Source organism: Budorcas taxicolor, chromosome 15 (assembly GCF_023091745.1).
Source record: "Budorcas taxicolor isolate Tak-1 chromosome 15, Takin1.1, whole genome shotgun sequence".
NCBI lineage: Eukaryota > Metazoa > Chordata > Mammalia > Artiodactyla > Bovidae > Budorcas > Budorcas taxicolor.
The window spans coordinates 10,793,578-10,937,756 of NC_068924.1; positions in this window are offsets into that span (position 1 = coordinate 10,793,578).

Genomic DNA, 144,179 nt, shown 5'->3' on the forward strand with positions numbered 1-144,179 from the left:
CTCGAATGTTTAAAAGGCCATGATATCTCTTTTTGATTTTGAAAAGTCAAAATTAACTGAATAATGAGAATATAAAACAAAAACTCTCCCTTGTGGCTCAACTGATAAAGAATTTGCCTGCAATGTGGCAGACCTGGGTTCTATCCCTAAGTTAGAAAGATTCCCTGGAGAAGGGAAAGGCTACCCACTCCACTATTTTGGCTTGGAGAAATCCATGGACTGCAGTCCCTGGAGTTGCAAAGAGTCAGACACAACTGAGCGACTTTCACTTTCAATGAGAAGAAACAATCTTATATAAGCAATTGAAATCCTGTGATCTTCCTCCCTCAGAACTGGTGTAGTGCTACCTGGTGGAAGCAATTTGATATATGCTGCTAAAAGATGTTTTCTAACTGGATCCTTTTCACAAAATAATTTGTCTGATTTTAAACTGCAAACAAAGCTTCAATTTTAAGGACATTTCTCCTTATGTGCTATAAAAATATAGCACAATTTACATAATTTAAGTCAAGAAAATATTGAGCTGAAGGGTATGAATGTGTTAGTGAAAGAGCCACAGACTAGTTTGGGAAAACATTTCCGTGGAATTTCGTGCTTTTCAACTGAGGCACGAAAACTAAATTGTAGTCCTGTTGACAACACCATGGCTTTAACTACACTCATTCTTTCTACCCATGCTGCTTTAAGAAGCTGGCAGCCAAGATTTTTGTATCTTTTCAAGTCAAGGTAAGAATAAGGAAAATAATTTGTATCTGATATCTCTTTATTGAATGCATTTTGAGTGTACTTCTGCTTACCTCTCAAGTTTATCTCCCCTTAAGCCTCTCTTGAATACATGTTGTGCTCTTGTTATGGCAGAATACTAGGTTTCCCAAAATTTGTTTCATTTCTGTGCATTTCCCCTTGAAATGTCTTCTCTCCTGTAGTTTCTTCTTTGGGAGTATATTGGAGTGAGGTGATATTAAGAAAGGTGCTATAACAAGTCAGTCAAAAGAATATGGTAGTTCAACTTGGATGGTATTTCAACTTGGGTGGTATAGAGAGATGACACTTGTAGTTAAAATATTAAGTTTGCTTATGGCCCAGAGATTAGGTCTCAGAGTGAAGAAGGAATTAAAAATAACCTTGAAGTTCTGGCTTGAAAAACTGTGTGAGAAGTGGTGCCATGTATTAAGATATTGAAGAATGGAAGAAAATGTGACTTGGGAAGGGAAACCAAGTGTTCAGTTTTAAACAAACTGAGTTTAGAATGCGTTCAGGTATTGCCAGTAATGCAAAAAAATATATTTTTTGGGTTGTGGTCCAAAAGTTTGTATCTTAGGTACTAACTGTGAATTCCCAGTATATAAGAAGAAATGGATTAAATCATTTAAAGACAAAAAGCAGAGAATGAATAGAAGCTGTCAATAATATGCTTACTATTTTCCATTCACAATCACTTTCCTTCCACTGACTATTATCCTCAGAAGATTATTATTCCTTGATCGCCAATGTAAATCACATAATATGTTGATTCTAGTACTTATTATAAAACTTTATTATTATATGCATTTGCATAACTATATAATGTCTATGAATATGGAGACATAGATCTCAATGGAGATATATCTTTAAGTGCCTATAAGTAACAAAATGAAATACATTATTGTTACTTAAACATCACATTTCCTTGAGGACCTAATAAACTGTACCTACAAAATTTGTCATGCTATCTTTGAAAGTTCTATCATTAAGAAGAGAAATAAGTTAGACATGACTTTACACTTAGGCCGAAAAGTGATCATTAAGGTGACATTTTCTCCTTGTTATATATGCAAAGTTATTTCACTGCAAATTATTTAACTACTCATGTAAAAGTTATAAGAAAATACAGAAACATTTCAACTATATTTACACATAGAATTACTTGATATTTTGAAAGCTGTTAATTTGTTTCTCCACAGAGGAAATGAAAAGTGAGGGGAGATATCTGAAATAGATTCTCTAAGGACTTAATGCACAATTGCTATCTTACATTCTCATTTATATGTTTTCTCAATTATATGTTCTTCAATCAATTAGGTATTCAAAAATTTCAAGTATAATAGTGTTAAAGAAGAGAAATTACCCACTAAAATAAATTTTCCAATACTTACTTTACCTAATATTTCTACATTATATGCAAATACATATATATTAATACACATATGTATTTCTATACACACAAAAACACACTCTCACACAGACACACACATGCACACACATACACACACACAGCCAAGGTTTTCACTCATATGTTCTAAAAATATTTTTTGTGGAAATGCCTCATGAAATTCATGTTTTTCTTTTATTTATTTATCATTATTATTCTTTTTACTTTACAATATTGTAATGGTTTTGCCATACATCAACAATAATCTGCCATGGGTGTACATGTGTTCCCAATCCCGAACACCCCTCCCACCCTCACACCACACCATCCCTCCGGGTCATCCCAGTGCACCAGCCCCAAGCATCCTGCACCCTGCATCGAAGCTAGATTGGCGATTCGTTTCTTATATAATATACATGTTTCAATGCCATTCTTCCAAATCATCCCACCCTCTCTCTCTCCCACAGAGTCCAAAAGACTGTTCTATACATCTGTGTCAGTTTTGCTGTCTCACATACAGGGTTATCATTACCATCTTTCTAAATTCCATATATATGTGTTAGTATACTGTATTGGTGTTTTTCTTTCTGGCTTACTTCACTCTGTATAATAGGCTCCAGTTTCATCCACTTCATTAGAACTGATTCAAATGTATTCTTTTTAACGGCTGAGTAATACTCCATTGTGTATATGTACCATTGTTTTCTTATCCATTCATCTGACGATGGACATCTAGGTTGCTTCCATGTCCTGGCTATTATAAACAGTGCGGTGATGAACATTAGGGTACGTGTCTCTTTCAGTTCTGGTTTCCGTGTGTATGCCCAGCAGTGGGATTGCTGGGTCATAAGGCAGTTCTATTTCCAGTTTTTTTAAGGAATCTCCACACTGTTCTCCATAGTGGCTGTACTAGTTTTCTTTCCCACCAACAGTCTAAGAGGGTTCCCTTTTCTCCACACCCTCTCCAGCATTTATTGCTTATAGACATTTGGATCACAGCCATTCTGTGAAATAGTACCTCATTGTGGTTTTGATTTGCATGTCTCTGATAATGAGTGATTTTGAGCATCTTTTCATGTGTTTGTTCGCCATCTGTATGTCTTCTTTGGAGAAGTGTCTATTTAGTTCTTTGGCCCATTTTTTGATTGGGTCATTTATTTTTCTGGATTTGAGCTGCAGGTGTTGCTTGTGTAGTTATGAAATTAGTTGTTTCTCAGTTGCTTCATTTTCCATTATTTTCTCCCATTCAGAAGGCTGTTTTTTCACCTTCCTTATAGTTTCCTTTGTTGTGTAGAAGCTTTTAATTTTAATTAGGTCCCATTTGTTTATTTTTGCTTTTATTTCCAGTATTCTGGGAAATGGGTCATAGAGGATCCTGCTGTGATGTATGTCAGAGAGTGTTTGCCTATGTTCTCCTCTAGGAGTTTTATAGTTTCTGGTCTTATGTTTAGATCTTTAATTCATATTTTTGTGTATGGTGTTAGAAAGTGATCTAGTTTCATTCTTTTACAAGTGGTTGACCAGTTTTCCCAGCACCACTTGTTAAAGAGGTTGTCTTTAATCCATTGCATATTTTTGCCTCCTTTGTAAAAGATAAGGTGTCCATAGGTGCGTGGATTTATCTCTGGGCTTTCTATTTTGTTCCATTAATCTATATTTCTGTCTTTGTGCCAGTGCCATACTGTCTTGATGCCTGTGGCTTTGTAGTAGAGCCTGAAGTCAGGCAGGTTGATTCCACCAGTTCCATTCTTCTTTCTCAAGATTGTTTTGGCTGTTCGAGGTTTTTTGTATATCCATACAAATTGTGAAATTATTTGTTCTAGTTCTGTGAAAAATACTGCTGGTAGCTTGATGGGAATTGCATTGAATCTATAGATTACTTTGGATAGTATACTCGTTTTCACTATATTGATTCTTCCAATCCATGACCATGGTATATTTTTCTATCTATTAGTGTCCTTTTTGATTTCTTTCACCAGTGTTTTATAGTTTTCTGTATATAGGTCTTTAGTTTCTTTAGGTAGATATATTCCTAAGTATTTTATTCTTTTCTTTGCAATGGAGAGTGGAATTGTTTCCTTAATTTCTTTTTTTATTTTCTCATTAGTGTATAGGAATGCAAGGGATTTCTGTGTATTGATTTTATATTCTGCAACTTTACTATATTCATTGATTATCTCTAGTAATTTTCTGATGGAGTCTTTAGGGTTTTTTTTTTATGTAGAGGATCATGTCATTTGCACATAGTGAGAGTTTTAGTTCTCTTTTCCAGTTTGGATTTCTTTTATTTCTTTTTCTGCTCTGATTGTTGTGGTCAAAACTTCCAGAACTATGTTGTATAGTAGTGGTGAAGGTGGGCACCCTTGTCATGTTCCTGATTTTAAGGGAAATGCTTTCAATTTTTTACCATTGAGGATAATGTTTGCTGTGGGTTTGTCAAATATAGCTTTTATTATGTTGAAGAATGTTCTTTCTAATCCTGCTTTCTGGAAAATTTTTATCATAAATGGATGTAGAATTTTGTCAGAGGCTTTCTCTGCATCTATTGAGATAATCATATGGTTTTTATTTTTCAATTTGCTAATTGGTGAATTACATTGATTGATTTGCGGATATTGAAGAATCCTTGCATCCCTGGGATAAAGCCCACTTTGTCATGGTGTATGATCTTTTAAATGTGTTTTTGGATTTTGATTGCTAGAATTTTGTTAAGATTTTTGCATCTATGTTCATCAGTGATATTGGCCTGTAGTTTTGTTTTTTGTGTGGCATCTTTGTCAGATTTTGGTATTAGGGTAATGCTGGCCTCATAGAATGAGTTTGGAAGTTTACCTTCCTCTGCGATTTTCTGGAAGAGTTTGAATAAGATAGATGTTAGCTCTTCTCAAAATTTTTAGTAGAATTCAGCTGTGAAGCCATCTGGACCTGGGCTTTTGTTTGCTGGAAGATTTCTGATTACAGTTTCAATTTTCATGCTTGTGATGGGTCTGTTAAGATTTTCTATTTCTGGCTGGTTCAATTTTGGAAAGTTGTACTTTTCTAAGAATTTGTCAATTTCTTCCAAATTGTCCATTTTATTGGCATATAATTGCTGATATTAGTCTCTTATGATCCTTTGTATTTCTGTGTTGTCTGTTGTGATCTCTCCATTTTCATTTCTAATTTTATTGATATGATTTTTCTCCCTTTGTTTTGTGATGAGTCTGGCAAATGGTTTGTTAATTTTATTTATCCTTTCAAAGAACACACTTTTGGCTTTGTTGATTTTTGCTATGGTCTCTTTTGTTTCTTTTGCATTTGTTTCTGCCCTAATTTTTAAGATTTCTTTCCTTCTACTAACTCTGATGTTCTCCATTTCTTCCTTTTCTAGTTGCTTTAGGTGTGGAGTTAGGTTATTTATTTGACTTTTTTCTTGTTTCTTGAGGTATGCCTGTATTGCTATTAACTTTCCCCTTAGCACTGCTTTTACAGTGTCCCACAGGTTTTGGGTTGTTGTGTTTTCATTTTCATTAGTTTCTATGCATGTTTTGATTTCTTTTTTGATTTCTTCTGTGATTTGTTGGTTATTCAGAAGTGTGTTGTTCAGGCTCCATATGTTGGAATTTTTAATAGTTTTTCTTCTGTGATTGAGATCTAATCTTAATGCATGATTGTCAGAAAAGATGCTTGGAATGATTTCAATTTTTTTTTTTTTTTTTAATTTACCAAACCTAAATGTATGGCCCAGGATGTGATCTATTCTGGAGAAGGTTCCGTGTGCACTTGAGAAAAAGGTGAAATTCATTGTTTTGGGGTGAAATGTCCTATAGATATCAATTAGGTCTAACTGGCCTATTGTATCATTTACAGTGTGTGTTTTTTTGTTAATTTACTGTTTAGTTGGTCTATCCATAGGTGTGAGTGGGGTATGAACGTCTCCCACTATTATTGTGTTATTGTTAATTTCCCCTTTCATACTTATTAGCATTTGTCTTACATATTGTGGTGCACCTATGTTGGGTGCATATATATTTGTAATTATTATATCTTCTTCTTGGATTGATCCTGTGATTATTACATAGTGTCCTTCTTTGTCTCTTTTCACAGCTTTTGTTTTAAAGTCTATTTAATCGGATATGAGTATTGCTACTCCTGCTTTCTTTTGGTCTCTATTTGCATGGAATATCTTTTTCCAGCCCTTCACTTTCAGTCTGTATGTGTCCCTTGTTTTGAGGTGGGTCTCTTGTAGACAACATATATAGGAGTCCTGTTTTTGTATCCATTCAGCCAGTCTTTGTCTTTTGGTTGGGACATTCAACCCATTTACATATAAGGTAATTATTGATAAGTAAGATTCTGTTGTCATTTACTTTATTGCTTTGGATTCAAGTTTATACACCCTTTTTCTGTTTCCTGTCTAGAGAATATCCTTTAGCATTTGTTGGAGAGCTGGTTTGGTGGTGCTGAATTTTCTCAGCTTTTGCTTGTCTGTAAAGCTTTTGATTTCTCCTTTGTATTTGAATGAGATCCTTGCTGGGTACAGTAATCTGGGCTGTAGGTTATTTTCTTTCATCACTTTAAGTATGTCTTGCCATTCCCTCCTGGCCTAAAGAGTTACTATTGAAAGATCAGCTGTTATCCTTATGGGAATCCCCTTGTGTGTTATTTGTTGTTTTTCCCTTGCTTCTTTTAATATTTGTTCTTTGTGTTTGCTCTTTGTTAATTTGATTAATATGTGTCTTGGGGTGTTTCGCCTTGGGTTTATCCTATTTGGGACTCTCTGGGTTTCTTGGACTTGGGTGATTATTTCCTTCCCCATTTTAGGGAAGTTTTCCACTATTATCTCCTCAAGTATTTTCTCATGGTCTTTCTTTTTGTCTTCTTCTTCTTCTGGGACTCTTATGATTCAAATACAGGAACGTTTAATATTGTCCTGGAGGTCTCTGAGATTGTCCTCATTTCATTTAATTCGTTTTTCTATTTTTGTCTCTGATTCATTTATTTCTACCATTCTATCTTCTACTTCACTAATCCTATCTTCTGCCTACGTTATTCTACTATTTGTTGTCTCCAGAGTGTTTTTGATCTCGTTTATTGCATTATTCATTGTATATTGACTTTTTATTTCTTCTAGGTCCTTGTTAAACCTTTCTTGCATCTTCTCAATCCTTGTCTCCAAGCTATTTATCTGTGATTCCATTTTCATTTCAAGACTTTGGATCATTTTCACTATCATTGTTCGGACTTTTTTATCAGGTATATTCCCTATCTCTTCTTCTTTTGTTTGGTTTGGTGGGCATTTATCTTGTTCCTTTACCTGTTGGGTATTCCTCTGTCTCTTCATCTTGTTTATATTGCTGCGTTTGGGGTGGCTTTTCTGTATTCTGGCATGTCTTTATTGTGGAGTTTCCTCACTGTAGGTGGAGTTGTATCAGTGGCTTGTCAAGGTTTCTTGTTTAGAGAAGCTTGTGTCGCTGTTTTGGTGGGTGGAGCTGGATTTCTCCTCTCTGGAGTGCAATTAAGTGTCCCACAATGAGTTATGAGATGTCAGTGGTTTGGGGTAACTTTGGGCAGTCTGTATATTGAAGCTCAGGTCTTTGTTCCTGTGTTTCTGGAGCATTTGTGTGGTATGTCTTGCTCTGGAGTTTGTTGGCCCTTGGGTAGTGCTTGGTTTCAGTGTAGGTATGGAGGCGTTTGATGAGCTCCTATCAATTAGTGTTCCCTAATATTCTCAGGATTTGGACTTAAGCCTCCTGCTTCTGGTTTTCAGTCTTATTTTTACAGTAGTCTCAAGACTTCTCCTTCTATACAGCATCATTGATTAAACATTTATGTTAAAGGTGAAAAGTTTCTCCACAGTGAGGGACACCCAGAGAGGCCCACAGAGTTACATGGAGAAGAGAAGAGGGAAGGTGGAGTTAGAGGTGACCCGAATGAGATGAGGTGGAATCAAAAGAGGGAAGAGCAAGCTAGCCAGTAATCATTTCCTTATGGGCACTCCACAGTCTGGACTGCTGAGATGTTCACAGAGTTATACAGAGAAGAGGGAGGAAGGAGACAGAGGTGGCCAGGAGGATAAAAGAGGGAAATGAAAAGGGGAGAGACAGATCCAGCCAGTAATCAGTTCCCTTAGTGTTCTCCACTGTCTGGAACACACAGAGATTCACAGGGTTGGATAGAGAAGAGAAGGGGGAGGGAGGAGACAGAGGCAACTTGGTGGAGAAAAAGGAGAGTCCAAAGGAGGAGAGAGCAGTCAAGCCAGTAACCTCGTTTCCAATTAAAAACAGGTACTGAAGATTGGGTTTTTAAAGGTACAGATTTGATAACAACTACCAAAAAGCAAAGATTAAAAATCTAGAGTGGAGGTTGGATTTTCATAAATACAATATTAAAGAAAAGAAGAAGAGGAAAAAAAAATCACAAAAATTATTTTTAAAAAATATGTGAAGTTTGCTTTAAAAATAGGGTCTTTTTTTAAAGTAATAGGTTACAAAAATGAAAATTAAAGGAGTAATAGAGTACTTAAAATTTTTAAAAGTTAAAAAAATGATCATAAAAATAGTAAAGATATATCTAGGACTTTCTCTGGTATTGTGGGCAGTGTGGGGTCAGTTCATTTTCGGATAGTTCCTTGTTCTGGCTTGTATTTCCCAAGATCTATAGGCCCCTTCCTATGTAGTTGGTACTAACGACAGGGTTTTAATCTATTGCACCTGTCACTTCCGATGTGGTTCCCTCTGTTTTACCTTCTTCTGTTTGCTGGTCTCTTCAGTGTCTGATTTCTGCCCTGACACAAGGGGGGCAGCGGAGGACACTTTTTTAAGGCTAACTTGTTCAGTTGCACTGTGGGGAGGGAGGGACACTGCAAACAAATAACACTGGCATGTTCTTGCAGTGTCTCAGCTGCACTGGGCCTGCCCCCACTCACAGCGTACACAGCTCAGGCTCGAGGTTGCTCCTCTGGGAACTGTCTGAGGCTGGCCCTGGGCTGCATGCCCCTCCCAGGTCTAAGCCGCTGAGGTTCAGGCACTCAGGTAGTCCTCAGAGGTGCAGAATCGGTTGGGCCTGCATTTTGTGCCCTTCCCAGGTCCGAGTAGCTCAGGTATTTGGTGAGTGCAGTCGCTGCAACTAATCGCCTCTCCTGTCCTTACTGCTCGGTTTTCTGGGTGTACAGCTGGTGCACCTTCTGAGGAGGCTGATGATTGTCCAGAACCCCAAGAAGTCTTAGTTAGCAAAGGAGCCTGCTTGCAGTTTGGTAGATAATGTCTCTCTGGGGCTGCGATTGTCCCGTTCAGGCCCTTCTGGCTCTGGCTGCCTGTCACCGGAGGGGGATGGCCTGCAGCCAGCTAATTCTGCTCCATCCTTTGTTCTGTGCTCGGTACTGGTGGTGTCTTTTGTTAGAGCTTTTTGCATGGTAGCTATCCCACAGTCTGGTTTGCTGGCCCAAGTTAGTTCACACTGATTACACTAGGGGCATTTAGGCCCGATCGTTGCTCTAAGCAATGCAGCCTGCGCCTCCCTGCCCAGCCCCAGGTTGCTAGTGGTAGATGCAGGTGTCTGTGCTGCTTCTCTGCTGGGGAGTTACCGTTGGGCTCGTAATCTGTGGGGTTTAATTATTTATTTATTTTCCCTCCCTGTTATGTTGCCCTCTGCACTTCCAAGGCTTGCCACAGACTCAGTAATGAGAGTGTTTCCTGGTGTTTGCAAACTTCTCTCTTTTTAAGACTCCCTTCCCAAGGTGCAGCTCCATCCCTACCTCTTTTGTCTCTTTTTTTGTCTTTTATATTTTTTCCTACCTCTTTTGAAGACAATGGACTGCTTTTCTGGGTGCCTGCTGTCCTCTGCCAGCATTCAGAAGTTGTTGTGTGGCATTTAATATTTAATGTTAAACAGCTTTTAAATGTTCTTTTGATGAATTTTTGGGGGAGAAAGTGGTCTCCCCATCCTATTCCTCCACGATCTTAGGACCGCCTCCATGAAATTCATTTTTAATCTAAGTATTTGCCATTCTTTCAAATCTCAAATACAATAAAGTAATAAATCCCATGGATATAAGACATTGAGAAATTAATCCATTACATTTGCTCTTGGAAGTCTACCTAACTGAATCAAATAAACTCTACAATAAAAGCGTAAGATACAGATAAGAAATGCAATACTGCTGACACTATAGGAGAAATAACCAATGAAATAGAAATTATATTTAAATGAAGAGACCTATTTAGTTATCCTCCTCACATAAAATGACTGTTATAAATTATGTATTTATGATGGTTGCCAACAAACTGGTAAAGTATAATGTTTTATTTAATCTGAAAACCCCCACCTTGGTTATGTTTCCTTTTAAAAAGATTCATTTTATCCTTGGTGATATGATGCTGTTTCATCAGAAGGGGATCACTTATCAGATAAAATTAAATTCCTGCTCAATTTCCACACAATAACTCAAAAGAATGGGTATTTGAACTCTAGGACTCAAAGATAATTTATTACAAGTCAGAAAAGAAATTTTATCTGTATATACAACATATTTTAATGAATAGTAAAATATTGTAAATGATTATAGAGTACATATCAGTGCTAAAATACTTAAGATTATGTTGAGCAAACAAGTGTCTCCTATTCCAATTATCAGGTACATACTGATATTTCTTCCCACCAAGAAAGAACAAATTACTGAGATTATTTCAGTTTTTATATTCTGTGCTGCTGATTTCTAGAGTGAGCCAAAACATATTACTAACTTATTCATTTCTTTATATGAGTAAAATAAAATTTAAAATAATTGAATCAATCATTGGATGCAAAAAAAAAAAAAGCAAGCACAGGAGAAATTGTTTTGTAATAGTTACTATATCTAACAATTTACTAAAGTATGTAATTGATCACATATAATATACTAATATACTGATACACTAAAGATCCAGCACTAGACACATTATTATTAAGAAACTAATATATCCAATATGAATATATAGTACATAATGTATTATATATATTTATTTCCCATCAATTTCACTTGACAGTGATTTAGCAGAGGTTCTCACATCATGCTGCAATCCTCGCAGCTCTTTATGAGAAGTAAATTTTTCCAAAAATTAAGGAATATAGCTGAGGTTATCCTGTGTAAGGGGAAAGTTTGCCACCATCAAGAATTATAATCCCTGTCTATGAGTTTTACTGATTTATACATCTGTGAACTCAGACTTTTTGTTTTAGTCTCATCTTGCATTTCCTTAAAATTAAAAAGATATTTTAAAAGATGAAACCTGCTTCATTTTTATTCTAAAAAGTGATATAATATTGGTAAAAAGAAGTCATATAATATTGATAGTTCAGCCTGTTTATTCCATTTCACTAGAAATCAAATGGGCTATTCTCACTTAAGTTGCTCTCAAGCTTTATTTGTTCCAGAACACTTATCCCTAAACATGCATGAGGATATATTGGTTTAAGGATGTAGGAAAGTAGGTAAAACTGACTTCATTAATAAAAAATGTAGTAATTACTGTAGAAAATCATAGCAAACCCTGGTTTATGACCAATAATGCAAAAAATGTAGTTTATGTAAATAAGTAAAGGCTTAACCGGGGGTTTTCTAGATGGCACAATGGTAAAGAATACACCTGCCAAAGCAGGGGATGCAAGACATGAGGGTTGCCTGGGCCAGGAAGATCCTCTGGAAGAGGAAATGGCAACTTGCTCCAGTATTCTTGCCTGGAGAATGGACAGTGGAGCATGACAGAATACAGTCCATGGTTTTGCAAAGAGTCAGACATGACTGAGGAGACACATACACACACAAGGGCTTACCAGGCATGTCCTTTTTATAGTGGGAGGTGTAACCTTGAATGCTAATGTGATACTTATGTTAACTAAACGCAAAAATTGATAGTGAATTATTGGGTTTCAGTCTTCATTAACCATGTAAAACTCTTCAGGCACTTTGTGAAAAACTCGAAAGCAAAGACTGGAGCTTGATAAATGTTCATCAATTCATTGGTCATTTGCTGGATTGGTAGTATATTGAAGTATGAACAACTTCAACCATCAACAAGAGCACAATTTTAACTGGTGTTTCAACTCAGACCAATATTACGTGACCTTAACCAGTTCAACTGTGTAATAAGAGATATTTAAGTAATACTCACAGTGTTCAGTAGAATATTGTTCTCTGAAATTTATCAAATGAGGAAATGATTTAGCTTGATTTTCTAAGTTACCACCTTAGAATTTTGATATGTCATAAACCACATGAAATGGTCAGAGGCCTATTTAGTTGAGTGACTGGAATATGTGATAAATAATTTTAAGTAATTCATCAAAGAAATGAAAAGTGTGGATTTAAATAGTGCTAAAAGAAAATAAAACCTTATAAAGCCACTCCATTGTGCCAAAAAATCTATTAACTGCTCTAATTGCATTGTACTTTTAATACCAAAAATAAAAATCATAAGATTAAATATAAACATAGTGTATTGATAATTAATAAGTACAATAAGAAAAATAAAGTAAAATAAGAAGATAGTAATTTTACATGATGAGAGAAACATTCCTGGAGGTGTGGCATATGAATAGAGACATGCATAAAGTAAGGAAGCTGTTGATGAAAATGTTTTGCAACTATCATTCAAGGAAACTACTGTATGAAAAAACCAACCCCAAATTCTATTATTTAAAACCAGATGGGATATATCTTACTCATGGATTATCTTAAATCAATCTTATGCCTAACATTTTTCAATATAACTCAATCTTATTGAGAATAAATACCGAAGTCTATAAAAGAGCTTCAAAGATTCAACATAATTATCAATTTTTTCTTCAGCCTCAAATTAAGCTATGCTTCCATTTACTCTGCTTTCTACCTATAGTAACTTTCTTCTTTTAGTTTCATGTATGTATTATAGTCAGTCTCCCTGCGTCCATACTTTGTCATACATTGTTCTGCTTTAACATTATTTTTGATATTTTTCTATCATGAGCACATACACAAGTGCACAATTTGTATCGATAACTTCTATTAACTAAAAGGCAATAAGTATTTAACATGAACTGAATATTACTAAGTGTGAAATCTTGGCTATGGTTATTTGTCAAGTCATACCTCCATATCAGTTTCTCTAGGAAGAATTCTCTGCCCTTTTCATTCTTCCACAATAGAATAAGTAAGCTTCCCTTATTATAAATTTCCTTGAAACATGGCTTTTTAATGACCTTTATCACAAGTCTCATTATTTACTTTGCAATAGAATTATTCCTCATAAGATTGTAAGGCCAAGCACTGCTGTATTCACAACAAAAGAATATGTAGACACTTAAAGTCTTTAACTTGGATATAATAACCATAATAAAATAGGATATTTAAAACAAAGTAGTGATTATTATATAGTTTTGAAAGTAAATCTACCATTTAAAAAAATAAATTATGTTATGTTTGATTCTTTTCAAATTCCCTCATTTTCCTTTGTTGTTTTAATTCCCTTAAAAAAAGAATGCAGATGATGATATAATCTGAGCATATTAGCTTGAAAGTATTTTGATCAATTGGATTTCACTGATTAAATGTCTCAGAGCTTTTTAAAAACAGACAAAACAGAAATATTCAACATAAATTATGGCATTTCTGTTGGGACTATTACAACAGATTTTCAAACAATGGATATCAGTTCTGTTCAGTTCAGTTCAATGGCTCAGTTGTGTCTGACACTTCACGACCCCATGAATTGCAGCACACCAGGCCTCCCTGTCCATCTTTAATTCCTGGAGTTCACCTAAACTCATGTCCATCGAGTCAGTGATCCAAACCAGCCATCTCATCCTCTGTCGTCCCCTTCTCCTCCTGCCCCCAATCCCTCCCAGCATCAGTCTTTTGCAATGAGTCAACTCTTCTCATGAGGTGGCCAAAGTACTGGAGTTTCAGCTTTAGCATCAGCCCTTCCAATGAACACGCAGGACTGATCTCCTTTATTTACTTTTTTTTAAATAGAAACAATTATTTTTTTTGTCTTGCAAAACTACAAAATTAGAAAGGCAACTGTAGAAACAAATCAAGACCGACTTGATCTCCTTTAGAATGGACTGGTTGAATCTCCTTGCAGTCCAAGGGACTCTCAAGAGTATTCTCCAACACCACAGTTCAAAAGCATCAATTCTTCGGGACTCAGCTTTCTTCACAGTCCAACTCTCACAGCCATACATGACTACTGGAAAAAAAAAAAAAAAAACATAGCCTTGACTAGACGGACCTCTGTTGGCAAAGTAATGTCTCTGCTTTTGTATATGCTGTCTAGGTTGGTCATAACTTTTCTTCCAAGGAGTAAGCATCCTTTAATTTCATGGCTACAATCACCACCTGTAGTGATTTTGGAGCCCCCCAAAATAAAGTCTGACACTGTTTCCACTGTTTCCCCATCCATTTCCCATAAAGTGATGGGACTAGATGCCAAGATCTTAGTTTTCTGAATGTTGAGCCAGCTTTTTCACTCTCCTCTTTCACTTTCATCAAGAGGCGATTGAGTTCCTCTTCACTTTCTGCCATAAGGGTGGTGTCATCTGCATATCTGAGGTTATTGATATTTCTCCCGGCAATCTTGATTCTAGCCTGTGCTTCTTCCAGCCCAACATTTCTCATGATATACTCTGCATATAAGTAAAATAATAGGATGACAATATACAGCCTTGACGTACTCCTTTTCCTATTTGGAACCAGTCTGTTGTCCCATGTCCAGTCCTAACTGTTGCTTCCTGACCTGCATATAGGTTTCTCAAGAGGCAGGTGGTCTGGTATTCCCATCTCTTTCAGAATATTCCAAAGTTTATTGTGATCCACATAGTCAAAGTCTTTGGCATAGTCAATAAAGCAGAAATAGATGTTTTACTGGAACTCTCTTGCTTTTTTTGATGATCTAGAGGATGTTGACAATTTGATCTCTGGTTTTCTAAAACCAGCTTAAAAATCTGGAAGTTCACGGTTCACATATTGCTGAAGCTTGGCTTGGAGAATTTTGAGCATTACTTTACTAGCATGTGAGATGAGTGCAATTGTGTGGTAGTTTGAACATTCTTTGGCATTGCCTTTTTGGTTATAAACACATCTTTTAATTTAAATTACAATATTAAATAAAAACCAGTAAGAGCTTTATTTCTGAGATTGCTATAAAAAAACATAGTATGCCATCTAGCAAAAGCTAGATAAACTAGGAAAATCACATAATTAATGGTACCAGATAACTGTAGAAACAATAAGGAACAGATGAACTAAATTTCAAAGAAATTTGAAAGGAATTCTTACATGAGCTTACATTGCAAGTTCCCTTTCCCTGAGGGCATTGCCCATAGTACCTGCAGACTAAGGAGATGATAACTGAGTTTAAATAGGGGTACAGAAATCTTTAATATGATGTTTTTCTTGCTAGATATCTGCTATGTTGGGGGCTTTATAGAAAACAAGTGGAACCAGCCAAGAAACTCTACTGGCAACATGAAATAACCTAAGGGTTTCTGGTGCACCAAAAATGTCAAATACAAGCATATATATATAATACAGAAGTTTAAATATGTTGAACAAAATTCTAAGTATATTTAGGTTCTATGCTTGAAAAATATGGAATGAGTCTTCGCTCGCTTATAACATTCAAAATAATTGTTCATATCTTCAAAATAACTTGATATTGAATCCTATAGTCTACTAAAATTTATTTAATAAAGACATTTTCAAATATATAAGAAATCAGAAAATTCACCAAGAAAATTCTTCTAGATGATAACCAGAAGATATATTCTTACAAAAATAAAATTAAATCTAGAAGGAAATTGGTAAGAGAAAGGCAAAGCAGATGGAAGAGGAATTTCCATATATGGGTAAAGGAAGGGGCTGTCAATGCTGCACAGAAAGAGAGAAAGGAAAAAAAGGAGTAATTGAGAGAGAGAGAGAAAGAAAGAAGAAAAGAAAGAGAGAAAAGGGCAAAACAGGGACACACATGCACACACACTCACTCACATCAGAAATTATAACTGAAAAGATTCGTAGTCAAGAATTTTAGGTCTAGAATTTGACCAATGATAAAATCAATAATTTAATTAAAAGACACTTGCTCCTTGGAAAACAAACAAAAAAAGCTATGAAGAACATAAACAGCATAATAAAAAGCAGAGACATCACTTTGCTGACATGTACAGATATGCGAGTTGGACCATAAAGAAGGCTGGGTATTGAAGAATTGATTTCTTCGAAGCGTGATGCTTGAGAAAGCTCTTGAGAGTCCCTTGGACAGCAAGGAGATCAACCCAGTCAATCTTAAAGGAAATCAATCCTGCATATTCATTGGAAGGACTGATGCGAAAGATGAGGCTGAAGCTAAAATGCTATGGCCATCTGATGCGAAGTGCCAACACACTGAAAAAGACTGTGGCCTCACAATTGCTAAAAATCGTAGTTTTACTGCTTGACTGAAAAACAAGGGGTTCTACTGCCAGTGAGTGCAGATTCAACTCAGTATGAGAGTGGCACATAAATACCCAAGGCTTCGTCAACTAAGAGTGGTAAAAATGATAGGAAATTGTCAGAGAAAACTTATTACTTTGCACTTTCAAAGTTAATCTTGGTTGGTGTAAATAATGGGCAAGCCAAAAATTTAAAGACCTTGGAAATGAGAGAGTCATATTTCAATTTGACTGAATTGTGTTCCCCCATATGTTGAATTCCTAACCCCCAAGAATATGGCTCTATTGGACATGAGACCTCCTTTAAAGGAGTAAATAAGATTAAGTGAGTTCATACAGGCAGTTCCTAAATCAAAATGACATATATCCAAATAAGGGAAGTTAAAGACACCAGGTATGCACTCCCACAGAGAAAAGACCAGCTGAAGACACGTGAGAATATTATCATCTGAAAACCAAGGAGAAAATGAAACTGCCAACACTTTGACCTTGCACTTCTAGCCTCCAGTATTGTGAGAAAATTAATTACTGTATTTCATGCCACCTTTAACAGAGTATTTTGTTATGGTAGCTCTAGTTACCTGGTTATCTGAAGAATTACAGTTCCTGAACAAGTTACACATAAAGAAACCAGTGAATAGTGAAGGTAAAACTGGATGAATTTTCGATATGCTTCTCACCTCCACCAGATGAGTCAGTACTTTACAGAAGGCTTTCAGGCCTGAGGAATCTGAGCAAAGCTTCAGCTGAAATCAAGAGTTGGCAACTCAACTAAATGATGAAATATGTGACCCCTCAGGTTTTCTAGGTTAAAAAAAGAAAAAAAAAAAAAAACAGTAATAATAATAAAAAAATCAGATGTATCAGAGGTTATATACCTTTGAGAGGAAGCAGAGTTTGCAGTTTATTCCAAGTCAGTCTCTGCAAATACCAATACAAATTAGAAACACAATGTAAAAAAAAGGTGATTTAACACACTATTTAAAATGTACAATTTTGAACAAAATTATATAAAATAAACGGTAAATCCTACTCAGGAATTTGATTATAAGGTGCTCTGATATTGAAATATCTAACAAAGATTTTGATACATGCTTTATAAACCTGCTAAAGAGTTAAAAATCTATGTCTGAAGGAGGGCTTCCCAGGTGGCGGTAATGGTAAAGAATGCTCCTGCCATTGCAGGAGACATAAGAGATGCAGGTTCAATCCCAGGGTCAGGAAGACCCCTTGAAGGAGGGCATGGCAACCCTCTCCAGTATTCTTGCCTGGGAAATCCCATGAACAGAGGATCCTGGCAGCCAACAGTCCATAGGATTGCTAAGAGTCTGAAATGACTGAAGTCCAGTCCTGTGGGCACTGTTGAGTTTTCCAAATTTGTTGGTATACTGAGTGCAACTCTTTAGCAGTAGCATCTTTTAGAATTTGAATACACATGAAGTATTATTCAGCCATTAAAAAGAATACATTTGAATCAGTTCTAGTGATGTGGATGAAACTGGAGACGATTATACAGAATGAACCAAGCCAGAAAGAAAAACACCAATACAGTATACTAACGCATATATATGGAATTTAGAAAGATAGTAATGGTAACTCTGTATGCGAGACAGCAAAAAAGACACAGATGTATAGGGCAGTCTTTGGACTCTGTGTGAGAGGGAGAGGGTGGGATGATTTGGGAGAATGGCATTGAAACATGTATAATATCATATAAGAAATGAATGGCCAGTCTAGGTTCGATGCAGGATACAGGATGCCTGGGGCTGGTGCACAGTGATGACCCAGAGAGATCGTATGGGGAGGTAGGTGGGAGGTAGTTCAGGATTGGGAACATGTGTACACCCGTGGTGGATTCATGTTGATGTATGGCAAAACAAATACAGTATTGTAAAGTAAAATAAAGTTAAAAAAAATGGAATTTAACTGAAATTCTATCACCTCCACTAGCTTCGTTCTTAGTGATGCTTCCTAAGGCCCACTTGACTTTGGATTCCAGGATGTCTGGCTCTATGTGAGTAATCACTCCATTATGGTAATCTGGGTCATGAAAAACTTTTTTATATAGTTTTTCTGTGTATTCTTGCCACGACTTGTTAATATCTTCTGCTTCTGGTCCATACTATTTCCATCCTTTATTGTGTCTAACTTTGCATAAATGTTCCCTTGGTAACTCTAATTTTCTTGAAGAGATCTCTAGTCTTTCCCATTCTATTGCTTTCCTCTGTTTCTTTGCATTGATCACTGAGGAAGTCTTTCTTATCTCTCCTTACTATTCTTTGGAACAGTGCATTCAAATGGGAATATGTTTGCTTTTCTCCTTTGCCTTTCATTTCTCTCCTTTGCTCAGCTATTTGTAAGGCCTCCTCAGACAACCATTTTGCCTTTTTGCAATTCTTTTTCTTGGGGATGGTCTTGATCCCTGTCTCCTGCACAATGTCACGGACCTGTCCATTCATTACATGTACAAAAGTTTAAGGTTGCCATTCTAAACTTTTTTATGTCAAAAAGAGCCAAACTTTTATAGTTTTAACAGCAAAAGAGACATAGATGTATTGAACAGTCTTTTGGACTCTGTGGGAGACGGCGAGGGTGAGATGATTTGGGAGAATGGCATTGAAACATATATAATATCATAAACTTTTTGCTTCCTCTTCTCTGAAAATATTTTTCTTAAAAAACAAAGTGAATAGAATATTTGTTACTTTGAATAGTCATAGGAATCTTTCTTCAAATTATGTATTCATCATCTCTAAAAAGATTTTATTTGGAAAACATATCCAATGGTGAAAGGGTGAGAAATTTGGTGTTCAAGATAGCTTTTATATGTATATATATATATATACACACACACAGAGAGAGAGAGAGAGATGAACTATGTGAATCTTTATAAGAAAGATATTATTTTCGTGTTTCCCAAATGTATATGACCACAGAAGCTTGTTTTATAAAAAAGCATTGTAGTGAGCATATTCTGAGAATGTGCATTATTGCTAATCACTGTTATGTGTTTAGCATTGTAAAATAATTTGACTCTGAAATATGTTGTTTTAATATAGTCTGCATTCCAGGTATTAGTTATCAAATATATATGCATTATTAATTCTAGAATTAGAAAGGGGCTCAAAGTTTACTTCTTTGTAAACTCTTTGTCTCTCACTTCTTTTAAGCTCTCTATATTTATTCATTTCTATATCTGAAATGAATCTTCTCAGATGAATAACCGGCCTCATTAGGTGAAATTAAAGTAATGTATGCTACCTATAACAACAAAGGTACTCAGTTTATTAAATTATTGAACATTGATTTAAACATTGCCAATTAGCCTCCTCTGCCCTTAAAATCTCCTGGAATTCCCAGTTGTCACTATACATTACTCTTTCCCAGCTATGACTTGAATCATACTGTTGGCAATGTGCCATTCTCAGTAACAGTGATTAGTTAGAAAAGAGCAACTCATTAAGAGGTTGAATTCCTAAGTACCAACAGATATAATAGTCATCTGACAGATCATCTGGCAAAAAAAAAAAAAAAAGTATATCCTTGTATCCAGGAAAAATAAAATGCAGGTTCATCAGTAACAAGAACTCTCCCTTTCTTGTTCTATTCACCACATGTCAAGATATTCTTGGATAGATAGAAACTACCTTCTCCCCTACAACATGAATCACTTCTCCATAAAATTAAAATACTATACGGTAGCAGTACTTTTGCCTGGAAAATCCCATGGGCAGAGGAGGCTGGTAGGCTGCAGTCCATGGGGTTGCGAAGAGTCTGACATGACTGAGCAACTTCACTTTCACTTTTCACTTTCATGCATTGGAGAAGGAAATGGCAACCCACTCCAGTGTTCTTGCCTGGAGAATCCCAGGGACAGGGGAGCCTGGTAGGCTGCTGTCTATGGGTTCGCACAGAGGCGGACATGACTGAAGCGACTTAGCAGCAGCAGTAGCAGCATAATGTTAGAAGTTGAAAACGTATTCTAATATTTCTTTTGAAAATATGAAAGTCAGTCATCTCATGAATATCAAACCTGAATTTCTTTAAAAATTACTAATTTAAATATGAAAATAATTATCGTCATTCATGAAAATATAAAAACCATTCTCATAGGAAAAAACTCAAAAATATCATTTTATTGCTGTAATGGATTGCAGAATATTGACATATTACTATCTTTTTAAAGAGAAAAATATATTAGTAGTAAAAAAAGATTATGATAATGGTGCAACTGTCAGTAAAAATGTGGTCCATTAAGTATAATCATTGTAGTTCTTACCTCCTAAAACTACTCTTTGGCAATCATAAGGATTGTTCACATTTAAATAAACTTATCATATTATATTACATAACTAATACAATTAAATTTTTGTTTGGTGTACCTTCATTTCAAAACTTTAGCAAATTTGTCCTTCAAGCTAGGCTTCAGCAGGTTGTGAACTGATAAATTCCAGATATACAAGGTGGATTTAGAAAAGGCAAAAGAACCAGATATCAAATTACAAACATCCACTGGATCATAAAAAAAGCAAGAAATCCCAGGAAAAAAATCTACTTCTCCTTCACTGACTGCACTAAAACCTTTGATTGTGTGGATTACAACAAACTGTGAAAACTAGCCACTTTTCAATTATGCAGTTTTAATGTGTGATTTGTGGTTATGCATTGGACATGTGCAAATATAAAATGTGTTTAACATAAATGTAATACTATAATATAATTCATCCTTTTTAGATAAAGAAATGTGTCTTTTATATGCACCCCCAGTAGTTCTGGGGCTTTGATCCAACCTGAAGATGTATACACAAAAGGGAACAAAGATATTCTTCTGGGTTAAAGCATTACAAACAGCAGACATACCTAGCTTCATATCCTAGTGTAGGTTTGAACCAGTTCATGAATTCATGGTGATACATGTGCCTACTGAGTCACAAATTTGTATCAAGATTACCAACATTGACATTATTGCCATCATTGGAACCATGCTCCGATCACAGCTGAGGGCCAAACATACCCATTATGTTACAGTTGGAGCTTTGGAGTCTTTGCAAAGGCCTCCTCTGAAACCCTGCCATATGCCAAGTTGTTGCAGACGTGTCAATCCACTTATTCCTGCAGGCTAGTGCATAAGTATCTTGTAAACATTTCTCAGAGAAGATAAGAACCCCATCAGGTTGGAACTAATGTAGATGGTGCTCTCTGACTAGGTGCCTTCCAAGTCATAAGCAGGAATCGGCAGGCTCATGCATCTGCATTCACATATTAAAAATGTATCAGTACCTATATCAACTTTTAGCCACAATAACCAGTGTATTAGTCTGGATTCTCCAGAGAAGCAAAAATAATTGGATACCTATATCTGTATTTTTCACTTCCACTCAAATAGAAAACTATTAGTTAACAATAGTTAGAAAACTGTTACAATTTTTAAAGTAGGATATAACGAAGCCCTAAATATAAGTATGGTCAGGGCTGTTGATAAGACAGCCCTGAGACAATGAAATTTTTTTGAGGATAAAAAATAAATATTTGCAACCACATGGAGTAGACTCCCAGGAATTTAGAATCTGGCTATTATGTACTATACAAAAACTATCTTCATGACCCAGATAACCATAATGGTGTGATCACTCACCTAGAGCCAGACATCCTGGAATGCAATGTCAAGTGGGCCTTAGGAAGCATCACTAAAAACAAAGCTAGTGGAGGTGATGAAATTGCAATTGAGCTATTTCAAATCCTAAAAGATGATGCTGTGAAAGTTCTGCACTCAATAGACCAGTAAATTTGGAAAACTCAGCAGTGGCCACAGGACTGGAAAATGACAGATTTCATTCCAATCCCAAAGAAGGGCAATGCCAAAGAATCTTCAAACTACTGCACAATTATACTCGTCTCACACACTACAAAGTAAAGCTCAAAATTCTCCAAACCAGTCTTCAACAGTACATAAACCATGAACTTCCAGATAATCAAGCTGGATTAAGAAAAGGTAGAGGAGCCAGAGATCAAATTGCCAAAATCCGCTGGATTATTTAAAAAACAAGAGAGTTCCAGAAAAATATATACTTTTGTTTTATTGACTATGCCAAAGCCATTGAGTGTGTGGATCACAACACTGAGGAAAATTCTTAAAGAGATGGGCATACCAGACCACCTTACCTGACTCCTGATAAATCTGTATGAAGGTCAAGAAGCAACAGTTAGAACTGGACATAGAACAACAGACTGGTTCCAAATAGGGAAAGGAGTACATCAAGGCTGTATACTGTCACCCTGCTTATTTAACTTATATGCAGACTACATCATCAGAAATGCAAACCTGAATGAAGCATAAGCTAGAATCAATATTTCAGGGAGAAATATCAATAACCTCAGATACACAGATGACATCACCCTTATGACAGAAAGTGAAGAAGACCTAAACAGCTTCTTGATGAAAGTGAAAGAGTTGAGTGAAAAAGGTGGCTTAAAACTCAACATTCAGAAAACTAAGATCATGGCATCTGATTCCATCACTTCATGGTAAATAGATAGGGAAGCAATGGAAACAGTGAGATATGATTTTGGGGGGCTTCCAAGTCACTGTAAATGGTGCTGCAGCCAATAAATTAAAAGACACTTCCTCCTTGGAAGAAAAACAATGGCCAACCTAGACAGGATATTAAAAAGCAGAGACATTACTTGCCAACAAAGGTCTGTCTAGTCAAATATATGGTTTTTCCAGTAGTCATATATGGATGTGAGAGTTGGACTGTAAAGAAAGCTTAGCACTGAAGAATTGCTGCTTTTGAACTGTGGTGTTGGAGAAGACTCTTGAGCATCCCTTGGACTGCAAGGAGATCCAACCAGTCCATCCTAAACGGAATCAGTCCTGAATATTCATTGGAAGGACTGATGTTGAAATTGAAACACCAATACTTTGCCACCTGATGCAAAGAACTGACTGATTGGAAAATATCCTGATGCTTGGAAAGTTTGAAGGCTGGAAGGGAAGGGGTCGACAGTGGATGAGATGCTTGGATGGCATCACTGACTCAATGGACAAGAGTTTGAGTAGGCTCCAGGAGTTGGTGATGGACAGAGGCCTGGCATGGTGCAGTCCATGGGGTTGCAAAGAGTTGGACACGACTGAACAACTGAACTGATTATGTACTCTGTTAGCTTCTGAATGTAGCACTGCAAATCTTTTCAGTGGAGTCAAATCTGGCACAAATTTTAAAAATATAAAGTTATTCTTGACTATGATTCCATCTCTTTCATTACTTGTTCATGCAGATAATATTACTGTTATCAGTAGTCATTCTGAAAAGCAAAAACCTCTGAGCATCAATGTATTTTTAGAGTCTTATTTTAATTTACACAAAATTCATCTCATTGTCTGTTAGATAGTAAGAAGTGTTTTGCTCAAAATCAAAACATCCAGAAGAAAGAGAAGCAAAAAACAAAAAAGAAAACAGAAAATATGCCCATTTGAATCCAGAGATCCAAAGAATAGTTAGGAGAGGTAACAAAGCCTTCCTCATTGATCAATACAAAGAAATAGAGGAAAAGAGTAGAATGGTAAAGACTAGAGATCTCAAGAAAATTAGAGATATCAAGGGAACAGTTCATGCAAAGATGGGCAAAATAAAGGACATAAATGGTATAGACCAAACAGAAGCAGATGATATTAAGAAGTGGTGACAAGAATACATAGAACTGTACAAAAGAGAGCTTAATGACCCAGAAAACCATCATAGTGTGCTCACTCAGCTAGAGCCAGATATCTTGGAGGGTAAAGCCAAGTAAGCCTTAGGAAGCATCACCATGAAAAGCTAGCAAATGTGATAGAATTCCAGTTGAGCTATTTCAAATCCTAAAAGATGGTGCTATTAAAGTGCCGCACTCATTATGCCAGCAAATTTGGAAAACTCAGCAGTGACCACAGGACTGAAAAATTTCAGTTTTCATTCCAATCTCAAAGAAGGGCAATGCCATAGAATGTTTGAACTGGGAAAGTTTGAAGAAAGGAGGCAAGGAGGATGACAGAAAATGAGATAATTATATGGCATCAGTGACTCAATGGACATGAGTTTGAGCAAGCTCCGGGAGATGGTGAAGGACAGGGAAGCCTGGCATGCTGCCTCACAAAGAGTCAGAAATGACTGAGTAACTGAACAGCAACAAAGCAGGCTCAGGCAAGGTTTGGTCCATCATCTAGAATATTTTCATCAAGAAAAAGGATATCCTTTCTTTCACTCCATTTTCTTTGATCAGCATAAAATTATATTTCTACATCCACTTATCTACTCTTCCTTTGTGGTTGCACAATATGTATACTTGCAGACTTGTTTGGGTGTGTGCTCTGTGTGTATAATTGAATTTATGTTTGTGCATTTGTATGTAACTACATGTAAACTTTTTATATCCTCATACATATATACACAACTGATGACTGGAAGTATGTATGTATGGATTATATTTTGAAAAGGATTGCTGACTGGCAGTAATTCACATTAGGTATGCTGCTGCTGCTGCTGTTGCTAAGTCGCTTCAGTCATGTCCGACTTTGTGCGACCCCATAGATGGCAGCTCACCAGGGTCCCCAGTCCCTGGGATTCTCCAGGCAAGAACACTGGAGCGAGTTGCCATTTCCTTCTCCAAGGCATGAAAGTGAAAAGTGAAAGTGAAGTCGTTCAGTCATGTCTGACCATTAGTGACCTCGTGGACTCCAGCCTACCAGGCTCCTCAGTCCATGGGATTTTCCAGGCAAGAGTACTGGAGTGGGGTGCCATTGCCTTGTCCAATATTAGGTATGAGCCCCTGTAAAATACTTTTATAAGAAGTGTTTTCAAAAGACATGTGGTAAATGCCCAGGAGTCGAATTAATCATTATTCTAATCTCATCAATTCTTGGTTTTCTGTAAATTGGTACTGATAAATGTTTACCTTCAAAAGTTGTAGTGGGTAGAGTCCAAATGTGACAATGTGGCTTCCTATCCAAGTTCTGATGTTTACTAACCGAGCTTTCCTGAACCTCAGCTAGTTCCTGCAAAGTGGAGTTAGTAAGAGTCCCTATTCCATTTTTAGGTTTTAGGCTTTCAATAATTAAGCCTATAATGATAATTAATAGATGAATATTTATGTCTATTGTAACTGAGGGGAAGAGAAGTTACTTTGCCTAAATCCATAAAGTCATTTTTCACTGGTCAGAAATAGGCCCTATGCCTACTTTTGAACAAATAATTTTGATTAGAAGCATGAGCTAACCTTATTACAACATACCTGTAGTGTTCACTTTTGGGGAGAGCATGTTGACATAAATAACAACTGAACCACAATTCTGCCTGGGCTAGTTACTCAAAATATGCTATCCAAAGAAAATTCCAGACAGTATTGTTTCAAAAACAAGTTGAATGATGTTGAGTGTCAAAAACAGTATTAACTGGCCACAGAACAGTTGCCATAATTCTATAAATCTTCAATAGAGAAAGTTCTGACAAGAGCAATATAGATGACATTCTTGTAACTATTGCCAAATAACATAGAGAATAATCTACTGAAATTGATTTATCTTAAAATTTTTACACACAGGTATATATGTGTTCCCCATCCTGCACCCCCTTTCCTCATGGAAAAACCAATACAATATTGTAAAGTAATTAACCTCCATTTAAAATAAATAAATTTATTTAAAAAATTTTTACACACAGTGAATAATTCTCTAAATCTGTTAGTAAAGACATATTATTAAAAACATCAAAAACAGTGAAATGATTAAAATTAAAGTCTGCCTATACACCTGAAATTAATAAAATATTGTAAATCAACTATACTTCAGTTTTAACATTATGTGTAATAATATTTAGAAAAAAATTGTACTTTCATAAATAAGACATAATAAACTAGCATACAATGTATAGCATCATTTTCTTCTCTTATTATAATAAGCACCTGAATACATTTCAAAGGTTTATGTGTAATCATATCAATGAGGTATTTGCTAAATGTTTCTGTAATTTGTGTGGTATCTGAGAAAAAATAATTCAAAGCAAGATGTTGGGTTAAGAGATAATACAAATTTAAATTAAAATATTAGGGAACTACACACAACCTGTGTCCTTAGCCTGTGGCAAACTTCTACCACATCATTCCTTCAAAGCACAACAGATTCATTTCTTAGACATATATTCTGAATTTATGTACAATTGAGAAAATTTTAATTTCTTTTAATGACTTCAAAGGAGAATAAACAATACAGTGAACTAACAGAGAATACATATACAGTGTTTGTGTGTTTGTATTGAGAGAGAGCTTGAGAGAGACTGAGAGACAGAGACAAACAGAGACAGAAAGAGATACAGAGCTAATTGAGGATGTCATTTAATGGGAGAAGAGCCAGAAATAATAAAGTTGAATTCTTTTCTTGTGAAGATGACTATTAATCTCAACAACCAAGAAAGAAGTTCTATAAATTTGCCAGCTCATGTAATTAACAAGTTATATCTACATGTAAAATAAGATAATAAATAATTATAGTAACTTCCTAGACAATGTCTTGAACATTTAAACAATTGTAATTCTCTACAGCAATCACTATGAGTGTTCATATAGGCTATCAATGCTACTGGTAAAAATGGGAAATTTTTACTTTGACTGTTTTTGTCTCTCACTCTTTTTTCTGAATGTTCTCAACTATCATTTTTATCTCTATAAAGCATTTGCCAAATTAAAACTACATGCATTAATTCACCAAAAATTTTAATTTGTGTCCTATGCCAGGACAATACGATACAGTTCCGTAGATTTTCAACTTGAAGTGTCTTTTCTAAAATGCTGCTAAAATAATGTTTTTACAATATTTTAATACTTTTTTAAATAAAAATACTTTTGTCTACATAAGCAATATAACATCTTGTGTGTAAGAATGCTAGATAAAAAATATTTTTCTCAGGTTTCTCTTTAGCATGCACATTCCTCTCTAGGAAATAGAACTCAGAAGAGAAAAAGATTGTTAAGACAGTGATACATTTGGATAATTGGAATAGTTTGACCAAGGAGAGTATCAGAACTAAAATTATAAGAGTAAGAATAAGAGGAGTTGACTTAAAAAACATTTTATACACAGAAATCACACAAATATTAACTTGCACTGTACTGATGATAATCAAAAGGAACAAGACAGAATACTTCTAGTCTCAGAAAAATAAACATTGGTTCCAATAAAAATATGGAAAGCTTATCCATGGTAATGTAAAAATGCAAACATGTATATCTATTAAATTGATGAACAGTCAGAGTAATTATAAAGAATGGCAAACTCATATTTGTGGACCTCAGTATGATAAGTTATGTATTAATGCTAGTTGTTTTATTCATTGTTAGTATAAAAATTATTTCACAATGTATTACTTCTGTTGCTATAGCTGTCATTTTTTAGTTTACAAAGGTAAATGTGAAAAAATACAACGACTGCCAAGTAATGGCTAAAGCATGCAAGATATTTTGATATGTTATTATAGTTTATAGAATTTTGTAGCATGTTCTTTTACCAGCATAATGGAAAAAAAAAATAACTTTTTGAGTAGAAAATTCTTCTGTAGTAGAAGAAAGTCACTCAAAAAAGCTTTGAAAACTCCAGACAAAAATTCCTTGGGTGAAAATTTAGGGGTGGATTTTATGAAGCTTCTAACTTTCATTACCTCAAATTTCCTTTGTTTTAAAGAATATAGTTTTGTCTGCAGGACTAATTACTATTAACATGTTCAAAAAATTATTAATTGAGCACAGTTATATTTTATCTAAGTTTTGTCTTGAGATCTTTTGCTTAACATTATTCCAATCAAATTTTAAAGCCTGTACATCACTGAAGTAATATTTTTAAAATCATCATGATTATTAACCATTAAAATAGTTGCGTTCATTTTTTTTAAGTGAGCCAAAATCTATCCAATAGTCTTTTATGAATAAAAACAGTATATATTAGTATATGCATACATATATACATAAATGGGCTTTCCTGGTGACTCAGATGGTAAAGAATCTACCTGTAATTCAGGAGACCCGGGTTCAATCCCTGAGTCAGGAAGATCCCCTGGAGAAGGAAACGGCTACCCAGTTCAGCATTCTTGCCTGAAGAATTCCATGGACAGAAGAACCTGGCAGGCTACAGTCCACGGGGTCACAAAGAGTTGGACACAACTAAGCGAACAAGCACATTAGCATATTAGGAATTACCTTATCTTTCACAGCATCCAGCCAGTCCATTCTGAAGGAGATCAGCCCTGGGTGTTCTTTGGAGGGAATGATGCTGAAGCTGAAGCTCCAGTACTTTGGCCATCTCATGCAAAGAGCCGACTCATTGGAAAAGACTTTGATGCTGGGAGGGATTGGGGGTGGGAGGAAAAGGGGACGAAAGAGGATGAGATGGCTGGATGGCATCACTGACTCGTGAGCTTGAGTGAACTCCGGGAGTTGGTGATGGACAGGGAGACCTGGCGTGCTGCAATTCATGGGGTCGCAAAGAGTCAGACACGACTGAGCGACTGAACTGAACTGAACTGAACTGATCTTCAGGCTTTTTTAAATTCGTAAATCTTACAAATATTAAAGCTTGTCAAGCTTTTGATTGTTATCTTTTCAAATATTATATCTGTCTTTCTCTTTTCCTTCTGAGACTCTTATTATGAATATATTACTGTGTTTGATGGTTGTGGTTGTTATTAAGTCACCCAGTAGTATGACTCTTTGTGATCCTATGGATTGAAGTGTGCCAGGACTCTCTCTCCCTCTCCATCTCCTGAAGTTTGCTAAAGTTCACGTCCATTGCATCGGTGATGCCATCCAGCCATCTCATCCTCTGTTGCCTTCTTCTCCTTCTGCCTTCAATCTTTCCCAGCATCAGGGACTTTTCCAAAGAGGTGGCTGTTACCATCAGGTGACCAAGACACTGGAGCTTCAGTGTCAGTCCTTCAAGTGAGTATTCAGGTTTGATTTCCATTAAGATCCAATGGTTTGATCTCCTTTCTGTCCAAGGGACTTTCAGGAGTCTTTTTCAGCACCACAGTTCAAAGGCATCCATTCTTAGGCATTCTGCCTTCATTACAGTCCAGCTCTCACAACCATAGGTGACCACTGGGTAGATCATAGCCTTGACTATATGGACCTTTGTTGGCAGAGTAATGTCTCTACTTTTCAAAACACTGTCTAGGTTTGTCAGTGCTTTCCTAACAAGAAGCAATTGTCTTCTGATTTCATGGCTGCAGTCACCATCAGCAGTAATTTTAGAGCCCAAGAAAGGCAAACCTGTCACTACTTCCACCTTTTCCCCTTCTATTTTCCATGAATTAATCTGGCTGGATGCCATGATCTTAGTTTTCTTTTAATATTTAGTTTTAAGCTGACTTTTTCACTCTCCTCCTTCATGCTCATCAAGAGGCTCTTTAGTTTCTCTTTGCTTTCTGCCATTAGAGAAATAGCATCTACATATCTGAGGTTGCTATGTTTCTCCTGCCTATCTTGATTTCAACTTGTAACTCATCCAGTCCAGCATGTCTCAAGATGTGCTCAGCATATAGGTTAAACAGGGTGATAGCAGTCAGCTCTGTTGTACTTCTTTCTCAATCCTGAACCAATCAGTTGTTGTGTCCTGGGTTCTAACCTTTGCTTCTTGACCATGTACAGGTTTCTCAAGAGACAGGTTAGATGGTCTGGTGTTCCCATCAGTTTTAGAGCTTTCCACAGTTTGTTATGATCCACACAGTCAAAGGCTTCATCCTAGTCAATGAAACAGAGGTAGATTTTTTTTTTTCCTGGAATTCCCTTGCTTTCTCTATGATCCAGCAAATGTTGGCAATCTGATCTCTGATTCCTCTGCCTTCTCTAAGCCCAGCTTTGATGTCTGGAAGTTTTTGGTTTGCATAATGCTGAAGCCTAGCATGCAAGATTTTAAGCATGACAATCACTAGCATGGAAGATGAGTGCCATTGTCCGGTGGTTAGAATATTCTTTACTACTACCCTTCTTGAGAATTGGGATGAGTATTGACCTTTTCCAGTCCTCTGGTCACTGCTGGGTCTTCCTGATTTACTGGGATATTGAGTGCAACACTTTGATAACATCATCCTTGAATAGCTCTGCTGGAATTCTATCATATCCACTAGTTTTATTAACAGCAGTGCTTCCTAAGGCCCACTTGACTTCACACTCCAGAAAGTCTGGCTCTGGGTCACTGAGCCACCATCATAATAATCCAGTTCATTAAGATTTATTTGTACTGTTCTTCCATGTAGTCTTTCCATCTCTTCTTGATCTCTTCAGAGTCTACTGAAGAGATCTGAGGAGGCTTTATAAATAGCCAAAGAAAGAATAGACATGAAAAGCAAGGGAGAAAGGAAAAGGTACATTAAACAATGCAAAAAATAGTTTCAAAAATAGCAAGGAGAGACAAAAAGTCCTTCTTCAGTGAATGGTGCATAGACATAGAGGAAAACAGCAGAAAGGGAATGACTAGAGATTTCTTCAGGAAAATTGGAAATATCAAAGGCACACTTCACCCAAAGATGGGCACAAAAAAGAACAGAAATGGTAGAGCTCTAGTAGATGCTGAAGAGATCAAGGAGAGATGCTTGAGGGTATTGGTGCTGCTGCTTCTAAGTTGCTTCAGTCGTGTCCAACTCTGTGCGACCCCATAGATGGTAGCCCACCAGGCTCCCCAGTTCATGGGATTCTCCAGGCAAGAACACTGGAGTGGGTTGCCATTTCCTTCTCCAGTGCATGAAAGTGAAAAGTGAAAGTGAAGTTGCTCAGTCATGTCCAACTCTTAGCGACCCCATGGACTGCAGCCTACTAGGCTCCTCTGTCCATGGGATTCTCCAGGCAAAAGTACCAGAGTGCCTTGCCATTGCCTTCTCCATAAGGGTATTGATACTCTAAGCATTATTTTCCATTCATTTTCTTTCTGTTGCTTTTGTTGGATACTCTGAATTGATTTTTCCTTAAGTCTGCTAACTCTTTCTAGTTAGTCTTTTCAGTTATTCCAAACCTAAAATATTTGGAACATACAATAACTGAAATATATATCATTGTTGTATACATCATAACAAAATAATTATGTTCAAATTATATACTTTTGTATTAATATTCACTATTTGGTTAGACAAAGTTTCCCCACTTTGTCTTAGTTATTTAGACATGGTTTTCTTTAGTTCTTTGAACAAATTTTTAACTATTGATTTGATATTTTTTGTACTAAATTTGACATCTGGTTTTGTGAAGAAAAGGTTTTCCAACTGCTTTGTTGTTGTGTCTTTGTGTATCTTGACTTTTTTTCTTTGAAATGACATTTTGAGTATTATGTGATGGCTCTGGAATTCCTACCCACCCCCCAAACTTTGCAGCTATTCTTCTTATTAAGTGTTTGGGTTGATTTTATAAGGTCTATCATCTGTGATCAGTGACATCTGTGCTTGGTTAGTTTAGTACATGATCAGTTAACTGGACCGAAATTTCTGTAAATTAGTCTTCCACACTTTGCCTACATGTTTGTGTGCCTATGTTAGTGCACACTTTTAACACTCCTGCAGTTTATATTTCTGACTTAACATTTACATTTTGTGTATGCAGTGTCTCAGCGTCAGCTAGAATTGAGATATTTGACCCTCCTCAGATCTTTCTTTGGCATAGTCCCAGCCCTCCTTATACCTAGAAATGTGTTAGATCTATTCAACATAGGGCTTCCCAGGTGGTGCTAGTGGTAAAGAACCTGCCTGCCAATGCAGAAGACATAAGAGACATGAGTTTCATCCCTGGGTGGGGAAGGTCCCTTGGAGGAGGTAATGGTAACCCATTCCAGTATTCTTGTGTCCAACACGACTGACATGACAACATGCACGCACCAGTATTTCCTTCTCTAGATCCTCCTTGTTTTTTGGTCAGGCTCTTGTTTGCCCCATCTGGGATTATGCCTCAGGCAGCTGCAATGTTAAACAATTAGCACTGGTTGTTATTAAAAAAAAAAAAAAAGAAAACCCTGAAAATAATACTTTTCCCACTAGTGAGGTTTTGAGTTAGTCCAATGGAAAGAAACCCTGTATAGGAAACTTCTGGATGCTTCTGAACAACCCCAAACCTGGTTCTCTTCCTTCAGTGGCTTATAAATTACTGTTTTCATAGCAAAAATGGTGGAGATGCTCCTGATTTTCAGGGCTATCCGGCCGTCACTTGCTCAGTCGTGTCTGACACTTTGCAACCACACAGACTGAAGCCTGACAGGCTTCTCTGACCATGGGATTTCCTGGCAAGAATACTCAAGCGGGTTGCCATTTCCTCCTACAGGGAATCTTCCTCACCCAGGGATCAAACTCACATCTCCTGTGTCTCCTGCATTGCAGGTATGATCTTTACCACTTGAGCCACTGTGGAAGCCCTTTCAAGGCTATAGGAAAACTAAAAAACAAACAAACAAAAATTAAAATAAAAGCATTGAACACTTTTAACTGCCACAAACTCACTGTATTTATTAAGATTTAGCAATTTTTCTTGAATAAATACTTCTCTGATTTTGAAAGTTATTGGTTACTTTGGAGAGTTCTTTAAAAGTTTATTCTGAAAGTTTCATTAATCTACTAGTGTTCTATGGTCTTTTGAACCAGTTTTTTTGTCATTCAGGAAGTTCCATTAGCATTTCTTAATTGAAAAAGCGATGAAGCCTCCTCAGTTGTTATACAGAATTTCTCTATTTCAGATTCTCTATAGAGATTTAAGCAGGAACAGCATGTCATTTTCTTTAACAAAATTTTGTCTAAAGTAATGGATATTTCAGCTACCTGATCAAATGAACATGCATTTCATACATTCCTCTAGGATTTATAAATCCTTTCTTTTATTAGTTCCGAGAGCCTGAATACCACTGGCATGTACACCAATAGCATATACCTCTGTAGAATCACTTATTTGAGTCACAGTTCATTTTTATCAATATAAGATTTTTTGACAATTTAAAAATAAAATTTTTACAATCTGTTTGTAACCTATCATAAAACTGGTTTTAACGTCTCTGTACCATTGTGTGCATGCATATGTGTGTGTTTACTCTTTTGACTACCTTGAATCAGAAAAAAGAGAGGGAATTTGTTCCATGGGGGAAATATGTCTTGAAATAAGATGTTAAATTTCTTACTGTATTTGATAATATTTTCTTTTATATAAAATGAGATGCAAAATGATGAAAGAAGTTACTGAGTTACTCTATATTCTAAACTTTTTTTGAATAAGATATAGATTGATAAGATTGAGAGAAATGTACATTTACTTTTATAATTAGTGATATAAATGCAACAATATGATGAATTTTCAGGGAGCTTAGAATTAAGAGATGATGACAACAAGCACGTAAGGAAACATTTTGTAAAGATTTTGACTGATAATAGGAATGGAAAAAAAAAATTCAGACACTCTCTATTTTAATTGCCTGGGTTGTTCTTCACATACTTATTATTTGTACAATTCTATGGAAAAATTATGTTAAAAAATGTCAACTAAGTAATTAATTAGATGTTGATTCATAAATATGGAGAACTTTGAGAGTTGGGTTTGGGAAAGAAGGATAATATTATGCAGTGGTTTAGAGTTTAGTGTTTAGGGTATAATGTTTAGAGTTTCCTCATTTCATTTCAACATATTTTAGTCCAAATTTAATTGCCTTTTATTTTAAAATCAGTCTTCATTTGGTTTAATCTTTCTTGATCATCTGAATACTGTTTTCCATAAAACTGTGAAGTATAGTGTGTTTATACAAAAGCACTGGAGTAAATTAATCATTGTTTATAACTAACAATTTCCTGGAAAGTGAATATATTTTCTGTGAGACTGAGTGATGATTTTTCCTAATTCTTTTTTACATCTTCCACTAAATACCCTACATTAGAGGAAATTTACTACAAACTCTTACAACCAGAACTCAATAATGTCTTAATGTTTAGTCAAAAAGAATTAAGTTAAATTCAACATCAAAGAACTTTTACCAAGACCAGTAGTTTGTATTTAAATTTTTAAAATATTTTTATTATTTTTCAGGCTACTTTCAAAACACCAATTAAGATACAGTCATGCTTTCAAAACAAAAATTAGAAAAAGAAATAATCTGTGTATTTAGAGGTGAACAATGTAAAACTTGGTCAGTTAATTAATGCAGTTATTTTTGATAAATAGGAATAATTAAATAGAGAAATCACTTACTTGTTAATGGGAAAAAGCCTACTTTACAGTGCAACTTGGCCCTAGACCATTTATCTTTAGCTTGATACTAAACAATGACTAAAAATCACTTATTCACTAATTTATACTTTATTCCTTTACTCATATGAATCCAGGCAAGCATTTTATATTACTTTAATTTGATATAATTTTGCATGATTAGAAATAAACTTTTTTCCTCTTTCTTTTTGATAGAAAACATGTCAGGAGATAAGACAATCAGTACATATGAAAAAAAGACAGTCATTTATATTAACAAAGCTGGATTACAGTCATAGAGCATATCTATTACATATTCATTTTATGTATAGAATGAATGGTGATAGATTTTATTTTCTTGGGCTCAAAAATCACTGTGGATGGTGACTACAGCCATGAAATTAAAAGACACTTGCTCCTGGGAAAGAAAGCCATGACCAACCTAGACAGTGTATTAAAAAGCAGAGGAATCACGTTGGCGACAAAGGTCCATATAGTCAAAGTTATGGTTTTTCCAGTAGTCATCCATGGATATGAGAACTGGTCCATACAGGAGGCTGAGTGCTAAAGAATTGATGCTTGCAAATTGCGGTGCTGAAAACTCTTGAGAGTCACTTGGACTACAAGGAGGTTAAACCAATGAATCCTAAAAGAAATCAACCCTCAATATTCTTTGGAGAACTGTTCCTGAAGCTGAAGCTCCAATACTTTGACTACTTGATGTGAAGAGCTGCCTCATTGGAAAATATCCTAATGCTAGGAAAGATTGAAGACCAAAGGAGAAGGAGAGTGCAGAGGATAAGATGGTTAGATAGTATCACTGATTCAATGGACATGAATTTGAACAAACTACAAGAGATAGTAGAGGATAGAGAAGTCTGAAAGTCTACAGTCCATGGGATTGCAAAGTCAGACACGACTTAGTGACTGAACAATAACAGTGGTCTGAATATGTCTCCCTAAAATTTGTGGGTTGAAATAGTAACCCTCAAAGATGATGATATCAGAAACAGGGCCCTTTTGGATGTGATTAGCTAATGAAGATGGTGCTCTCATGAGTTAATTTGGTGCCCTTACAAGTGAGACCTCCCAGAAATCCCTAACCCCTTCCACCATGTGAGGTCATTGTAAGAAGATGTGGGCTATGAGCCTGGAAGATGGCCTTTACCAGAAAGAAACCATATTGGTACCCTGATCTTGGAATTTTAGACTCAAGAACTATGAGAAATAAATTTATGAAATTTATAAGCTACCTGTTCTATGTAATTTGGTTATATCAGCTCAAATGGAATAACACAGCTTAAATATTTCTGATTTATTCTCAGGAAAAGATAATTATACCAAAACAATGTTAATTAATGAGTGCTCAAAAGGACTGAAGCTTCTGATGTCTACTATTCGCCTTCATTCTGACTGTCTCAGGTTTGGTGATGTGAAACGAGTTTATTCTAATTCACACTGAAAGTTCCCTACTTATCAAGTAAAAGTTAAGTAATATGTGATTTTCCACTGAACCAAAATTATGAGCTGCTAAACACCATTATTTGGGCTATTTAATCAGTAGGAGCCTTAAAGGATTGAACCAAAGGCTACAATATGAGGTTTAACAGAGTGATATTTAAATAAGGATGAAGACAGCATATGAATTTGAGTGATTGTCTTACTTGGAGAAATAGCATATTTATAATATTTTAATATTGCACTTATATTAAAAGAAAATTAATCTAATTTTATGTCAACTATTGCTTTAATTAAAAGTAAAATGCAGGTATTTATTTTGCAGTGTACACATTTTCTGCAGAAGCATATAGCATGGGATCCAAATAGGACTTGGGAGAAGACAGTATTTCAAGATTTTCTCAGCTTTGTGATTCTTTTTGGGGTAAGTGAATTTTGACTTAGAAGCTCAAGAACCTGTATTTAAATAAATGTGAAATTATGAATGAAATATACTTTTTTATTCAGGCAAAATAATATGTTATTAGCACACTATTTAATAGTATGTTGCATCATTAAATAAAATATTCAATATAATTAAAATGATTATTTACTAATTTACTTTATTAACTTTAATTTAATATATTATTAAATAAGATTATTTAATAATATGTTGAGTATGATTATCTTCAAGAACAGAATTACTAGGGTGTACATATTTTTACCTTTAGTAAAACTGATTTATACTGGGAGAAGGTCATATCTTACAAAAAGTCCATCATGGCAAATATTTGTTGTTTAGTCATTAACTTGTGTCCAGCTCTTTTGCAACCCCATGGACTGCAGTTTTCGAGGTTCCTCTGTCTAGGATTTCTAAGGCAAGGATACTGGAATGGGTTGCCATTTCCTTCTCCAGTGGCAAATATTACATCATATATATTTTAATATTCTCTGGCTCCAAGGAAGTTGAAAAGATGGGCATATGAGAAATATTTCACATATTAAATGTATAAGTCTAACTGAAATTCATCTTAGATCTTTGTATTTTAAACTTAAGTTTCTTCAGATAAATTATTCCATGCAGTAACGATCTAGCAGAGGAAAAACAGCGTACAAACATAGCCAATGAAACAGAAGATGGTGATTTATGCCATTTGTTTTATTTAATTTTATTGTGTAAAATGAATGTTTGATGATGATTATGAACAATCATGTTATTTACCTGTTTTACTTATTTTGGGACATAGTGGCACAATTTTAAAAATATTTCTCACACCTCTCTGTCCACATCATAGAGAACAAAGCAGGTTGAGAGGGAGCACATATAAACTGAAAAAAAGGATATTAGATGTATATATGTACTGTAAGTGTACTCGAGCACCCATATACGTGTGCAAAGCACATACATGTGAAATATTTTTATTAAAGAAACTTCATTCTTAATTCTGAAGAAAATTTAATTCTTTATAAAATTTCTTAGAATATCATATTGGTCTGACATAGATGCAGATACATGTACAAGTACAGGTATATTTGTTAAAGAAAGTTCTTTTAGGACTTTTATCATTGAGAAATGCACAAAATACTAAATTGGCCCTAGGATAACAGTGACTTCTTGTATCTGAATCTGTCAGACAGCTTTAAAAACAAAACAAAACAAAAACTATGATAAATGAGTTGCATGTACTGTCATCACCATGACAATATACAGCCTTGGCATACCCCTTTCCCAATTTGGGAACAGTCTGTTGTTCCAGGTCCAATTCTAAATGTTGCTTCCTGACCTGCATTCAGGTTTATCAGGATATTCATTGGAATATTCCCTGAATATTCATTGTAAGGACTGATGCTGAAGCTGAAACTCTAATACTTTGGCCACCTAATGTAAAGAACTGACTCATTGGAAAAGACCCTGATGTTGGGACAGATTGAAGGCAGGAGAAGGGTACAACAGAGGATGAGATGGTTGGATGGCATCACCGACACCTTGGAACTGAGTTTGAGTAAGCTCCGGGAGCTGGTGATGGACAGGGAGGCCTGGTGTCTGCAGTCCATGGAGTCACAAAGAGTCAGGCATGACTGAGTGACTGAACTGACTGACTGACTATGAGAATGCAGAAAATAGTCATCCAATTACCTATGAATAGAATGATATATACCCGGTTACAACAGAACTGCTAGTAGAAATGGTGATGTTAAGTTTGTAGATACAGAAAGTAAGGAATGGAAGTCTGAATATACTTCATGGAAAGGACAAGAGATCAAGTTCCAGATGAAACACACACACACACACAAAAACCATTCAATGAAAAAGGAAGCCAATGCTAAGAAGGTGAGTGAGATATTTGCCACTTCATAGTATTTAATATTGGGAGGACCTTGAAAGAAAGTTGGATTAGAAAAGGAAGGCTCAGTGAAAAATAAAAGAAAAAGGGATAAATAAGGAAAGCATGTGCCCCTCGGAGATTTCTCAGTGGAGAGGAAAAATAATGCAATAAGGTGTAAAAAGTAAGGATCCTGCACAAACAAAAAAGACTCATGCAAACCCAAACCTCACCCTCTCTACTATCATCATCATGAAAATCAGTCATTATAGAAACATAAAAAATACTCTTAACTAAGAATGCTGCCTAAAAGAAGAAAAAAAAAGTACAGATAAATTTCATACAAAATTAAAAGGAGAAAAAGATATTAGGGAATGAAAATTGGAACAAATTACAGAACTGTGGTGTTGGAGAAAACTCTTGAGTCCTTTGGACTGCAAGGAGATCAAATCAGTCAATCCTAAAGAAATCAGCATTGAATATTCTTTTGAAGGATTGATGCTGGAGCTGAAGCTCCAATGCTTTGGCCATGACGCAAAGAACTAACTCACTGGAAAAGATCTTGACACTGGGAAGGAATGACTGCAGGAGGAGGATTACAGAGGACGAGATGGTTGGATGGCATCACTGATTCAATGGACATAAGTCTGAACAAGCTCCGGGAGTTGGTGATGAACAGGGAAGGCTGGTGTGCCGCAGCCCATGGGGTTGCAAAGAGTCAGACACGACTGAGTGACTGAACTGAACTGAACAGAATACCACTCATCCAGTGATAATAATGCAGCAGAAGAAAATGATGATATAGCACTCCAATCAGAATTAAATATTTTCAAACATTATTTGAAACTACAGAGTAAAAGTAAAATCAGAAATTTAGAAATAAAGAGCAGATATGGCTAATACACTAGAAAAAGTAAAAGCAGTGATTAAAGACACAAAAATTATTTATTAAAAAAGGATGACTCACTCAGAAATAAGGATATATACATACATATATATATATATATATATATATATATAAAGGAGTAGACTCAAGCATTTATGGAGGCTGACAAGTCCAATATCTGCAGTCAGCAAGCTGGAGACACTGAAGAACCAAAAACATAGTCTAGTCTGAGTTCAAAGGCCTAAGAATTAGCAAAGCCAACTGTCCAAGTTCCGATCTGAGTCCAAAACTGAAGGCAGAAGAAGACTATCTTCTTAGCTCTGAGACAGAGTGAAAGAATTCTTTCTCATTCAGCCTCTTATTCTAGTCAGTCCCTTAAGGATAGGATGAGGCCCACCAATAGTGGTGAGGATAAGCTATTTACACAGTTTACTGAGTCAAATATTAATCTCATTTGGAAACAGCCTGTTAAAACAATAAATAGCAGCAGTTTTTCTATACATAATATGTGGCTGTCAAATATAATGAAAAAATAAAAATAATGAGTGGTTATATAATAAAATAAAAAATAATTAAAGGTGCTATAGAATGTGAATACATAAAATGTGATGAGGTATCTGGATGAATATTCTTAAGGATTTTGGTAAGGCAGTTATTGGTAAATTGAAAACAATTACAGAAGCAGACCACCCATATCTAGCATGAACATTTCACTCGGCAATTCAGATATTGGGTGGCCTCAGACTGCAGAGGCTTGCAGCAAACCTTTGGTTCCTGACCAGAGACTGAGGTCAGCTCACAGTGACGAGAGCATTGAATCCTACCTAGCCAGTTGTCAGTGACAAAGTCCTGGCTCTTAAGTTTTGCAGAAAAGAATTCCCACAAAGATGGAATGTAGTGAAAAAGAGTAGAGAATGTATAGACACACAAGCACTCTCAGAGAGAGAAAGAAATTCACGCCCTCATGGCTGTTTAAATCACTTATATAGGGCAATTATTCTGGGTTTCCTTTGACAAATCATTTTGATTTTTCTGGTTCAGAGTCCATATTTGGTATGTCACAGGGCCTTCCCATGTGTGCGCATGCATTTCTTAGCCAAGACGGATTCTACTGAAGAGACCTATGTGTAGTTAGCATCATGTTGCATCACTCCCAGTTTGACTTCCTAGGATACGTGTACATGTGTAGTCGGGGAGGTCTGCTGACTTCAAGAATGAGAAATATGTGGTCTTATCTAAATATCTTCTATCTGGGCAGGCTCAGTCTCTTCCTTTGATTGTCCTGCTATTTTGTATTGGAACATTAGTCCACAGAGAACCATTTCCAGTTGTTCACCTTGGGATCCCATCTATTTCCTGCTTCAGTTTGATTTTGCAGAAATCTCTCTACTACAAAGTAATTATACCTTGCATTAATCTGGATTCTCCACAGAAACAGAACCAATAGGATGAGTATTCAGGGGCATACTGAAGCATCATATCCAGAGTGTCAGAATAATTGTCGCATTTGACTCTCATACAGAAAAGAAACAAGCACAACACTTGGTAAAAGTCTTCAGATTCCAGATACAACAAATTTCACATTTAGCAATGTTGTTCTGACCCGTATACTGGATGACATGAAAAGCTGCTACCTTGACTGTCACCTAGAACAGAAAAAAAAATATAGAGTAATTTCAGAATATTTCTGGCACCACATTTGGGTGAATTAGCAGTGTGGTAAAAAGCACTCCTGGAAACCATTAAGAGACATAGGATGACCAAAAATATTATATCAGAACTGACTGTGTGCCAAATAAAATATCTCAAAAAGCTTAATTGTTCCTTCAATTTATTTTGCCTTAGCCATGTGACCCAAATTCTCTTAATAGCTCCACCTAGCTAACTCTGAGGAAAGTGCGATGGTGGGAGGGGGGTTCAGGATTGGGAACGCATGTACACCCGTGGCAGATTCATGCTGATGTATGACAAAACCAATACAGTATTGTAAAGTCAAATAATAAAAAAATAAAAAATAAAAGAAAGGAAATAGAGTTCAAAATATTTCACTTTTGGAAAATCCACTCAAATATATGTTTCAAAACACATTGCAAGTAGCCCTTTGAGGGGCTAAAGTGGCATTCATGCATGTTAGGTACCTTGAAATCTAAGCTTCATTAGTTTTCTGATAAACCTTCCTCTCTCATTGTCCTTTATTACTTGAAACAATCTATTTTCCTCTGAAATTATTTGATTTGTTGTATAAAAAAAGGAATAAATGACCTTGAAAGCTTTTCCTTTTTATAAGATCCACAAATAATAAATTACATTTCTCATTCTGAAATCAATAGTTTAATTAAATTTAATTTCATCTATTAATAATATAGTTTGAGGCAGAATACTTACTGGTCTTCTAGCAATGTTTATTATATATTTATTAGCTTGGTGTTTTATTTTGTTTAATTTGACCTATTATCAGAAGCACAAATTAATCAAATTTCAACTGGGCAAACAAGTCATAGAGAATAAACATCACAAGCAAAACAAAGTCTCAAGATAAATTAACATAGAACTAATAAAAATGTATCGCATTGTGACATATTTTTATTAGTGTCATATCCAATGCATAACACTAAGAAACATGCCAACTTTTTTGACCCCACTAAGGAAATAACTAATGAAATAGCATAGATAATAACATATATAACACAGCATTCCAAACATGCTGACCTAACAAATCTACAATAGCTCCCATCTATTTGAATGATGAAAGGAGACTAAAATGAAGCAAATTTACTAGTTTAGCTAAGTAGTAATAAATGAAGTCACTATCACTCTGCATTTGAAGCAGCTACTAGCTTCTGAATTCTAATAACTTAACGGCAGGTATTTTTGTGTACTAAACTTAAAATTAATCTTACACACAGACTATATAATATAAACACCTAAATTATGTTTCATTTGTCTAAGTCAACTAGAATCTACAATCTTGGAAACTACAATAATTTGGAAGAGTTGTATATAAGAAAATAAATGTATACTTTGTCTCACAGCTCCAAAAATAGAACAAGATGGTCTAGTAAAAACATATCCTCATAGTAGCTATAGTATATATTTTCCTCATCATTGGCTGGCTGACAAATGTATTTAACCTATTTAGATAGCTAGATAAGATTTAAGCAGATTGAATGATCTATTTATATATCTTTCTTAGTTCTATAAACATGTCTAAATATTATTTTGGATATAATTGTTGAGGAAAAATTGCTGCCTCTGAGAAGTTAAAGAGCTTTATTTCCTTGGACATCTTAAATTTGATATAGAATTATATTTTCTTTTTCTTGTAGCTCAAGAGACACAGCATTAAATTTACGGACTAATTTGAGCACAATATTTTCATTATTTCCTGAATTTGAACAATAACTATCTAATTTGTTTCCCTGCATCTTCGTTTCCTTAAAAGAATAGTGTTTCTGGCAACTATTCTTCATCCTCGACATTTGCACTTCCATTGGTAAGAGTGCAAAGGGATCTCATAATTCCAGATTAGTCACATTCTTATGGAGACAAATTAGTTGTAGACAAATTGCTTTCTTAGTTAATGCTGTCAGAATATTGCCATGACTAACATTTAAAAATCTTGTCATGGATTCCTGCAGTTGCTAGAAGTGTGGCCTGATCACCTGTTAGTATTGAGCATGATCCTAGGAAGTTTATCCCAAAATGGAATTTTGAAGCAAAACATTCAGAACTATAGCCTAATGGAAGACACATCAATGGTCAAATTTAATTTGTAATTACCCTTGGCATGCTATAGAGATGCACTTGTTAAAATTCTTCCAGTGTGAATTGATATGAGATAGATATAGAATAGAAAGTGTGTTCAGGGAAATGTCAGCTTTTTGGGAGGTTCAACAGCAGCAGTAATTGTAAAGAATATGAAATTGATAATACTCGCTTGATGTTATTGATTCAGTGCAGAAAGGTTGAGTGATTAACAAGCCATTTTTTTCTGGTCTGATTATCAAGGTGGTAGAGCTCCAGCAAAGGTTGAATTCTCAGCCCCAGAAAATGCATTGTGCCAAAATCATAAACATGATTAGAAAATGCTTAGATTCTTCATATCATTCTGAGCATATATGGGTGTATGCACTTAAATTCTGAATTTCCAGATTTAGTCAAAACCATTTTGGCCTGCAGAAATTACTTACTGCCCATTGTTTAAGATAATACACTCCATTGCTTGAATACCATATAGAAGTTCCTTCCTTGCAAGGGAAAACATGATCCCTCAAGAAAATACCACTTCTTCATGGCAATCAGACTAATAGCTAGAGTCATGTCACTACATAATCCTGTCGAGAAAGTGAAAGAAATCACGAGTTTGTAAAGGGATTTGTCAACTGAAAAGAAGTGCACCGCCTAAAAACTGAGAATTATGATTTATTCAAAAAGCTTTCTGCATAGGCAAAACACTCAGACATAAATCACAGCAGGATCCTCTATGATCCTCCTCCCAGAATTCTGGAAATAAAAGCAAAAATAAACAAATGGGATCTAATTAAAATTAAAAGCTTCTGCACAACAAAGGAAAATATAAGCAAGGTGAAAAGACAGCCTTCTGAATGGGAGAAAATAATAGCACATGAAGCAACTGACAAACAACTAATCTCAAAAATACACAAGCAACTTATGCAGCTCAATTCCAGAAAAATAAACGACCCAATCAAAAAATGGGCCAAAGAACTAAATAGACATTTCTCCAAAGAAGACATACGGATGGCTAACAAACACATGAAAAGATGCTCAACATCACTCATTATTAGAGAAATGCAAATCAAAACCACAATGAGGTGCCACTTCACACCAGTCAGAATGTCTGCGATCCAAAAATCTGCAAGCAATAAATGCTGGAGAGGGTGTGGAGAAAAGGGAACCCTCCTACCCTGTTGGTGGGAATGCAAACTAGTACAGCCACTATGGAGAACAGTGTGGAGATTCCTTAAAAAATTGCAAATAGAACTACCGTATGACCCAGCAATCCCACTGCTGGGCATACACACCAAGGAAACCAGAATTGAAAGAGACACATGTACCCCAATGTTCATCGCAGCACTGTTTATAATAGCCAGGACATGGAAGCAACCTAGATGTCCATCAGCAGATGAATGGATAAGAAAGCAGTGGTACATATACACAATGGAGTATTACTCAGACGTTAAAAAGAATTCATTTGAATCAGTTCTGATGAGATGGACAAAACTGGAGCCGATTATACAGAGTGAAGTAAGCCAGAAAGAAAAACACCAATACAGTATACTAACACATATATATGGAATTTAGAAAGATGGCAATGACGACCCTGTATGCAAGACAGCAAAAAAGACACAGATGTGTATAATGGACTTTTGGACTCAGAGGGAGAGGGAGAGGGTGGGATGATTTGGGAGAATGGCATTCTAACATGTATACTATCATGTAAGAATCGAATCGCCAGTCTATGTCTGACGCAGGATACAGCATGCTTGGGGCTGGTGCATGGGGATGACCCAGAGAGATGTTATGGGGAGGGAGGTGGGAGGTGGGTTCATGTTTGGGAACGCATGTAAGAATTAAAGATATTAAAATTAAAAAAAAAAATGAAAATGAAAAAAAAAAAAGCGTTCTGCAGACTCAAGACCATGAGGCAGCCTCTCAGTCAGTCTGACTGGCTTCTCTGGAGAGGTTAAGGGAAGAGCCAGGATATGTAGCAATTTTTGCAACAAAAACCAGGTAGCCAGAACATCAAAAGATTACTGTTAATAAAGAAAATCTGATGCCTCTGTTTAGTAAATTTAGTACTTTTCTATATATGGAAAGATACAAGAACCTGGGCTTATTGAAATCTTTTCTCTGATATACATCATAAATACTAGGGCTAGCTTGAATTCTCTCAGGTTGCACCATTGGGGGTAGCTGCAGTGGCTGATGGTTTGAGAGCTGCTGTATCATTTGTTTACTGATATGACTGGTGGCATTTTCATCCATTGACTATACACCAAAGGAACGGTAAAGCGTAGTGTTTAAAGCCCTAGAGTGATAGAGAGGCTGGATCACTACATGCAAGGATAGAAAAATACCCTGTTGTTGTTGTTCAGTTACTGAGCCATGTCCAGCTCTTTGCAATGATAGACTGCAGCATGCCAGGCTTCCCTGTCCATCTCCAACTCCAGGAGTTTACTCAAACTCATGTCCATTGACTCAGTAATGCCCTAAAACCATCTTGTCCTCTGTTATCCCCATCTCCTTCTGCGTTCAATTTGTCCCAGCATCAGGGTCTTTTCCAGTGAGTCAGCTCTTCACATCAGGTGGCCAAAGTAATGGAACTTCAGCTTCAGCATCAGTAATTCCAATGGATGTTTAGGATTGATATTCTTCAGAATTGTTTTGTATATGATCCAACAGATGAACTGGCAATTTGATATCTGGTTCCTCTGCCTTTGTATATCCAGCTTAAATATCTGTAAGTTCACATACTGTTGAATTCTCACTTGGAGGATTTTGAGCACTACTTTGCCAGCATGCGAGATAAGTGCAATTGTGCAGCAGTTTGAACATTCTTTGGCATTGCTTTTCTTTGGGATTGAAATGAAAACTGACTTTTTCCAGTCTTGTGACCATTGCTAAATTTTCCAAATTTGCTAGCATATAGAGAGGAGAACTTTCACATCATCATCTTTTAGGATTTGAAATAACTCAGCTGGAATACCATCACCTCTACTAATCTTTTCCATCACCTCCACAACACTGTAGCAAGAATATATGTTCTGTGCTGTGTGCTCTGCTAAGTCACTTCAGTCATGTCTGGCTCTGTGATCCTATGAGCTGTAGCCTGCCAGCATCCTCTGCACATGGAATTCTCCAGGCAAGAATACTGGCGTGGGTTACCATTTTCTCCTCCATGGGATCTTCCCAACCCAGGGATAGAAACTGTGTCTCCTTCATTGCAGATGAATTCTTTATTACTGAGCCACCAGGGGAACCCTAGCAAGAATATATAATAATGATTAATCCAGTTATTTCTCAAAGGAATTTATAGCTGTTGAACAGTTTAACAATAGCCTAGAAAAGAGGAATATTCAAAGACTACACAAACTTTAAGATGAAGTAAGTGGCTTGATGTTGGGTACCTGGAAAAGTGAATTGTCATTTTAGCCATCCTCCCCATTAAGATATGCAGAGGTCATTGCCAAAGGCATTCAGACCATATAATAAATAAAGCCCTAGAACAGGCATGGCTCACAGGTGCTAACAGGTCTACAGAATTTCTTGATGGTGATTTCCTTGGTATCCAAATGCATAATCCTTGCTGGTTTGTATCCATGTTCATATACAGAATTCCCACATTGTGGCCTTAATCTGTAAGGTAAATAATTCTAGGAAAAAGGCCAAGTGAAAGTCTCAGAAATGAACCTTCCTCCCATGAAGATAGTAAATCCAGAGCAATAAATGGACTGAAGCCACTTTTTAGGCTTAATGGATGCTAAAATTGTGGCCTTCTTATTTTTCCACTCATTCAATAATCTGGCACCTACAAAAGTCAGATATATCCTTCAGTTCAGTTCAGTTCAGTTCATTCGCTCAGTCGTGTCCAACTCTTTGTGACCCCATGAATCGCAGCACACCAGGCCTCCATATCCATCACCATCTCCCAGAGTTCACTCAAACTCATGTCCATTGAGTCGGTGATGCCATCAAGCCATCTCATCCTCTGTCATCCCCTTCTCCTCCTGCCCTTAATCCCTCACAGCATCAGAGTCTTTTCCAGTGAGTCAACTCTTCTCATGAGGTGGCCAAAGTACTGGAGTTTCAGGTTAACCATCATTCCTTCCAAAGAAATCCCAGGGCTGATCTCCTTCAGAATGGACATGTTGGATCTCCTTGCAGTCCAAGGGACTCTCAAGAGTCTTCTCCAACACCACAGTTCAAAAGCATCAATTCTTTGGCACTCAGCTTTCTTCATAGTCCAACTCTCACATCCATATATGACCACTGGAAAAACCATAGCATTGACTAGATGGATCTTTGTTGGCAATGTCATGTCTCAGCTTTTCAATATGCTATCTAGGTTGCTCATAACTTTCCTTCCAAGGAGTAAGCGTCTTTTAATTTCATGGCTGCCATTACCATCTGCAGTAATTTTGAAGCCCCCCAAAATAAAGCCTGATACTTTCTACTCTTTCCCCATCTATTTCTCATGAAGTGATGGAACCAGATGCCATGATCTTAGTTTTCTAAATGTTGATCTTTAAGCCAACTTTTTCACTCTCCTCTTTCACTTTCATCAAGAGGCTTTTTAGTTCCTCTTCACTTTCTGCCATAAGGGTATATGCTTACAGATAGCAAAGTGCAGTATCACAAACTCTAATGCCTGCCTCAATCACAGTACCTGCTCCAGTGATGTTATACCCACTGAAGAATAGTAACAGATTCCTATAATTTGTATATGTGTGTTGTGCTTAGTCACTCTGTCATACCACCAGGCTCCTCTGTCCATGGGATTTCTCCAGGCAAGAATACTGGAGTGGGTTGCCATGCCCTCCTCTGGGGGGATTTTCTCAACCCAGGAATCGAACCTTGGTCTCCCACATTACAGGCAGATTCTTTACTGTCTGAGCCAATTAACTGGGCAAATGAGTCCTGTTTCATTGCAGTCACGTGATTCAGAAGCAAAAGCAGTTTGCATCTATATGGTGTATTAGTTTTCTGGGGCTGCTTTAACATATCACCACAAATTTGGTGACTTAAAACAACAGAAACTTACTTTTTCATAGTTCTGGAAGACTGAAGTCTGAAATGAAGGTGTCAGCAGAGTTGGTCATTTCTAAAAGGTCTGGGAGAGAATCATTTCCATGTCGCTTTCCTAGATTTTTGTGGTTACTGCAATATCTGTCATTTCTTGGCTTATAGATGCCGTCACTCTTATCAGTTCAGTTCAGTTCAGTAGATCAGTCGTGTCCGACTCTTTGCAACCCCATGAATCGCAGCATGCCAGGCCTCCCTGTCCATCACCAACTCCTGGAGTTCACTTAGACTCAACATCCATCGAGTCAGTGATGCCATCCAGCCGATTCTGTATTTACATGTTCAAAACTGTCTCTGTTTCTGTTTTTATAAGCATAGCAGTTATTGGATTAGAGCCCACCCTGATCCAGTTAGGACCTTATTTTAACTTACTAATCACATTTACAAAGATTCTATTTCCAAATAAGGTAACATTCTGATGACCTGGATAGCCATGAAATTTAAGGGGCTTATTAGTCAACCTAGAACACTTGATATTGTCCGCAGTATACATTTTCAGTCATGACCTGTGTAAAATTTTACTGCTATGGGAAATTCTGCCACTTAGAAATTTCAAAAAATACACATCCATTGTTTGATTGTATGGGTAACACAATTTGCTGAATGATAGCATCCTCTTGAAAGACTGTGTTTGCTATGACCAGTGCATTCTCTTAACAAAACTCTGTTAACCTTTGCCTTGCTTCATTTTGTAGATGAGAACAAGTGTAAAGAATGACAGATTTTATTTTCTTGGGCTGCAAAATCATTGCAGATGGTGACGGAAGTGATAAAATTATAAGATACTTGCTTCTTGGAAGAAGAGCTATGACATACCTAGACAGTATATTCAAAACTAGAGACATTACTTTTACAACAAAGGTTCATATAGTCAGAGCTATGATATTTCCTGTAGTCATATATGGTTATGGAGGTGGACCATAAAAAAGGCAGAGTGCCCAAAGAAGAATTGACTCTTTTGAGCTCATCACAGCTCTGTTTATAATAGCCCGGACATGGAACCAACCTAGATGTCCATTAGCAGATGAATGGATAAAAAAGCAGTGGTACATATACACAATGGAGTATTATTCAGCCATTAAAAAGAATATATTTGAATCAGTTCTAATGAGGTGGATGAAACTGGAGCCGATTATACAGAGAGAAGTAAGCCAGAAAGAAAAACACCAATGCAGTATATTAATGCATATATATGGAATTTAGAAAGATGGTAATGATAACCCTGTATGCGAGATAGCAAAAGAGACACAGATGTATGGAACAGTCTTTTGGACTCTGTGTGAGAGGAAGAGGGTGGGATGATTTGGGAGAATGGCATTGAAACATGTATAATATCATATATGAAATGAATCACCAGTCCAGATTTGATGCATGATACTGGATACTTGGGGCTGGTACACTGAGAGGACCCAGAGGGATGGTATGGGGAGGGAGGACAGAGAGGGGTTCAGGATGGGGAACACGTGCATACCTGTGGTGGATTCATGTTGATGTATGGCAAAACCAATATAATATTATAAAGCAATTAACCTCCAATTAAAATAAATAAATTCATATTAAAAAAAAAAAAAAAAAAGAAGATGACTCTTGAGAGTCCCTTGGACTGCAAGGAAATCAAACCAGTGAATCCTAAAGGAAATCAACCCTGAATATTCATTGGAAGGATTGATGCTAAAGCTGAAGCCCCAATAATTTGGCCACCTGATGCGAAGAACTAACTCATTGGAAAACACCCTGATGCCACTTACTCAATGGACATGAGTTTGAGCAAACTCTGGAAAACAGTGAAGAACAGGGAAAAGTCTGGCATACTGCAGTTCATGGAGTTACAAAGAGTCGGACATGATTTAGTGACTGAATACAGCATGTTGTTGTATAAGCAAGAAATAACAAGAATATTTGAGTCTTCTGAAATACATATGTGCTTCATAGGGTGGGAACTGAGCTCTATGAAATTTTGGAGGGTAACTTTATTTTTAGGTTTTAGTTAATTTTTAAATTAAAGTGTAGTTGATTTGGTCTTGCCTGGTAGCTTGGTCGATAAAGTATCCGGAATTCAATCCTTGAATCATAAAGATCCCCTGGAGAAAGAAATGGCAACCCACACCAGGATTCTTGCCTGAGAAATCCCATGATCAGAAAAGCCTGGCAGGCTACTGCCTGTGGGGTTGTAAGAGCTGGCCTCAACTTAGCAACTAAACAACCACCACCACCATAACTGATGTACCACATCATATTACCTACATATTACCTACCATACCAATCACATTCTTATTGCATATCATAGCAACTCAGTATTTTTATAGATTATACTCCATTTAAAGTCACCACAAAATAATGGCTATATCTCCCTGTGTGGTACAATATACTTCTATAGCTTATCCATTTTATACATAGTAGTTCATACCTCTCAATCATCTACTTCCATCCCAACTTTCCCCTCCCTTCCTCCCTCCCTGATCCCACTGGTAACTACTAGTCTGTTCTGTATACCTGTGAGTCTGTTTCTGCTTTATTATATTCATTATTTTCTTTTATATTTTTTAGATTCTATCTATAAGTGATAACATACAATATTTGTCTTTCTCTGTCAGACAAATTTCATTAAATATAATACCCTTTCAGCCCATCTATGTTCTTTCAAATGGCAGAATTTCTTTCTTTTTTATGATGGTATATTATTTCCGTTATATACATTTGTTGATGGATACTTAGGTTGATTCCATATCTTGACTATTGTAAATAATGCTGCTGTGAACATTAGAGTGGATATTTCTTTGAATTAGTGTTGTTTTTTTTTTTTTTCAAATATACACCCTAGAATTGCTGTAGGGTAGCAATATTAAAAAAAATAGGGTAGTTCTATTTTTAGTTTTCTAAAAAAATTGATAATGGAATATTTCCTATCATATTAGTAAACCAATAAATCTCAGTCATCAACAATTACAGCCCTACAACTTGAACCATTGAGCCTTGAGAAATTCAGATAGGAAAAGCATACCTGCCATCTAGCAGCCATCAGACTGAAGCCACTTGCCATGAGACAGCGTGAGGAATCCCACCCATGACAAGGTCATGCGGCAGAGATCTGATGGGCAAGGCGAATCAGATATCAGGGTGTCCCCCTGGTATTTCCTGAGCATGTAGCCCCAAAACCAAAAATCTGCCAGCCTTTGTACTCTGCTTTTCCACTCTTGTGACACACTCTGGAAAAAGTCAACTCAGGGCTTTAGTCTTCTGCATTTGAAAGGGATGTTTCAGTTAAACCCCCTATGATAACTCTCCAGCTTGCCTAACAGGTTCCCCCAGACCTCTTACAGCTTGTGAATTGCTTACAGCCCCCCAGCCACGAGAGGCACAAAACTTTAAAACATCTTAAAGATACAGAGCTTTTTCTAAAGAGCCAAAAATCATATTGGTGACAGGATTTCACTGTTGACTCAATGATTGCTGCCAGACCTCCATATTCTTTATCTTTAGGCACCTGGGAGGATGTTAATCAATGTAAATGGGATATGGAAAAAGATATATAATAGTTTTGATGTTAGCAACACTAGACTTTTGAGTTAACTACTTTTCTTTTGTTATAAATCACTGTACTCCTTTTACATGTTATAAATTGCTATATCTTTGCTATGTAAGAATGTAACTTTATTTAGTGTTTTCTGAGAGTGGCACCAGACTTTGAGAAGAACAACACAAATAAGTCTTCTGGTTGACAAACTCTTATCAGAAAAAAGGCTGTAAAATGTTAATTGGCCCTTTTGGCAGGAAGATGATGTAAATCACCTAAGACTTGTGTATACAATTAGGTATGCAGAGAGAAAAGCCTGGTTTTGGTGAGAGTCTGGGCTGCTAATGCTGCATAACTTTGTATTACCCATTGATCTCTATGTACAATCAAAAAGGTATAAAAGGCCTTCCTAGACAATAGAGGCCGGGAAAGTCATTGTAAGGACTGGTTTCCCCATGTCTCCTCTTTACTCTAATTTCAGGCTGAATTCCCATCTGGGGCATGGAGGCTTGCCATGTCTACTTACTTGCCCCAGCTTCTAAGATCCACGCAGGAGGGAGCCCAAGGAGGGTATTCAAGAGGATGCTGGTGGCCTAACATAGATGGTGCAGGCTCCTTGTCTGGAACTTTATTGGCTTTCCACATAAACCAAGTTATTCAGGCTCTTTTCTCCACTTAATTTTCCTACTATACTATTTCTTCTTAATCTCTTTATATTTCCAATTAAATAAATAAGTTTTCCTTGCCAACGCTGTCCCTGATTCTAATTCCCTGGATCCACCAGGGCTGGACCACGGCAGCCACTCCCTATCATCAACCCCAAGAAAACTCAGGGTGTGAAAACACAGGATATTGGCTGAAACAAGTGAAGTGCATATTAAAGGAATGATTGCAGTGAGTGCAGATTCTTTCATCTTACCATACATAGAAAAGCACTAAATTCTTTAACTTGACATACCTGGTTTCTTTAGTTAACATTAATATTTTGATGTTCACGACTACCTACCCTTGCAGGAGTTCCTATACAAAGGAACTCCTATGCCCTTGCAAAGCTCCTATACATCTGAGCTCCTTGCTCATCTTCTTAGTGTAGATTCTGACAGTTATCTGAAATGCTGTCTCCCAAGCTGCAGTCTTCATTTTGCTGCAAATAAAATTTAGTTCACAAGTTTCACATTGTGCATTTGTTTAAAAGCCAGTAGGAACCTCCATACTATTTTCCATAGTGACTGCACCAATATACCTTCCCAACAACAGTGTACTAGGATTCCCTTTCTCCACATACTCACTGAAGTTTCTTGCTTGTAGACTTTGTGACAATAGACTGTATGACAGGTGTGAGATGATATCTCATGTAGTTTTACTTTGCATCACTATAATTACCAAAAATGTTGAGCAACTTTTCATGTGCCTATTGGCCATCAGTGTACTTTCTTTGGAAAAATGTCTATTTAGTCCCTTTGGCCATTTTTTTAATCAAGCTCTTTGCTTTTTTGAGGTTCAATCGTATACATTTTTAGGTTTTAGTGAAGTAAGTAATGGAGAATGCAGAAACATTGTATCCAAAGAAATACAATAACAATAACAGAAGCTAACTATTTAATTTCTCAGTCCCTAAAGTTGGCTTAAAGCTCAACATTCAGAAAACGAAGATCATGGCATCCAGTCCCAACACTTCATAGGAAATAGATGGGGAAACAGTGGAAACAGTGTAAGACTTTATTTTTGGGGGCTCCAAAATCACTGCAGATGGTGACTGCAGCCATGAAATTAAAAGATGCTTACTCCTTGGAAGGAAAGTTATGACCAACATAGATAGCATATTCAAAAGCAGAGACATGACTTTGCTGACTAAGGTCTGTCTAGTCAAGGCTATGGTTTTTCCAGTGGTCATGTATGGATGTGAGAGTTGGACTGTGAAGAAGACTGAGCACCGAAGAATTCATGCTTTTGAACTGTGGTGTTGGAGAAGACTCTTGAGAGTCCCTTGGACTGCAAGGAGATCCAACCAGTCCATTCTGAAGGAGATCAGCCCTGGGATTTCTTTGGAAGGAATGATGCTAAAGCTGAAACTCCAGTACTTTGGCCACCTCATGTGAAGAGTTGACTCATTGGAAAAGACTCTGATGCTGGGAGGGATTGGGGGCAGGAGGAAAAGGGGATGACAGAGGATGAGATGGCTGGATGGCATCACAGACTTGATGGACGTGAGTCTGAGTGAACTCCGGGAGTTGGTGATGGACAGGGAGGCCTGGCGTGCTGCGATTCATGGGGTCACAAAGAGTCGGACATGACTGAGTGACTGAACTGACTGACTGACTGACCAATAAGATGCAATACTATCTTGAACTCTCTAAAGGTGGCACATGTCACACTTGGCGAGGCACTTCTAATCTATTTGTCAGGTTTTTAAAAGGCCTAGAAGAGAAGGTCATTCTACTACACAACAGTCTGTGGTGCAAGTAGCCTGCCCTTTGGGTAATAATCACCTTTCAGACTCTGTAAATGTAAAATTATGCGTGGTGAATATACATGTTATATGGAGCTCATGTCGTTGTTCTTCAGTTTCAAGTAGTTTCCAACTATTTCTGAAACCATGGACTGCAACATGACAGTCATGCCTTTCCTCCACTGTCTCCCAGAGATTGCTCAAGGTCATGTCCATAGAGTTGGTGAGTCTATCTAACCATCTCATCATCTGTGCTGCCCTCTTCTCACTTTGCCTTCAGTATTTCCTAGCATCAGGGTCTTTTCCAATGATTTGATTCTTCATATCAGGTGACCAAAGGACTGCTGCTTCAACTTTAGCATCAGTCATTTTAAAGAATATTTAGGGTTGATTTCCTTTAAGATTGACTGGTATGGAACTCACACACAGCAAGACAAAAATAGCAGAATCAAACGGGAGACACCTAAGTATTTTAAAAAGCAGCAGAAGAATAAAAGCTTTTGTAATAAGACAGAAATACAGATAAAGAGCATGAAGAATGTCACGGGAAAGCTTTCTCAGGCAGAAATTAAAATACAACAGACTTACCAGAAAGGATTCTATGGAAACTAATCTATAAAGGATTGAGGAAAGAAATACTGAGTATAAAGGACAGGTGAATGTCTACACACTTAGAACAGAGTCCACAGTTACTCTAATAGGGAGCTATGGAAATGGGATCAGTCAGTCAGTCAGTTCAGTTGCTCAGTCGTGTTCAACTCTATGTAATGCCATGAACTGCAAAACACCAGGCTTCCCTGTCCATCACCATCACCTGGAGCTTGCTCAAACTCATGTCCAAGGGGTTGGTGATGCCATCTGATCATCTCCTCTGTCATCCTCTTCATGTCTTCAATCCTTCCCAGCAGGGTCTTTCTAATGAGACAGATCTTAACTTCAGGTACCCAAAGTATTGGAGCTTCAGCATCAGTTTTTCCAATGAATATTTAGGACTGATTTCCTTTAGGATTGACTGGTTTGATCTCCTTGCAGTCCAAGGGGCTCTCAAGAGTCCTCTCCAACATCACATTTCAAAAGCATCAATCCTTCAACGCTCAGCTTTCTTTATAGTCCAACTCTCACATCCATACATGACTACTGGAAAAAAAACATAGCTTTGACTAGATGGACTTTGGAGGCAAAGTAATGCCTCTGTTTTTAAATGCTATGTAGGTTTATCATACATGTTCTTCCAAAGAACAAGCATCTTTTAATTTCATGGCTGCAGTCACCATCTGCAGTGATTTTGGAGCCTGAGAAAATAAAGTCTGTCACTGTTTCCCCATCTGTCTGACATGTAGTGATGGGACTGGATGATCTTCATTTTTTGAATGTAGAGTTTTAAGCCAGCTATGCCACTCTCCTCTTTCACTTTCATCAAGAGGCTCCTAAGTTCCTTTTTGCCTTCTGCCATAAGGATGGTGTCATCTGCATATGTGAGGTTACTGATATTTCTTCTGACAATCTTGATTCCAGCTTCAGATTCATCCAGCCCAGCATTTCACATGATGAGCTCTTCAGGTAAGTTAAATAAGCAGGGTGACAATATACAACCATGAGGTACTCCTTTCCCAATTTTGAACCAGTCCACTCTTCCAAGTCTGGTTCTAACTGTTGCTTCTTGACCTGCATACAGATTTCACAGAAGGCATGTCAGGTGGTCTGGTAGTCCCATCTCTTGAAGAATTTTTCACAGATTTTGTGATGCAGAGTTAAAGGCTTTGGCATAGTCAATGAAGCAGATGGTTTTTCTGAATTTCTCTTGCTTTCTCTATGATCCAGCAGGTGTTGGGTATTTGATCTCTTGTTCCCCAGCCTTTTCTAAAAGCAACTTAAACATTTGAAGTTCTTTGTGTACATACCATTGAAGCCTAGGTTGGAGAATATTGAACATTACTTTGCTAGTGTGTGAAATAAATGCAATTGTGCAATGATTTGAATGTTGCTTACCATATCTTTTCTTTGGGATTGGAATGAAAACTGACCTTTTCCAGTCCTGTGACCACTGCTGAGTTTTCCAAATTTCCTGGCTTATTTAGTGCAGCACTTTCACAGCATCATCTTTTGGGATCTGAAATAACTCAACTGGAATTCCATCACCTCCACTAGCTTTGCTTACGCTGATGCTTCCTAATGCAAACTTGCCTTCGCATTCTAGGATGTCTGGCTCTAGGTGAGTGATCATACCATCGTAGTTATCTCAGTGGTGAATATCTTTTTATATAGTTCTTTTGTGTATTCTTGCCATGTCTTCTTAATATCTTTTGCTTCTGTTAGGTCCATACTGTTTCTGTACTTTATGGTTCCCATCTTCCGTGAAATATTCCCTTCAGTTCAGTCACTCTCAGTCCTGTCCGACTCTGCTACCCCATGGACTGCAGTATCCCAGGACTCCCTGTCCATTAGCAACTCCAGAAAATTACTCAAATTCATGCCCATTGAGTCAGTGATGCCACCCATCCATCTCATCCTCTGTCGTCCCCTCCTCCTCCTAATTTCAATCTTTCCCAGCACCAGTATCTTTTCAAATGAGTCAGTTCTTCACATCAGGTGGCCAAAATATTGGTGTTTCAGCTTCAGCATCAGTCTTTCCAATGAACACCCAGGAGAGATCTCCTTTAGAATGGACTTGTTGGATATCCTTGCAATCCAAGGGACTCTCAAGAGTCTTCTCCAACATCACAGTTCAAAAGCATCAATTCCTCGTCACTCAGCTTTCTTTATCGTCCAAATCTCACATCCATACATGACTACTGGGAAACAAACAAACAAACAAACATAGCATTGACTATATGGACCTTTGTTGACAAATAATGTCTCTGCTTTTTAATATGCTATCTAGGTTGCTCATAACTTTCCTTCCAAGGAGTAAGTGCCTTTTAATTTCATGGCTGCAATCACCATCTGTAGTGATTTTGGAGCCCCCCAAAATAAAGTCAGCCTCTGTTTCCAGTGTTTCCCCATCTATTTTCCATGAAGTGATGGGACCGGATGCCATGATCTTAGTTTTCTGAGTGTTGAGCTTAAGCCAGCTTTTTCACTCTTATCTTTCACTTTCATCAGGAGGCTCTTTAGCTCTTCTTTGCTTTCTGCCGTAAGGGTGGTGTCATCTGCATATCTGATGTCATTGATATTTCTCCCGGCAATCTTGATTCCAGCTTATGCTTCTTCCATCCCAGCGTTTCTCATGATGTACTCTGCATGTAAGTTAAATAAGCAGGGTGACAGTATACAGAATTAACGTACTCCTTTTCCTACGAGGAACCAGTCTGTTACATGTCCAGTTCTAACTGTTGCTTCCTGACCTACATACAGATTTCTCAAGAGGTGCGTCAGGTGGTCTGGTATTGCCATCTTTTAGAATTGTCCACAGTTTGTGTGATCCAAACAGTCAAAGGCTTTGACATAGTCAATAAAGCAGAAATAGATGTTTTTCTGGAACTCTCTTGCTTTTTCCATGATTTAGCGAATGTTGGTAACTTGAGCTCTTGTTCCTCTACCTTTTCTAAAACAATATTTAACATCTGGAATTTCCAGTTCACATATTGTTGAAGCCTCTCTCGGAGAATTTTGAGCATTGCTTACTAGCGTTAGAGATTAATGGAATTGTGCAGCAGTTTGAGCATTCTTTGGCATTGTCTTTCTTGGAGATTCCCTGGTGGCTCAAAAGGTAAAGCATCTTTCTACAATGTGGGAGACCATGGTTCAGTCCCTGGTTCTGAAAGATCTCCTGGAGAAGGAAATGGCAACACAATCCAGTGTTCTTGCCTGGAAAATCCCATGGACGGAGGAGCCTGGTAGGCTACAGTCCATGGGGATGCAAAGAGTCTGACAAAACTGAGTGACTTCACTTTAACTTTCAGTTTTCTTTGAGATTGGAATGAAAACTGATATTTCCGAGTCCTGTAGCCACTGCTGCTTTTTCCAAATATGCTGGCATATTGAGTGCAGCATTTTCACAGCATCATCTTTTAGGATTTGTGTTAGCTCAACTGGAATTCCATCACCTCCACTAGCTTTGTTCATCATGATGCTTCCTAAGGCCCATCTGACTTTGGATTCCAGGATGTGTGGCTCCCGGTGAGTGATCACACCACCATAGTTTTCTGGATCCTTACGATTTTTTTGGTAAAGTTTTCTGTGCATTTTTGCCACGTCTTCTTATTATCTTCTGTTTCTGTTAGGTCCATACTATTTCTGTCCTTTATTGTGTCCATCTTCTGTCCTTTATTGTGTCCATCTTCTGTCCTTTATTGTGTCCAAGAAAATTCCCCTTCATATCTTTAATTTTCTTGAAGAGATCTCTAGTCTTTCCCATTCTGTTTTGTTCCTCTATTTCTTTGCATTGACCATTTAGGAAGGCTTTCCCATGTCTCCTTGCTATTGTTTTGGAACTATGCATTCAGAAGGGTATATCTTTCCTTTTCTCCTTGCCTTTTTGAGAAATAAGTACTGGGTCGATAGGAAATATTGCTTTATTCAGGAGGCAGGCAACCTGGGGAGAAGGCAGATTCCTATCCCAGAACAAACTCTGAAGATCCTGCATCAGCTCAGCCAAATATTCTTAAGATGTCACTGCTGTTAACATGCTGCAATTCAATTTTCTTTTCTTGTTTCCCTGATATGTTTCAGAGCTGCATGGTAATATGCTCATTCTCTCAGCCTTCCCATGGTCCCTCTGTATTTCCCATCACAGAGGTTTCCCATAATAAATGTCTTACATGTCCTTCTGGACTAACACATCCTCCCCTTTGCATCACTGTTTCTTTCTTTCTTCCTTTTTATGGATTTTTTAAAGGAAAATTTCAATGTAGATCATTTTTAAAGCCTTTAATTCATTACAATATTGTTTGTGCTTTTGGTTTTGGCTTTTTGGCCATGAGGCATGTGGGTCTCAGCTCCCTGACCAGGGGTCAACCCCACACCCCTGCATTGGAAGGCAAAGTCATAACCCCTGAACCACTGGAAGGTCCCGGCGTCACTCTTTCTAACACCTCAATTAAAAGTTTTTAACCTTACTAGGACTTACAATTATTTGACTTCATAACCAATCCCCTGAATTCCATTGTTATGCAATTCCTAGTATCCTTATTTATATTCACTCCCTTGGGTTTCCCTTGTGGCTCAGCTTTTGGTAAAGAATCTGCCTGCAATGTGTGAGAGCTGGGTTCAATCCCTGGGTTGGAAAGATCTCCTGGAGAAGGGAAAGGCTACCCATTTCAGTATTCTGTCCTGGAAAATTCCATGGACTGTATAGACCATGGGGTTGCAAAGAGTCGGACATGACTGATCAACTTTCACTTTCACTTTGTATAATCCTCAAATTTTCTCTTCCTTATATCAGCTCAGTCTCTGGATTACATCATTCCTCAACCTATGACTTTAAATATCATACTTCTGCACATGTATACCAACCTTAAACTACTTTCTTTGTGAATCCAATAACATTGAAGAAATTTCCCTTTCACTGTCTAATAGGCATAGCAAATTTAATACATTAAAAATTGAATTCTTGATTCAGCTGGCAACCTGATTCTCTTATAATCTTTCTGATTTTTAGTAATTAGCAATTTAATTTATACAGCTGCCTGGATTGAAATTATTCTTTTCTTTCATATCCTGAAATTCCAAAATCTGACCAGCTTGCAACCTCTTCACTGTTATGCACCAGTCTAAGACATGACAATTTCTTACCTTCATTATTATAATCACTTCCTAATTAGTATGCTTTGTTCTACTTTTGCCTTCCTAAAGTCTATCCTCATCACTGTAACCAGAATGATCCTCTTGGAATGGAAGTTAGATAACTCCTCGGCTTAAATCTTCCCCAAAGAGTCCCCTTTCAAGTCTCCTTGAAAGACGAGGTCCTTCAGATAATCTGTGCCCTCTTGAGACCAGTCTCTCTCACTAGATCTCCAACTACTCCTGCCTCTTTCCTTTACCCCTAAAACACAAGACTCCTTGATATTACTGACATACACTGGACATATTTCTCTTCTTAGATTTTTGCACTTACTCTTTTCTCTGAATAATGCTTTTTTTCTTTAAATATTCATATTGCTATCTCCCTATCTTCATTAAAGTTTTCCTTAAATCTTGCCTTCAATGATATTTCCTAAAAATTGTTATAAAAATCACTCTTCCATCCTGAGATTTTGCATGATGTACTCTGTATATAAGTTAAATAAGTTTAACTTATGAGCTTATAAGTTTAATTAACAGGGTGATAATATACAGTTTAATGTTTTCCTTTCCCAGTTATAACCAGTCTGTTGTTCTATGTAAGGTTCTAACTGTGGCTTCTTGACCCACATACAATTTTCACAGAAGACAAGTAAGGTGGTCTGGTATTCTCTCTTTAAGAATTTTCCACAATATGCTATGATTCACACAATCAGGCTCAGATGGTACAGAATCTGCCTCCAATGTGGGAGAGCAGGGTTTGATCCCTCGGTCAGAAGGATCCCCTGGAGAATGAAATGGCAACCCACCTCAGTATTCTTGGAAAATTCTGGAGAATTCCATGGACAGAGGTGCCTGGTGGGCTGTAGTCAGTGGGGTCACAAGAGTCAGATACCATTTAGCAACTAGGACTTTCAGTTTCACTTTTTGTGCAAAGGCTTTCTTATGGCCAATGAAGCAGAAATATATGTTTTTCTGGAATTCCCTTGCTTTGTCAATAATTCAACAATTGTTGGCAAATTGGTCTCTGGTTCCTCTGCCTTTTTAAGATCCATCTTGAACATCTTGAAGTTCTCAGTACATATACTGCTGAAAGCTAGCTTGAAGGATTTTGAGTATAACCTCACTAGCATGGGAAATGAGCACATTTGTCTGGTAGTTTGAACATCCTTTGGCATTGCCATTCTTTGGGATTGGAATGAAAACTCCTTTTCCAGTCCTGAGCCACTGTTGAACTTTTCAAATTTGCTGGCATATTGAGTATGGCACTTTAATGACATCACATTTTAGAATTTGAAATAGCTCAACTGGAATTCCGTTACCTCTATTAGCATTGTTCACAGTAATGCTTCCTAAGGCCCATTTGGCTTCACAATCCCAGATGTCTGTTTCTAGGTAAGTGACCATGCCATCATGGTTATCCCAGTCATAGTGGCCTTTTTGGTATAGTTTTTCTGTATATTCTTGCCACCATTTCTTAATATCTTTTTCTGTTAGGTTTTTACTGTTTTGGTCCTTTATCATGCCCATCCTTGTATAAAGTGTTCCCTTGATATCTCCAGCAATTTTCTTGAAGAGATCTTTCATCTTTCCCATTCTATTGTTTCCCTATTTGTCACCTCCTTTGTATAATCATAAGGTGTTTGATTTAAGTCATATCTGAAAGTCTTAGTCTTTTCTCTATTTTCTTAAATCGGAGCTTGAATTTTTCAGTAATAAGTTGATAATCTGAGCCACAGTCAGCTCTACAGCTTTTGTTTTTGCTGACTGTGTACAGCTTCTCCATTTTTGGTTGCCAAGAATGTAATCATTCTGATTTAGGTATTAACCATTGGTGATGTCCATGTATAGAATCGTCTCTTGTGTTGTTGCAAACGGTGTTTACTATGGCCAATGTGTTCTCTTGGCAAAGCTCTGTTAGTCTTTGGCCTGCATCATTTTGTACTCCAAGGCCAAACTTGCCTTTTACTTCACTTACCTCTTGACTTCCTACTTTTGCATTCTTGTCCACTGTGATGAAAAGGACATCTTTTATGGCGTTAACTATAATAGGTGTTGTAGGTCTTCATAGAACTAGTCAACTACAGGTTCTTCAGCATCAGTGGTTGGGGCATAGATTTGAATTACTGTGACATTGAATGGTTTGCCTTGGAAATGAACTGAGATCATTCTGTCATTTTTGAGACTGCACCCAAGCACTGCATTTCCGACTCTTTTTTGTTGACTGTGAGAGCTACTCCATTTCTTCTAATGGATTCTTACTCACATTATAGATATAATAGTCATCTGAATTAAATCCATCCCTTCCCATCCATTTTAGTCCACTGATTCTTAAGTATAACTTGAAGTAAAAATAATTATATCTCAGTAAAACTCTAAATTCCATTTTATAGACATAGATGCTCTAACTGTATGGGAATTATGTGAGTCTCAGTTTCCTCAACAGAAATTTATCTACCATCAACGCCTAACTATTCTTTTTACAGTTGATCTAATGAGGATTAGTAAAATGAAGATGATAACAAAAATTTTAAAAAAGTGTCAAAATGCCCATTCATATGTTTCAAAGGCAGTTCAGTTTTGCCTCTTTTGGTAGTACATTTCAAGAAAGTCTATTCCCGGGTGGGTTATTATCTCTGTGATTAGGTTTCTTTAGTTTCTCATTTTTATTTTATATTTCATAGGGGCACAAACAAAATATTTAAGAAAAATACTACTGGAAATATTTCTTTGAAATCACAGGAGCAGTCAAAAAACAAATTAATTTCTATCCTTACCACCTCTTGAAAGCCTACAGTAATTTCTTTCTTGCAGCAGATCAGTGACTACCCTTGCTAAGTAATTTAGTGTTGAAGAAGACACCAAGAAAACAAAGAAGTGAATGATCAGTGTTAGTGAGGGGATTAGAAGAAAAGAAGTAGTAAGACCCTGGGCATAAAGGGAATAGTGACAAGCAGAAATTAAGATATGAAAGCTTCAAAGAAAAAACAGACACATTCTAAAAGGAGAAAACCAAACCAAACAAACAAAAGAAAAACTTCAAAATAAATCTTATCAGTGAAAATTATGAAATAATTTCTCCATGGGCAGAATGTTTTATAACCATACTTTTGAATAATCAATATTGTTTACTCCCATGTATGTACCTAAGTGAATATTTTATAGTACATTTCATACAGGTAGATTTTTTAAAAATTCTATTTAAAACATGTCAATATTTCAAATACAATGCTTACCAAAATTTAAATGCAATTAAAGTTATTTATTTTTCCAGTACTGCAATTACACACAATTATACATTTAAATTTTCAAATGCTAAATCCAAATGTTACTTTTTTTGCAAAATAAATTAAAAAAATATTCAACATAATTTGTGATAGTTATTATGGATGTTGTTATACTATAATTTTAATTAACTAAAATGGCTATTTTAACATGCTATTTTAATTATCTGTAAGTTTTTGAAGAAAATTCTAATAAGTATCTGTTTAGGAATCTACAATTAGAAAATAAATGTGTACTAGTAATTTCCTTTCTTTGGTAGCTAATTTGATATCACTAAAAGGAAACACTGTTAGGGCTAGGGAAGAGATGAGACTGAAACCCTATGTCCAAAACCTATGTCCAAATGTTTGCATTCTAACTAGAACAATAATAATCTCTCTTTTCATTACCATAGAAGAAAGTGATTGGTATCGTTTCCTTTTTTGCATAAACCTATCAATGTTTCACTTTCTTTCCCCAGATACCTAGTCATTGCCTATCCTTCAGAAAGCTTCTCTTTTTGAAAATATAATGGCTACCTAATATTTTAATTATTTCTAATCAAAATAAAATGATTATGTAAATCCATTAGCTTTCTAGTCTTCCTCCTTCTTTTCCTTCGTTTGTCTACACCTCTCTGCTAATGGTCTATTTGAAATGAGGTAATATTATAACTTGACTGTAATAGACACACAAGTAAGGAATAGAAAGATAGGGATAATAAAATCAGGAAAAAAAAGGTAGAAAATCTTTATAGTTAAGTCTAGGAACAGAAGATCAAAGCATCCTTGTACAAATCATAGTATATGTTGATAATCTATGCACAGCTACAGTATCTCAAAGTATGAAACATTCTTCCCTTTTTTCAGACAAAAACCTTATGTTAACATCTTATATTTCTGTTTTTCTATAATAATATTCTCTGCTAACTTCTTTCCCACCCCTGGTATTTTCTTTGTCTTTAATTACATTAAAAGAAATACATATTAAAGTGTGTATTTCTGTGTGTGTGTGTGTGTTGAGAAAAGATCAATACAGACCTTAAACTATGTAGACAATAGGTTAGTTAAATTAGAAAACATAAATAATTGGCATAAATTAGAAAGACACTTCAATAGTTGAGGAAACAGAAATGAAGGCTGATTTAGTAGTAGAGAATATTAAAGAAATCATCATAGTAAAAAACAAAAATTATTGTGTAGTATTAGTTGCTCAGTTGTGTCCAACTCTTTGCAGCCCCTTGGACAGTAGCCCAACAGGCATGTGTGCTTAGAATTCTACAGGCAAGAATACTTGAGTGGGTTGCCATTCCCTTCTCCAGGGTACCTTCCTGACCCAGAGGCTGAACCAAGGTTTCCTGCATTGCAGGCCGATTCTAAACCATGAGCCACAATTGCTAAGATTGAATTAAGATTTTGAAACTGAGAGTCAAAATGAAAGGAGGAATAAAGAGTTAAAGATTACTCAGGAGAGGGACTTCCATAGTGGTCCAGTTGTTAAGAATCCACCTTCCAATGCATGGATTCCTGTCCTTGGTTGGAAAACTAAGGTCCCATATGCCTTCAGACAGCTAAACCCACATGCTGCAACTAGAGAGCCCATGCAGTCTGGAGCGTGTGTGCCACAACTAGAGAGAAGTGTTAACAGTAAAGATCCAGCAGGCCACAACTAAGACCCAAGACAGCAAAAAAAAAAAAAAAAAAAAGTACTTAGAAGAACTGAGTAAAGAAAGTAAAAGGGCAAAAGGTGTTGGTTCTATCTTATCTTTATGAATCAAAGTTGTAAATCATAGTTTCATCACTTTTGACTTTTGTTTTCTACATTGGTAAGGGCTTCCCTGGTGGCTCAGATGGTAAAGAATCCTTCTGCAATGTGGGAGACACAGGGTCAATCCTTGGGTCGGGAAGGTCCTCTGGAGAAGGGAATGGATACCCACTCCAGCATTCTTCCTGGAGACTCCCATCAACACAGGAGTCTGGCAGGCTACAGTCCAGACTCTAGGGTCACAAAGAGTCAGACCTCACTGAGCCGCTAACATTGTCACTTTCTCTTGTCTACTCTAAGATTCATTTTATTAATCTGTAAAATGTTGATAAAATATCTACCGAATAAGGTTGGTTGTAATGAGGATTGCATGAGTTAGATTTCCTAAATGGTATATTAAATCATCCACCGATTAATAATTATTCAATAGATGGTAGTTAAAATATTCTTGTCAAAAATTAGCAAGTGAGGGATTCAGGGAAAGAGGAAAAGGGGATGACAGAGGATGAGATGGCTGGATGGCATCACTGACTCAATGGATGTGAGTTTGAGTGAACTCTGGGAGATGGTGATGGACAGGGAAGCCTGGTGTGCTGCGACTCATGGGGTCACAAAGAGTCGGACAAGACTGAGTGACTGAACTGAACTGAACTGAACTATAGACAAACGTGTGTGTGCATGCCAAGTCACTTTAGTCATGTCCGACTCTTTGTGATGCTGTGGACTGCAGCCTGCTAGGCTTTGTCCATGGGAAGCTCCAGGCAAGAATACTGGAGTGCCCTCCTCCAGGAGGTTTTCCCCACCCAAAGCTTGGACCTGCATCTCTTAGTTCTCCTGCAGTAACAGGAGGGTTCTTTACCACTAGCTCCACTTGAGAAACCCTAAGGCAAATAACTTACCATGAAAGTAATGATTTGTTCATGCCTCATTCATTCTGAATAATATGAAGATTTTTGACTTAGAATTTAGAGATTTCAATATACTTTAACATCTTATTAAGAGTTTAGTAATGTTATTTTATTTTCAGACAATAAGTTACAAGTTATTAAAGCATGTTCAGTTCAGTCGCTCAGTCTTGTCCAACTCTTTGCAACCCTATAAGTCGCAGCACGCCAGGCCTCCCTGTCCATTATCAACTCCTGGGGTTCACTCAGGCTCACGTCCATCAACTCAGTGATGCCATCCAGCCATCTCATTCTCTGTCATTCCCTTCTCCTCCTGCCCTCAATCCCTCCCAGCATCAGAGTCTTTCCCAATGAGTCAACTCTTCGCATGAGGTGGCCAAAGTACTGGAGTTTCAGCTTTAGCATCATTCCTTCCAAAGAAATCCCAGGGCTGATCTCCTTCAGAATGGACTGGTTGGATTTCCTTGAAGTCCAAGGGACTCTAAAGAGTCTTCTCCAACACCACAGTTCAAAAGCATGAATTCTTCGGTGCTCAGTCTTCTTCACAGTCCACATCTCACATCCATACATGACCACAGGAAAAACCATAGACTTGACTAGATGGACCTTAGTCAGCAGAGTAATGTCTCTGCTTTTGAATATGCTATCTAGGTTGGTCATAACTTTTCTTCCAAGGAGCAAGCGTCTTTTAATTTAATGGCTGCAATCGATTTTTGAGCCCTCCAAAATAAAGTCTGACACAGCTGTTTCCACTGTTTCCCCAACTATTTCCCATGAAGTGATGGGACCAGATGTCATGATCTTCGTTTTCTAAATATTGAGCTTTAAGCCAACTTTTCCACTTTCCACTTGCACTTTGATCAAGAGGCCTTTTAGTTCCTCTTTAGTCTCTGCCATAAGGGTAGTGTCATCTGCATATCTGAGGTTATTGATGTATCTCTCGGCAATTTTGATTCCAGCTTGTGTTTATTCCAGTCCAACGTTTCTCATGATGTACTCTGCATATAGGTTAAATACGCCGGGAGACAATTATGAACAGCCTTGACGTACTCCTGTGCCTATTTGAAACCAGTCTGTTGTTCCATGTCCAGTTCTAACTGTTGCTTCCTGACCTGCATACAGATTTCTCAAGAGGCAGGTCAGGTGGTCTGGTATTCCCATCTCTCTCAGAATTTTCCACAGTTTATTGCGATCCACACAGTCAAAAGCTTTGGCATAGTCAATATGGCAGAAATATATGTTTTTCTGGAACTCTCTTGCTTTTTCCATGACCCAGCAGACATTGGTAATTTGATCTCTGGTTCCTTTGCCCTTTGGCCCACTTGACTTCACATTCCAAGATGTCTGGCTCTAGGTGAGTGATGACACCATCGTGATTATCTGTGTTGTGAAGCACTTTTTCGTACAGTTCCTCTGTGAATTCTCGCCACCTCTTTTTATATCTTCTGCTTCTGTTAGGTCCATATCATTTCTGTCCTTTATTGAGCCCATCTTTGCATGAAATGTTCCCTTGGTATCTCTAATTTTCTTGAAGAGACCTCTAGTTTTTCCCATTTTGTTCTTTTCCTCTATTTCTTTGCATTGATCGCTGAAGAAGGCTTTGTTATCTCTTCTTGCTATTCTCTGGAACTCTGCATTCAGATGCTCATATCTTTCCTATTCTCTTTTGCTTTCACCTCTCATCTTTTCACAGCTATTTGTAAGGCCTCCCCAGACAGCCATTTTGCTTTTTTGCATTTCTTTTCCATGGGGATGATCTTGATCCCTGTCTCCTGTACAGTGTCATGAACCTCATTCCATAGTTCATCAGGCACTCTATCTATCAGATCTAGGCCCTTAAATCTATTTCTGACTTCCACTATATAATCATAAGGGATTTGATTTAGGTCCTACCTGAAACGTCTAGTGGTTTTCCCTACTTTCTTCAATTTAAGTCTGAATTTGGCAATAAGGAGTTCATGATCTGAGCCACAGTTAGCTCCTGGTCTGGTTTTTGTTGACTGTATAGAGCTTTTCCATCTTTGGCTGCATAGAATATAATGAATCTGATTTCAGTGTTGATCATCTGGTGATGTCCATGTGTAGAGTCTTCTCTTGTGTTGATGGAAGAGGGTGTTTGCTATGACCAGTTCATTTTCTTGGCAAAACTCAATAAATATTAGCCTTTGCCCTGCTTCATTCCGCATTCCAAGGACAAATTTGCCTGTTAGTCCAGGTGTTTCTTGACTTCCTACTTTTGCATTCCAGTCCCCTATAATGAAAAGGACATCTTTTTTGGGTGTTAGTCTAAAAGGTCTTGTAGGTCTTCATAGACTCCTTCAACTTCAGCTTCTTCAGCGTTACTGGTGGGCATAGACTTGGATTACTGTGATATTGAATGGTTTGCCTTGGAGATGAACAGAGATCATTCTGTTGTTTTTGAGATTACATCCAAGTACTGCATTTCAGACTCTTCTGTTGACCATGATGGCTACTCCATTTCTTCTGAGGGATTCCTGCCCACAGTAGTAGATGTAATAGTCATTTGAGTGAAATTCACCCGTTCCAGTACATTTTAGTTCACTGATTCCTAGAATGTCGACGTTCACTCTTGCCATTTCTTGTTTGACCACCTCCAATTTCCCTTGATTCATGGACCTGACATTCCAGATTCCTATGCACTATTGCTCTTTACAGCATTGGACCTTGCTTCTATTACTAGTCCCATCCACAGCTGGGTATTGTTTTTGCTTTGGCTCCATCCCTTCATTCTTTCTGGAGTTATTTCTCCACTGGTCTCCAGTAACATATTGGGCACCTACTGACCTGGGGAGTTCCTCTTTCAGTATCCTATCATTTTGCCTTTTCATATTATTCATGGGGTTCTCAAGGCAAGAATACTGAAGTGTTTTGCCATTCCCTTCTCCAGTGGACCACATTCTGTCAGACCTCTCCACCATGTCCCACCCCTCTTGGATTGACCCATGGGCATGGACTAGTTTCATTGAGTTAGAAAAGGCTGTGGTCCTAGTGTAATCAGATTGACTAGTTTTCTGTGAGTATGGTTTCAGTGTGTCTGCCCTCTGATGCCCTCTTGCAACACCTACCCTCTTACTTGGATTTCTCTTACCTTGGGCATGGGGTATCTCTTCACGTCTACTCCAGCAAAGCACAGCTGCTGCTTCTTACCTTGGATGAAGAGTATCTCCTCACCACCACCCTTCCTTACCTTCAACGTGGGATAGCTCCTCTAAGCCATCCTGTGCCCACACAGCCACCACTCCTTCACAAGGATATATTTAAAGTAATTTTAAGTGAGGTCAAATAAATAATCCAAATAAAAGCAATTACCCTGGGAGAGAAGTAAGTACCTTCAACAGAATATGTTAACATTGTCATCATTTATTTGTTTAAAGTAAAATTAAGACATATAAAGTAGTTTTTGTATTATTATATAATAGAGAACAAAGGAAAGCTTGAAAGTTATCATTAATGACTATTAACTTACCTGTTAAAAGTAATTAATGTGAACCACAAAATGATGAAAAGAAAGGATGACCTTTCCAAGTGTGGCAAAAGTAAAATTTTGAAGCAACTGTTGCCATGGATACTGTGCTCTTACAAGTCTGCTATTTCTCTAGTACTCAAAAAAGTTGCAGCATCTAAAGAGGAAATAGCACTTCAATTGTGGCATTCATTACCTTACTCTTGAAATTAAGCTTACCCATACATGTTCCAAAGGAGAGTAAATATATATTTTTTTCAAAAATACAAATTAATTTATTTTAATTGGAAGCTAATTACTTTACAATATTGTATTTGTTTTGCCATACATCAACATGAATCTTCCATGGGTGTATTGTTTTAATCGCTTTTCCTCTGGGCAATTGAGAGTATTGTAAGAGGCCTAGAAACTGACACACATTTCTTTCAACAGGTAGTTAGCAACTGAAATTTCCTTTCACTACTGGCAATATACAGCTTATCAAGGGCACTTCAGACTTGGTTTCCAAAGAAATCATAAAAGGTATATTTGCTTTACTTTGTCTTTTCTTAATGCTGAAATTTTATATACAGCAAGTACAATAAGGAAGGAAAGTACATAAATGCTATGTGTGTGTGAGCACTTAGTCGCTCAGTGGTGTCAAACTGGGACCCCATAGACTGTAGCCTGCCAGGCTCCTCTGTCCATGGGATTCTCCAGGCAAGATATTGGAGGGAATTGCCATCTCCTGCTCCAAGGGACCTTCTTGACTCAGGAACCGAATCTGGATCTCCTGCATTTCAGTCAGACTCTTTACTGACTGAGCTATGAGGGAAGCCCTGATAAATGTTATGGATTTATTTAATTTACTATTTTCTGTTCTCTCTTTTCAAAGAGAGTTCAATTTATATAGATTTTTAAAAATTATATCATGTATGTTCAGAAACTTCCAATTGAAGTAGGTATTAGGTAGTATCTACAAACTAAGGTTGAGAAAATGTTCATCTATATTTACATATCTTTTACTAGAAGTAAGATCATATTTATAATTTCAAATAATTTTAAAGTACATGTTAATATAAATCAGGATTATTTGCTTTCAGACTAATTCAAATTAGGAAACACAATACAGAAAAGTAACTAGAGTACCATTCGGAAATATTGAAACTCATGTAAATATTCTCTACTGCATAAATGTCATGAGAAAAAATGACAAATATATTATCAATATACTTGTTGGAGTATATTGGTTAAAATACCTATATATTTATCATTTATCTACCTATTTATCATCTATCCTTCTATTCATGTCCATGTACTTTGTGTATGTGTGCACACACACTTTATGCATTGGCTGGAACCTCCAGTAAAATATTGAATGGAAGTATCCTTGCCTTGATCTTGGTCTTAGCAGTAGAATATACAATGTTTTACCACTAAATGTGATTCCAGTTCTAGGTTTTTTGTAGATCCCATTTATCAGGCTGAAGAAGTTGTTTTCTTTTCATAGTTTCCTTAAAGTTTTGTGTACAAAATAGATGTTGAATATTATCAAATGATATTCTACATCAATTCAAATGACTGAAACCATATAGTCAAATTTTAAAAATTTTGTAATAGGTGAATTACTTTGAATTTTTAATGTTAAACAAAATTTGCAAATTGTGGTGAACATTTGCCAATCATACATTATAATTTTCCTATATTTTTGAATCCAATTTGCTGTCATTTTATTTTCTTCTTCTTCTTTTTTTTTTTGAGGTATAGATGACTTACAATGTTTCTGGTATACAGCAAAGCGATTCTGCTTTACATGCATAAATATATAAATTATGTATTTATATATATAGTATACTTACATGTCTCTATATTTATATATTAAAATAGATATTCTTTTCAGATTCTTTTCCACTAGAGGTTATTAAAAGATATTGAATATATCTTGTTATATGTTAGGTTCCTATGCTATATGTTAGGTTCTTGTTGTCTATTTCATGTATAGTAATGTATCTGTTAATATCAATTTCCTAATTTTTCTCTGTCCTCTTTCCCCTTTGGTAACAATAAGTTCTTTTTTTTCCTATATATCTGTTAATCTATTTTTGTTTTGTAATAAAGTTCATTTGTATCTTTTTCTTTAGGTTCAACATATAACTGGTATTGTATCCTATTTGCCTTTTTCTGTCTGACTTACTTCACTTAATATGATAAACTTTAGGTTCATCCATGCTGCTGCAGATAGTATTATTCTTTTCTATGTCTGGGTACTGTTCCATTGTACATATGTACTCCTGTTGCTGCTGCTAAGTCGCTTCAGTTGTGTCCAACTCTGTGCAACCCCATAGATGGCAGCCCAACAGGCTACCCCGTCCCTGGGATTCTCCAGGCAAGAACACTGGAGTGGGTTGCCATTTCCTTCTCCAATGCATAAAAGTAAAAAGTGAAAGTGAAGTAACTCAGTCACGTACTTCATATTCTTTATCTATTCATCTGTCAATGGACATTTATATTGCTTCCATGTATTGGCTACTGCAAATAACACTGCTGTGAATATTGGGGTCCATGTATCCTTTAAAATTAGATTTTCATCTATCTGGACATATGACCAAAAGTGAGATTTCCAGAGCACATGATAATTTTTGGTGTTTAGTCTCTAAGTCATGTCTGACTTTTTACAACCCCATGGACTCTAGCCCACCAGGTTTCTCTTGGATTTCCCAGGCAAGAACACTGGAGTGGTTTGCCTTCCCTTCCTCAGGGGATCTTCCCACTTAGTGACTGAACCCAAGTCTCCTGCATTGGCAGGTGTTTTCTGTACTGCTGAGCAAACTGGGAACCTCCTGATAACTCTACTTACAGTTTTTAAGAAATTCCATATGCACCAATTACTGATGAGACTATTTTCACCATTGTATTGATATATTCTTGTTTCTATTGCCATAGCTTCATTGATGATGAGTATGTAGATTTACTTCTGGGATTTCTTTTTTTCTTTTCCATTAATCTATGAGTCTGTTTTGGGCGCCAATAAGCAGTAGGCCATAGAGGAGCTACTCCACATTCAAGGTCAAGAGGGGTGGCAGTGAGGAGGTACCCCTCATCCAAGGTAAGGAGCAGCGGCTGTGCTTTGCAGGAGTAGACGTGAAGAGATACCCCACGTCCAAGGTAAGAGAAACCCAAGTAAGATGGTAGGCGTTGTGAAAGGGCATCGGGAGGCAGACACACTGAAACCATAATCACAGACCTAGTCAATCTAATTACACGGACCACAGCCTTGTCTAACTCAATGAAACTAAGTCATGCCCTTTGGGGCCACCCAAGACGGGCAGGTCATGGTGGAGAGGTCGGACAGAATGTGGTCCACTGGAGAAGGGAGTGGCAAACCACTTCAGTATTCTTGCCTTGAGAACACCATGAACAGTATGAAAAGGTAAAATGATAGGATACTGAAAAAGGAACTCCCCTGGTTGATAGATTCCCAATATGCTACTAGAGATCAGTGGAGAAATAAATCCAGAAAAATGAAGGGATGGAGCCAAAGCAAAAACAATACCCAGTTGTCGATGTGACTGGTGATAGAAGTAAGGTCCGATGCTGTAAAGAGCAATAGTGCATAGGAACCTGGGATGTCAGGTCCATGAATCAAGGCAAATTGGAAATGGTCAAACAGGAGATGGCAAGAGTGAATGTCAACATTCTAGGAATCAGGGAACTAAAATGGACTGGAATGGGTGAATTTAACTGGATGACCATTATATCTACTACTGCGGGCAGGAATCCCTCCAAAGAAATGTAGTAACCATCATGGTCAACAAAAGAGTCTGAAATGCAGTACTTGGATGTAATCTCAAAAACGACAGAATGATCTCTGTTCGTCTCCAAGGCAAACCATTCAATATCACAGTAATCCAAGTCTATGCCCCAACCAGTAACACTGAAGAAGCTGAAGTTGAAGGAGTCTATGAAGACCTACAAGACCTTTTAGAACTAACACCCAAAAAAGATGTCCTTTTCATTATAGGGGACTGGAATGCAAAAGTAGCAAGTCAAGAAACACCTGGGGTAACAGGCAAATTTGACTGTGGAATATGAATTGAAGCAGGGGAAAGGCTAATAGAGTTTTGCCAAGAGAACACACTGGTCAAAGCAAACACCTTCTTCCAACAACACAAGAGAAGACTCTACACAAGGACATCACCAGATGGTCAACACCAAAATCAGAGAGATTATATTCTTTGCAGCCAAAGATGGAGAAGCTCTATACAGTCAGCAAAAACAAGACCAGGTGCTGACTGTGGCTCAGATCTTGAGCTCCTTATTGCCATATTCAGACTTAAATTGAAGAAAGTAGGGAAAACCACTAGACCATTCAGGTATGACCTAAATTAAAATCCCTTATGAGTATAGAGTGGAAGTCAGAAATAGATTTAAGGGCCTAGATCTGATAGATAGAGTGCCTGATGAACTATGGATGGAGGTTCATGACATTGTATAGGAGACAGGGATCAAGACCATCCCCATGGAAAAGAAATGCAAAAAAGAAAGATGGCTGTCTGGGGAGGCCTTACAAATAGCTGTGAAAAGAAGAGAAGCAAAAAGCAAAGGAGAAAAGGAAAGATTTAAGCATCTGATACAGAGTTCCAAAGAATAGCAAGAAGAGATAAGAAAGCCTTTCTTAGTGATCAATGCAATGAGTAAACAACAGAATGGGAAAGACTAGAGATCTCTTCAAGAAAATTAGAGATACCAAGGGAATATTTCATGCAAAGATGGGCACAATAAAGAACAAAATGCTATGGACCTAACAGAAGCAGAAGATATTAAGAAGAAGTGGCAAAAATACTCAGAAAAACTATGCCAGAAAGATCTTCATGAACCAGATAACCATGATGGTGAGATCACTCACCTAGAGCCGGACATCCTGGAATGTAAAGTCAAGTGGACCTTAGAAAGCATCACTATGAACAAAGCTAGTGGAGGTGATCGAATTCCAGTTGAGCTATTTCAAATTCTAGAAGATGATGCTGTGAAACTGCTGCACTCAATCTGGCAGCAGATTTGGAAAACTCAGCAGTGGCCACAGGACTGGAAAAGGTCAGTTTTCATTCCAATCCCAAAGAAAAGCAATGCCAAGGAATGCTCAAACTACCACACAATTGCACTCATTACACACGTTAGTAAAGTAATTCTCAAAATTCTCCAAGCCAGACTTCAGCAATACATGATTCGTGAACTTCCAGATGTTCAAGCTGGATTTAGAAAAGGCAGAGGAACCAGAGATCAAATTGCCAGCATCATCTGGATCATCGAAAAAGCAAGAGAGTTCCAGAAAAACATCTATTTCTTCTTTATTGACTATACCAAAGCCTTTGACTGAATGGATAGCAATAAGCAGTGGAAAATTCTGAAAGGGATGGGAATGTCAGAGCATGACCTGCCTTTTGAGAAATCTATATGCAGGTCAGGAAGCAACAGTTAGAACTGGACATGAAACAACAGACTGGTTTCAAATAGGAAAAGGAGTACATCAAGGCTGTATATTGTCACTCTGCTTGTTTAACTTACTTGCAGAGTACATTATGGAAACGCTGGGCTGGAAGAAGCACAAGCTGGAATCAAGATTGCTGGGAGAAATATCAATAACCTCAGGTATGCAGATGACACCATTCTTATGGCAGAAAGTGAAGAGGAAATAAAAGGCCTCTTGATGAAAGTGAAAGAGGAGAGTGAAAAAGTTGGCTTAAAGCTCAACATTCAGAAAACGAAGATCGTGGCATCTGGTCCCATCATTTATGAGAAATAGATGGGGAAACAGTGGAAACAGTGTCAGACTTTATTTTTTAGGGCTTCAAAATAACTGCAGATGGTGACTGCAGCCATGAAATTAAAAGATGCTTACTCCTTGGAAGGAAAGTTATGACCAACCTAGATAGCATATTGAAAAGCAGAGACATGACTTTGCCAGCAAAGGTCTGCCTAGTCAAGGCTATGGTTTTTTCCAGTGGTCATGTGTGGATGTGAGAGTTGGACTGTGAAGAAAGCTGAGTGCTGAAGAATTGCTGCTTTTGAACTGTGGTGTTGGAGAAAACTCTTGAGAGTCCCTTGAACTGCAAGGAGATCCAACCAGTCCATTCTGAAGGAGATCAGCCGTGGGTGTTCTTTGGAAGGAATGATGCTAAAGCTGAAGCTCCAGTACTTTGGCCACCTCCTGCGAAGAGTTGACTCTTTGGAAAAGACTCTGATGCTGGAAGGGATTGCGGGCAGGAGGAGAAGGGGACTCCAGAGGAGGAGATGGCTGGATGGCATCACGGACTCGATGGATGTGAGTTTAAGTGAACTCTGGGTGTTGGTGATGGACGGGGAGGTCTAGCATGCTTCAGTTCATGGGGTTGCAGAATCGGATGCTACTGAGCAACTGTACTGAACTGATGTTTTATTATCCTCTTTATTCAGTTCACAATATATTTTAATTTTTGTTCTAAATATTATTTTTATGTGTGGGTTATTTTAGAAGTATTTTATTTAGTTTGAAATATTTGGATATTTTTCAAATAATTTTCTGTTACTAATTTCTAACCATAAACTTCTAATTATGGTCAAATAGCTCACTTTGCATGACTGGAATTATTTTAAATTTATTGAGACCCTTTTATAGTCAACCATATTCTGGGAAATGTTCTATATGTTGAAGGGAATGTATACTTCATTGTTGTTGGGTGAAATATATTACAAATGATATTTAGTTCAGATTGATAGTGTTATTCAAATTTACTATATACTTATTGATTTTCTCTTCACCTCTTCTATTACTTAGTTAGTAAAAAGTGTTAAAGTATTTGATGAAACTGGTAAAAAAGACTCTTTTCCCTTAAATATTTAATGTTTCAACTTATGTTAAATCTCTGTTACTAGGTACATAGATATTCATGATTTTGTCCTTTAGATGAACTGACTCCAGCGTCATATTTAAAAGACCTTTTTTTCCTTGGTAACATTATTTTCTTTGAAATTCATTTTTTTTTTTTTTAGTATCAATGTATTCATTGCACTTTTTCTCTTGAATAGCATTTCCATGGCTTAGTTTGTTTTCTTTCTTTTCCCTAATTTGTGTTTCTCTTTATATTTAAGTGGATTTCTACTTGATAGTTTGGCTTTGGATTTTTTGTTTTTGCCTTATAAAATGGAATTAGATTCTCTCTCTCCCATTTAATTATTAGATCATGTATATATCCCTGGAGAAAGGGCGACCCACTCCAGTATTCTTGCCTGGGAAATCCCATGGACAGAGGAGTTTGGCAGGCTACAGTCAATGGAGTTGCAAGAATCAAACATGACTTAGTGACTAACCACCACCACCACTGACTTGCATTTAATGTTATTATTGATATGGCTGAATTTAAATCTAATATATAATCTCATTTGCTTTCCATTGGCCGAATTCTTTGTCATTCTGATTTTCCTTCTTTGGATTTTGATTAAATGTTTGCTTTTATAACATTATGTCATCTCATCTATTGGGTAATTGAGTTAAAACATTTACTTTATTGATCCAGTGGTTCCTGAAGTGTTTCTAACAAACATATTTAACTGACAATCTACCATCAAGTAATATTATGCTACTTCACACATGGAGTAAGAATTTAAATAGTTTAATTTTTTATTTTACCTTTTATATTGAAGCATAATTGGTTTATAATGTTAGTTTCAGGCATACAGCAAAGTAATTCAGTCATATAGGAAAAAGAATGTGTCAAGGCTGTATATTGCCACTCTACTTATTTAACTTATATGCAGAGTACATCATGAGAAATGCTGGGCTGGAAGAAGCACAAGCTGGAATCAAGATTGCCGGGAGAAATATCAATAACCTCAGTACTGTATATGACACCACCCTTATGGCAGAAAGTGAAGAGGAACTAAAAGGTCTCTTGATGAAAGTGAAAGAGGAGAGCGAAAAAGTTGGCTTAAAGCTCAACATTCAGAAAACGAAGATCATGGCATCTAGTCCCATTACTTCATGGCAAATAGATGGGAAAACAGTGGAAACAGTGTCAGACTTTATTTTTTTGGGCTCCAAAATCACTGCAGATGGTGACTGCAGCCATGAAATTACAAGATGCTTACTCCTTGGAAGGAAAGTTATGACCAACCTTGATAGCATATTCAAAAGCAGAGGCATTACTTTGCAAACAAAGGTCTGTCTAGTCAAGGCTATGGTTTTGTATGGATGTGAAGATGTATGCATGTGAGAGTTGGACTGTGAAGAAAGCTGAGCGCTGAAGAACTGATGCTTTTGAACTGTGGTGTTGGAGAAGACTCTTGAGAGTCCCTCGGACTGCAAAGTAATCCAACCAGTCCATTCTAAAGGAGATCAGCCCTGAGTGTTTTTTGGAAGGATTGAGGCTAAAGCTGAAACTCCAGTACTTTGGTCACTTCACGCAAAGAGTTGACTCATTGGAAAAAAACTCTGATGCTGGGAGGGATTGGGGGCAGGAGGAGAAGGGGACACCAGAGGATGAGATGGCTGGATGGCATCAGCAACTTGATGGGCGTGAGTCTGAGTGAACTCCGGGAGTTGATGATGGACAGGGAGGCCTAGCATGCTGAGATTCATGGGGTCGCAAAGAGTCGGACACGACTGAGTGACTGAACTGAACTGAACTGAACTGATATATATATATATACACACACACATACATAAATAGTTTTATATATGCATATATCCTTTTTTTCAGTGTCTTTTCCCTTATAGACAATTACAGAATATTAGTTAGAGTTTTCTATACCATATGGAATGGTATACCATAGGTCTTTGCTGATTATTCTAATATATACATATATATATAATGTGTGTGTGTGTGTATATATATATATATATAATAGTATGTATATATTTATCCCGGACTGCCAATTTCTCATTCTCCCCCACATTTCCCCTGTGGTAGCCATACTTATTTCTTAATATTTATTGAGATATAGTTGTTTACAATTTTGTGATAATTCCAGGTTTACAGCAAAGTGGATCAGTTATAGGTGACACATATCCACTCTATTATTTTAAGGTTCCCATAATGGCCATTACACAATATTAAGTAGAGCTCCCTGTGCTATACATTAGGTTCTTATTGGTTATCTATTTTATATACAGCAAAGTGTATATGTCATTCCCAATCTCCCAGTTTATCCCCCTCCTCCTTATCCCTTGGTAACCAAATTCTGTTTTCTACATCAGTGATTCTACTTCTGTTTTGTAAAAAAATCATTTGTACCTTTTTTTTTTAGATTCTGTATGTGAATGATATCATGAGACATGTTATCTTTCTCTATCTGACTTACCTCATTCAGTATGACAATCTCTATGTACATCCATGTTGTTTCAAATGGTATTATTTTGTTCTTTTCATGGCTGAGTGATATTCCATTGTATTTATGTACTGTGTGCTGTGCTGTGTTTAGTTGCTCAGTTGTGTCCAACTCATTGTAACTCTATGGACTGCAGCCTACCAGGCTTCTCTGTCCATGAGGATTCTCCAGGCAAGAATACAGGAGTGGGTTGCCATGCCCTCCTTTAGGGGATCTTACCAACCTATGGATGGGACTCAGGTCTCCTGCATTGCAGCAGGATTTTTTACCATGTAAGCCATGAGGGAAGCCCAAGAATACTGAACTGAGTAGCCTATTCCTTCTCCACGGGAACATCACAACTCAGGAATTAAACTGGGGTCTTCTGCATTGCAAGTGGATTCCTTACCAACTGAGCCACCCAGGGAACCCCATATATATACTACATCTTCTTTATCTATTCCCCTGTTGAAGGACATATAGGTTGCTTCCACATCTTGGTTATTGTAAATAGTGCCACAATAAACACTAGAGTGCATGTATCTTTTGGAATTATGATTTTCTCCAGGTATATGCTCAGAAGTGGGATTTCTGGGTCATATGGTAGTTGTATTTTTGTTTTGTAAGAAACCCCATACAGTTCTCCCTAGTGGCAGTACCAATTTACATCCCCACCAGTAGTATAGGAGGATTCTCCTTTTTCCACACCTTCCCCAGCACTTATTATTTGAATATTCTTTGACGGTAGCCATTCAAATCAATGTGAAGTGATGCCTTATTGCAGTTTTGATTTATATTTCTCTAATGAATGAAATTGAGACTCTTAATGTTCTCTTTGGCCATGTCTCTTCTATAAGTGGTGCTGGGAAAATTAGGCAGCTACAGGCAGAAGAATCAAATGAGAGTACTCCCTAACACCACACACAAAAATAAACTCAAAATTGATTAAATACCTAAACATAAGGCCAGACACTATAAAACTCTTCTAGGAAAACATTGGCAGAATACTCTTTGATATAAATCACCACAAGATATTTTTTGATTCATCTCCTAGAGTAAGAAAAATAAAAATAAACAAATGGGACTTAATTAAACTTAAAAGCTTTTGCACAGCAAGGGAAATCAAAAACAAAATGAAAGGACAACCACAGAATGGGAGGAAATATTTGAAAATGAAGCAGCCAACAAGGGATTAACCTTAAAAATATAGAAACAGGTCATACAACTCAATATTAAAAAATAAAAGCAAAAATGAACAGAAAATCTAACTAGACATCTATCCAAAGAAGAGATAATTTAAGTTTGTTTTGAAGGCTGTCTCCTTCTATTTTGAAAATAATTTCATTTGTATCATTTTTTAAGAATCCTCATATATGTGATATCATGTAATATTTACCTTTCTTCGTCTGACCTACTTCACTTCGAATGACAATCTCTAGGTCTACTATGTGGCTGCAAATGGCATTTTTTTGTTCATTTTTATAGTTGAATAATATTCCATTGTGTGTATGCCCCCCATCTGCTTTACCACAGTATGCTTTTATTGTCATATGTTTCAAGTAAACATTTTTATAAACCTCATATTACACTATTACTAATTTTGCTTTAGTAGTTAGCCAATTGTCTCTTAAAGAAATTTAAATTATATATTAAAATTTTTTTTTTGTAACCACATAGTAACCATTTTGTTTTGTTCTTCTTTATTCTGATTTTCATTTTTATCAGTTTTCTTTCTTCCTAAAAACTTTACTATTTCTTAAACTGTGATTCTGCTGGAGATTATTTCCTCTGGATTTCACACATCTGAAGATGTATTACTGGAAATACTTTCTCTATTCAAATATATTTTAACTGTGTACAGAATTCAAAGTTGACAGATTTCTGTTGTTGTTGCTTTTTTTTCATCACTTTAAAGATTTTGTTCCATTGTCTTCTGGTTTGTATTGTTTGTAATCAGGAGTTAACTATAATTCTTATCTCTTTGACTCTATACATTATGCATTCCCCTTCCTTCTACCCTGTCCTGCACTATTTTAGCCATTGTTTAGATTGTTAATCATTAGTTCTGAGGAATTAGATTATAATATCTCTCAATGTCTTTTTTTTTCTTATTTTTTGAACTGCTTTGATTTCAAATTTTGAAATTTTTGCTGCTATCTTTGTGGGTTTTTTTCTGTCCTCCTTCACATATCATATTTATTAAGCTGCTTGCTTGCATGTTTTGGTTCACTCACTGATATTCTGTTAACATTTTTTTTTGCCATATTTTTCTCTGGTTTCCCTTTGGGGTTGTTTCTTGCTGTGTATTCAAGAACAATAATCTTTTCTTTTGCAATATCTCATCAGCTATTAATTACCTTCAGTATATTTTCCATCTGACACATTTCAGTTTTTGCTATGGACTGAAAGAACTTTATGGACTTTGAGAAATTAAAATTCATGTTCTGAAGTCTAATTCATACTGTGATAGTGTTTGGAGGAAGGGTCTTCAGGAAGTGACAAGGTCATGAACATGGAACTCTCATGATAATGCTCACATCACTTTTAAAAGATACCCGAGGGAGCTCACTTGCTCCTTTCTACCATGTGAAAATACAGTGAGAAATGATAGTTATCCATGAACCAGATGTGCATTGGCCAAGCAAAAAATCTACCATTATTTTGCTCTTGGATTTCCTGTCCTCCAGAATTGTGATTAATAAATCCTTGTTGTTTAAGCCAGTCAGTCTATGGCATATTCTCTTATAGCAGAAGTATGTAAAATAGTAGTTTTTTTTTTTTTTTTTTTTTTTTTTTTTTACATGGGGGCCGTGTAATTTGTTGAAAAAATCAATGTATATCATGATGTGAAAATATTTAGCAAGCATATTATGGTAAGGAAAACATGATGATATGTAAGAGAACTAATGTAAGAGAGTTTTTAATTCCTAAAATTTGAACTGGGTAATTTTTCTATCTTTACATTTAATTTTCTCCTTTGTTCTTAAACTTGTAGAATATAGAGATATAACAACTCTTAATGTCTTTGTCTAATAATTCTAGTTGTAAAACTTCTGAATATCTCTTTCAATCTATTACTTTTTCTTCTCAGTATAGGTTATTTTTTGGGTACTTTTCTATTTATTTGCATGCCTGGTGGTCTTTTTTTTTTCTTTTTACTTTCTTAGATGTAAAATATTTTTGTGTTTCTATAAGCATTATTGAGGATTGTTAAGAAATATAGCTTAATTACTTAGGAATAATATACTTCCTTCTTACCTTTCTGTTATTGTCATTGTTAACTTTTATTTAGACATGATTTTAGATGCAAAAAAGACTTGCAGTGTTACTAAGGAGAAATCATGTTTAGCTCTAACTCATTTTCTACTAACATATTATGAAATTACAGTGCAATTATCAAAATTTAAATTATAATATTTGTAAAATATTATTAACTAAACTATAGAAGTTATTCAAATTTCACCAGTATTATCACTCTTTTTTTTTTCCCCCTCTTTCCAGGTATCATTCAGTATGTCTAATTTGTTATTTTAATATTTCTCAGGCAGAGCTGAGCAAGTTTAGTTTAGGGCTAATATTACCCAACTACTGAGTCAATTGGAAAAGGAAATGACAACCCTCTCCAGTGTTCTTTCCTGAAAATCCCATGGACAGAGGAGCCTGGTGGGATGCAGTCAAAAGGGTTGCAAAGAGTTAGACATGACTGAGCGATTAAGCACTGAGTCAATGCTCTCTGCCATCTGAGCCATTAGGAGAGCCTGGGAAATAATCTTAACTGTCTCCTGAGAAACAGGAGTGTCAGGAAGCAGCAGTTAGAATCCTGTATGGAACCACTGGTTGGTTCAAGATCAAGTAAGGAGTACACCAGTGCTGTCTGATGTCACTGTTTGTTTAACCTATATACTGAGCACATCATGAGAAATGGCCGGCTGGATGAGTTACAAGCTGGAATCAAGATAGGCAGGAGAAACATCATCATCCTCAGATATGAGGATGATACCACTCTAATGGCAGAAAGTGAAGAGAAACTAAAGAGCATTTTGATGAAGGTGAAGGAGGAGAGTGAAAATGCTGGCTTACAACTAAATACTAAAAAAATAAAAACAAAAAGAAAACCTAAGATCATGGCATCCAGCCCCATGACTGCATGGCGAACAGAAGGGGAAATGGTGAAAGTAGTGACAGATTTCCTTTTCTTGGGCTCCAAAATCATTGCAGACAGTGACTCCCACCAGTGAAATCAGAAGACGATTGGATTTGGGCAGGAAAGCTACAACAAACCTAGGCAGTATGTTGAAAAGCACAGACATTACTCTGCCAACAAAAGTACATATTGTCAAGGTTATGGTCTTCCCAGTGGTCACGTGTAGATGTGAGAGCTGGACCGTAAAGAAGGCAGAACACCAAAGAATTGATGCCTTCCAACTGTGGTGCTGGAGAAGACTTCTGAAAGTCCCTTGGAAAACAAGGAGATCAAATCAGTCCATTTTAAGGGAAATCAAACCTGAATATTCACTGGAAGGACTGATTCTGAAGCTGAAGCTCCAGTGTTTTTCTCATCTGATGCAAACAGACGACTAATTGGAAAAGTCCTTGATGCTGGAAAAAATTGAGGGCCAAAGGAGGAGAGGGCTTCAGAGGATGAGATGACTGGATGGTATCACCAACTCAATGAACATGAACTTGGGCAAATTCTGGGACATGGTGAAGGACAGGGAGTCCAGGTGTGCTGTGGTCCAGGTCACAAAGAGTCAGACATGGCTGGATGATGAAACAAGAACAAAAATAATCTATAGAGTATTCTGCCCAATAATCCTTGATTTATAAGATTAAGCACACTGGTTGGGGTAAAAAGGAGCTATAATATTCCCTTTGTGTGCTTTGGAGTTTGTTTGCTCTAATTGTTTTGAGTTATTTCCTCAGAGTGTAGTAATTTTCTCATATACATATGCTCTACTCAGCTGCAGACACAAGGAGAGCCCTCCTCACATCTCTGGAGCTTTATTTCTAATGCTCTTTTCTTTGAAACTCACCCCTATGAAATCCAATCTTGGCCTTTGCATATATCCATCTCATCTAATCACCTTAGTGAGAAGATCAGCTGTCTTGGAATCTTCCCATATTGTAGCCTGGAAACCCTCCAGGCAGTAACCTTGGGCAATTACAAGTTTCACATTGTGTGTGCGTGTATGTGTGTGTGTCCTGTCTCTCAGTGATCAGTCTTCCCTACCTAATATCCAATGTCTATAAAACCATTATTTTGTATATTTTAATTGTGTTTTAGGTTTTTTAAAGGTAAGTTGTTAAATTTGATCTTTATTATTCCATGTTGTAAAGAAGTAAATGTCTGCTTTAAATTTACATTCATCCAAATGATGCATATGTCTGCTTCTGTCAGGCACCAAAAGATTATTCAGATTAAATATTAAACTTGCTTATAGGGAAATATACAGTGTCAAATCAAATTGAAGTGAAGGTGTCTCTTATATCTTCCTCTACAGGAAGGTATACTCAGAATTAAAATGGGAGAGAGTTTAATCTGATCTTCCACCCTGCTGGTATCTTAAATTGCCTTCTCACTTTATTTTATTTAATTCTAACTCCACATCTTTTGGGACTGAGAAATTACTAGTGAAATAAACTAATTCTTTCTTATCTATTTTCAAATATAATATTTTGTTTTAGAAGTTGCCATGAACTATCATCAAGCAGATAAGTGATAAAAAATAGTGATGTGGCTGTGTAGAAAAGAAAATCCTTTCACTATTGGTGGGATTGTAAATTGGTACAAACACCAAGGAAAATATAGTTTCCTCAAAAAAAAAAAATATATATATATATAAATGTCAGATGATCCAGTAACTCCAATTCTGGAAATATATCTAAAGGAAACAAAAACATTGTGTCAAAGAGATATCTGCACTTCCATTTTCAAAGCAGCAATATTTTCAATAGCCAAGAAATGAAAACAAAGCAAACAAACAAACAAAAACTAAAAATCCAAAGCATCCATAGACAGAAGAACCATTAAAGAAAATATGGAGTATTATGGAATGAAACATTATTCAACCATAAAAAAGGAAATCCTCTTGCTTGTGACAAAATGTTTTGACTTTGAGGGTGTCATACTTAATGAAAGAAGTCAGAAAAAGACAAATACTTTATCATAACTCTTGTGTGTAGAAGTTATTTCTTTCTTTCTTTCTTTTTCTTTTTTTTTTTTTTAAGAATGAAAGAAATAGACTTGTGGCAAGAGATAAGATGTATTGTTACCAGATGCAGGGCACGGAAGGAGAAGGAATTAAATGAAGGTGGACAAAAGGTACAAAATTCCAGTTATAAGATAAATAAGTACTAGGAAAGTAATGTACAAGAGGATGACTATATTTAACACTTCTTTTTTTTTTTTGCAATTAATTTACTTTACTTGGGGGACAATTGCTTTACAATATTTTGATGGTTTTTGCCATACATAAACATGAATTGGTCACAGGTGTACATGTGTCTCCCCTATCCCCACCCCTCCAATTTCCCTCCATACCTTATCCTTCTGGATTGTCCCAGAACACAAACTTTGGGTGCCTTGCTTCACACATCAAACTTGCACTGGTCTTCTACATTACATATGGTAATGCATATGTTCTGGTGCTGTTCTCTCAAATTATCCCACCCTTGCCTTCTCCAACAGAGTCCAAAAGTCTGTTCTTTGTATCTGTGTCTCCTTTGCTGCCCTGCATGTAGGATCATTGGTACTATCTTTCTAAATTCCATATATATGTGTTAATATACAGTATTTGTCTTTCTTTTTCTGATGTTGCTTTGTATAATAGTCTCCAGGTTCATCCACCTCATTAAAATGGACTCAAATGTATTCCTTTTTATAGCTGGGTAATATTCTATTGTGTATAGTACCACAACTTCCTTATCCATTCATCTGCCGATGGCCATCTAGGTTGCTTCCATGTTCTAGCTGTTATTTATAGTGCTGCAATGAACATTGGGGTACATGTGTTTCTTTCCATTCTGGTTTCCTCAGTGTGTATGACCAGCAGTGGGATTGCTGGGTCATATTGTCAATTCTGTTTCGAGTTTTTTAAGAAATCTCCACACTGTTCTCCATAGTGGCTATGCCAATTTGCATTCCCAGCAACAGTGTAAGAGGGTTCCCTTTTCTTCATACCCTTTCCAGCATTTATTGTTTATAGACTTTTTGATGATGGGCATTCTGACCACTGTAAAATTAATACCTCATTGTAGTTTTGATTTGCATTTCTCTAATAGTAAGTGATGTTGAACATGTTTTCATGTGTTTAATAACCATCTGTATATCTTATTTGGAGAGATTTCTGTATAGGTGTTTTGCCCATTTTTTCATTGGATTGTTTGCTTTTCTGGTATTGAGCTACATGAGCTACTTATATATTTTGGATATTAATTCTTTGTCATTTGTTTCATTTGCTATTATTTTCTCCCATTCTGAAGGCTGTCCTTTCACCTTGCTTATAGTTTCCTTTGTTGTGTAAAATCTCATGCCTGTAATCCCAGTTACCCAGGACGCTGAGGCTGGAGGATCCCTTGAGCCCAGGAGTTCTGGGCTGCAGCACACTATGTCGACAGGATGTCTGCAGTAAGTTTGGCCTCAATATGGTGACCTCCTGGGAGTGCAAGACCATCATGTTGTCTAAGGAGGGGTGAATGCCTAAGGAGGGGTGAACCAGCCCAGGTCGGAAACGGAGAAGGTAAAATCTCTGGTGCTGATCAGCACTGCTTTATGGTATATGTGAGTTTGAGCAAAGTCTGGAAGGTAGTGAAGGACAGGGAAGCCTGGCATGCTGAAGTCAATAAGATCACAATGAGTAGGACATGACTTAGTGATTGAACAACTGAACAAAAACAATAATTGTGGAGAGAATAAATACTAAGGGTTCACATCATAGGAAAAATATTTTTCTTTCTTTTTTCTTGCACTTAGAGGATGAACAGAAATAGTGTATTGTGATAAACATTGTACAACATATGTAAGTCCAATTATTTTGACTATAACAAACGCACAATTCCATTATAAATTTTATTTCAGCAAAACTGAAAAAATTAAAATAAGTTAGATAGCCATGAAGCAATAAAAAATGCATGTACACAGTATATAACATATATAATATGCATTACATATAAATTACATTGCATAATATTATGCACTTTTTATAACATCAATGCAAAGAAAAAGAGGAAAACAACAGATTGGGAAAGACTAGAGATCTCTTCAAGAAAATTAGAGATACCAAGGGAACATTTCATGCAAAGATGGGCTCGATAAAGGACAGAAATGGTATGGACCTAACAGACGCATAAGATATTAAGAAGAGGTGGCAAGAATACACGGAAGAATTGTACAAAAAAGATCTTCACGACCCAGATAATCATGATGATGTGATCACTAATCTAGAGCCAGACATCTTGGAAAGTGAAGTCAACGTGCCTTAGAAAGCATCACTACGAACAAAGCTAGTGGAGGTGATGGAATTCGAATTGAGCTGTTTCAAATCCTGAAAGATGATGCTGTGAAAGTGCTGCACTCAATATGCCAGCAAGTTTGGAAAACTCAGCAGTGGCCACAGGACTGGAAAAGGTCAGTTTTCATTCCAATCCCAAAGAAAGGCAATGCCAAAGAATGCTCAAACTACCGCACAATTGCACTCATCTCACATGCTAGTAAAGTAATGATCAAAATTCTCCAAACCAGTCTTCAGCAATACATGAACCATGAACTCCCTGATGTTCAAGCTGGTTTTAGAAAAGGCAGAGGAACCAGAGATCAAATTGCCAGCATCATCTGGATCATGGAAAAAGCAAGAGAGTTCCAGAAAAACATCTATTTCTGCTTTATTGACTATGCCAAAGCTTTTGATTGTGTGGATCACAATAAACTGTGGACAATTCTGAAAGAGATGGGAATACCAGACCACCTGACCTGCCTCTTGAGAAATCTGTATGCAGGTCAGGAAGCAACAGTTAGAACTGGACATGAAACAACAGACTGGTTCCAAATAGGAAAAGGAGTACGTCAAGAATGTGTATTGTCACCCAGCTTATTTACCTTCTATGCAGAGTCGATCATGAGAAACGCTGGACTGGAAGAAACACAAGCTGGAATCAAGATTGCTGGGAGAAATATTAATAACCTCAGATATGCAGATGACACCACTCTTATGGCAGAAAGTAAAGAGGAGCTAAAAAGCCTCTTGATGAAAGTGAAAGAGGAGAGTGAAAAAGTTGGCTTAAAGCTCAACGTTCAGAAAACAAAGATCATGGCATCTGGTCCCATCACTTCTTGGGAAATAGATGGGGAAACAGTGGAAACAGTGTCAGACATTATTTTTGGGGGCTCCAAAAAATGGAGCAGATGGTGACTGCAGCCATGAAATTAAAAGACACTTTCTCCTTGGAAGAAAAGTTTTGACCAACCTAGATAGCATATTCAAAAGCAGAGACATTACTTTGCCGACTAAGGTCCGTCTAGTCAAGGCTATGGTTTTACCTGTGGTCCTGTATGGATGTGAGAGTTGGAGTGTAAAAAAAGCTGAGCGCCGAAAAATTGATGCTTTTGAACTGTGGTGTTGGAGAAGACTCTTGAGAGTCCCTTGGACTGCAAGGAGATACAACCAATCCATTCTGAAGGAGATCAGCCCTGGGATTTCTTTGGAAGGAATGATGCTAAAGCTGAAACTCCAGTACTTTGGCCACCTCATGCAAAGAGTTGACTCATTGGAAAAGACTCTGATGCTGGGAGGGTTTGGGGGCAGGAGGAGAAGGGGACGACCCAGGATGAGATGGCTGGATGGCATCACGGACTTGATGGACGTGAGTCTGAGTGAACTCCGGGAGATGGTGATGAACAGGGAAGCGTGGCATGCTGGGATTCACGGGGTCTCAAAGAGTCGGACATGACTGAGCGACTGAACTGAACTGAATATATCATATATAATCATATAGAATGCATCATCTACATTACATATATAATATTTTACATGTAAAACACATTATAGTGCATGACTGTGTATATAATTTAATTGTGTATTCAATATATAATTGCTACATACATCTGTTACATATATGTCATATGTGTAGTAGTTCTGGACAAGACGGGTTCCCCAAATATTTAATCTGCAAAAGAGAAAATAATAAAGCCTTTATATATTTTCTAATGCTAAGATGTCTTAATGGCACCCCACTCCAGTACTCCTGCCTGGAAAATCCCATGGATGGAGAAGCCTGGTAGGCTGCAGTCCATGGGGTCGCTGAGAGTCGGACACGACTGAGAGACTTCACTTTCACTTTTCACTTTCATGCATTGGAGAAGGAAATGGCAACCCACTCCAGTGTTCTTGCCTGGATAATCCCAGGGGCGGAGGAGTCTGGTGGGCTGCCATCTATGGGGTCACACAGAGTCTGACACGACTGAAGTGACTTAGCAGCAGTAGCAGCAGCAAGACATCTTTAGTCTCTGGGTGAGAGGTAACGGAGCAAATATTGTGGCATGATAATTTATTTTGTTTATATATATTGATGGTTTTATCATCCTAAAAATTGAATAACTTCTGCATATATTTCTATAAATGAAATTGCTTTTGTCTGATTTTTATAACAACTCATAAAAGATTGGAATAAGTTTATAGTTTTTTTTTTGCAATCAAATTCAATTAATAAAATGTATAAGGTTTTATAAATTTGGTATAGCTTTTAATTTCAGTCTTAGAAATAATTTTCCGAGAAACTCTCCTGCATAAATTTCTTTTTCCCTATTTAATTTGAGATTAATTGGATTAACTACATTTTAAGAGCAATGCCTTTACTTATACATGTGTATATGTATTCATATAGTATTATAGTATTAACTATCTTCATATACAAGTATTCATATATGTATATATTCTTATGTTTTCAATATATAATGGAATTACTTAGCAATACAGTTCTTTCTCTAGATCTCTTTCTCTACACATATATCCCATGTGCATATTATGCATATTCAAAAAGTAAGTATTCTAGAAATATTCACTTTGATCTAGAACAAACATTTTAAAATTAATACAACATTTACTAAACTCATCAACTTAAAATTATCCTTATACTTTGGGCACAGTAATCTGTATCTTAGAATGTGACACTAATTGCCCAATAGAGATATATAGACATCTCTATCTTTTTCTTCTCTCTCTCCCTCACATGTATACTACCGCTGTCAAATTCTACAAATCAAATTATTTTCCAAATCACAGCCTACAAATTTACAAATCCCTGTCATTTTCTTCATCATCATTACCACTTCTTATGGTTCTAGTGATTCATTTATTAATTTCCAGCTCATTTTTTACAATATAATTATAGAGATCTCCCAAACTGCCAATTTTATTATATTATTCTCTTCATTAATTTGTTCAGAGCTTTCATATTCCTTTATACAGAGTTCTCCATGAAATCTCTGAATTACTTCTCCAGCTATTCCTTCTCCAGCTATTCCTTCAGTTCAGTTCAGTTCAGTTCAGTCGCTCAGTCGTGTCCGACTCTTTTCGACCCTATGAATCACAGTACGCCAGGCCTCCATGTTCATCACCAACTCCCAGAGTTCACTCAGACTCATGTCCATCAAGTCTGTGATGCCATCCAGCCATCTCATCATCGGTTGTCCCCTTCTCCTCCTGCCCCTAATACCTCCCAGCATCAGAGTCTTTTCCAATGAGTCAACTATTCTCATGATGGCCAAAGTACTGGAGTTTCAGCTTTAGCATCATTCCTTCCAAAGAAATCCCAGGGTTTATCTCCTTCAGAATGGACTGGTTGGATCTTCTTGCAGTCCAAGGGACTCTCAAGAGTGTTCTCCAACACCATAGTTCAAAAGCATAGTGCATAGGATCCTGGAATGTCAGGTCCATGAATCAAGGCAAATTGGAAGTGGTCAAATAAGAGATGGCAATTGTGAAAGTTGACATTCTAGGAATCAGCAAACTAAAATGGACTGGAATGGGTGAATTTAACTCAGATGACCATTATATCTACTACTGTGGGCAGGAATCCCTCAGAAGAAATGGAGTAGCCATCATGGTCAACAAAAGAGTCCAAAATGCAGTACTTGGATCCAATCTCAAAAACGACAGAATGATCTCTATTCATTTCCAAGGCAAACCATTCAATATCAGAGTAATCCTAGTCTATGCCTCAACCAGTAATGCTGAAGAAGCTGAAGTTGAACGGTTTTATGAAGACCTACAAGGCATTTTAGAACTAACACCCAAAAAAGTTGTCCTTTTCATGATAGGGGACTGGAATGCAAAAGTAGGAAGCTATTCCTTACATCTTATGAATTTGCCATGATCTCATCCAAATAAAGCTTCATCATGAAAGCCAAATCAAGTCTTTCATCAAGTTCTTTCTTCTTCATATACACTATCTCCTCAAACTCTATTTCATCATTCTTTACTTGAAATGTATTCAGACAAGTCTCTCTGGTATTTTATATATAATATGATACTATAGAGGAAAGATGAATTTGTCACGGGGTAATGTTTCAGGAAAGACTTTACAGAGACTGTTTTTAGTTGGGTATTGGGCACTGAATGATAATTAGATTATGAAAATGAGGGCATGTGTAAACCTGGGGAGAGAACTTGTTGTGGTACGAAGTTGGTATAATGTATTCCACTTATGGGAATAAAAAATGGTTTGGCTGGAATGTGAATATTGTAAAAAGAACTAATTGGGGAGAATATATTTGAAAATGATTTTTAATCACATTTAGAAGTTATTGAATAATTAAATGATGAATAGGAATTAATAAGAGCCAGCCGAGAATTTGAAGGAAGAAAATTAAATCATTATCAATTCAAAATACTGATATGAGACTATAAAAGTTCATATATGTGATATATGTATATATATATATATATATATATATATATATATATATGGTCTAAACATTACCCTTGATTTCTTTTGAGATATAATTTGCAGACCATATTATTCCCAAATTTCTTTGCAAGCATATTCATGTGGGTAATTCAAAAACATGTCTTCTTGAAACAGATAATATTTTTTAGAAAAGAAGCTAGTATCCCTCCAACTCTAAAATATAAAAAAAGTTTTGATGTGAAATATAGGAATAATTGGTCAATTCTTCACTGTAGGAATTTTCTCCTTAGTAAGACATACTAAGAAATTTCAAATTATTTGAACTATAATTAATAACTTATAGCAGTATAGAGATAAATCAAAAAAAAAAAAAAAGAAGCTACCTTAGTGACTTCACTTTTTCTTTGCAAAGCAGTCTTTGGGAAAACAATTATCTTAATTAACTCAAATAATGGTTTGCTGGTGCCAGAATCTAAGGCACACAGGCTGTCCTGGGAATCTTCAGAACACTGTGGAAGCAGCAGTATGTATTTTAACAAAAGCTTTTGAATAGCGGATGTGATATGCAGAACAACATTCACCATAAACACTGGGCAAGATGAACAAGATAACTTGAGATCCATCTATCAAGCTGAACATCCTTTGCTATATCTAAATAACGGTACTTGAAAAAATGACTTACAATGACATCTGTCTATAAAAGTTCAAAATTTGCAGTTCCTCCTTTAAGATCTTTAATCCTACTTCTGAAGAGTTTTGATAAAATTTTGTAGAAATAGTGAACAATAGTGCATCTGCTATGATTTCATTTTAGAAGTTACCCATTTAGAAGAGTTTAAAGGAATTGGGATTTTAGACTGAAAGAATGATATAACTAAAATGTCTGAGAAAGAAAATAACATATATATGTACATATTTTGGAGAAGGAAATGGCAACCCACTTCAGTACTCTTACCTGGAAAGTCCCATGGATGGAGGAGCCTCGTAGGTTAAAATCCATGTGGTCGCAAAGAGTCAGACACCACTGAACGACTTCACTTCACTCCCTTCACTCACTTCACTCCCTTCACTCACTTCACTCCCTTCACTCACTTCATGCTTTATCTCTGGGGAAGGAAATGGCAACCCACTCTAGTGTTCTTGCCTGGAGAATCCCATGGACAGAGGAGCCTGGTGGGCCATGGTCCGTGGGGTCGCAGAGAGTCGGACATGACTGAAGTGACTGAGCACTGAGCACACATGCACATATTTATATATAAAATGATATTAAATACAAAGTCATGAACTAGCACTTAAGACACAGAAATATGAATAAAAATGGCTCCCTCAACGAACTTTAAGTGAGATCAAATGAAAAGATACTAATTCCTAAAAAATCAAATATCCGTAAAATTATTTCAAAACAATAGCATATTGTATAATATGGTATCTGATTAGTTGCAATGATTCTGGATAAATGAAAAGAAAGCATTTTAATTTTAAGAAAAGTGTTCCTCCAGTAATTATTTACATTGATAAACTATTATCTGAGCTACTCTTCAAAAAATATGCCTAGTATGATCTAAAGTACTTACTAATAAGCTGTCATTGTCATGTAGTTAATGTTATCTAATTCTCATTTTCTTTACTTTTATCTTCTTCATTACTTTTGACACCTATTGTATTCTGGTTAGAAAGCAGATTACATATTTATGGATATTCTGAGAGCATTAAAGAATAAGAAAGTGAGAATAAATCAGAAAATTTCTCACTTCTTTACATCCCTAGTTGCCAGCATGTGCTGTGTTACCATAGCTGCTTCTCTTCTTGTAGAAGGTAAGATACTTGATTTCAGGCCTCTATCTGTGTTTGAAAGAACTGTTTTCCCAGTTCTGAGTATAGAGCCTGGAATATTATTGGAGTTCAACTAATAGTGTTGAATGAATCAAATTTAACACTCCAGGCACGAGTTTATAAGAACCTAGATTACAGTAAGTAAAAAACTAAACAAGGACCAGGCAGTCTTGATAATAAAATCTGATTTCATGTTATATGTTGAGAGAAGGGAATTTACTAAAGAAAATGCTAGATTTAAAATATGAGAAAGCATAAGAAAGATGATGTTATTAAAATTAATAATAATAAGGAGTAATTAATTTATAGTTCATGGTAGAAAGCTGAAGATAAGTTTGAGCATGTTGATTGGTGAAAAATGGTGTAACATTAGTGGAAATTCTCTAGACACATCTTACCAAGAGGAACTGGGTTTCAGAAGAGAGGTAAGACTGAAAATACAAATGTAAGCTTATTAGTTTTTTTTTTTTTAATATATTAAGGATGTGTGAAGTTAAAAAAAAAGAGAGATGAAAAGTTGATGAAGAGAGAGTGTGTCAATAGCAATAGTGGCCTTAACATTGAGAAAAGTCTGTATCAAAGGTGAAAAATGAAGGAAGTAAAGCTTCCCGGATGGCCCTAGGGGTAAAGAACCCGCCTGCCAATGCAGGAGACATAAGAGACTCAGGTTTGAACCTTGGCTCTGGAAGATCCCCTGGAGAAGGAAATGGCAACCCACTTTAGTATTCTTGCCTGGAGAATCCCATGAACAGAGGAACCGGTCAGGCTACAGTCCATAGGGTTGCAAAGAGTGGGACATGAATGAAGCGAATTCGCATGCACACTCAAAGAAAATAGAAACACTAATGGTGAAAGAATGGGGCAGGTTCAGAGGAGAGTAAAACGTTCTACTTGACTTCTCTGGAAAATGAGGTCAGTTATATAAATAGAGAGTCACTGGGTAGAAGGATTTGTATTGAAAAATTCAAATATAATGATTCTAATCGTTCTGCCCTGGGCACAAAATACTTTGTGTCAATATGTGCGGCCTCACAGCCTGTCAGCACTTTTTAAGGCCTAGGAACAGATAGATAAAGCAGGTGAAAAAAAGGAAGGAAAATAATTATAAAAGCTATAGTTTTGTGAACTGAACATAATAACTTTGTTTTGGTTGATCTTGGCATGAAATTTGCATTACTTTTGACTCATTCTATGTCATATCTTTAATCTTAAAATCAATGTGATTTGCAGCCCCCCTGCAGTTCTGATTGCCTTTTCCTCTTTTGTACTTTCAAGCTGCTTGACTGTAGGGATTTTGTTTTCAGATAAGCCCCAATTCCTCTAAAATAAACAGTGAATTAGCAGAGGTTTATAAATAATGACATTATAATGTGTTTGAACTTCAGAAGAGGAAACGTTTGATTGTAGAATTTAGTAAAAAAAAAACAACAACAACAAAAAAAAAACACGACTCTCTAAAAACAGTGAACTGCCATTCAGTCCAAAGTTAAGACTTTTGGTCATTAAATGCTTCTTATGAAAATATTTTTAAAATAATTAAAATAACTACATGCATCATATTTCAAATAAAGCTCTTATGACTGATTTGATTAGTAAATCAAAAGTATAAGTATACAGAATCTTTTGTGTTAAAAAACAAATAATAAAACTTACATTTTTTGAATTACAAATTTTTGCATAGTAAGTGTCATAACTCAGTTTTGTGTAAGTATATATTTTTCTAGGGTACTCCAGTGAAAAAAGAGGAAAGCAGATGTGCACAGAGGGAGAAACTGAGTTGCTAAGAAGTTCCCCAGGAAACTCTGGAGCATCATTCCAAATTGAATGCAAGAATCCCAGGTCTTTGTTCCCCACATCACCCAGTCAAAGGATGTGATTTGCCCCACAGAAGGGTTGACTTTTGAATAAAGTAAAATTCCCTTGGGAGCAATTTTTGAACAGGAATTCAGCTGTGCGCCAACATAAGGCAGAATTCCCTACAGCAGCAATAATTCTCTCAGTTTTTAAGGTCTCTACATCACAGAATCTCAAGTTAATAATTCTGAATTTCCTGTTTTCAAAATCTTGCCTTGCAAGTCAATTTTTAAAGAAAATTTTCCTTCCTTTTTCTTTCTATGATGGACTAAATAAATAAAGAGCTCACTATATATTTCTCTATCAAGAATTTAGAATATCCCTCTTTTTGAATCTGGGGTTGGCCTCTGAATGCTTCAATCAACAAAATGCAGTGAGTGTTACCCAATGATGGTTCCTGGTCCAGCCTTTAAGAACATGGACAGGTTTTGTCTTGTTCCTTAAACATCTAAGTTGCCATGTGAAAAGTCTGACCTACTGAGGAAAACCCTGAGGAGGTTCTCTAAACGTAGTCTTAGGACTAAATGAGTGTTTAATTCATAATCTTTTCACGAATTCTCTTTCTGATAGTACTTCAGTTCAGTTCATTCGCTCAGTTGTGCCCGACTCTTCACGACCCCATGAATCGCAGCACGCCAGGGCTCCCTGTCCATCACCAACTTCCGGAGTTCACTCATACTCACGTCCACCGAGTCAGTGATGCCATCCAGCCATCTCCTCCTTTGGCGACCCCTTCTCCTCTTGCCCCCAATCCCTCCCAGCATCAGAGTCTTTTCCAATGAGTCAACTCTTTGCATGAGGTGGCCAAAGTACTGGAGTTTCAGCTTTAGCATCATTCCTTCCAAAGAAATCCCAGGGCTGATCTCCTTTAGAATGGACTGGTTGGATCTTCTTGAAGTCCAAGAGACTCTCAAGAGTCTTCTCCAAAACCACAGTTCATTTCAGCAACCACTAATTCTTTCTTAGCAAGAATAGCAAAAATATGTTATAAAGATACATTATGATTATTCCTTATCTGCTCCCATGCTGGCCCTCTTTTCTGCTTACCCAGTAAAATCTTTTGCTGAGAACTGCCATTAGTTTTTTACATCAGTTAAACTAGAACCTATTGTGAGAGAGAGAGAGAACCTGTGAGAGAGTACACTATAAAAGATATATATAGAGATAGGAAGACAAATTGTATTCAGAAACTCATTTCATTTGCTGACTCTTATTTATCTCAATTTATTTTATGTGCTATATGCATGGTCTGGCACTACACAGCCATGTCCTCCAGAATCACATTGAAGCTCATTTTGTTTTCAAATTTTCATTTTACATAATGTTATCATAAACCTTCGGAGAAGGCAGTGGCACCCCACTCCAGTACTCTTGCCTGGAAAATCCTAAGGACGGAGAAGCTGGTAGGCTGCAGTCCATGGGGTCGCTAAGTGTCGGACACGACTGAGCGACTTCACTTTCACTTTTCACTTTCCTGCATTGGAGCAGGAAATGGCAACCCACTCCAGTGTTCTTGCCTGGAGAATCTCAGGGACTGCGGAGCCTGGTGGGCTGCCATCTATGGGGTCGCACAGAGTTGGACATGACTGAAGCGACTTAGCAGCAGCAACAGCATCAGAAACCTTAGTGTGCAAGTGCAGTGGTATTTCAAGTAAATTGTTACACAACAAGGTTTTTTCTCTTCTCCATTTCACAAAGTTGTTCTCGTCACAGTGTCTAGTCATTCAGTGTCCTATTCCTGCAGTTCCTCCAGTCAGACGTACCACTGGCTCCTGACTGGCATGAAACAGGGCTGTCCCAATGTCTTTGGACTGAAAGCCACCTCTAAAGTGTCAGAGACAAGAAAATGAAAACTGATTATAAGAAGTATTTTATTATATCATCTTTTAAAGATTTGAATATTTGATGGCAAGAATTGATGTGTCAAATATTACTTGAGTTAATAAAGATTATATTATTAATGCTGTCAATAATTTGCATCCATCAAAATAATTTGTGTGAAAGACCATTTAAAATTTACTTTAGAAAATTGTATTTTAACATTTTGTTATGGAAAATTTCAATCACATACATACAGAGAAAGATTAGGTTAATGAACTTCCATGTACACATCCCAAAGATTTCATAATCATCAAATTCAGCCATTCTTTCTCCTTTTAATCCCTATCTTTCCTTCTTGGCTCAAATTATTTTGAAGAAAATCCAACACTTCACATCATTGCATACACAAGTATTACCATATGCATATCTAAAAATCTTCTTTCTTAAAATTATAGCCATGATATCATTAACATGCACAAAATAACTATATCATGCAATACTAGGCAGTACTCATAATTTCTTGTTATGACATAAATGCTGTATTTTTGAAAGTTTAGTTGAGTCATGATTCAAATATTTTAAATATATCTTGTCTTTAAATCTGCAAATATGTCTTTTCTTTCTCTTGTGGTTTACATGTTGAAAAATTCGGTTGCTTTCCTAAAAGGACAACTTCTCTCCTAGAGGGAAAAAATGAATATTACCTAATAAGTTTATATTCCAATCATCCATCCTTTCATCTCTCCATATATTCATTCAAAACTTAATATGTTCATATATCTCTGTCCATCTATTTATCTATTTTAGCTATGGTGTATCAATTAATGTTTCAGCATGATTACACAGAAAATCATGATATGACTCTAAAGGCAATGGCAGATTATGTTCTGATGATATGGTGAAGTTTGTGTTTTTGATCATTTATAATGTAAATATTCCTAGACTTTCCATTAACCATGCCAACCTAAAAGGTTCTGTCTTTGATTACTTGATATTTTTCTTATTTCTCAAATGTTGAGAAAAATTACCCTTGACAATTTTCTGAAAGGAGTTTTTCTGATGCAGAAAATGGAAGAAATTATAAAGTGTAAAATTAAAGTGTTTAAAACCTAAGGATGGTACCAAGGTAGTCCAAGGGATGGATTATAGGTTTTGCAGTAAGTTAGAAAATTATTAAATGCTGTTGGAAGCTAATATACAGTGATAAATTGGTGAATAAATACTTCCTTCAGTAAGTTTGAAGGACATTTTTGGTGGGGATAAGACATTAATAGTCTGAAAGAATGTAAGTTTATGGATAAATACCATTTTAAAATTCTACTATATGAGGAAGAGCACTTCTGTATGATAACAAAATATAGATTAAATGTGCATTTGAAAGATTTAAATAGAAAGAATTTGAAGATCCTATAATTTGAGCAAGTCAAAGACTTTGAGTTTCTGCTGAATGAAGCATCCTTGGAGGAACAAAGTTTCCTGCCATGGTGCATGAGCCAAGGATATAAATGAGACAGAAGTTGCACAGTAAATGATATGAGAGAACAAAACAAATAAACAACAACCACAATAAGTATGCAGGTTTAGGAAAACAGATTATAAAAGGGATGGAAAATTAAGAAAAGTTGGCTATTTTCTTGCTTCTGAGAGACGTTAAGTGTAGGAGTGTCAATAGATTGCACCTAAATTGGGGTTTCAGAAGAGCTGTTGCTTTACACTAAAGGCAAGATTCAACTAAGATGAGTGACAACTAAGGTGAGTGATTATAAGAAGAAACAATTAAGATATCAAAGATACAATTAAATTTATAATGTGAAAGGGAAAGTGTTTATCACTGTCGTGTGCAACTCTTTGTGACCCCCAAGGACTATAGACCACCATACTCCTCAGAGGTCCACGGAATTCTCCAGGCAGGAACACTGGTGCTGGTTGCCATTGCCTTCTCCAATGGGTCTTCCCAATCCAGGGATAGACACCAGGTCCCCTGCATTGCAGGCAGATTCTTTAGTGTTTGTGTTACCAGGTTAGCAAATTTATAATAGAGGAATCTTAAATCTCATTCCTCCCGCTATCATTCCGACTCTGGTATTTAAATGATAAGCTCTGGCTATTGTCACTTCAGTAGAATAGTGTTCTCCACTTTTGCTATACATTGGAATCATCTGATGATGTCTGATTTGCAACCTCAGATTCTGGTTTTAATTTACCTTGTGTACAGCCTGAATCTCAGAATCATTGAACCACTGTGTGTATTCCTAGTGACTAAAATACTTACTGAAGATCTAATATCAGCCTAGAATAAAATAATTATTAAATACACATGTGCTTTTGAAATTATTATAGAAAACTTACCTAGATGAAACCCTGGATCTAGTATGTACTGAGAAACCAATAGTTATCATGATGAATGAGATTATTACTTTCTCTTTTGGATTATATTGGGTTGATTTAAGAGAAACTTTTGGTCTATCAGTACACAGTTTTAAAATATTGCACTGAAAAAAATCTACTTGTTTCTACCTAAAACTAAAAAATTGGTTTTAGCTCTTCAGCTGTTGACATTTTGTAAGATGCACATTGATTATAACAGAATTTGACAGAAAAAAAAAATGTTCATAGAATTTCAATCCAAAATCTAAACTATAATGTTCTAAATTGGATATAATTATCACCAAATTCCACAAAATATGAAGCTTATTATATGAAACCTCTTATTAGAGATTTAGATTAAAACATAGTGGTTAGCAAAATACTAAGAATATAGATTTTAGAGTCAGACAACTTTATTTAAATTCAGTTGTGTTACTTTCCAGTGAGAAGTATATATCATATCTACATCTTTTTCCTCACTTGTAAAATGACACTATGAATTTATCATTCATTTAATTGTTATGAAAGCTAAATGATATATGTAAAGCAAATTAGTATCATGATTAATAAGTATTAAATGCTCAACATTAAATATATATACTAAAAAGTTAAACTCTTAGTGCAAGTAGCATAGAATTACTATTTCCCAAAGTGTTTCTGACTAACTCCAGAGATATTTATAAAGTGCCTACACAAAATGCTTTGCTTTCATGAAACTACACCCTAGTGGAGAACACAGAAAGTAACCGTAAAATTGTAAAAACACAAACATAATTAAATGTTAAGTGAACAACCTTGATGCAAGCAAAACAAAAGAATTTCTATAATAGAAAGTAGCAAAAGAACCTGAATTTAACTATGTGTGGATGAGTCAAATTTTTTCCTCTAGGAGACAAACAAAGTTCAAATTAAAATATAGAATTGAATAAGAGCTCAATAAATAACCAACTGATGGATGTGTATGTGTGTGTGTGTGCACCCATGCACACATGCGTTTTCCAGAAAGTACTTGAGTCTTGTTTTCTGAAAAATAACTTTTTGTAACCCACATAGTCTCAAAAATAAAGTTGAGGAATCCTCAATTTTCAAATGTCCTATCTGAGTAATTTTCAATATTCATAGGAAAAGAAGGATAAAATAACAATTGGGAAATGGAAAGTCTAACTGGAAAAGAATTGAGAACATTAACAAAGACAAGATTATGATGTGAATCTAAAGATAAATATGAGGAGAAAAAAATAAATTGTATTCACATTTGGAAAATACAAGTTACTATATAAGCTGCTGTGCTGGGCTTAGTTGATCAGTTGTGTCCAACTTTTTGCAATCCCATGGACAGTAGCCTTCCAGGCTCCTGTGTCTATGGCTTCTGTGTCTAGCCTGAGATACTCCAGGCTAGAATACTGGAGTGGGTTGCCATGCCCTGAACTTCCCAAGCCAGAGATCAAACTCAGGTCTCCCGCATTGCAGGTGGATTCTTTACCGTTTAAGCCACCAGGGAAGCCCTGAGGTGGTTTTATTTTTTTATTTTATTTTTTTTATTTTTACTTTATTTTACTTTACAATACTGTATCGGTTTTGCCATACATTGACATGAATCCACCATGGGTGTGCATGCGTTCCCAAACATGAACCCCCTTCTCACCTCCCTCCCCACAACATCCCTCTGGGTCATCCCCGTGCACCAGCCTGTATCCTGCATTGGACATAGACTGGCGATTCGATTCTTACATGATAGTATACATGTTTTAATGCCATTCTCCCAAATCATCCCACCCTCTCCCTCTCCCTCTGAGTCCAAAAGTCCGCTATACACATCTGTGTCTAGCGGACACATGCTGTATCCTGCATTGGACATAGACTGGCGATTCGATTCTTACATGATAGTATACATGTTTTAATGCCATTCTCCCAAATCATCCCACCCTCTCCCTCTCCCTCTGAGTCCAAAAGTCCGCTATACACATCTGTGTCTTTTTTGCTGTCTTACTGTAATGAATTCTTCCAAAGTGATGGAAATGAAAACCTAAATACTAGGCAAGACTTATAACATTGATTCTTTATGACTTGAGCATGAATATCTTTGCCTGTCGTAACATGGATCCGGTCATCATTTTCATCAAAACTTCACCTATGTTTCTGAAATAATTAAAAAAAAAAATTCCCCTACTTGTTGTTGTTCAGTCACTAAGTCGTGTTCAACTCTTTGTGACCCCCATGGACTAGAGCACACCAGGCTTCCCTGTCCTTCACTGTCTCCCAAAGTTTGCCGAAATTCATGTCCATTGAGTCAGTGATGCTATCTAACCATTTCAACCTCTGCTGCTCTCAATCTTTCCCAGCATCAGGGTCTTTTCCAATGAGTCAGCTCTTTGCATCAGGAGGCCAAATTATTGTAGCTTCAGCATCAGTCCTTCCAATGAATATTCAGGGTTAATTTCCTTTATGGTTGAGTGGTTTGATGTCCTTGCAGCCCAAGGGACTCTCAAGAGTCTTCTCCAGCACCACAATGCAAAAGCATCAATTCTTTGGTTGCTCAGCCTTCATTATGTGAGCTCAGCCTTCGTTATGATCACATCCATACATGACTACTGCAAAAGCCCTAGCTTGAACTATGCTGACGTTTATCAGCAAAGTAATGTCTCTACTTTTTAATACACTGTCTAGGTTTGTCATAGCTTTTCTTCTAAGGAAATTAACACTAACTTAGAAGTTGTAGATTCTGTATAAAAAGATTGTCTGATATGCATATATTTTTGATAATAGTATTGATTTCTATTAAATCTTTGAACAAATAAAGAAAAGAGGACATTTTATTCATCACAAAACTGCAACCATCACTGGGATAGCATGTAGCAGCTGCCTAACAGCTCTGCAGTCTGGAAACTACAGGGAGAAATTTGGCAGGTGGAGTGCAATTACCCAAACTGGACCTCATCCAGATGTACAGGGCAAACACCCTTTCACTTTTACAGATTGCTTTCAAATCTTTAAGGGTCATAAAAAATTAGTGATTTCATTTTTTATATCTCACTCAAAATATACCTAGCTTTGTCACATTAAAATAAAATTAAAATCAACTGTCTTTTGCCAAAAAGCAAGTCTAATAATACTATTTCACTGTTGGAGTGCACTCATATAATAAAGTGTGGATGTGTTTTGTGCTTTTAATTAAATGCTGAATTTTGCTCTCATTCCACATTTCCATCATATGCTGAAAACAGTATATGATGAATGGCAAACAAATTTATTTTCTTTATGAGACTGAAACATAATCTATTCAAATGAAGTCACTCCCCACAAGGAGTATATTTTTTTTACCTGAGATTAATAGCAAACAAATGTGTTAAAATTTTACGTATATTTATTTTATAGTGGTTCATATCTTAACAATTAATTATCTCTTCTTCTATACCATTACTTATTTAATTCTAACTCAGAAAAAAAATATGTGATATCTGGATTTTGGAAAAAAAAAAAAACAACGATAAATCTTGGTTTTGATCAGCTTTTGTTATATGATTTTGGAGCAGATTTTTCAGATTTCCTGTCTACTTTACTATGCTACCTCCTATAAAAACTTTCAGACCCTCTCATTTTATGTTGTAAATATTATTATTTGCTACTTTCAGGGGGACATTAATCAATATTTTTTGGTTTATGTTGATTTGGTGAACAATAGTAAACAAATACTTCTGTTCAACAAGTTTTTCAGTTAACCTTAGAAATTAAAATAAATAAAGATTTAATACAGATATTGGTCTCTATTTTGATTTAAAATCAGGTGGTCCACTTTTTTTCACAAATGGGAAAAGGCCTCATTTTTCTGATCATATCTCACTTAGATTTCTTTAGACATTGTCCTCTCTAACATTTGACCTTTATTTTATGCTTATTTAAAATTTTATTTCACTGAATACACTAACTTGTACTTTTCCAATGTGAGTTTCATTTTGTTTCTCTCTACTCATATTTGATACATTTAGCTACATTATATTCCTGTCTGTGTCAGTGTTTTCAATTCTTCTCTTTTTATTATTATATGGAATTTCATAATTTTAAGTACAGATTTGATATTACCACATCAGCAACTTATTAAAATTTTCCTAAATTGACTTCATGTATAGAATTTTTTACTTCTGCTCGAGTTTTTAATCAGTCTCCTTCTCTAAGGGTACTATATATGAAGTAGATGTTGTTTTAACATCTAGAATGGTAATGCTTACAGCAATTGTATTACAGTATATATTAATCTGTTAATATCACCACCAACAGAGATTTTTCCCTATTAAAAGTGAAATTAATTGCAGTTTTCTTTCTTCTCAATTTATGCTTCATTCTGAGTTTGCAAATTTTCATCAGAACAGCATTAAGTGGTTCAGGACGTTTTGTTCTTGTTCAGTCACTAATTCATGTTAGACTCTTTGAGACCCCATTAGTCTCCCCTGTCCTTCACTATCTCCCAGAGTTTGCTCAAATTCATGTCCATTGACTCGGGGATGCCATCCAACCATTTCATTTTCTGTTGACCTCTTCTCCTCTTGCCCTTAATCTTTCCCAGCATCAGGGTCTTTTCCAATGAGTCAACTTTTCTCATCAGGTGGCCAAAGAATTGGAGCTTCAGCTTCAGCATCAGTCCTTCCAGTTAGTATTCAGGATTTATTTCCTTTAGGATTGACTGTTTTATTTCCTTGCAATCCAAGGGAGCTTCAGGAGTCTTCTGTAGCACCACAATTTGAAAACATTAATTCCTAAGCACTCAACCTTCTTTATGGGCCAACACTCAGACTCATACATGAGTAATTGAGAAATCACAATTTTGGCTTTATGGAACTTTGTCAATAAAGTGATGTCTTTGCTTTTTAATATGCTGTTTGGCTTTGTCATAGCTTTCCTTCCAAGGAGCAAGCATCTTATGCTTTCAAGGCTTCAGTCATCATGCACAGTAATTTTGGAGCTTCCCAAAATAAAATTTGTCACTGTTTCCACTTTTTCCCTCTCTATTTGCCATGGAATGATGGGACCAAATGCTATGATCTTAGTTTTTTAATGTTGAGTTTAAGCTAGATTTTACACTCTTCTCTTTCATGCTCATCAAGAGAAACTGAAAGAAAGAATTGAAAGAACTTGAAGAAAACACAAACAAATGGAAAAATACATTGTGTTCATGGATCAGAATTAAAGTTTTCATAAACCCAAAGCCATCAGTATATTTAATTCAACACATCAAATTTTCAATTATTTTTAAACAGAAATAGAGAAAAAAAAAAAAAAGTTCTACAATTTGTACGTAACCACAAAAGACCCCAAATAACCAAATCAAGTTTTATGAAGAGCAAAGTTGGAGGGTTTGGTCAATTAATGTACAAAAATATGAAGCAAGACAATGCAAGGAGAAAAGACAGTCTCTTCCACAAGTGAGGAAAAGTGGACAGCTGCATGTAGAACAATACAATTAGAACATTTCTCCATATCACTTAAAAAACAAACAAATTAATTACCTAAGGGTAAAATTTCAAACCATAAAATTCTTAGAAGAGAACATACCCAGAACATGTTTTAACATAAATTGTAGCAATATTTTTTTTGGATCTGTCTCCTAAGTTAAATGAAATAAAAGTAAAAAAATAAACAATGGGACCTAATAAAGCTAAGAAGGTTAAGCCTAATTAAAGCTAATTAAACTTTGAACAGCAAAGCAAACGATCCACAAAATGAAAAGACAACTTATAGAGTGGGAGAAAATATTTGCAAGTGATATACTCAACTGAAAAGTGAAAGTCAACTCAATCATGTCCAACTCTTTGGGACCCAATGGACTGTACAATCCATGGAATACTCCAGGCCAGAATATTGGAGTGGGTAGCCTTTTGTTTATCCAGGGGATCTTCCCAACCCAGGGACTGAACCCAGGCCTCCTGCATTGCAGGCAGATTCTTTACCAGATGAGCCACAAGAGAAGCCCAAGAATATTGGAGTGGGTAGTCTCTCCCTTCTCCAGGGATCTTATAATCCCAGTAATAAAACCGTTGTCTCCTGCATTACAGGCAGATTCTTTACCAACTGAACTATCAGGAAAGCCCTATAACTGACTAGAGATTAACAACCAAAATATGAGAAAAGTTCATACAACACAATATGAAGAAAAACAAAAATGAGCAAATAACCTGAATAGAGATTTTTTTTCCCTCAAATAAGACATATAAATGGTAAACAGGCACAGGAAAATATTATCAGCATTCTTAATTATTAGAGAAATGCAAACCAAATCCCCAATGTGATATCTCCTCACATCAGTCAGAATGGCTGCCATTGAGAAAATATCTACAAATAACAAATGTCGGTAATATTATGTAGAAAAGGCAACCCTTGTACACTTTGTGGGAATGTAAAACAGTGCTGTCAGTATGGAAAACATAGGATGGTTCCTAAACAAACTAAGAATATAACTGCCATATGATTCAGTGCTCCTACTCCTGGGTATATAACCAGAAAAATGAAAACACTAATTCAAAAAGATACACGTACTTTAATGTTTATAGCAGCACTATTTACAATAGCCAAGATATGGAAGCAATCTAAGTATCCATCATCAGAAGGATTAATAAAGAAAAACATATAAATTATATACAGATATATGCAATGGATTATTAACTATCTATAAAAATGGAAATCTCCTATTTTCAGGAATGTGGATGAATCTAGAGAATATTATGCTTAGTGAAATAAGTTAGAGAAAGAAAAATGCTGTATAGTATCACTTATACTTGGAACCTAAAAAAATAGTACAAAGAAATTATATTAAAAAAAAAACAGAAACAGCTTCACAGATATAGAAAAGAAGCTAATAGTTACCAGAGCAGAGAGGGAAGAGGGGAGGGTCAAGTTAATGGAATATGAAAGTACAAACTACTATGAATGAAATAGATAAAACACGAGGATATATTGTATGGCACAGGGAATTGCTGCAATTACCTTGTAATGACTTTTAATGAAGATACTCTACAAAAATACTGAGTCACTATGTTGTACTCTTGAAAATAATATAATATTGTAAATCAATTATATTTCAATAAAGAGAGCTATGTAAAGAAATAATCTTTAAAGGTAAAAGACAAAAAATTGAAAAGTTTGAGGCCTGACTAAAGGGCTAATGGTGATTACCTAATATACAAATCAACAACCTAACATTTTTGATAAATTGTTTTCTTGCCTGGAGAAGTGGGATAAAACCTTTCATAGGTTATAGAGAGAGTAGAGCAAAATGAACTCTAATGCTGCATTATTAGTCTTTTGAACCTGGTAACCAATTCTATTTCCCCCACATTTTACCTTCTCAGTGTAGTGTATAGCAACACAGAAGATCCCACCGAAAAACTCTACAAAACCCTTCACTTGCTACTAGTTCATTATTCATGACCTCAATATAGTTATTGAATTACTTCCCCTTTATCCCTGAGCCACCATATTTATCTTATTTCACCAATCATTCCTAATCCCAAGAATGATCTATAGATTGTTGATTGACTTTGAAAACTACAACTTAAACCTTGACACTTCTGGAAATGTTATATTTTATTACTGAGTTCAGGTGAACACAATCTTTCCCTCCTTTCTTTCATCTCTTCCTCTGCCTTCCTCCTTTCTCTCCACTTCGTCTATCTTTTCTCTGTCTTATCTTTGCTTTTCAAGCTGAGAGAATAAAGTTAACCATAAGGGAGTGATTTAAAAAGTTTGAATATAATAGGACTCTGAGAAAAATTGAGATTTTTTTCCTGTAAGTCTGTCAAACTACAGCCAGGGGAGTAATAGACTGCAAGCTCTCCTTTTTTTTTTTTTTTTTTTTAACTGTATAGCCATTTTCTGATTGAGCTAATGGAGACTTTAGAGTGATGACTTGTCAGGTGAGCATATTCCTGCTGTATGTCACGTCATTTTTCTTTTCAAAAAATGCTACAGATCAGTCATGCAGGTTCATTTGTAAAATAAGTGAAAAGAGGAATGGTGATAATATTGATTCATATAAAGAGAAAATGCTATAAATATTTAATATAGCAGAATGTGAAATGTCCTCAAAAAGACAAATATTGTGAATATGAAGCAGTCAGATTAAGATTTAAAATAGATTAATTTCAACCATATTAAATAAAGGTGCAATATATAAGGATATTTTTTAACATGATATCTGTTTCTCTGTGTGTAATATTTTCCACAGGATTGTGCCTTGTTTCAAATTCTCCCTCAGTGTATAATTTTTTAAAGAATAGTTCTGAAGATTAAGCAAGTGTAAATAATTAGCTCACCTCCTAAGGCATCAATGTGGAAAAGTCTCCTTAAGATATCCAAGTATAACAATTTAAAAAATATATTTTGTGAGTTCAATCCAAGATATGTTAGCATTAATTTATGAATATTCTTTAATTAAACCTAGTTTCAGTGAATTCTTATCAATCTGGATAAATAAACAGTCTATGCAGATAAGTCTACATGCAACAACTAAAAGTTTCACTGTACTGTCCCCTTCTCCTACTCCCCATAAACTGTGCCCCAAACTGGCTTGTGATTTCATATCACACCCCTTCTTTTACCTGTCCTGAGTGATCTCAAGAGGGGTTACACTGTTTCTTATGGTAAATAAATTAACTATCTTGCATCTATGTTTTCAGCCTTATTTACCAACATTTACTAAAATTCCAGTCACTTCCACAAATAAAGAAAAAAAATTAAAATCACCAATATACTCCAAAACACTCACTTGAATATAGGCAACACAATTTTTTTCCATGTAACATATTTATTGCAGTCTAACATTCATAGTTAACTCTTCACTTGTGCACTAAATTTATTCACTATTCATATGCCATAAAACATATATTAATATTGATGTGTCATAGATAAGAATATACAATTGCATGGCAAATGGAATCATAATCTTCTGCTCCTGAGCTAAGAGTTTAGAAACAAATAGAGAGCAAGTCATTAAATGAGCAGCATGAGTCATGCTGTTACCTTTCCATGTAAAATTATCCTATCTAACATTGATAAAATGTACATGTCTACTGGCCACTAAATATGACACTCCTTTTGGATGGAAAAGAAAATTGCATTCTTTGAGTGCACAAATTCTGTAACTCATTTTTCCTGGTAAACCAGTGAATAATTTAAATTCAGAAACCATCATACCTGGGGTGTGTATTAGTACTGCCCTAGGGTAGCTCCTAGGTAAAAGTCCATGAACATGCAGGCATGCTAAGTCACTTCACTTGTGTCTGACTCTGTGTGACCTCTGGACTGTAGCTTGGCAGCTGTCCATGGAATTCTCTAGGCAAGAATACTGGAGTGGCTTGCCATTTCCTTCTCCAGGGGATCTTCCCAAGCCAGGGATTGAACCTGCATCTATTATGTCTCCTGCATTGACAGGTAGGTTCTTTACTGCTAGTACCACCTGGGAAGTCCATGAACGTCTATGAGACAATATAAAAAGTCAAAAATTCTAAATAATCACCACAAATATTAACAAGAGAGATAAGTAAATCATAGGTCATGAATCTTGACTAGTAGCCAGAGAATCAGGTCAAGCAAGATGTAAGCAATGGAGATGGAATTGTAGCTAACATCAATTTAGAACATTGAAAAGTGTGAACAAGCAGAGAAAGAACCGAGTACTGGTGAGTTCAGTAACAACCAAACTATCTTTATATTTGAAGTACCTTGCATCAGTTCAGTTCAGTTCAGTCGCTCAGTCGTGTCAGACTCTTTGCGACCCCATGAATCGCAGCATGCCACACCTCCCTGTCCATCACCATCTCCCGGGAGTTCACCCAGACTCACGAGTCTGTGTCCATCGAGTCCATGATGCCATCCAGCCATCTCATCCTGGGTCGTTCCCTTCTCCTCCTGCCCCCAATCTCTCCTAGCATCAGAGTCTTTTCCAATGAGTCAACTCTTTGCATGAGGTGGCCAAAGTACTGGAGCTTCAGCTTTAGCATCTTTCCTTCCAAAGAAATCCCAGGGTTGATCTCCTTCAGAATGGACTGGTTGGATCTCCTTGCAGTCCAAGGGACCCTCAAGAGTCTTCTCCAACACCACAGTTCAAAAGCATCAATTCTTCGGCGCTCAGCCTTCTTCACAGTCCAACTCTCACATCCATACATGACCACAGGAAAAACCATAGCCTTGACTAGACGGACCTTAGTCGGCAAAGTAATGGCTCTGCTTTTGAATATGCTGTCTAGGTTTGTCATAACTTTTCTTCCAAGGAGTAATTAATTTTAATTTCATGGCTCCAGTCACCATCTACAGTGACTTTGGAGCCCCCCAAAATAAAGTCTGACACTGCCTTGACAGTTTCCCCATCTATTTCCCGTGAAGTGATGGGACAAGATGCCATGATCTTCGTTTTCTGAATGTTGAGCTTTAAGCCAGCTTTTTCACTCTCCTCTTTCACTTTCATCAAGAGGCTTTTTAGCTCCTCTTCACTTTCTGCCATAAGGGTGCACCTTGCATAGTCCTTATCAAAAAGCTTCCACTATTGAATATGTTCGGTCTACATGTACTGAGCATACCTACACAGGTCCAACTCACTATAAGAAAATATGTAAAAAATAAAAATCACAGGACATAATAGGTTATGATGTTTGCTTGTCCTTGTGATTATTAAAACATAAGTTATAGAAATGAAGTGCATGGAAAACAAATGTTACAAGTATGGAATATGTTTAAGGAATTTCAAAAGAGTATTAATCTCTTCCAAGTAATCAGAAATTCATCCTAAGTATGCCCTTTTAAAATCACTTTTAAAATTGTACATCTGTGTCTCTTTTGCTGTCTTGCATACAGGGTTATCGTTACCATCTTTCTAAATTCCATATATATATGTGTTAGTATATTGTATTGGTGTTTTTCTTTCTGGCTTACTTCACTCTGTATAATTGGCTCCAGTTTCATCCACCTCATTAAAACTGATTCAAATGTATTATTTTTAATGGCTTAATAATACTCCATTGTGTATATGTAGTGGAGTGGGGTATTATCTTTAGCCCAGAACCCTGCAAACATCTGGTGGTCCAGCTTCTTCAGCAACAGTCACTATATGAGAACGTATCATCCTTAAGTATGAGAAGCTTAAGTACATTCCTCTCAATTGCGCTGTGAACTGAAAACAGGTATAAAATTAAAATTTTATTGGAAAAAATGAACAGGGCATAGGCTATAAAGAAGTAAAGCAATAGACTGTTGTTCTATGAACAAAGACAAACAATGTACATGAGAAAGAGGAATAAGTATCATATAAGAAACTGATTTAAGTGCAATGTTTACCTTAAGAAATACTGAAACTTAATGGACTGCCCTTCTTTGGAATGTCAATTATTATGATAAAAGAGATGGTACCTCACTGTCAACCCTGTTTCTCAAGAAACAAATAAAAACTAAAATACTTAGAAATAATAATATGTGTCTGCCAAAGGCCTACACAATCATCTTTACATTCAAGAATGAAACAGTGTGCTAATAAAATCAGTTACAAAATTCATAAAATACTTGGTACTAATCATTAAAAATTACTATCAACAGGTTTTTAGTCTATAGATCATTTATGGAGCCAATTTTTTTCTTTTATAATTTTTTAAACTATAGCTAGGATACCATCTGTTAGCAAGGAAAATATTTAATGAGGGATGAGAAAAAGCAAATATTAGCCATAGCCACATGCACATCTATCTGTTCTGCTTTGGCAGCAAGTGACATTTGAATCCTCTCTATTCAAAAGCAGCAGTATATTAATTTATGTATGTATGCTTTTCCAGAAAAATATTTATTTCAGTTTAAGAAATAAACAGTACTTTAAGATCTTCTAGAACACAGTGATCTTTTAATTCTAGATTTAGAACTTATATCATAGAAATAGAAGACAAAAGAGAGAGAGAAAGATCTTTTTGATCATTTTAAACTCTTGTCTAAGAACATCTAATCCAAAGGTTGGAAGAAATGGACTTGGTCAATTGTGTGTGTGTGTTTGTGTGTGTATGTATGTGTGTGTGTACACACATACTTTCAAAAGTCTGAAAAAGGTGTCAAGCTAGTACTTCCTAGAAAAGTATTGATGTGTTCTAGTCAATGGACGCTAATGACCCTAACAAGAAAAACCTATTTTATTGACAGCTGTGATTCCTTCAAGGAAGTAGCTCAACTAAACACACTAGTCAGTGAGGCCCATAACTTTGATATACTTGATATATTCACACAAAGCTTTCATCCAAGTATAAGCAGACATTTGAAAAACAGCAGTAAGTTGAAAAAGAATAAGAAACAAACATGGTGGGGAAAGAAAGAATGTGGTGGAAATTGAAGTATAGAAGCAGAATGGATGGAGGAAACGATATGTCTTCTTCCTTGAGATATATGCAAAGTGGGGATGCTGAATATCTCTCCTTCAGAAACAGAGCTAAATATTTTAAATATAATAATAGGAAACACGTGTTTGAAAAAAAAAGATGACTTCCAAGAAAGTAAGCAAAATTATTTGAGGTTAAGGAAAGAGAAGGAATAAGATATCTACAAATTTTCACATGTTTAAGAGAAAACAGAAATTCTGTGCCTGGAGATTGCCTAGATTCTGTATCCTGTGTCTTATGTTTCTATGTCTCAGCTTTCAGAGAATAAAGCTCTTATATAAAAAAAAATGCTCCATGAAAACAAAATGTAGAACAGAATATGCTTTCAGTTCAATTCAGTTCAGCCCAGTCGCTCAGTCGTGTCCCAGTCTTTGCGACTCCATGAATCGCAGCACGCCAGGCCTCCCTGTCCATTCACTCAGACTCACGTCCATCGAGTCAGTGATGCCATCCAGCCATCTCATCCTCTGTCATCCCCTTCTCCTCCTGCCCCCAATCCCTCCCAGCATCAGAGTCTTTTCCAATGAGTCAACTCTTCGCATGAGGCGGCCAAAGTATGGAGTTTCAGCTTTAGCATCATTTCTTCCAAAGAACACCCGGGGCTGATCTTTAGAATGGACTGGTTGGATCTCCTTGCAGTGCAAGGGACTCTCAAGAGTCTTCTCCTATACCACAGTCCAAAAGCATTAATTCTTCAGCGCTCAGCCTTCTTCACAGTCCAACTCTCACAGCCATACATGACTACAGGAAAAACCACAGCCTTGACTAGACGGACCTTAGTCGGCAAAGTAATGTCTCTGCTTTGGAATATGACTTCTAGGTTGATCACAACTTTTCTTCCAAGGAGTAAGCACCTTTTAATTTAATGGCTGCAGTCACCATCTTCAGTGATTTTGGAGCCCCCAAAAATAAAGTCTGACACTGTTTCCACTGTTTCCCCATCTCTTTCCCATGAAGTGATGGGACCAGATGCCATGATCTTTGTTTTCTGAATGTTGAGCTTTAAGCCAACTTTTTAACTCTCCACTTTCACTTTCATCAAGAGGCTTTTTAGCTCCTCTTCACTTTCTGCCATAAGGGTGGTGTCATCTGCATATCTGAGGTTATTGATATTTCTCCCGGCAATCTTGATTCCAGCTTGTGTTTCTTCCAGTCCAGCATTTCTCATGAGGTACTCTGCATATAGTTTAAATAAGCAGGGTGACAATATACAGTCTTAATGTACTCCGTTTCCTATTTGGAACCAGTCTGTTGTTCCATGTCCAGTTCTAACTGTTGCTTCCTGACCTGCATATAGATTTCTCAAGAGGCAGGTCAGGTGGTCTGGTATTCCCATCTCTCTCAGAATTTTCCACAGTTTCTTGTGATACACACAGTCAAAGTCTTTGGCATAGTCAATAAAGCAGAAATAGATGTTTTTCTGGAACTCTCTTGCTTTTTCCATGATCCAGCGGATGTTGGCAATTTGATCTCTGGTTCCTCTGCCGTCTAGAATACTATGAAATAGAGGCAAAGTATTCCATAGAAAGGACTATAAAGAAAATGTTCTATCTTGAGTTTGCTTCTTAGAAAGGCTATGAAAGATGTTTTCCATAACTATTCATTAATACAGAGGACTGTGTAGGTATGCTTGAAATTGTCTACAGAAATTTAAAATGAAATAAATTAAAGGAAAGCTATGACAAACCATTGAGTTTATTAAAAAGCAGACATCACTTAGTCAACAACGGTCTATATAGTCAAAGCTATGGTTAATCCAGTAGTCAGATACGGATGTGACAGTTGGACCGAAAAGAAAGCAGAGCACCAAAGAATTTATTCTTTTGAACTGTGATGTTGGAGAAGACTCTTGAGAGTCCCTTGAACTGCAAGGAGATCCAACCAATCAATCCTAAAGGAAATCAGTCCTGAATGTTCACTGGAAGGACATATGCTGAAGCTCCAAAATTTGATCACATGATGTGAAGAACTGACTCATTGGAAAAAACCCAGCTGCTGGGAAAGATTGAAAGTGAAAGGAGAAGGGGTGGCAGAATTTGAGATGGTTGAATAGCTTCACCAACTCAATGGACATGACTGAGCAAAATCTGTGAGATAGTGAAGGAAATGGAATGCTGCAGTCCATAGTGTCACAAAGCATGAGACATGACTTAGTGACTGAACAACAAAAACATTTTTACCAACATGTAAAAAATCAATAATTGATTATAAAAGGGAAAAAAAAGTCCTAATATTTGCCCAGTGTGACATCTATTCATTTTTTAAAAGAATTTTATTGGAGTGTAGTTGATTTGCAATGTTATATTAGTTTCAGGTTTATAGCAAAGTGAATCAGTTATACATATACATATGTTGACCCTTTTTTAGATCCTTTTCCCATATAGGTCATTACAGAGCACTGTGTAGAGTTCCCTGTGCTATCAGTAAGTCTTTATAATATATCTATCTTATATATGATACTATGTTTATGTCAATCCCAATCTCCTGTTTTATCCCTACCCTCTTCCCCTTCCTTTCTTAATAAAAATTCTTAGCAAACTAGCAAGTAAAGAAAATGTCCTTAATCTCATAAAAGTTTTCTCTGAAACAGAAAACTTGATTCTTAATGATGAAATATCAAAGTATTTCCCTGAGATGAGAAAAGAAACTTGTCAACTCTCACAGCTTCTATTAACAATGTACTTGGGATCTGAATCAGTGAAAGAAATTTCCATTATGACTTTGACTTAGGTAATGATAGCTTAAATGGAACACATGTATTCTTATACAGCTAAATAAATATATATGAAGAATGAAAAATAAGAGATAAAAATAATATTATTTAAAGATGACATTATCCTATGCATTAAAATATAAAAGGAATGTCCAAGAAAACCATTCAAATTAATAAATATACCTATCAAAGTAAATGACAGAAAGTCATATTTTTCTTCCAGTTTTATTGATATGTAATTGACATAAGCACTGTATATTTTAAGGTATACAGCATATTTTAAGGGGATGACAGAGGATGAGATGGTTGGATGGAAACACCGATTCAATGGACATGAGTTTGAGCACGTCCCAGAAGCTGGTATTGGACAGGGAGGCCTGGCATGTTGCAGTCCAAGGAGTCACAAAGAGTTGGACACAATTGAGTGACTGAACTGAGCTAATATAGCATAATGATTTGACATACATACATCATGACTAATATAGCATAATGATTTGACATACATACATCATGAAATTATTACCACAATAAATTTATTGGACATCTATCATTCCATATAGATAAAAAATTAAGTATGAAAAATATAGTTTTTTTTTTGTTGAGAGCTCAAATCTTGCAATCTTAACTTTTGTATGTAACATACACTGTTAGTCACGTTTATGATGATGTACATTGTATAATATATTTTGTTGTTGTACTCATTTATTTTAGAATTGGAAGTTTCGAATTTTCGACTATCTTCCTCTAATCCCCCATCCTCTCACCTCCGTTAATCACAAGTATGATTTCTTTTTCTATGAATTTGTTTTAAAAGTTAATGATAAACGACCCAATCAAAAAATGGGCCAAAGAACTAAATAGACATTTCTCCAAAGAAGACATACAGATGGCTAACAAGCACATGAAAAGATGCTCAACATCACTCATTATTAGAGAAATGCAAATCAAAACCACAATGAGGTACCACTTCACACCAGTCAGAATGGCTGCGATCCAAAAATCCGCAAGCAATAAATGCTGGAGAGGGTGTGGAGAAAAGGGAACCTTCCTACACTGTTGGTGGGAATGCAAACTAGTACAGCCACTATGGAGAACAGTGTGGAGATTCCTTAAAAAATTGCAAATAGAACTACCGTATGACCCAGCAATCCCACTGCTGGGCATACACACCGAGGAAACCAGAATTGAAAGAGACACATGTACCCCAATGTTCATCCCAGCACTGTTTATAATAGCCAGGACATGGAAACAACCTAGATGTCCATCAGCAGATGAATGGATAAGAAAGCAGTGGTACATATACACAATGGAGTATTACTCAGCCGTTAAAAAGAATTCATTTGAATCAGTTCTGATGAGATGGATGAAACTGGAGCTGATTATACAGAGTGAAGTAAGCCAGAAAGAAAAACACCAACACAGTATACTAACACATATATATGGAATTTAGAAAGATGGCAATGACGACCCTGTATGCAAGACAGCAAAAAAGACACAGATGTGTATAACGGACTTTTGGACTCAGAGGGAGAGTGAGAGGGTGGGATGATTTGGGAGAATGGCATTCTAACATGTATACTATCATGTAAGAATTGAATCGCCAGTCTATGTCTGACGCAGGATACAGCATGCTTGGGGCTGGTGCATGGGGATGACCCAGAGAGATGTTATGGGGAGGGAGGTGGGAGGGGGGTTCATATTTGGGAACGCATGTAAGAATTAAAGATTTTAAAATTAAAAAAATAAAAAACTAAAAAAAAAATTTAAAAAAAAGTATAATGAACCTAAAACAGTATGTTAGTTTCTGTTATACAACATAGTGATTGGATATTGCTACACAGTTCAAAATGGTCACATGATAAGCTTAGTTACCATATGTCACCATACAAAGTTAATACATAGATATTGATTACACTCATCATGGGTACATTTCATACTCACGACTCAGTTCATTTTTTTGCAATTGAAAATTGTACCTCCTTTGATGAAACTGGAGCCTATTATCCATAGTGAAGTAAGCCAGAAAGAGAAACATTAATATAGTATGTTAAAACATATATATGGAACTTAGAAAGATGGTAACTAGGATCCTATATGCAAGGCAGCAAAAGAGACACAGATATAAAGAACAGACTTTCAAACTCTGTGGGAGAAGGCAAAGGTAGGATGATTTGAGAAAATAGCATTGAAACATGTCTATTACCATATTTAAAATAAATGACCAGTTTTAGTTCAATGCATCATGAAGCAGGGCACTCAAAGCAGGTGCTCTGGGACAATCCAGAGGGATGGAGGGGGAAGGAAGTTGGAAGGGGATTCAGGATGGGGAGACACATGTGCACCCGTGGGTGATTCATGTTGATGTATGGCAAAACCCACCACAACACTGTAAAGACATTGTCCTCTAATTAAAATTAATTAATTAATTAAAAAAACTGTACCTCTTAATCTTCCTCAACTATTGTGAAATTCATTTTGAAAAAGCATTTGTAGTTCTTCATATAAGCAGTAAACCTTTATAAAACAATTTATACAGAATATGTGCTTCAGTCTTGTCTGACTCTGTGTGAACCTATGGACGGTAGCCCACTAGAATTCTCTGTCCATGGGATTCTCCAGGCAAGAATACTGGACTGTGTTGCTATGCCCTTCTCCAGGGGATCTTCCCCACCCAAGGATCAACCCACGCCTCCTACCTCTCTTGCATATCAGCAGCATTATCTTTTATGCATCTAAGAATAAATTAAATACCTAGTAGAAATATACTGAAGACTTCTATGAAGGATTAAAATAGCCACAAATTAGTTGATTCTTTTCTCACTTAAGTGAGTTCATGTCTCTTCTCCATCACCTTGGGTAACTGCTTTGACTAATGTAAAATGGTAGAAGTAACACTTTTACCAGTTTCTAGACCTAGGTCTTAAAGACTGGTAACTTCTAGTTCTTGTCTCATGGAATACTTGCTCTTGGAAAGTAGCTATCATGCTGAGAGAAAGACCAAGCATCCCAGTGGAGGGGCCCAACCACACTCTCGGCTGTTAGACATCAACAATTAGAAAGCAGTGTGATCAAGCTACTTTGGAATTGGCCCAGATAGGGCTACCTTGAGGAACAGCCAGCTCACTTTACAAGTTCAATTCAGTTCAGTTGCTCAGCTGTGTTTGAGTCTTTGTGACCCCATGGACTGCTGCAAGTCAGGCTTCCATGTCCATGACCAATGCCCAGAGCTTACTCAAATTCATATTGATCAAGTCAGTGATGCCATTCAGCCACCTCATCCTCTATTGGCCCATTTCTCTCTTGCCTTCAACTTTCCCGGCATCAGGGTCTTTACCAATGAGTCCGTTCTACACATCAGGTAGCAAAATATTGGAGTTTCAGCTTCAGCATCAGTCCTTCCAATGAATATTCAAGACTGATTTTCTTTAAGACGGACTGGTTGGATCTCCTTGAAGTCCAAGGGACTCTTAAGAGTCTTCTCCAACACTACAGTTCAAAAGCATCAATTCTTTAGTGTTCATCTTTCTTTATAGTCCAACTCTCACATCCATGCATGACTACTGGAAAAACCAGTAGCTTTGGCTAGATGGACCATTGTTGGCAAAGTAATGATTCTGCTTTTTAATATACTGTCTAGGTTGGTTATAACTTTTATTCCAAGGTGCAAGTCTGTTTTAATTTCAAGGCTAAAGTCAACATCTGCAGTGATTTTGGAGCCCCATCCCTCCAAATAAAATCCATCACTGTTTCTATTGCTTCTCTTCTATTTGCCATGAAGTGTCGGGACAAGATGCCATGATCTTAGTTTTCTGAATGTTGAGTTTTAAGCCAACGTTTTCAGTTTCCTCTTTCACTTTCATCAAGAGACTCTTTAGTTCTTCACTTTCTGCCATAAGGGTGGTGTGTCTGCATATCTGAGATTATTGATATTCATCCCAGCGATCTTGATTCCAGCTTGTACTTCATCCAGCCCAGAATTTTGCATGATATAATCTGTATATGTTATATAAGTAGGGTGACAATATGCTGCCTTGACGTACTCCTTTTCCTATTTGGAACCAGTCTGTTGTTCCATGTCCAGTTCTAACTGTTGCTTCCTGACCTGCATATAGGTTCCTCAGGAGACAAGTCAGGTGATCTGGTATTCCCATGTCTTTAAGAATTTTCCACAGTTTGTTGTGATCCACAATTCAAAAGCTTTGGAATAGTTAATAAACCAGAAGTAGATGTTTTTCTGGAACTGTCTTTCTTTTTGATGATTCAATGGATGTTGGCAACTTGATTTCTGGTTTCTCTGCCTTCCCTAAATCCAGCTTGAACATCTGGAAGTTCACAGATATTCACAGAATTGTTGAAGCCTGGCCTGGAGAATTTTGAGCAGTGCTTTGCTAGAGTATGAAATGAGTGCAACTGTGCAGTAGTTTGAGCATTCTCTGACACTGCCTTTCTTTGGGATTGGAATGTAAACTGAGCTGTTCCAGTACTGTGGCCACTTCTGAGTTTTCCAAATTTGCTGACATATTGAGTGCAGCACACGGTATCATCTTTTAGGATTTGAAATAGCTCAACTGGAATTCCATCATCTCCAGTAGCTTTAGTCTTTATATGTTTATTATTTAAGGTGAGTTATACCTACAGAATTACTTTGATGAGAACAGCTGATTCACTGGAAAAGGCCCTGATGCAGGTAAAGATAAAACACAGAAGGAGAAGGGAGCAAACATAGGATGAGATGGTTGGATGGCATCACCAATTCAATGGGCATGAACTTGAACAAACTCTGAAAGATGGTGAGGGACAGGGAGACATGGCATGCTTTAGTCCATGGGGTCACAAAGAGCTGGACACCACTTGGCAACTAAGCAAAAACCACAACAACACCAACAATTAGATTATTTATTAGAAAGGTTTGTAGTTTCTTTTCTACATATTTTTGCAATATTTCTACTACTAAGATTTATCAATTGCATAAATATTTTATTCAATTCAGTTTATCACTACATAGAAAACACTGTTTTAGGAAATTTTGCTTAACTTCAGATATGAATTTCTGCAGGAGGCAGCAAAGCAGACTAAGTGGACTAAATATATTCCCAAATAAAATAATAATGCATTTTAAACCCATTACTGAAAATCTGTTTCCCTATTGAATTAGGTTTAAACAGAAAGGACAGAGAAAATAAAGTGCAAAATATCTGTGCATTTGTTAAAACCTATAGAACTTTACAGTACAGACTGAATCTTAATTTAAGAAAGGCAATGGCAACCAATGCTCAAACTACCACATGATTGCACTCATCTCACATGCTAGCAAAGTGACACTCAAAATTCTCTAAGCCAAGATTCAACAGTAGGTGAACCATGAACTTCCAGATGTTCAAGCTGGATTTAGAAAAGCCAGAAGAAAACGAGATCAAATTGCCAACATCTGCTGGATAATCAAAAAAGCAGGAAGGTTCCAGAAAAACATCTACCTCTGCTTTATTGACTATGCCAAAGCCTCTGACTGTATCACCACAAACAGTGGAACATTCTTCAAGAGATGGGAATACCAGACCACCTAACTTTTCTCCTGAGAAATCTGTATGCAGGTCAAAAAGCAACACTTAGAACTGGACGTGGGACAACAGACTGGTTCCAAATTGGGAAAGGAGTATGTCAAGGCTGCATATTGTCACCTTGCTTATTTAACTTATATGTTCAGTACATCATGCAAAATGCTGGGCTGGATGAAGCACAAGCTGGAATCAAGACTGCCGGGAGAAATATCAATGACCTCAGATATATAGATGACACCACCCTTATGGCAGAAAGTGAACAAGATCTAAAGAGCCTCTTGATGAAAGTGAAAGAGGAGAGTGAAAATGTTGGCTTAAACTCAATATTCTGAAAACTAAGATTTTGATATCCGGTTCTATCACATCATGGCAAATAGATGGGGAAACAGTGGAAATAGTGACAGACTTTATTTTGGGGGGCTCCAAAATCACTGCAGATTGTGACTGCAGCCATGAAATTAAGAGACACTTGTTCCTTGGGAAAAAAGCTATGAGCAACCTAAACAGCCTAGACATTACTTTTCTAACAGAGGTCCATCTGGTAAAAGCTATGGTTTTTCCAGTAGTCATGTATGGATGTGAGAGTTGGACTATAAAGAATACTGAACCCAGAGAATTGATACTTTTGAACTGTGGTGTTGGAGAAGACTCTTGAGAGTCCCTTGGACAGCAAGGAGATCCAACCAGTCTATCCTAAAGGAAATCTATCCTGGGTTATCATTGGCAGGACTAATGCTGAAACTGAAACTCCAATTCTTTGGCCACCTGATGTGAGGGAGTGACTCATTGAAAAAGACCCTGATGCTAGGAAAGATTGAAGGCGGGAGGATAAGTGGACGGTAGAGGATGAGATGGTTGGATGGCATCACCGACTTGAAGGACACAAGTTTGAGTAATCTCTGGAAGTTTGTGATGGACAGGGAACCCCAGTGTGCTGCAGTTCATGAGGTGGTAAAGAGTTGGCAATGACTGAGCACCTGAATTGAACTAAACTGAGTTGAATTTAAAAAAAAGGAAAAAAAAAACAAAAAACTGAAAAGAGTTCAATATATCCTAGGGTACAATGTGGAATGCTTGCATGTGAGTGAAATAAACTAACTGAAGGCATTCGGGAAAAATAGTACCACCTTAACTAACTCTAGATAATTGTGTAATCTACTTCACATTTCTTTCCCAAGGGAGTAAGTTTTCATAGTTCTAATACACATTCATGTATACTGAAATTGAAGAGTTAGGTAAATGGGTAGTGTTTAGGTAAATGAATGGATTAAGATTTTAAATAAGCAAGGGGAGAAAGCTCAAATGATCCATGTGAAAGTAGATTGCAGTTAAGGACATTACTAGTCATGTTTAGCTTTAGAAAGATACATGTGATCATGTATGACATATTTATGATATGTGTGTGTACCCAAGTTAATATACATCATATATGTCCTTGCCCTGTTAGCTTAGCAGGCCTAGAAATGATATCTCAGTGTGTTCGTTTCTAAGGCAAACCATTCAGTATCACAGTAATCCAAGTCTATGCCCCAAGCAATAATGCTGAAGAAGCTGAAGTGGAATGGTTCTATGAAGACCTACAACACCTTTTAGACCTAGCATCCAAAAAGATGTCTTTTCATTATAAGGGACTGGAATGCAAAAGCAGGAAGTCAAGAAACACCTGGAGTAACAGGCAAATTTGGCCTTGGAATGTGGAATGAAGCAGGGCAAAGGCTAATAGAGTTTTGCCAAGAAAGTGCACTGGTCAGAGCAGAAAATGCACAGGTCATAGCAAACACCCTCTTCCAACAACACAAGAGAAGACTCTACACACAGATATAGCCAGATGGTCAACACTGAAATCAGATTGATTATATTCTTTGCAGCCAAAGCTGGAGAAACTCTATACAGTCAACAAAAACAAGACCAAGAGCTGACTGTGGCTCAGATCATGAACTCCTCATTACCAAATTGAGAATTAAATTGAAGAAAGTAGGAAAAACCGCTAGACCATTCAGGTATGCTGCTGCTGCTAAGTCGCTTCAGTCATGTCCGACTCTGTGAGACCCCATAGACAGCAGCCGACCAGGCTCCACCGTCCGTGGGATTCTCCAGGCAAGAACAATGGAGTGGGTTGCCACTGTCTTCTCCAATGCATGAAAGTGAAAAGTGAAAGTGAAGTCACTGAGTCATATCCAACTCTCAGCGACCCCATGGACTGTAGCCTGCCAGGCTCCTCTATCCATGGGATTTTCCAGGCAAGAGTACTGGAGTGGGGTGACATTGCCTTCTCCAGACCATTCAGGTATGACCTAAGTCAAATCCCTTATGATTACACAGTGGAAGTGAGAAATAGATTTAAGGGACTAGATCTGATAGATAGAGTGCCTGATGAACTATAGAATGAGGTTCGTGACATTGTAATGGAGACAGGGATCAAGACCATCCCCATGGAAAAGAAATGCAAAAAAGAAAAATGGCTGTCTGGGGAAGCCTTACAAATAGCTGTGAAAAGAAGAGAAGTGAAAAGCAAAGGAGAAAAGGAAAGATATAAGCATCTGAATGTAGAGTTCCAAAGAATAGCAAGAAGAGATAAGAAAGCCTTCTTCAGCGATCAATGCAAAGAAATAGAGGAAAAGAACAGAATGGGAAAGACTAGAGATCTCTTCAAGAAAATCAGAGACATCAAGGGAATATTTCATGCAAAGATGGGCTCGATAAAGGACAGAAATGGTATGGACCTAACAGACGCAGAAGATATTAAGAAGAGGTGGCAAGAATACACAGAAGAACTGTACAAAAAAAAAAAAAAATTCACGATCCAGATAATCATGATGATGTGATCACTCATCTAGAGCCAGACATCCTGGAATGTGAAGTCAAGTGGGCCTTAGAAAGCATCACTATGAATAAAGCTAGAGGAGGTGATGGAATTCCAGTTGAGCTATTTCAAATCCTGAAAGATGATGCTGTGAAAGTGCTGCACTCAATATGTCAGCAAATTTGGAAAACTCAGCGTGGCCAAAGGACTGGAAAATATCAATTTTCATTCCAATCCCAAAGAAAGGCAATGCCAAAGAATGCTCAAACTACTGCACAATTGCACTCATCTCACATGCTAGTAAAGTAATGCTCAAAATTCTCCAAGCCAGGTTTAAGCAATACGTGAACTGTGAATTTCCTGATGTTCAAGCTGGTTTTAGAAAAGGCAGGGGAACCAGAGATCAAATTGCCAACATCAGCTGGATCATGGGAAAAGCAAGAGAGTTTCAGAAAATCATCTATTTCTGCCTTATTGACTATGTCAAAGCCTTTGACTGTGTGGATCACAATAAACTGTGGAAAATTCTTAGAGAGATGGGAATACCAGACCACCTGACCTGCCTCTTGAGAAATCTGTATGCAGGTCAGGAAGCAACAGTTAGAACTGCATATGGAACAACAGACTGGTTTCAAATAGGAAAAGGAGTACATCAAGGCTGTATATTGTCACCCTGCTTATTTAACTTCTATGCAGAGTACATCATGAGAAATGCTGAGCTGGAAGAAGCACAAGCTGGAATCCAGAATGCTGGGAGAAATATCAATAACCTCAGATATGCAGATGATACCACCCGTATGGCAGAAAGTGAAGAGGAACTAAAAAGCCTTTTGAGAAAAGTGAAAGAGGAGGGTGAAAAAGTTTGCTTAGAGCTCAGCATTCAGAAAACGAAGATCATGGCATCTGGTCCCATCACTTCATTGGAAATAGATGGGGAAACAGTGGAAACAGTGTCAGAATTTATTTTTGGGGGGCTCCAAAATCACTGCAGATGGTGACTGCTGCTATGAAATTAAAAAATGCTTACTCCTTGGAAGAAAAGTTATGACAAACCTAGATAGCATACTCAAAAGCAGAGACATTACTTTGCCAACTAAGGTCCATCTATTCAAGGCTATGGTTTTTCCAGTGGTCATGTATGGATGTGAGAGTTGGACTGTGAAGAAGGCTGAGCACTGAAGAATTGATGCTTTTGAACTGTGGTGTTGGAGAAGACTCTTGAGAGTCCCTTGGACTGCAAGGAAATCCAACCAGTCCATTCTGAAGGACATCAACCCTGGGATTTCTTTGGAAGGAATGATGCAAAAGCTGAAGCTCCAGTACTTTGGCCACATCATGCAAAGAGTTGACTCATTGGAAAAGACTCTGATGCTGGGAGGGATTGGGGGCAGGAGGAGAAGGGGACGACCCCGGATGAGATGGCTGGATGGCATCACTGACTCGATGGACATGAATCTGAGTGATCTCCGGCAGTTGGTGATGGACACGGGGGCCTGGTATGCTGTGATTCATGTGGTCACAAAGAGTTGGACACAACTGAGTGACTGATCTGAACTGTTCTGTGTTTCAAGTAATGATTTCATTCCAAACAATACAGTATGTCAAGGAAAAAAAATTTTTTTACAATGAAGAAACCTGATAAACACTACCTCAGGCAAATTGTCAAGTTCCACATCCACAATGATAAATCCTATAAGATTAGGTACATTAGACAAGATGTAATGGAAATGACACTTTATCTTTGCCACCTTCTTCCCCTAAATATATAACCCCAGTGTAAGCTTCAGAAAAATATCAGACAAATAACAACGGAGGCACATTTTACAAAATATCTAACCAGTATTTCTTAAAACTGTCAAAATCAAGCAAAGCAAGGTAACACTAAGAAAGTATTACAGCTAAGAGTAACCTAAGGAGAGATGATGAATATGCATAATGTGGTATCTTGGACAGGATCCTGAAAAATAAAAAGAATATCAGGCTAAAATTTAAAAGAAAAAGGAAATCTAAATAAAATAATATATAGAATTTGTTTAAAAATGTTATTAATTTTGGTCTGTTGATTGTTATAAATGCACATACTAAAGCAAGATATTAATACTAAAGAGAGTTGTTTACAGCATAATTGAAAACTCTGGAACTTTGCAGCTTTTTTTAAATCTAAAACTGCTCTAAGATGTTTTAAGTTTAATTTATAAGTCTCTTTTTAAAGTAAATAATGTTTTAGGGCTTAATCAGTTAATGATTATATATAATTACAAAAATGCGAAGAAAAGTAACATCCACTTGCTCATAAACCAAACTAATTTCTAGAAGATTTATTGTCATGAATCAAATCTCCAAAACAACTTTGCAAAAATAGATAAAACTATAATATGTATTGAGTATTGATATTCTAATATACATAAAAAACTATTCTAAATGATTTATATGCACCATTTCACTTATTTCTCATAACTCTATGAAGTGTATCTTATATATTTGCTAATGAAGCTATTGACACTCTGAAAGCTTAAAGAAACAACACTATAAAATGGGCAAATACTTGTGCATAATTCAAACAACGCTGTCTAATTTCCCTTTATTCTTAAAATTTGTGCAATACTATCTAATTTAATCCTATGGCAGTCTTTTGATTTAGAAATTAATTTTATCCACAATAATTTTTATGTAGATCTACAGAAAAGTGAATTTTTCAAGAACACACTCAGTTAGAGGGAGAAACTGTTTGGTTCTAAAATCTCTGCTTATTTTTTCCCTACTATTCTTGCCTGAACCATTACAGAGAAGGCAGATTTCTGTAATCTACAAAATAATCTGGTATATACTTTTAGGACAAAGATATATACCAGTCATAGATTTTGCACTACTGAAATGTGTGTGTTACATACTACATCTATATATCAGTTATAATTAAGTTTATTTGCAAATGATGCAACCACAAATGGTAGTGACATAAACAAAATAGATGTTTAATCTCTCTTAAATAGAAGAGATAAAAATAAACAATGAAGAACTTAATGACCTTCAATAGTGTGAGAGTTATAGCTTTTTCCCATCTTTTCTCTCATATTCACCTAATAGTCTTTTTTTTTTTTTTACCTAATAGTCTTATATAACTTTTTTGGCTCAAGCACTTACATTTCAAATTCCAATGAATAAAACTTAGGAACAAAAATAGAAAAGCACAATGCTTTTATTTAAACATATATGGTGAGTTTGAGATGATTATAGTGTATTTTTGTGGCAGTAGTTAAGAGTTAGGATGACCCAAGAAATAGGTTAGGACTAGAAACATAGATGTTAGAGCTGAGGCTAAGTTTCAGGCATTAGTAAGAAGTCCATTAAATAGAAAAGACCCTAAACTAAACAGTTAAGCTAGAGGGTTGTTGTGCAGTCACAAAGTAGTGTCCCACTCTTTGCGACCCCACGAACGGCATCATGCCAGCCTTCTCTGCCCTTCTCTATCTCCTGGAGTTTGCTCAAAATCACGTCCTTTGCAACAGTGATGCTATCTAACCATCTCATCCTCTGCCACTCCCTTCTCCTTTTGCCTTCCATATTTCCCATCATCAAGGTCTTTTCCAATGAGTGGGCTCTTCTCATCAGACGGCCAAAGTATTTTGGAACTTCAGCTTCAGCATCAGTCCTTCCAATAAATATTCAAGGTTGTTCTCCTTTAGGGTTGACTGGTTTGATTTCCTTGGCGTCAAAAGACTTTCAAGAGTCTTCTTAAGCACCACGATTCAAAAGATTCAATTATTTATGGTCCAAAAACTAGACAGAAACACTATTAATTTCTATACATCTGTGTCTCTTTTGCTGTCTCGCATACAGGGTTATCATTACCATCTTTCTAAATTTCATATATATGTGTTAGTATACTGTATTGGTGTTTTTCTTTCTGGCTTACTTCACTCAGTATAATTGGATCCAGTTTCATCCACCTCATTAGAACTGATTCAAATGTATTCTTTTTAATGGCTGAGTAATACTCAATTGTGTATATGTACCACTGCTTTCTTATCCATTCATCTGATGACGGACATCTAGGTTGCTTCCATGTCCTGGCTATTAAAAACAGTGCTGCAGTGAACATTGGGGTACATGTATCTCTTTCAATTCTGGTTTCCTCCGTGTGTATGCCCAGCAGTGGGATTGCTGGGTCATAAAGCAGTTCTATTTCCAGTTCTGTGTGGATCACAGTAAACTGTGGAAAATTCTGAAAGAGATGGGAATACCAGACCAACTGACCTGCCTCTTGAGAAATCTGTATGCAGGTCAGGAAGCAACAGTTAGAACTGGACATGGAACAACAGACTGGTTCCAAATAGGAAAAGGAGTACATCAAGGCTGTATATTGTCACCCTGCTTATTTAACCTATATGCAGAGTACATCATGAGAAATGCTGGACTGGAAGAAACACAAGCTGGAATCAAGAATGCTGGGAGAAATATCAATAACCTCAGATATGCAGATGATACCACCCGTATGGCAGAAAGTGAAGAGGAACTAAAAAGCCTCTCGATGAATGTGAAAGAGGAGAGAGAAAAAATTGGCTTAAAGCTCAACATTCAGAAAACTAAGATCATGGCATCTGGTCCCATCACTTCATGGGAAATAGATGGGGAAACAGTGGAAACAGTGTCAGATTTTTTTTGGGGGGGGGCTCCAAAATCACTGAAGATGGTGACTGATGCCATGAAATTAAAAGACCCTTACTCTTTGGAAGAAAAGTTTTGAGCAACCTAGATAGCATATTCAAAAGCAGAGACATTACTTTACCAACTAAAGTCCGTCTATTCAAGGCTATGGTTTTTCCAGTGGTCATGTATGGATGTGAGAGTTGGACTGTGAAGAAGGCTGAGCACCAAAGAATTGATGCTTTTGAACTGTGGTGTTGGAGAGGACTCTTGAGAGTCCCTTGGACTGCAAGGAGATCCAACCAGTCCATTCTGAAGGAGACCAGCCCTGGGATTTCTTTGGAAGGAATGATGCAAAAGCTGAAGCTCCAGTACTTTGGCCGCCTCATGCAAAGAGTTGACTCATTGGAAAAGTCTCTGATGCTGGGAGTGATTGGGGGTAGGAGGAGAAGGGGACGGCCGAGGATGAGATGGCTGGATGGCATCACTGACTCGATGAATGTGAGTCTGAGTGAACTCTGGGAGATGGTGATGGACAGGGAGGCCTGGCGCGCTGCGATTCATCGGATCGCAAGGAGTCGGACACGGCTGAGCAACTAAACTGAACTGAAGGAATCTCCACACTGTTCTCCATAGTGGCTGTACTAGTTTTCATTCCCACCAACAGTGTAAGAGACTTCCCTTTGCTCCACACCCTCTCCAGCATTTGTTGTTTGTAGACTTTTGGGAACTCACGTACACCCATGGCTGATTCAAGTTGATGTATGGCAAAACCAATACAGTATTGAAAAGTAAAACAAAGTAAAACAAAATAAAAAAAAAAGAAAGAAACAGTGTTAGTTTAACATGGATTAGAGTTAGAATTTTAAAAATATAGTAAAACTTTTAGAACTTTGAGGCCTAATATGATTGGTGATTTAAATGGGATCTGTAAGCTTCTATCAGAGTGAGATGACACAGCCTAAAGAATCTAGTATTAATCAAATTGACTGAGATTTATTGATCCCAGCCATTTTTATTATTTTCCAACTTTTTTTTGCCTACTATGTGCAGATCATATTGTATGTATTAGAAATATAAACATGAAAAGACTGTAAAAATCTAGAAAAAGAAAAATTAAAATCACTAGATCAATAAAATGGTATTTGCAGTTTATTATAAGAACAGTTAGCAAACTGGGAGCTTTCAAATTCAAAACTGACATGAATGTGAAAGGCATAACATTACAGAATGGCTTAGGAAGTGAAATTTTGGAAACTTTTATTTTTAAAATTGGTTGGTACAATGGGGGTTTCCAGATGACCAGGGGTAGATTAAAAATGGTTATCTTATACCACTTCTGAATCATGACTGAAGTTTCTTTTAAGGTTATGAGAGTTTCTTACAAAATATAACCTAAGTTAAACTTCACTCATATTCATGACATAAGCTAGATTTAGTTTTACTTATGTGGTTTAAGTGATTTCATCTATGTAGGATATTTTCAAGTCCAGCCTCCATTTTGTATTTAATGTTAGCAATTGAAATAATCCCTAATTTTTAATGTTTTTGTTCTTCAAGGTACAGAGGCATAGTGGACTTCGGGGCTAATTAGAATCAGTAGCTTATTAATAACCACAAAGTGACCAGACTTAGTATAATCTTCATCTTACAGTAGATTTTCTATTGTTTGGGTCTGCCAAGCACATATCAGGCTGCATGCTTCCTTGACTTTTTCAATGTCAAGATCCAGAGAAAGAAAAGAAACAAATTATTCTCATAATATTAAGAAGCTATTCCTTTGAAAACCCTAGTATACTTTTACCTGTATCACATAGATCCTACCTAGCTCAGTACCCACATACATAAAGAATAACTGGAGAGAATTGCATATAGTTTTGATAAACTCAGAGAAAATCTTGACTTCAACTTAGAATGAAGTCAAATACTCATAAATTGTGGATTCATATCAGAAATTATATTTAAACTACAGGAGAAGAAGGAATTTTTATTGTGACAGCAAAAATAATGCTCATTATCAATGGTGAGTGAATGTTCTCGAAGAGGTGACACATAAGTTGAGATCCTGATTAAAAGAAGGAGCTATGTAAATAAAGATCAATTGGAATAATCAGAAAGAAGAGTTCTCACTACCAGTAAGGTAGGAAAGCACTTGGTGTTTTGAAGCAACTAGTAAAGAGCAGCATTGTGAATAAAGGTGAAAACCTTCAGAAGTAAGAAATGAGGTTGAATACGAAGGAAAAGATAAAACAAGTAAGCCAATGCAACAAGTTGTGATTTTTATTCTCATTGTAATAAGAAGCTATTGGAAAATTTCAAGCAGGATAATAACAGAATCAAGAGATCATGTTAGTTACCCATGTTGGAAATACCGACAAGTCCCAAATGGTATACATTGCATAAGAGGTGAAACAATTTTCTGAAGAGTGACCATATTTTGAAAGCGGAATATTTTTAATGCTGCCTCAAATGCTTTTCTTTTATTTTTGTCCTTTTTATCATCTTTTCATTTAAGTTGTCAGCACCTTACCTCACTCCATACAAAATTATTGTTAACAAATAAGTACAGTAAGTCCCCTCCACACGTATCTTCAAGTTGCAAGCTTTCAAAGCTATGAACATATGTTCACATGTCCAATCACCTAAGTTAGTTTACGTGTCTGGCATATATTGTCATGTACATACATCCCCTACAAGCAGTTGCCCTTTTATGTACTTTACTGCTCAGTACTATATATAGTATAACACTATCTTTATTTCAAGCCCAGGATGTCCAGAAGCAAATGCAAAAGCAATGGTGATGTAGTTGGGATCATTGTAATTTTCAAGGTACTGTACTATGAGATTAAAAATGTTTTATTTTTTGTGGTGTTTCTTTTTTAGTGTATTATTTGTATGAAAAGTATTACAAACCTGTTACAGTACAGTATTATATAGCTGACTGTTCTAGTTAGATACTACCTAGACCAACTTTGTTGAACTTACTAACAAATTTGACCTGTGAACATATTCTTGGAAAGAAATGCATTTGTCTGTAGGGATTTACTTATTAGAGGATGTGGTGTTGACAACCTAAGCATATAAGTCTCCACTTATTTTCATTATAAGCCTAGCTTTTCCTTAGATTTTTAAAAAATCTCCCTTTTTCCATGCCTCAGCATATGCAGTCATATATAATCCACACAATATAACATAATGAAAATGCAAGCAACTGCCTCATATCATGCACTGGAATTCATTTCAGGTTTTATTTTTTCTTAAACATTTTGGAACAAGAATAAAATTTGGAATAAAAATCCATGGAAATTGCTTTAAAGTCATCTTGTCAAAGTAAGAGCAAATACAAACAGCCTACCAATTAGACGTTTACCATACACTTGGCAGTGATGGTAAATTAGTTCAATGTAACTTGATTTTTCTCCAGGCTCTCAACCAGATATCTACAAGAGATAAACCATCAAGCAGAAAAGAGCTTTCTCCTAAAAATATTCAATGCTTTGTTGGTTGAAAATAAGACAATGAAAGCTAGGTCACTTTGAGGACTTTTTTTGACTTTTAAAAACAGATTTAAGACTTTGACAAGATAGAATTTTGTTGTAAATGTGTAGCATCTCAAGATTATTATTCATAGAGTTAACTCACAGGAAACTCATGCACTTATAGTAGTTGTTTATTGATACAAAGTACATAATTCAGATTACAGATCCACATATATCCTGAAACATGTTATAACTGGTCATGTATGAGGATCCCTTTCTTAAGTATAGAAATCATTAATAATTTTAACTCTCATTATTATTACAAAATTATTATTATATTATGATAATAATGTAACTTTAGATAACCAAAATAAAATGCTTTATAAATCTAACTGGAAATAACTAAATGAGCTAGGTGGTAATGTTTTAACTTACATTAATGGAATACAAAATGGTTTAAGTATAATGAAATATTCCAATTAAATCTTTCTTAAAGTGGCTTTTTATTTAAAAATATTCAGCACAGATGTTAGGGTGGATTTATAGTACATATCTGAAATTTCTAGGCTGTTCACACAGCTTAACTTTCTATTACTGAATTTGCCTTCAGTTCAGGCTTCTGCATTTTGCTGTTTATGACCAAATGGTTTTCTCTTTCTTCCACACACATTTAAATGTGTGGTAATAAAATGTAATGAGGGAAGAGAATGGTAATTGTGAATGAGTACATGTGGTAGACAAACTGACTAATTGCATGTATATTTGCATAGATTATAACTAGATATGCAGAAAGAGGAACAATTACAAAATGCTTCTAAACAGCTTTCTGTAGATATATTTTTTTACTTCTACCAAGTAAAACTATAAATTTTTACATTTATCATTAATATGTGGGGATCATATCTTCATTTTTTCTGAATTATAATATTCTGATTAAACTTATACTTCAGTTAGTCTTATATTAAGTTGAATACACATGGAAATATCTAAAGGATTTATTTTAATCTTTTAAGCTGAATCACTGAAAACTTTACTTACATGTTTAAAAAGTATGTAAGACAATGTTTAACTAGTAAGATAATTTTCCTGATTATAACTATATAGTATTATAACTTGGGGATGGTGTAGAAAAGTTATTGATTCTGTATTGGTTCTAATATATTCAAATGTTCAATTTTGGTGTCAGACCAGAGTTCAGATTCCCAGTGGTTCACTTTCTAATATGTAGTTCTTGACAACTGACCTAACTTCTTTAGTCTCATTTTTTTCATCTGTGTAATGGGAATGGGATCCTAGACATAGTAAAAAGTGGACAAAAGAAACTTTAGGCATTTATATTGGAATGGAAGAAATGAAATTATCTTTACATGCAAATGTAATTTCCTAAGTAGAAACAAAGAATCTACAAAATAAATATAAATAATGTTTACCACTAATAATTAAATTTTTAGTAAGACTGCAGGATTCAAATCAGTCTCCCAAGCCTACAGTTATTTCCATTCACTAGCAGTGAGACATTGAAAACTAAGTATTAAAAAAAAAATCAACAAAATATAAAATATTTACTTATAAGTAAAACTTAGTTTTTCTTTGTTAAAACTAGAAACAAATACTATACATGTATGATACAATGCACATAAAAATGCACATAAACACACACAGATGCACACAGATTGTCAGTGTTCCCTTTACTTTTGGCAATTAAATCTGTGTGCCCTCATTTAAACATTTTCTCACCCACTCAGTGAAATACACACAAGTCACTGGGAAAGATGAACAAACTATTTTATTTTATTTATTTTTATTTAATTAATTTAAATTGCGGTATATCTGCTTTAGGGACTCAAATCAATATGGTGGAGTAAGAGAAGGTGGAACTCACCTCCCTGCAACAAACACACCAGAAATATATCTGCCTGATGAAAAATTCTCTTTGAAAACTAAGGTAAAACTAGGAGAAAGACTCCTCTATGACTAAGATTATAAGAAAAACACATGTAAATCAGGTAGGAAGGAAAGAGAAGTGATTAAACTAGAACTTATGTTCCTGGGAAGGACTTAGAGAAAAGGAAGGTTAGACAGACAGAGACGTTCCCTGAAGAGTGAAAGGTTCAAGCCACATATTGGGCACCATAACCATTTGTTGTTGTTCAATTGCTAAGCCATGTCGGATTCTTAGTGACATTGTGGACTACAGCCCACCAGGCTCCTCTGTCCTCCACTATTAAGTTTCCTCAAATTCATGTCCATTAAGTTGGTGATGCTTTCTAACCATCTCATCCTCTGACTTTGCCATAGCCATCAGTCAGTTCCGTTCAGTCGCTCAGTCGTGTCCGACTCATTGCGACCGCATGAATCGCAGCACGCCAAGCCTCCCTGTCCATCACCTGCTCTCGGAGTTCACTCAGACTCGCGTTCATCCAGTCAGTGATGCCATCCAGCCATCTCATTCTCAGTCGTCCCTTCTTCTCCTGCCCCCAATCACTCCCAGCATCAGAGTCTTTTCCAGTGAGTCAACTTTTCGCATGAGGTGGCCAAAGTACTGGATTTTCAGCTTTAGCATCATTCCTTCCAAAAAAATCCAAGGGCTGATCTCCTTCAGAATGGACTTGTTGGATCTCCTTGCAGTCCAAGGGACTCTCAAGAGTCTTCTCCAGCACCACAGTTCAAAAGCATCAATTCTTCAGTGCTCAGCCTTCTTCACAGTCCAACTCTCACATCCATAGATGACTACTGGAAAAACCATAGCCTTAACTAGACGGACCTTAGTCGGCAAAGTAATGTCTCTGCTTAGCCATAGGGTCCACCAAAGGGAACAGGAACCTCTCTTAGCTGGTTGGAGAGTGGGCTGACAGAACAGGCAGATTGTCTTGTTTCAAAGCAGGATGGAAAGAGCAACTTGAGATTGCACATGGCTGGCTGATTGGTTTCTTGCTATGACCTCAACACATACATTAGCCAGAAGCTATTATGTGTGCTCCAGCACCCTTTGCTTCATTATGCAGCTCCAGACTAGAGCAAGAACTACAATAATTGAGGAAAAGTCTTAGCTACAAGCTACTGAGGTGGTTCAAACCCTATACAGCATCGGAGCAAAAAGATGGTAACCATTGCTGGTGATTACACAGTCAGGAAAAAGAGCATCAGAGAAAGTCTTGATATCCACTTGCAGTCAGACTGACACACTCCATGACTAACCAAATATCCACATCAACTCCTCTTGCTCACTGCTCCCTTCTAGAGTTGAGAGTGATGGTGTTTGATAAAGGGAGAAAACATACTTGAGGGAAAGAAGATAACATGGACCTGCTCTAGCAGGTTAAGCTATGATACTGTGCCTCATAGGGTGGGGGTGGTAACAGCAACTAAGAACAGGAGAAACCCCAGGCACATCTCCTGATAGTCCTAATCCTTTCTGTGATAATCTACTCAATCTATAATGAAAGTGGCAAGAATAACAATGGAGAATAGACAGTCTCTTCAATTAGTGGTGCTGAGAAAAAGGACAGTAACATGTAAAAGAATGAAATTAGAACATATGTTATACCCTATACAAAAATAAAATGGAATATATTTTTAAATGTAAAATTTGTAGAACAGAACATAGAATTCTCTTTGACATAAATTGTCTGTCCAGACAAGGGGAAGAGGCAAAATTAAACAAATGAGAGTATGGTGTCCTTCAGTTGCTAAGTCATGTTTCACTCTGCAATGCCATGGACTGCAGTATGCCAGACACTCATCCTTCAATATTTCCCAGAGTTTGCTCAAATTTTAAGTTCATTGAGTTGGTGATGCTATCTAACCATGTCATCCTCTGCCGCTCCCATTTCCTTTTCCCTTCAGATTCAGTTATCAGAATCCTTTCCAATGAGTCAGCTCTTCTTATCAGGTGGCCAAAATATTGGAGATTCAACTTCAGCATCAGTCCTTCCAATTAATATTCAGGGTTGATTTTCTTTCTTTTTTTTTAATTCTTTTTAATTTTTAAAAATTTATTTTAGTGTGTGTGCTGTTTATTTATGATAATGATGGTGATGATGCTGATTTTTTTACTTTACAATACTATATTGGTTTTGCCATACATCAACATGAATCCACTACGGGTGTACATTAATTCCCAATCCTGAACCCCCCTCCCATCTCCCTCCCCATATCATCTCTCTGGGTCATCCCAGTGCACCAGGTCCAAACATCCTGTATCCTACATTGGACCTAGACTGGCAATTCCTTTCTTACATGATATTATACATGCTTCATTGCCATTCTCCCAAATCATCCCACCCTCTCCCTCTCCCTCAGAGTCCAAAGGTTTGTTCTATACATCTGTGTCTCTTTTGCTGGTTCACATACAGGGTTATTGTTACCATCTTTCTAAATTAAATATATGTGTGTTAGTATACTGTATTGGTGTTTTTCTTTCTGGCTTACTTCACTCTGTATAATTGGCTCCAGTTTCATCCACCTCATAAGAACTGACTCAACTGAATTCTTTTTAATGGCTGAGTAATACTCCATTGTGTATATATACCAGTGCTTTCTTATCTATTCATCTGATGATGGACATCTAGGTTGCTTCCATGTCCTGGCTATTAAAAACAGTGCTGCGATGAACACTGGGGTACAGGTGTCTCTTTCAATTCTGATTTCCTCCATGTGTATGCCCAGCAGTGTGATTGCTGGGTCATAAGGCAGTTTTTTTTTTTTTTTTATTAAATATGATGTTACACCTAAGTTTTTCTTAGGTACACTTTTTTTTTAATTTTTTAATTTTTTTTAAGATTATTATTTTTTTAATTTTAAAATCTTTAATTCTTATATGTGTTCCCAAACATGAACCCCCCTCCCACCTCCCTCCCCATAACATCTCTCTGGGTCATCCCCATGCACCAGCCCCAAGCATGCTGTATCCTGCGTCAGACATAGACTGGCGATTCAATTCTAACATGATAGTATACATGATAGAATGCCATTCTCCCAAATCATCCCACCCTCTCCCTCTCCCTCTGAGTCCAAAAGTCTGTTATACACATCTGTGTCTTTTTTGCTGTCTTGCATACAGGGTCGTCATTGCCATCTTTCTAAATTCCATATATATGTGTTAGTATACTGTATTAGTGTTTTTCCTTCTGGCTTACTTCACTCTGTATAATCGGCTCCAGTTTCATCCACCTCATCAGAACTGATTCAAATGAATTCCTTTTAACGGCTGAGTAATACTTCATTGTGTATATGTACCACTGCTTTCTTATCCATTCATCTGCTGATGGACATCTAGGTTGTTTCCATGTCCTGGCTATTATAAACAGTGCTGGGATGAACATTGGGGTACATGTGTCTCTTTCAATTCTGGTTTCCTCGGTGTGTATGCCCAGCAGTGGGATTGCTGGGTCATACGGTAGTTCTATTTGCAATTTTTTAAGGAATCTCCACACTGTTCTCCATAGTGGCTGTACTAGTTTGCATTCCCACCAACAGTGTAGGAGGGTTCCCTTTTCTCCACACCCTCTCCAGCATTTATTGCTTGCAGATTTTTGGATCGCAGCCATTCTGACTGGTGTGAAGTGGCACCTCATTGTGGTTTTGATTTGCATTTCTCTGATAATGAGTGATGTTGAGCATCTTTTCATGTGTTTGTTAGCCATCCGTATGTCTTCTTTGGAGAAATGTCTATTTAGTTCTTTGGCCCATTTTTTGATTGGGTCATTTATTTTTCTGGAATTGAGCTGCATAAGTTGCTTGTATATTTTTGAGATTAGTTGTTTGTCAGTTGCTTCATGTGCTATTATTTTCTCCCATTCAGAAGGCTGTCTTTTCACCTTGCTTATATTTTCCTTTGTTGTGCAGAAGCTTTTAATTTTAATTAGATCCCATTTGTTTATTTTTGCTTTTATTTCCAGAATTCTGGGAGGTGGATCATAGAGGATCCTGCTGTGATTTATGTCTGAGAGTGTTTTGCCTATGTTCTCCTCTAGGAGTTTTATAGTTTCTGGTCTTACATTTAGATCTTTAATCCATTTTGAGTTTATTTTTGTGAATGGTGTTAGAAAGTGATCTAGTTTCATTCTTTTACAAGTAGTTGACCAGTTTTCCCAGCACCACTTGTTAAAGAGAATGTCTTTACTCCATTGTATATTCTTGTCTCCTTTGTCAAAGATAAGGCATCCATATGTGTGTGGATTTATCTCTGGGCTTTCTATCTTGTTCCATTGATCTATATGTCTGTCTTTGTGCCAGTACCATACTGTTTTGATGACTGTGGCTTTGTAGTAGAGCCTGAAGTCAGGCGAGTTGATTCCTCCAGTTCCATTCTTCTTTCTCAAGATTGCTTTGGCAATTCGAGGTTTTTTGTATTTCCATACAAATCTTGAAATTATTTGTTCTAGTTCTGTGAAAAATATGGCTGGTAGCTTGATAGGGATTGCACTGAATTTGTAAATTGCTTTGGGTAGTATACTCATTTTCATTATATTGATTCTTCCAATCCATGAACATGGTATATTTCTCCATCTATTAGTGTCCTCTTTGATTTCTTTCATCAGTGTTTTATAGTTTTCCATATATAGGTCTTTAGTTTCTTTGGGTAGATGTATTCCTAAGTATTTTGTTCTTTCCGTTGCAATGGTGAATGGAATTGTTTCCTTCATTTCTTTTTCTACTTTCTCATTATTAGTGTATAGGAATGCAAGGGATTTCTGTGTGTTGATTTTATATCCTGCAACTTTACTATATTCATTGATGAGCTCTAGTAATTTTCTGGTGGAGTCTTTAGGGTTTTCCATGTAGAGGATCATGTCATCTGCAAAAGTGAGAGTTTTACTTCTTCTTTCCCAATTGGATTCCTTTTATTTCTTTTTCTGCTCTGATTGCTGTGGCCAAAACTTCCAGAACTATGTTGAATAGTAGCGGTGAAAGTGGACACCCTTGTCTTGTTCCTGACATTAGGGGAAATGCTTTCATTTTTTCACCATTGAGGATAATGTTTGCTGTGGGTTTGTCATATATAGCTTTTATTATGTTGAGGTATGTTCCTTCTATTCCTGCTTTCTGGAGAGTTTTTATCATAAATGGATGTTGAATTTTGTCAAAGGCCTTCTCTGCATCTATTGAGATAATCATATGGTTTTTATTTTTCAATTTGTTAATGTGGTGAATTACATTGATTGATTTGTGGATATTGGAGAATCCTTGCATCCCTGGGATAAAGCCCACTTGGTCATGGTGTATGATCTTTTTAATGTGTTGTTGGATTCTGATTGCTAGAATTTTGTTGAGGATTTTTGCATCTATGTTCATCAGTGATATTGGCCTGTAGTTTTCTTTTTTTGTGACATCTTTGTCAGGTTTTGGTATTAGGGTGAGGGTGGCCTCATAGAATGAGTTTGGAAGTTTACCTTCCTCTGCAATTTTCTGGAAGAGTTTGAGTAGGATAGGTGTTAGCTCTTCTCGAAATTTTTGGTAGAATTCAGCTGTGAAGCCGTCTGGACCTGGGCTTTTGTTTGCTGGAAGATTTCTGATTACAGTTTCAATTCCCGTGCTTGTGATGGGTCTGTTAAGATTTTCTATTTCTTCCTGGTTCAGTTTTGGAAAATTGTACTTTTCTAAGAATTTGTCCATTTCTTCCACGTTGTCCATTTTATTGGCATACAACTGCTGATAGTAGTCTCTTATGATCCTTTGTATTTCTGTGTTGTCTGTGGTGATCTCTCCATATTCATTTCTAATTTTATTGATTTGATTTTTCTCTCTTTGCTTCTTGATGAGTCTGGCTAGTGGTTTGTCAATTTTATTTATCCTTTCAAAGAACCAGCTTTTGGCTTTGTTGATTTTTGCTATGGTCTCTTTTGTTTCTTTTGCATTTATTTCTGCCCTAATTTTTAAGATGTCTTTCCTTCTACTAACTCTGGGGTTCTCCAATTCTTCCTTTTCTAGTTGCTTTAGTTGTAGAGTTAGGTTATTTATTTGACTTTTTTCTTGTTTCTTGAGGTATGCCTGTATTGCTATGAACTTTCCTCTTAGCACTATTTTTATAGTGTCCCACAGGTTTTGGGTTGTTGTGTTTTCATTTTCATTAGTTTCTATGCATATTTTGATTTCTTTTTTGATTTCTTCTGTGATTTGTTGGTTATTCAGAAGTGTGTTGTTCAACCTCCATATGTTGGAATTTTTAGTAGTTTTTCTCCTGTAATTGAGATCTAATCTTAATGCATTATGGTCAGAAAAGATGCTTGGAATGATTTCGATTTCTTTGAATTTATCAACTTTAGATTTATGGCTCAGGATGTGATCTATCCTGGAGAAGGTTCGATGAGCACTTGAAAGAAAGGTGAAATTCATTGTTTTGGGGTGAAATGTCCTATAGATATCAATTAGGTTTAACTGATCTAATGTATCATTTAAAGTTTGCGTTTCCTTGTTAATTTTCTGTTTAGTTGATCTGTCCATAGGTGTGAGTGGGGTATTAAAGTCTCCCACTATTATTGTGTTATTGTTGATTTCCCCTTTCATACTTGTTAGCATTTGTCTTACATATTGCGGTGCTCCTATATTGGGTGCATATATATTTATAATTGTTATATCTTCTTCTTGGATTGATCCTTTGATCATTATGTAGTGGCCTTCTTTGTCTCTTTTCACAGCCTTTGTGTTAAAGTGTATTTTATCGGATATGAGTATTGCCACTCCTGCTTTCTTTTGGTCTCTATTTGCGTGGTATATCTTTTTTCAGCCCTTCACTTTCAGTCTATATGTGTCCCTTGTTTTGAGGTGGGTCTCTTGTAAGCAGCATATAGAGGGGTCTTGTTTTTGTATTCATTCGGCTAGTCTTTGCCTTTTGGTTGGGGCGTTCAACCCATTTATGTTTAAGGTAATTATTGATAAGTATGATCCCGTTATCATTTACTTTATTGTTTTGGGTTCGGGTTTATACACCCTTTTCATGTTTCCTGTCTAGAGAATATCCTTTAGCATTTGTTGGAGAGCTGGTTTGGTGGTGCTGAATTCTCTCAGCTTTTGCTTGTCTGTAAAGCTTTTGATTTCTCCTTCGTATTTGAATGAGATCCTTGCTGGGTACAGAAATCTGGGCTGTAGGTTACTGTCTTTCATCACTTTAAGTATGTCTTGCCATTCCCTCCTGGCCTGAAGAGTTTCTATTGAAAGATCAGCTGTTATCCTTATGGGAATCCCCTTGTGTGTTATTTGTTGTTTTTCCCTTGCTGCTTTTAATATTTGTTCTTTGTGTTTGATCTTTGTTAATTTGATTAATATGTGTCTTGGGGTGTTTCGCCTTGGGTTTATCCTATTTGGAACTTTCTGTGTTTCTTGGACTTGAGTGATTATTTCCTTCCCCATTTTAGGGAAGTTTTCAACTATTATCTCCTCAAGGATTTTCTCATGATCTTTCTTTCTGTCTTCTTTTTCTGGGACTCCTATAATTTGAATGTTGGAGCGTTTCATATTGTCCTGGAGGTCTCTGAGATTGTCCTCATTTCTTTTAATTCGTTTTTCTTGTTTCCTCTCTGATTCATTTATTTCTACCATTCTTTCTTCTATTTCACTAATCCTATCTTCTGCCTCCGTTATTCTACTATTTGTTGCCTCCAGAGTGTTTCTGATCTCATTTATTGCATTATTCATTATATTTTGACTCTTTTTTATTTCTTCTAGGTCCTTGTTAAACCTTCCGTGCATCTTCTCAATCCTTGTCTCTAGGCTGTTTATCTGTGATTCCATTTTGATTTCAAGATTTTGGATCATTTTCACTATTAATATTCGGAATTCCTTCTCAGGTAGATTCCCTACTTCTTCCTCTTTTGTTTGGTTTGGTGGGCAACTCTCCTGTTCCTTTACCTGCTGACTATTCCTCTGTCTCTTCATCTTGGTTATATTGCTGCGTTTGGGGTGGCCTTTTTATATTCTGGTAATTTGTGGAGTTCTCTTTATTATGGAGCTTCCTCACTGTGGGTGGGGTTCTATCAGTGGCTTGTCAAGGTTTCCTGGTTAGGGAGGCTTGTGTTGGAGTTCTGGTGGGTGGAGCTGGGTTTCTTCTCTCTGGAGTGCAGTGGAGTGACCAGTAATGGGTTATGAGAAATCAAAGGTTTTGGAATAATTTTGAGCTGCCTGTATATTGAAGCTCAGGGGAGTGTTCCTGTGTTACTGGAGAATTTGAGTGGTATGTCTTGTTTTGGAACTTGTTGGCCCTTGGGTGGAGCTTGGTTTCAGTGTAGGTATGAAGGCGTTTGATGAGCTCCTATTGCTTAATGTTCCCTGAATTCAAGAGTTCTCTAATGTTTTCAGGCTTTGGGTTTAAGCCTCCTGCTTCTGGTTTTCAGTTTTATTTTTACAGTAGCCTCTAGACTTTTCCATCTATACAGCACTGATGATAAAACATCTAGGTTAAAGATGAAAAGTTTCTCCACATTGAGGGACACTCAGAGAGGTTCACTAAGTTACAAGGAGCAGAGAAGATGCAGGGGGTAGTTAGAGGTAACTGGAATGAGATGCGGTGAGATCAAAAGAGGAGAGAGCAAGCTAGCCAGTAGTCACTTCCTTATGTGTGCTCTATAGTCTGGACTGCTCAGAGGTATTTACAGAGTTATACGGGGAAGAGGAGAGGGAGGAAGTAGACAGAGGTGACCAGGAGGATAAGAGAGAGGAATGAGAAGGAGAGAGACAAATCCTGCCAGTAACCAGTTCCTTAGGTGTTCTCCACTGTCTGGAACACACAGAGATTCACAGAGTTGGATAGAGAAGGGATGGGGGAGAAAAGAGACAGAGGCCACCTGGTGGAGAAAAAGGAGAGTCCAAAGGAGGAGAGAGTGGTCAAGCCAGTAATCTCGCTCTCAGGTAAACTTGGGTAGTGAAGTTTGGGTTTTTGAATGTACAAAATTGACAACAAAAACCTAAGAGCAAAGATTAAAAATCTAGAGTAGAGGTTGGATTTTCAAAAATACAATATTAAAGAAAAGAAGCAGAAGAAAAAAGGAAGAAAGAAAAAAAAAACAAGAATTATTAAAAACAAATAAACAAAAAACAAAACAAAACAAAACAAAAAAACAAAAAACCACCAACAACCATCCAAAGGCTATATATGGTGTTTGCCTTAAAAAAAAAAAAAAAAAAGTCTTTTTTTTTTTTAAATAGTAATAGTAGGTTATAGAAATAAAAATTAGAGGAGAAATAGAAAACTTAACAATTAAAAAAAAAGTTAGAAAAAAAAAAAGGAATGATTTTAAAAATAGTAAAAATATATCTGGCCCTTCTCTGATGTTGTGGGCCTTGTGGGATCACTTCCAAGGTGATTCCCTCTGTTTAACTTCTTCTGTTTGCTGGTTTTTTAGGCTCACTAGTTCAGTCGCGCTGTGGGGAGGGGGGATGCTGCAAACAAATAGCACTGTCGTGTGCACAGTGTCACAGCCCCACTTGACCTGTCCCTTCTCGTGGTGCACAAACCGCTCCGGCTTTACGATGCTCAGCCGGGAACCATCTGGGGCCGGCCCTAGGCTGCGTGCACTTCCCCGGTCCAAGCCACTCAGGTTCGGCACTCAGGCAGCCCTCAGAGGCACAGATTCGGCTGGGACTGCGCTTTGTGCCCTTCCCAGGTCCGAGTAGCTCAGGAGTTTGGCGAGCGCTATCCCTGCGGCTTGTCTCCTTTTCTGCCGCTGCTGCTCAGCTTTCTTGGTGGACCGCTGGCACCCCCCGTGAGGCAGATTGTGACTGTCCAGCACCCCCAGAAGTCTTAGCAAAGAAGCCTGCTTGCAATTAGGTAAGTAGTCTCTCCGGGTCTGCAATTGCCCCTTTCCAGTCCTTATGGCTCTGGCTGCCTGTCCCCGGCGGGGGATGGTCTGCAGCCGGCTTTTTCCATTCCGTCCTTTGTTCTGTGCTCGGTCCTGGCAGTGTCTTATGTTCGAGCTTTTCGGGCGGTAGCTATCCCACAGTCTGGTTTGCTAGCCCAAGTTAGATCATTCTGGTTGCGCGTGGGGCGTTCCTGCCCAATTCTTACAAAGCACTGCAGCCCGCACCTCCTGCGCGTCCCTGCCCTGCCCCCGTTTCCCAATGGCAGATGCAGGCGTCTGTGCTGCTTTTCCGCTGGGGGAGTTACTGTTGGGCTTGTAATCTCTTGGTTTTAATTATTCTTTATTTTTCCTTCCTGTTATGTTAACCTCTGTGTTTCCAAGACTCGCCACAGACTCGGCAGGGAGAGTGTTTCCTGGTGTTTGGAAACCTCTCTTCTTAAAATTCCCTTCCCGGGATGGGCTTCCCTTCCCGGGACAGAGCTCCCTCCCCACCTCCTTTGTCTCCTTTTTCATCTTTTATATTTTTTCCTACCTGTTTTTGAAGACAATGGTCTGCTTTTCTGGTTGCCTGATGTCCTCTGCCAGCCTACAGAAGTTGTTTTGTGGAGTTTGCTCGGCGTTGAAATGTTCTTTTGAGGAATTTGTGAGGGAGAAAGTGGTCTTCCCGTCCTATTCCTCCACCATCTTTATGCTGTTCCCCATAAGGCAGTTCTATTTCCAGTTTTTTAAGGAATCTCCACACTGTTCTCCATAGTGGCTGTACTAGTTTGCATTCCCACCAACAGAGTAGAAGGGTTCCCTTTTCTCCACACCATCTCCAGCATTTATTGCTTGTAGACTTTTGGATCATAGCCATTCTGACAGGTGTGAGATGGTACCTCATTGTGGTCTTGATTTGCATTTCTCTGATGTTGAGCGTCTTTTCATGTTTGTTAGCCATCCTTATGTCTTCTTTGGAGAAAGGTCTGTTTAGTTCTTTCGTCTATTTTTTGATTGAGTCATTTATTTTTCTGGAATTGAGCTGCATATGTTGCTTGTATATTTTTGAGATTAGTTGTTTGTCAGTTACTTCATCTGCTGTTATTTTCTCCCATTCCAAAGACTATCTTTTCATCTTGCTTATAGTTTCCTTTGTTGTGCAGAAGCTTTTAACTTTAATTAGATCCCATTTGTTTATTTTTGCTTTTATTTCCAGTAATCTGGGAGGTGGATCATAGAGGAACCTGCTGTGATTTATGTCAGAGAGTGTTTTGCCTATGTTCTCTTCTAGGAGTTTTATAGTTTCTGGTCTTAGGTTTAGATCTTTAATCCATTTTGAGTTTATTTTTGTGTATGGTGTTGGAAAGTCATC